This window comes from Oncorhynchus masou, chromosome 5 (genome assembly GCF_036934945.1).
Source record: "Oncorhynchus masou masou isolate Uvic2021 chromosome 5, UVic_Omas_1.1, whole genome shotgun sequence".
NCBI classification, from domain to species: Eukaryota; Metazoa; Chordata; class Actinopteri; order Salmoniformes; family Salmonidae; genus Oncorhynchus; species Oncorhynchus masou.
Window position 1 is genome coordinate 34,987,708 of NC_088216.1, and position 144,179 is coordinate 35,131,886.

General features: G+C 41.4%; 7 protein-coding genes across 8 annotated transcripts in view; 3 read left to right on the forward strand and 4 right to left on the reverse strand.

Moving 5' to 3' along the window:
- Nucleotides 1-475: 475 nt before the first annotated feature.
- LOC135528964 (odorant receptor 131-2-like) lies at nucleotides 476-1,471 on the reverse strand. Its single transcript, XM_064957943.1, has one exon. The coding sequence runs from the start codon at nucleotides 1,469-1,471 to the stop codon at nucleotides 476-478; it is 996 nt and encodes a 331-aa protein (XP_064814015.1).
- A 3,362-nt stretch (nucleotides 1,472-4,833) lies between these two features.
- On the reverse strand, nucleotides 4,834-36,645 carry LOC135526675 (matrilin-4-like). Its single transcript, XM_064955228.1, has 11 exons — nucleotides 36,573-36,645; nucleotides 36,154-36,329; nucleotides 35,518-35,908; nucleotides 33,464-33,586; nucleotides 32,585-32,707; nucleotides 16,817-16,939; nucleotides 15,626-15,742; nucleotides 8,155-8,559; nucleotides 7,663-7,815; nucleotides 7,368-7,472; nucleotides 4,834-5,450 (listed from the first exon to the last, which is right to left on the reverse strand). Exons 1-11 carry the CDS (start codon nucleotides 36,643-36,645, stop codon nucleotides 5,392-5,394), a joined length of 1,848 nt encoding a protein of 615 aa, XP_064811300.1. The 3' UTR covers nucleotides 4,834-5,391.
- Nucleotides 36,646-43,941: 7,296 nt separating this feature from the next.
- Nucleotides 43,942-72,900, forward strand: rbpjl (recombination signal binding protein for immunoglobulin kappa J region-like). 2 transcript variants are annotated; one of them, XM_064955241.1, is made up of 12 exons: nucleotides 43,942-44,188; nucleotides 45,595-45,712; nucleotides 49,530-49,667; nucleotides 50,012-50,082; nucleotides 50,191-50,306; nucleotides 57,351-57,525; nucleotides 58,029-58,166; nucleotides 58,605-58,717; nucleotides 59,987-60,127; nucleotides 60,530-60,685; nucleotides 61,045-61,148; nucleotides 72,117-72,900. In XM_064955241.1, exons 1-12 carry the CDS (start codon nucleotides 44,140-44,142, stop codon nucleotides 72,388-72,390), a joined length of 1,593 nt encoding a protein of 530 aa, XP_064811313.1. In that variant the 5' UTR covers nucleotides 43,942-44,139; the 3' UTR covers nucleotides 72,391-72,900. The 2 variants fall into 2 exon arrangements, with proteins under 2 accessions (XP_064811313.1, XP_064811321.1); XM_064955249.1 differs by having other exon boundaries at nucleotides 49,533-49,667.
- Nucleotides 72,901-88,887: 15,987 nt separating this feature from the next.
- Nucleotides 88,888-92,758, forward strand: LOC135539519 (uncharacterized protein K02A2.6-like). The gene has a single exon (XM_064965434.1). It carries the CDS (start codon nucleotides 90,607-90,609, stop codon nucleotides 91,234-91,236), a length of 630 nt encoding a protein of 209 aa, XP_064821506.1. The 5' UTR covers nucleotides 88,888-90,606; the 3' UTR covers nucleotides 91,237-92,758.
- Nucleotides 92,759-96,552: 3,794 nt separating this feature from the next.
- LOC135539520 (cytochrome c oxidase subunit 6C-1) lies at nucleotides 96,553-98,650 on the reverse strand. The gene is made up of 4 exons (XM_064965435.1): nucleotides 98,474-98,650; nucleotides 97,443-97,557; nucleotides 97,081-97,212; nucleotides 96,553-96,654 (listed from the first exon to the last, which is right to left on the reverse strand). The coding sequence occupies exons 2-3, from the start codon at nucleotides 97,545-97,547 to the stop codon at nucleotides 97,087-97,089; spliced, it is 231 nt and encodes a 76-aa protein (XP_064821507.1). The 5' UTR covers nucleotides 97,548-97,557; nucleotides 98,474-98,650; the 3' UTR covers nucleotides 96,553-96,654; nucleotides 97,081-97,086.
- A 24,009-nt stretch (nucleotides 98,651-122,659) lies between these two features.
- LOC135539521 (mitochondrial import receptor subunit TOM34-like) lies at nucleotides 122,660-126,176 on the forward strand. The gene is made up of 8 exons (XM_064965436.1): nucleotides 122,660-122,863; nucleotides 123,090-123,229; nucleotides 123,402-123,498; nucleotides 124,340-124,492; nucleotides 124,646-124,797; nucleotides 124,952-125,099; nucleotides 125,273-125,399; nucleotides 125,492-126,176. Exons 2-8 carry the CDS (start codon nucleotides 123,100-123,102, stop codon nucleotides 125,591-125,593), a joined length of 909 nt encoding a protein of 302 aa, XP_064821508.1. The 5' UTR covers nucleotides 122,660-122,863; nucleotides 123,090-123,099; the 3' UTR covers nucleotides 125,594-126,176.
- A 12,499-nt stretch (nucleotides 126,177-138,675) lies between these two features.
- Nucleotides 138,676-144,179, reverse strand: part of LOC135539522 (14-3-3 protein beta/alpha-1-like) — a 12,174-nt gene continuing 6,670 nt past the window's right edge. The window contains exons 3-6 of the mRNA XM_064965437.1: nucleotides 142,835-142,958; nucleotides 142,234-142,397; nucleotides 140,587-140,682; nucleotides 138,676-140,444 (exon numbers count right to left, since the gene is read on the reverse strand). Of these exons, the coding sequence (XP_064821509.1) occupies nucleotides 140,388-140,444; nucleotides 140,587-140,682; nucleotides 142,234-142,397; nucleotides 142,835-142,958 (441 nt within the window). The 3' untranslated portion in view covers nucleotides 138,676-140,387. The remainder of the gene's footprint in view (nucleotides 140,445-140,586; nucleotides 140,683-142,233; nucleotides 142,398-142,834; nucleotides 142,959-144,179) is intronic.

The window sequence follows — 144,179 nt, forward strand, 5'->3', positions numbered from 1 at the left end:
TAAATATTTTGTCTGAATGGCACACAGACAATCCATGTCTCAATTGTCTCAAAGCTTACAAATTCTTCTTTAATCTGTTTCCTCCCTTTATCTACAATGAAGGGGATTTAACAAGTGACATCAATAAGGGATCATATCTTTCATCTGGTTTCACCTGGCCAGTCTCATGGAAAGAGCAGGTGTCCTTAATGTTTTTTTTTTACACTCAGTGGATAGATAGATATTGAATTACATTTTTCCTTCCACATTTTCATTACAATTCAGCTTGCTGCCATAATTATTTGGTGAAGAACAATAAAACCCGTTATCTCTATATATATCTATATATATCTATATATATATATAGAGTGTATATATATATATATATATATACACTCTATATATATATATAGATATATCATGAGAAAATTAATTTAGTTACACACCTTTCAAAATAAACCACTGAAAATATAGAGTATGTACACATGGAGAAGAATTATCCAGCTATGTGATCTATAAAGACCTTTACCCTTGGCTGGTGGTGTTTGAAAGGGACACATTTTGAGGATAAGTGCTCTTTCACCCGACACATCAGGTACCTCTTCAGATACTTACAAAAGGTCTGATCTCTAAGCCCATAAACTATTGGACTAATAAGCCTGGGCAAAATATGAACAATTACATAGCTAGTAAAACGGATCTCCAGCGCATGTGTGGAAAATATATATAGCATCAGGCTGTCAATCAAAGGGCCTATGTAGGTGAACATGCACATTAACAACTGTACAGCATGAAGCAAGATGGTGTTGCGAGCCTTCTTGGCATCCGCATTAGCCGCCTTGGCAGTGAACATGATCCTGAAATACGTATAGAAAAGAGTGAACCAAACAACAGTCAGATACACAGCGTGGGAAATGTTTTTCTTCTCTATCAGGTACGGGTTGCGGAAAAGTGAGTCTCGGCTACAGAATATTTTGGAGTGGAAGAACTGAAGTGGTTCTGTGGCCAAGAGAATGAAAAGGTCAGGTAAAATTGGAATGGTGGCCATGATCCAAATGATGCCAATGAGAATGTAGGTCCTGCGCACTGTACATATCTGAGAATGGCGCAGCGGTATACATATAGCTATATAGCGCTCTAAGGCCATGGTAGCCAGGTTCACAGGAGTATTCAAAGTGGTAAAAATGGCGATCATCAAAAGAAAGCAGCAAAAAGACACATTGATTGTGAACAGGATGTAGCTTATGACATGCAGGAAGACAGCAATGGTCAATTGGATCATGTCATTGATCACCAGGTGGATGAAGAGGATGTAGCGAGGGTTGACATTGAAGGTCTCGTGTTTCAAGAAGGTGTGGACAAATGTGCCATTGATGTAGTTGATGGAGATCCACAGCGCCACCACAATAATGTTCTTTGTCAAAGCCGTGACAAACGTGTCTCTGACGTTGAGAGAGACGTGTGTGACGTTGCCATCGACTGAGAAATTCATCGCTCAATAGTTGCAACCTGTAATGCAGTAGATTAGCAATATTTGGGCTGAAATATAAGGTAAATCAGAGAGTGCTTTGTCATTTACATCCTCAAAAGTTCAGATATTTACCTCATCATCCATGAGTTTTATCATACTGCTGCTATTTCTAAATCTTGCTGTAATAATGACTTGGTTAGGTACAGTAATGTACCATCTACTCACCTTTCTAGATGTCCTCTAATCTCAAGATCAACCTGACATAATATGTGAGTCTTCATCTCTGGCATGAGTTTATATAGTATAATTTGAGTCCTGGGACTAACTTCTGACAAGGAGGGTCATTCCCTTAACACGGGCCATATTGCTCACACATACAGCTTTGCCACATGAGGGTGTTGGAAAAAAACATGATTACATGATATGGTTTAAGTGATGTTTAACTCATAATCTAATGTAACACCTTTTTCCCACTTACTTTGGCTGTCATCGATTGCCCAAGACAGATTCTTTTGATATTTTCTAGCTAAATACATTCCTTTAATTGTTTTGTTTTCTGCTGCTTGCGATTTGAAAAATGATTTGATTTAATATTCGTCATTCTCACATTCAATTTCAAATCAGCATCCCTTTGAAAATAATCGGATCCCCAATGGACACATGAGAATAGATCATTCACAGCTTGTGCATAATCAAGGGAAGGCTACAAAGCCCACGCCCAAATACATTTTCATATATTCATGCTTATTGACATAGCCTAAACAAATACACTGTATATATTCAATCTCCAATCTCCACAGTTGGATCTGTGGAGAGCCTATTCCTCTCTCACTCAGATTTCTGGCTCACAGCCTATGAGTACATTAGATGTACATTATGTACTTATTGACCTCTGAAGAAGTCAAAGTGGGTTTAAGTTGACTCCAAATCCCTGTTACCACCAAAGTTCATCAAAATCACAATTTACATATGTTGAACATTTTGTTACATTTATTTCACCAGTTTCTTGTGGTTCCTGAATGGGGAAACATCACTGTTAATGTGCTAGTTGCTAAAGGGTGGTGACTCAAATATGAACTTCTGTAATAAAATCGCCAAAGTTCTATATCATCAGTGCTTTAGACTCCAAATAACACTGTGCAAGTCTGTTTACTACCTTAAAGGCATTTTGATACTGTAGACCATGCACTGCTTTTATAAAGTTACACAATATTCAGCTATGTACAACTGCTATTGTTTTGTTCAACTGTCTTTCCATACATTGCTGGCATTGTTTACCGAGTGCTTAATTGCAACATGCCTGTTTGCCTATGGGTTCTCTTTTCCTATTTCATTTTAAAGAGTGGAATATATTCTGTCCACTCATCTATGATTTATCACTTGATGTGATTATTAAAACATGTATTTTTCATCCAAAATTAACCAAAACAAACTCAACCATGATACACTTAACACCCGGTGAATATACACTGTTACACTGTTTAGCATTGAATGTGTAGTGGGCCCCACTTCAGGACCCACAGGAGGGTCAAGGTAGGCTGATATGTGCCTGGGCTTGTGCCATCATGGCCATTGAGGCCAAAATAAATGATTTGATTGGCTGAACATTGTGCTCTTCAGCTCAAATTTCTGTAATCAAACCCAGTAAACCAACACGTAAAGCATGGTATGAAGAGCAGCTGAATCAATACAGGTGTCTCAGGAAGTGGTTTTACTTTTAGACAGCTATATGGTATGTGCCAACACTTCCTTGTCTAAGCTCCTCTGCTTCTTCCGTTCACTTGGCAATGTTACACCAGACTGAAAACTTTTTAAAGGCCGATTGTTGTTGAAAAGCAGTTGCATATGTTTTTCCACAGCTCCTTGTGAGAGTTGAAGGCCAGACTACCTATTGGGACAATTAACATGTCTTTTACCAAGGCTTGGGGGACCATCTGACATTTCACATTCTCCAGTCTGGCTGGGAGTCGGCAAACACGGCAATGGAAAGGGGAGATCCGTCCCATTAGCCTTAATTAGAAGCTACTGACAAAGGTCATCCAGGGCGGGACACTTGTGGAACGACAACATGGCATCCCAGGGACTGATTAGAACATCTATGGAGATAAGAACTGAAGTTCATCACCATAAAGTATGTCTCTGTTTGCAAACAATAATTAAGCAAGATCCCACTACACATTACTTGTCAATTTAGTCCCTCGGGGGTACACGCAACAACACTTCTCAGCCCAATTACAGGGTGACTACTCTCTGGTTGCAATGATTCTACGAGCCGGTTCAGAGTTATGAAGAAACAACACCGAGAACAGTTCAGTCTTTATTACCATCTGTGCCAGAATAGAGTCTTCAATCATTACAGAAAAAGGTTATTAGAGAAAATACAAAAAGTACAGGTAACCAAATATAGGAGTATAAATATTTCCTATCACATGGTCGTTTAATGCAAGACTAAATAAAGAAACTAAAAGGCCCTCTTGTTCATTTACATCGCTCAGTGATATTCTCTCGGTCTCAAGAAAATGCAGTAAAATGCTTCAAAGATAGGGCAAATCAGTTCAACTGTAAAAGCTCACTCCATTTAAAATAAATTATAAACAGGGTGGTTCGAGCTCTGAACGCTGATTGGCTGACAGCTGTGGTATATCATACCATTTACCACAGGTATGACAAAACATGTAGTTTTACTTCTCTAATTACATTGGCAAACAGTTCATAATAGCAATAAGGCACCTTGTGGGTTTGTGATATATGGCCAATATACCACGGCTAAGGGCTGTGTCCAGGCACCCCGCGTTGTGTCATGCTTAAGAACATATACCACACCTCCTCGGGGCTTATTGCTTAAGTAAACCACAGCAAAAGTTGGGCGTAAACTTCCCTTCCTTTGTGGTGGTATTTTGATTTCACATAATATACCAGTATATTCATGACCTCATTCAACTTCATAAATAGTTACAAAGTAAGACAATCAATGTGATCTTAATTACTCATTTAGGATGTCTTTTTGGAGCTCAAATTCATACAGAACTTTCTCATCCACTTGACAGTAATGTTTTGCTGTGATCTAGGTAATTTTGTGACGCTTGGTTTCACTTTTGTGAATCCAGGAACCCTCATTTTGTATTCTTTACGACTCTCCTATCATTTATTCCTCTAAAAATATTGGATTATATTACTTTCTATGAGAAAATGCGTCCGAATTTGAAGTGGTAATATTATACTAATTAATTATTTTTTCCCCCAGTTATTTGCTGCTGGTATCAAACTTGCTATAAACACATTACATTAACAAACCATATAAAACATATTAAGGATAAATGGAGCACAAATAAAACCGTCTGGTGTGAGAATGGAAAAATACTGTGTATTTAAGACGCACTATGGAGACATCGCCCCGGCATTTCCTGGTTGCTAAAATTCTAATAGTTTGCCTAATTTAAGTTCATAGTGACATTATAGTGTAGAGCATCATTGTACCATGTAAACCGTTGTGAAATATATTTTCCATAACCAATAATATTTTATTTTCAGCTGAAAAAAGACACAAACAAAACTTTATAACGGGAAGCATAGAACCGATCTACCAGCTTCTTAGACTTTCAATGACAGATTTATAACTCATATTTCTATGTGAATTTGGTTGGGTGCCCAAAAAGTTGCATATTGGAGCTTTAAGTTATAAGCAATGGCTGTATTTTCTAGTTGCCTGTGCTGTTGTCTACATTAAGTATGGATGTGCTTGACATGACTTAAGTCCATTGCATGTCCACATTCATGCACTGAAATAAGATATTCTACATAAAATATTGTTTTGGGTCATTTACATCATGGAAAGTCGACATTGATAGGACTTGTGTTTTTACTGTTAGATTCTTGGCAGGAAAATTATTCTATGCTCAAAGCATCTCCTTATTCTTGTTGGGTTACTTGAATGACATCCCTCATTTGCGTGACAGCAGCTGGTTCTCCATGTCCTCCAATTGTGCAGTCATACCCGCCAGTATAAATGGGTTAAGGAAATAAACACATAATTCAATTTTATTGTCAAATGGCCTGTATGAAAAAAGTTGGGCTGAGTTGAATGATATTGTGGTAGGTAGTAGTAGAATGGGATGGCATTATCGGATTGATGTTGGGCTGAATCCTAACATGAAAAGTGTGCACAAGATTTGGACTTTGGTATAAATTATGCATTGATGTCAATGGAAGATCTCTGCAACAACTTGAGTTACAAACACACACACACACACGCACACACACACAGGCATTAGGATTTGGGCCTACAGTATATCACTTATATGCATATTTATAAAGTATCTAAGGTAATGATAAAAAATATATATACAGTACCAGTCAAAAGTTTGCACACTTACTCATTCAAGGGTTTTTCTTGATATTTACTATTTCCTACATTGTAGAATAATAGTGAAGACATAAAAAATATGAAATAACACATATGGAATCATGTAGTAACCAAAAAAGTGTTCAACGAATCAAAACATATTTTATATTTGAGATTCTTCAAGGCTGCCTTGATGACGGCTGAGCACACTCTTGGGAACTGGGAACTTGGAAAAATACGAGAACTTGGGAAAAATACAAGGTCAAATCATGATGTCAGTGATCTTCAGCTCAGAAAGTCGGGGCTCTAGAAACAGGCCCGAGTTCCTGAGTTGGAATTCCGAGTTCAATGACCGTTCAAAACGATTTTTCCCAGTCGGAGCTCATTTTTTTCCTCCAGAGTTCCCAATTGTTTTGAACGCAGCAATAATCCCAACCCATACTGATTGTCATAGCTATCCACCATGCATGAATCTGCAGTTCGCTAAAGTTAACCAACAAGGCTCAGTGTTAGCTAGCTCGCTAACATTAGGCTATAACTAGCAAGGCAAATTGCTTTCTGAGATACTAATGTTACTGCACAGATCAAACACGTAACGTTAGCTAGCTAGCTAACCGTACACTTTAATTCGCAATGAAAACAACTTTCTGACAAAATTATAAACTTATATCTGAATGTTGCTAGCTAGATTATCTTACCCGTATGCATGGATGAATGCTTCTCCCTCTCTGTCACGGATGCCATGGTTGCCCTTAGTTTGAAGATGGAATCCAGAGACAGGTGTTTTATAAAACTGCCTTCTGTGTGTTCTCTTTTTGACTTCCTCCACATTTTTGCAATCAAATGCCAGAATTCTTCCCATCTCCTTAGTATAATAAATAAAATTAAAAAAAGCCATCATACTCTGCTTCCACCGGGTATTCCACTGATTTCAAAACTCGGTCAACTTCTTCCGTGACAACAACACTGTTGATCTCCATTTCAGAAGACTCTATAGTGTCTGGTTCATTGAAAATGTTTTTACGGAAATCAGGGATTTTCTCATGTTCTGATTCATTTTCAGTCAGAGAGAGTCAGCATGGCACGATTGTCCTCCAGAAAGCGGAGGGCATTAGCAACACTTTTGCACTTCTTCATGATATCTTTCACAAAAAGCCACGGTAGAAAGGATTACCTGCACATGCTACATGGCAGACGAATCTGAACTCATCTCTCGGTATGTCCAGCCGATCCATTAACTCAGCCAATTATGGCTAGCGGAAAGGGTCCCCTTTTTCCGGGGCTAAACCAACTAGGTTAGTAATTTACAATTGTATTCGTATTTACAGATGGCATACATGTTTGTTATTAAGGCACATGACAGTTCACATTTTCCGGAAGGCATTTCTGCCAAAAACGCATTTTGATCAAAAATAAATGTTTCAGTTAAAATAGTTATCCTGTGAAGTTATGACGTGCGACACGCCTATTTTCCTGAAACGAGTCACATATACAGTAATTGGTCTTGCTACAACAGGGAAAAGACAAGCTACAAAGTGCACCTTTAATGAACAAGTGCAGTATATAGAAGGATATGTTTTGTTTTCAGCTGCTCCAGAGTGGACATTGTTGCTTGCTGGAACTCAACCAGACTCTCACAGGCACATGGGTCTTTCACCTCAATCTCTCCCTGGCTCTCCTCTGAAACACACAATTTTTTTTACTATCTTTGTGGGGTCCACGACAGACAGACAGACAGACAGACAGACAGACAGACAGACAGACAGACAGACAGACAGACAGACAGACAGACAGACAGACAGACAGACAGACAATAACATGTTCTACTGTGTTGTGATTTGTGATTAGCTTTGATCAAAGAATATAGTACCTGCACAGACATTGAGCTTGAGGTTCTCGGCTATCTGGTTGATGAAAGTGAAGTCAGTGGTATAGAAGAAGTGCTTGTCTAGTGGCTCTGAGGCAATCTCACGCAGCTCATCCTCCACGGCCTTCCCAACACCAACAGCATACATGGTGACACCTGACAAGGAGGACAACACACTATGTCACAAAAATGTTGGATGAAGTCCTAAATTGTATTTAATTGCAAGAACTGTTTTGTTGAAACAGCCAGTAACACACCAAAGTAGCGAATGGCAGCCGATTTGGACACATTTATTGTCTGTAAGTAGTACGTATTACACTTTAAAGAAAAAGTTATGAAACTGTTTTCATGTATGAACCAATTGATTCCATATTTCCTAATCATGTTATGTGAGCTTTTATCAAAGCAAGATATTCTTATTTTAATGCTATCTTTGTCATTCCATTGATTTATGTAAACATTACTGCAGGCGCTTTATAAGTTTATGTAACTGACCTTCTTCTTTGGCCTTCTTGGCCCACTCAGTGATGTCGTCCTGAGAGCGGCCGTCAGTGAAGACCAGGCCCACCTGAGGGATGTTTTTGCGGGCACCCTCGGCCTCCGAGAAGCTGTTCTCCATCATGTGCTTGAGGGCCAGGCCCGTCATGGTGCCCTTCTCCATGTACTCCACGTTCATCACTGCCTTCTTGATGTCATCTGCCTTCTCGTACATTTTGAGGGCGAACTCTGTGCGCACGTGGCTGGAGTACTGCACTAGGCCCACTCGAGTCCCATGGGCGGACACATCCAGGGAGTCCACCACCTGGTTGACAAACTGCTTGACCAGCTCAAAGTTCTGGGGACGCACGCTCTTTGAGCCATCGATGAGGAGGATCAGGTCAATGTTGGCCGATCTGCAGGCTGGGTGGGACATTGGGGTAATCAGGGCCCTTTTCATACAGTAACATGCCCCTTTCATTTACCAGGCATGGATTGTAGGTCTTTCATAAAGCACTGTGGGATGTGCAGTTATTATTATGCATTTTACCAGATCGGCATTGTAAAAGAGAATTTGTTCTCAATGACTTACCTGGCTAAATATTTTTATTTTGCAAGAGCTGGATTTATTTGTAGGTTATGACATTTCAGTTGCAAGGCTCAAGCCACGCCCACCTGAAAATACAGCTCAGTTCAGCTTTCATTTGGTTTTGTTTGAGAAGTGGATTATCGATTTGTCAAGTAATTGTCACGTCACCGATTGAACTGACAATATTCATACGATTACCTGTGCATACCACATTTTCTCTTGAGCTTTACTATTGTAGAGAAGTGTGTAACTATGTCTCAAAAGGATGGGGGTATTGTCAGAAATCGTAGACATGGGGGTTCTATTTTTACAAAGCTAGCGCAATGATAAATCTTAGCGCTGGCGGTATGGCTATAGGTCCAGGGGTGTATCAAAAATATTTGAGCTATTATCACAGGGAATTGAGTGCAATAGCTGGCAGTGGCGCGAAAGGGTTGGGTTGAACTCATTATAGGTGTGAAGAGGGCTTAAATCTCACTGGCCAATCAATGCTGTTCACTGCTTAATACGGCATGCCGTTGTCTCAAGTTCTGTAGGTTACTGACGGTCTTTGTGTTGTCTTAATTCAGCCGGGTGCATGGAATAGTCTCTTCCTAGTCCATTGTGGATTGATATAGTTTAATAAATAGCAGCATACCACCCTGTATCCCACTGCTGGCTTGCCTCTGAAGCTAAGCAGGGTGGATCTGGGCCAGTCCCTGGATGGGAGACCAGATGCTGCTGGATCTGGTGTTGGAGGACTAGTATGGGGCACTCTTCCCTCCGGTCTAAGGAAACCTCAATTCCCAAGAGCAGTGAAGGGGACATTGTCCTGTGTAGGTTGCTGTCTTTCAGATGTGACATTAAACAGGTGTCCCTGACTCTTTGTGATCATTTAAAAATCCCATGGCACTTATTCTAAGATTATTGTACGTTCAAAAGGGTTTATGCTGATTGAACTTGAGCTTTATGTCCTGAATACAAAGTGTTATGTTTGGGGCAAATCCAATACAACACATTACTGAGTACCACTCTTCATATTTACAGTTTGTATTCAGGACAAAATTGCTTGCTTTACCACATTCTTTTCAGTATTATTTTAGTGCCTTGTTGCAAACAGGATGCACGTTTTGGAATATTTTCGTTCTGTACAGGCTTCCTTCTTTTCACTCTGTCAATTACGTAAGGATTGTGGAGTAACTACAATGTTGTTGATCCATGTTCAGTTCTCTCCCATCACAGCCATAAAATCTGTAACGGTTTAAAAATCCCATTGGCCTCATGGTGAAATCCCTGAGCAGTTTTCCTTCCTCTCCGGCAACTGAGTTAGGAAAGACGCCTGTAACTTTGTAGTTAAAGGGTGTATTGATCCCATATCCAAAGTGTAATTAATAACTTCACCATGCTCAAAGGGATATTCAATGTCTGCTTTTTTTCATTTTCACCAATAGGTGAAATTAGTTATTTAAAACTTAATTATTCTGTCAATATAATAATAAAACATATACAGTAACAGTCAAAGGTTTGGACACACCTACTCATCCAAAGGGTTTTTCTTTACTTTGACTATTTTCTACATTGTAGAATAATAGCGAAGACATCAACACTATGAAATAACACATATGGAATCATGTAGTAATTTAAAAAGTGCTAAACAAGTTTACATACACCTTAGCCAAATATATTTAAATTCAGTTTTTCACCATTCCTGACATTTAATCCTAGTAAATATTCCCTGATTTAGGTCAATCATGATCACCACTTTATTTTAAGAATGTGAAATGTCAGAATAATAATAGAGAATGATTTATTTCAGCTTTTATTTATTTCATCACATTCCAAGTGGGTCTGAAGTTTACATACACTCAATTACCATTTGGCAGCATTTCTTTGAAATTATTTAACTTGGGTCAAACGGTTCCACAAGCTTCCCACAATAAGTTGGGTGAATTTTGGCCCATTCCTCCTGACAGAGCTGGTGTAACTCAGGTCAGGTTTGTAGGCCTCCTTATCCGCACATGTTTGTTTCAGTTCTTTAGCTAAGTAGTCCAGAATTGTAGCCTACTCCCGACCATCACGTTGTACAGCGCCATATTTTCTGTTCCATCCTAACGGAAACCCAGAGCAAAATCTCTTAATCAGTCCCATATACTACCTTTTTACAAAAAAATGTTTTCAATTATCTTGTACAGCCACTATTGAAGGCTGTCAAATGCTTCTCAAAGATGCCCTCTGGTGGTCAAACTAGCACTAACTAGCATTCATGTTACCAGTGGGTGGCACTTAAATAATGTGCCATAGAATTATGCGGCACCACGCAAGCTTTGCTGCAGTACGCTGCAACTTTTAAAGGACGAACCACTGTAGTCATCCTTTGCCTTGATGACAGCTTTGCACACTCTTGGCATTCTCTCAACCAGCTTCATGAGGAATGCTTTTCCAACAGTCTTGAAGGTGTTCCCAAATATGCTGAGCACTTTCGCTCTGCGGTCCAACTCATCCCCAACCTCAGGTGTGTTTTGGGTCATTGTCCTGTTGAAAAATAAATGATAGTCCAACTAAGCACAAACCAGATGAGATGGCGTATCGCTGCAGAATGCTGTGGTAGTCATTTTGGTTATGTGTGCCTTGGATTCTAAATAAATCACTGACAGCGTCACCAGCAAAACACCCCCACACCATCACACTCCTCCTCCATGCATCACAGTGGGAACCACACATGCGGAGATCCTCCGTTCACTGACACTGCGTCTCACAAAGACACGGCGGTTGGAACCAGAAATCTCTCATTTGTACTTATCCGACCAAAGTACAGCTTTCCACCAGTCTAATGTCCATTGATTGTGTTTCTTGGCCCAAGTAAGTCTTTTCTTCTTAATGGTGTCCATTAGTAGTGGTTTCTTTGCAGCAAATCGACCATGAAGGCCTGATTCATGCTGTCTCCTCTGAACAGTTGATGTTGTTATTTGAACTCTGTGAAGCATTTATTTGGGCTGCAATCTGAGGTACAGTTAACTCTAATGAACTTGTCCTCTGCAGCAGAGGTAACTCTGGGTCTGTCATGACTTCCGCCAAAGTCGGTTCCCCTCCTTTTTCGGGCGATGTTCAGCGGTCGACGTCGCTGGTCTTCTAGCCATCGCTGATCCACCTTTCATTTTCCTTTTGTTTTGTCTTGTTTTTCCACACACCTGGTTTACATTCCCTCAATACATGACGTATATATAACCCTCTGTTCCCCCCATGTCTGTGTGGAATTGTTTGTTGTAAAGTGTATATGTATTATAGACTGATTTGCGACAGGTTATTTCAACCTATATTTTGTTTTTCTGGGTGCAGTTGGTTTTGCCTTATTAAACTGCTCCGGTTATTACCCAGTTCTGCTCTCCTGCGCCTGACTTCCCAACAGCCAGTTACGCACCCCTTACAGGGTCTTCCTTTCCTGTGGCGGTCCTCAAGAGAGACAGTTTCATCATAGCGCTTGACGTTTTTTTGTGACTGCACTCAAAGTTCTTGAAATGTTCCAGATTGACTGACCTTCATGTCTTAAAGTAATGATGGACTGTCATTTCTCTTTGCTTATTTGAGTTGTTCTTGCCATAATATGGACTTGGTTTTTTACCACAACTGATTGGCTCAAACGCATTAAGAAAGGAAGAAATTCCACAAATTAACTTTAACAAGGCACACCTGTTAAAACCTCTCTGGGATATGTGGGACGCTAGCTAAATGCAGAGTGCCAAATTCAAATAAATTAATAAATTAATCAAACTTTCATTAAATCACACATGCAAGATAGCAAATTAAAGCTACACTTGTTGTGAATCCAGCCAACATGTCAGATTTCAAAAAGGCTTTTTGGCGAAAGCAAACAATGCTATTATCTGAGGATAGCACCTCTGTAAACAACGAAAGAAACCATATTTCATCCTTGCAGGCGCGACACAAATGCAGAAATAAAAATAGAATTCATGCCTTACCTTTGGCGAGCTTCTTGCCTTACCTTTGGTGAGCTCCAATAAGTCCCATAAACATCACAAATGGTCCTTTTGTTTGAATAATTCCGTCGATATATATCCAAAATGTCCATTTATTTGGCGCGTTTGATCCAGAAAAACACCGGTTCCAACTTGCACAACGTGACTACAAAATATCTCAAAAGTTACCTGTAAACTTTTCCAAAACATTTCAAACTACTTTTGTAATACAACTTTAGGTATTTTTTTTACGTAAATAATCAATACAATTGAAGACGGGATGATCTGTGTTCAATACAGGAAGAAAACAAACTGTAGCATGCTTTCTGGTCATTCGCCTCTATCTAATAGTACACTTCAAGTGACCCTCGTTCAAGGATGGCCGTACTTCTTCATTACACAAAGGAGTAACCTCAACCAATTTCTAAAGACTGTTGACATCCAGTGGAAGCGGATAGAAACTGCAAGAAGGTCTTTTAGAAATCTGGATTCCCAATGAAAACCCATTGAAAAGAGAGTGACCACAAAACAAAATCTGAATGGTTTGTCCTCGGGGTTTCGCCTGCTAAATAAGTTCTGTTATACTCACCGACATGATTCAAACAGTTTTAGAAACTTCAGAGTGTTTTGTCTACTAATGATATGCATATCTTATCTTCTGGGGATGAGTAGCAGGCAGTTGACTTTGGGCATGCATTTCATCCGGACGTGAAAATACTGCCCCGTCACCAAGAAGTTAATTGAAATGCATTCCAGGTGACTCCCTCATGAAGCTGGTTGAGAGAATGCCAAGAGTGGGCAAAGCTGTCATCAAGGCTAAGGGTGGCTACTTTTAAGAATCTCAAATATAAAACATTTTGATTCGTTTAACACTTTTTTGGTTACTACGTGATTCTATGTGTTTTATTTCTTAGTTTGATGTCTTCACTATTATTCTACAATGTAGAAAACAGTAAAAATAATGAAAAGGCCTTGAATGAGTAGGTGTCCAAACTTTTGACTGGTACTATTAAAGGGCCATATGTGGTTTAAAAACATTTGTATAATTTCAAAGAAGAAACAATTACATTTGACATTCAACTGAATGTCTGAAATCCTATCGAAATATATAGATTCCATAGATTTACTCTCATTATACTATTGTTAATTTGATATAATACAGTCAAAATCTGAAGGATTTTTTAAAATTCAAAACGAGTTGAGTATTTTACTCCATTATGCAGCTGTTACATTTACAGAACTTTACTTTTGACCTTTTATCAATTTTGACGACCTTTGCTAATTTCATTTCTGGAGCACGTTAGATACTGTATCCAAGATACTACAGAACTGAATAGAAGTAGTTGTATAGAGCCATTGCATCCAGGGGTGTATTCATTATGCCGATTTGGTTGCAATACATCTCTTAAATGGAAGCAAATGGAACGAAACCGGACCTAGCTGAATTTGTCCAATAGAAACTCTTGTTTTAGTACACAACTGTTTGAACTAATGATTAAACATCTGGTGAACCACATGAGATGTACACTCTTAGGGACAAAAAGGTGCTAAGTAGAACCCTTTTAAGAGTTCTACCAAGAACCCTTTTATCTTTGAAGGGTTCTTCCTAGAACCCTCTATGAACAGTTCCACCAGTCTTATTAGCCTTTAACATTCAACTCTCTATTAGTGATGAGTCATTTGCGAATGAACACTGTTTTTGAACAGATCTTTTTGGTGAACGTCGGGAACCGACTCGCATCGGTGAAAGAGCTGTTCATTTGGTTCGCTGATTTGCATACTGCTACTACTGCTTTTTGAGCTCCAGACAACGACTTTCTGTAGATAAGTTCTGTGAAGATGGTAATTCCTCACTGCAGGAACAATAGGCAGTGAGAAGAGAGCCTTATTATGGACCATGCAACATTTTTGCAAGCTATCTAAGGTAAAATGTATTTGAACACAGATTTCATGATCTGACATAATGACAGGCAACCTTTTAGGCTTTACACTACAAATTAGTTATTTTTCATGGTTTTTCATACATTTTTAAGCACTACTGAATGACGAGCCGTTTGGGAGCCAAATGAATGCCTCATTTAGGTGAGCAGAGCCAAAAGATCCGGCTTATGGAAAATATTTGGAATGCCCATCAATCCCCTTTATGACAATATATTACATATATCATACGGCATTTATTTTGAGGGCCTTGTTATACCCTAACAGTGGTCAAACTCCTGGTTTTACAACTCCTGGCATGTAAAGTGATGAGTAATTCTTATTGGAATCCAGCCAGTGTCAGGATATCCAATAATTGGAACTTTCAATCACCCACAACATGCATTCAGAATGACTGCCAGGGTAGGAAAGACTATCTAAAGCATCTAAACTGGTACAACCATCTTAGTAATGGGTGCAATACATCAAACTCCTAACAGGTTGGATTAGGTTAGAAAAATGTATGTTATTTATCTTTGTGTAGCATATGATTAAATCAACCAACCAATGGACACTACCGTTTAAACTTTTGAACACACAGAGACCCATGGGGCGACGCATAATTGGCCTAGCGTCGTCTGGGTTAGGGGAGGGTTTGGCCGCCAGGGATATTTTTGTCTCATCGCGCACCGGGCGCAGTGCACGCCGACACAATGTGTAGGGTTGGATGGGCATTGTGTTAAGAAGCAGTGCGGCTTGTTTGGGTTGTGTTTCTGAGAACGACATTCATCTCTCCCGAGTCCGTACGGGAGTTGCAGTGATGAGACAAGACTGTAACCACTACCAATTGGATACCACAAAATTAGGGAGAAAAAGGGGGTGAAAAAAAAGTTATAGGTAGAACCCTTTGCCTTAAAAAGAACCCTTGTCTTCCAAAAAGGGTTCTTCAGATGAGGAGAAAGAACCATTTTGGAAGTGAGGGTGTTAACATTATTGTACAGTATTTAGTGGGTGTGTGAAGTATACTTACTTCGGCAGCCCTTGCCATCCTCCGCCAGTAGCTGTCCCTCAGGGCAGATGCAGTAGTAGGAGTCTGGTGTACTGATACACTGGTGCTCACAGCCATGCTCCACTGTGTTACACAGGTCTGTGGAGGGACAAACACACACAGACACTCGAACAAACTGGGGGGCAGTGGGCGAGAAGTGTGTGGTGTCATAGGTCCAGTCCAGGATCAATGGAGCGCCGTGAGGGACAGCACAAGGATGCCGTTCTTGGTACCATTCTAAAAAGCTGATGCTAACAACGTGCACATTTTATACAATGTCTAATGTGGTTACTAAAATCCAATTTGGATATATTTGGCTGTTTTTGCAGCATAATAATTGCAGCATAATAATATCCTTTTCGGGTGTAGAAAAATGTTTGCTAAATGCTCATTCCATTTGTAAAAGCTGAAAGCATAGATAGCCAGTAATTACATTATGGTTACCAATGCAGTTAAAAAGTAACTAGATAGCATAAGAGCAAGATAATGTTATTTAATTGTGACCAACAGCATAGGTGTTTCTATAATAAACAGACCTTTGTTCAAATAGTATTATGTATTGTTTTGAATACTTTAGCTGCTTTCGATTGAGCTGACTTGGAGCACTTGAACTGACAATAGTGCCAAAAGTGCAAATGTCGCCCACCTGGCATTCCAATCATGCTCGAAGAAAAAACATACTATTTGAACTCAGATCAGAAATATGAACAAAGTCCTGTTGTGTGCAAGTAATAAGGACCAAAAATAAGACCTTTAATCTTCAAAACCTATTTTCAAGTGTATGTTAATGCTGGGTCTCAAGCTTGATAAACACGGAATAGTACATACTTTAGGTTTATTGCGCTTGCAATGTTCACCGCAAATCTCACCCAGCAGCTGCCTCAAATATTCTGCCCCTAGCTACGGTAAATACATTCTAATGTTGGGCCTGATGATGGCCTCACTAACTTGTGCAGGTCTTCTTGTCATCGTGGAGCTTAAAGCCAGCGCTGCAGTCACAGGTGTAGGCTCCAGGGGAGGGGATACAGATCTGCTCACAGTCATGCTTCCCCTCAGCACACAGGTCTATCACTGGGTCATACAAACAGAGACACTGATTATTGCTTGAAGGGAAGGTTGTAGTTTCATATCTGGGCTTCCTCAATGGGTTGGCCTGATGATGGCTTCACTAACTTGTGCAGGTAATCTTGTCATCGTTGAGGGTGTAGCCAGTCTTGCAGTTGCAGGTGAAGGTGCCCAGAGAGGTGATACAGATCTGCTCACAGTCATGCTTCCCCTCAGCACACAGGTCTATCACTGTATTATAAAAAAACAGAAACACTGATTACTGCTTGAAGGGAAGGTTCTGGTTAATGCCCAGAGTTCTATTGTTTGAGACCTTCTATACCAACTTGGGCTCTCAAGTATTCCTAAGGAAGACACGATCATTCATCTTGGGGATTTTATTGCCAGTCGGCCAGGACCACAACATTTGGAGAGGAATGATTGGGAAAGTAGGTGTCAACAAACCAACTCAAATGGAGTTATTCCCCTAACCAAATGTGTAGAACATGATCTTATCACCAACACATTCTTCCATCAGAAAAAAACAAATATCCTGGATTTATACCCACTTTGGCATATCATTGACCATGTCATTGTCTGAGGCAAGGAACTCTTCAAACCGAAGTACAACCGTTGAGACGGAGATCCTCAACCAAACCCTTCAGCGAATCATAAAGGAAGACCTAGGAAAACCACTTAGGAAGGAGCAGGTACAAAATGCCACCAAGAAGGTAAGAAATAGCAAGGCCACATACCTGAGCCTAAGTGCTCTTTCTTACACCACATACATGCCCTGCTTCTGAAGATCTGGCACAAGTAGAGAATTCCCACAGAACTCAGATTGTTACCATCTTTAAAAAGGGGGACAGGAATATTTGTGGGAACTACATAGGCATCTATGTAGTATCTTCCTACTGTCCACCACTGGGAAAATACTTAAATCACATACTGGCCAACTGACTCCTACCCCTCCCACAATCACAAAGAGGCTTTTTCCCATCCAGCGGCACAACGGACATGATTTCCACAACACAACAACTGCAAGAGAAAAAGCAAACACTTTACTTTACTTTTTTATAGATCTTACAAAAGGATTTGACTATGTAAAATATCAGCTGCCCTGAAAAGCTCACCAGGGTACGGTGACTTCTGCATGACAACTTCTGCATGTCGTCAACACTGATCCTTTACAGTGGTGCTAAAATGGAACCCTTCAAGATGGAAACTGGGATGAAACGGCTGCATCATTGCCCCACCCTTTTTGCAATCTTCATTGCTGCCATCCTTCACTTCACATGTAAGATCTGTCTCAGGAAGTCCCAATCCTGTAAAAACATACAGCAGATTCTTCAACCCAATTAAAGTCAAGGCAAACAGCAAATTCACTTCTATTATGGAGCTCAAGTTAAGTGTTATTAGTCGTACAGGATACACATGGTATACACCGTCCACTGAAATGCTTACTTCTTGACAATACAACAAAATTAAGAACTAACATGTAAGAATATAAACAAAGTAAACGGCTCAGTAGAATATTACTTTTAGCATAAAACGGAAGGCACAATTGGGATTAGAGGGAATCTTTTTAATTGTGCAGCATTGCTTGTAGATAAACTGTCTCTGAGCCTGTTGGTATCAGACCTCATGCTCTAATACTGTCTGCACGGTGATAAGAGAGTGAACAGCTCATTGCTGGGGTGTGTGGTCCTTGATGATGGCGGGGGGGCTTCCTCAGGCACAGTTTCAAGTAGATGTCCTGGATGGGTGGGAACATGGTTCTAGTGATATACCGGGCTGTCTTCACTGCAATTCCTGTACAAGGCTGTGACGTAACCGGTCAAGATGCTCTCAATGTGCAGCGGTAGAATTTCGAGAGGACACGGTGTTGGCATGCTGAATATCTTCAGCCACCTTAGGAAGTAGAGATGCTCATGCGCCCTCTTACAAGAGTGGTGGACACAGATGAACTTAAAACTGCTGACTCTGTACTGCAGTCCCGTTGATGTGGATTGGGGCATCATTTGTTTTGCTGACATTGAGGGAGAGGTTGTTGTCCTGGCACCACAATGATAGTTCAATTACCTCCTCCTTATAGGCTCACTTGTCATTGGTTATCATGCCTACAACCGTGGTGTCGTCAGCCAACTTGATGATGGAGTTGGTGTCAGCCTGGGGTCTGCCCGTCAGGAAGTCAAGGATTCAGTTCCAGAGGGTGGTGTCCAGACCCAGGGCTCTGAGCTTGGTGTTGAGCTTGGAGGGAACAATAGTGGTGAATGATGAACTGTGGTCAATGAAAAGCATTCTCACATAGGTGTTATGGCCGTGTGAATAGCGATGGAAATGGCATCTTTTCTGGATCTGTTGGAGAGGTAGGCAAATTGGAGTGGGTCTGTTTGTACATGAACCAGCAATAAAGACTGCTTCCGTGCAAGAGGATTTTTGTTGGCTAATGATCTTGTACAGTTTGCCGTGGTGTTTGCTTGTGGCGGTATGTACACAGGTGTGATAACACGTGAATTCCCTCTGCATTTAGTGGGGTCGGCATTTTAGCATCAGGAACTCCAGGTTCGGAGAACGGGAGCTCGAGATATTTTCATCTTTGTTTTACCAGGAATTGTTGATGAAGAAACATACCTCTCCCCCTACTCTTACCAGAAGCCGCAGTTCGAACGATAAGGAAAAGGGAAAAGCCATCTGGTTGAATAGCAGTCGAGTGTATTGTCTGTAAGCCAGGTCTCTGTAAAAACACATCCTTCTGTGATTGAAGCCTTGCTCTGAGTTTAAAGTATTTTTCCAGCGATTGGACATTGGCCATCAGGATACTTGGAAAAGGAGGCTGTGTAGCCCGTCCGACTAGCTTTGAGACCCCTTTTCTTCCTCTTCTTCATCCCCAGTGTTGCCTTTGGTCATCTTGTTTAACAGCAACATGTAAGTCCGCTGTGCGGTGAACAAAGGAGCAACATTTTTTTTAAAGCCATAAAAAAAGCAAAGTCGAGCAGGAACCGGGAAGACGCGCACCCTCCTCAGAGCCGCCATATGTCTCCAGTATGCACATGACAAAGCAATGCCTACCCACTTTAGAAGAAGACTTTGCAAAGACGTACACACTCCTGGGTCTGGCCCTGAACAAAAAAAAAGACACAAATCATCCACTAAGCCCCACCAGACAATACAACACCGGTGACAACAATACTTCTTGACAATACCAGACTACAAAGGTCACAACAATATATGTTGACAATACCACCCGTGTAAATGTGGATCACTTTCGATACCTTGCCAACTTTCTCTCCTCCAAAGCTGACATAGACGTGAAAATACACCACCTCCTAAAATGTGTCAGTGGAGCCTTTGACAGACATGGGACATTTGTCTTTGATGATTGTGATATCTAAACTAAAGTCCTCATTTACAAAAGCCGTAGTTCTCTACACCCTACTGTATGGGGAAACCTGCACCAACTCCTGAAACGGCTCTTGTACTCCCAGCTTAACATAGGGCAGTGGGGCCCGCAGGACGATGGAAAAATCACTACAAGCACAAAATCAGGACCAACCGGAAAAAGTTCCCCATCCACACCGCTAACTCGGAGGACATTTACGTTGGACAGAATCACATGTGAGGAAGACCATCCACATTCCTACAAGATCTCTGCTGGATCGCAGAAGACGAGTGGCAACAACGTAATGAGAGCTTCATCATCCACCACCATCACACACTGCAGCAGAATCTGTATCTCTCGGATTGGCCTTCAGCCGTCTAACGACCCAACAAACAGGACTCAACAGGAGGACAATTATTCTCAACCCACATGGTAGACTAGCCATCCTGGAAAATGTGCTTGCTCTTTTTTTGCTTGTTACAGGCTAGATCAAACAATGATGGGGTGACACAAAGTTAGGCCAGATAACATATTTACATTTGGAATCTTAAGGAAATGTTCAGTGGGTTAAAAGGTCAAATCTGGTGAAAATGGGAGTAATGGAACTAGTCATAGATTTCTGTTAAATATCCAGAAATTCACAACAAAAACTTAGTGGATTGTCAAACAAACACTTAGACTATGGAATGGATGCATTAATAGTTACTTTTCTTGAAGTTATATTTAAGGCATGCAGATATACAGAAAGGATCAATTCAGATGTTTTCAGCTACAGTTGTGGTCTGTAACACCACCAAGGACCCTTCTCAGATGAGTCTCTGAAAAATCTGTGGGAGACCCCACTAAACCAGGATAATTTTTCCTCACAAGAATCTGACTTTCTGGGCCAGAGATATTGAAACTGTAATTTCTTATTTAATCTTTATTAGGACAGGGATTCAATGCTAGGAGTCAGTAAAAAGGTCCTCCAACAACAATTTGAAATGCCCTAGAGCAGGTATTCCCAAACTGGGGTACCGCGTAATGCCGTCCAGGGTATGGCAAATTAAAATGTGATCCATAAAAAGAAAAAAATATTCACATTTACAAACAGTACATTTATGTTATCCAACGGGGATATACATTTGGGTGAGTTTTTTTTCTCGCCTGAGTAGCCTCGTTTCACTTCCAAAAATAAAATGAAACCATCTTGTGTTCAGCGAATAACAACACAATGTCAAATACAGGTAGGAGCATATTGTCACATTTTTTTGAATCGAGAGACGAGCTTAGTTTTCTTTACTGCCCATAATTTTCACTTGTCTGACTGCTTGCATGATGACGAGTTTCTCACACAACTGGACTATTTTGGGTGATGTTTTTTCTCGCCTGAAGGATTTGAATTTCGGATTACAGGGACTCTCCGCAACTATATTCAATGTGCGGGACAAAATTTGAGGCTATGATTAAGAAGTTGGAGCTCTTTTCTGTCTGCATTAACATGGACAGCACACAGGTCTTTCCACCATTGTATGATTTTTTTGTGTGCAAATTAACTCAAGCTTATGGACACTGTCAAATGTGATATAGCGAAGCACCTGAGTGAGTTGGCTGCGCAATTATGCAGGTACGTTCCCGAAACATACGACACAAACAACTGGATTCATTATCCCTTTCATGCCCTGCCTCCAGTCCACCGATATCTGAATAAGAGAACCTCATCGAAATTGCAACAAGCGGTTCTGTGAAAATGTAATTTCATCAGAAGCCACTGCCAGATTTCTGGATAGGGCTGCGCTCAGAGTTTCTTGCCTTGGCAAATCGCGCTGTTAAGACACTGATGCCCTTTGCAACCATGTACAGTGCCTTGCGAACGTATTCGCCCCCTTGAACTTTGCGACCTTTTGCCACATTTCAGGCTTCAAACATAAAGATATAAAACTGTATTTTTTTGTGAAGAATCAACAACAAGTGGAACACAATCATGAAGTGGAACGACATTTATTGGATATTTCAAACTTTTTTAACAAATCAAAAACTGAAAAATTGGGCGTGCAAAATTATTCAGCCCCCTTAAGTTAATACTTTGTAGCGCCACCTTTTGCTGCGATTACAGCTGTAAGTCGCTTGGGGTATGTCTCTATCAGTTTTGCACATCGAGAGACTGAATTTTTTTCTATTTCTCCTTGCAAAACAGCTCGAGCTCAGTGAGGTTGGATGGAGAGCATTTGTGAATAGCAGTTTTCAGTTCTTTCCACAGATTCTCGATTGGATTCAGGTCTGGACTTTGACTTGGCCATTCTAACACCTGGATATGTTTATTTTTGAACCATTCCATTGTAGATTTTGCTTTATGTTTTGGATCATTGTCTTGTTGGAAGACAAATCTCCGTCACAGTCAAATCAAATCAAATCAAATTTTATTTGTCACATACACATGGTTAGCAGATGTTAATGCGAGTGTAGCGAAATGCTTGTGCTTCTAGTTCCGACAATGCAGTAATAACCAACAAGTAATCTAACTAACAATTCCTAAACTACTGTCTTATACACAGTGTAAGGGGATAAAGAATATGTACATAAGGATATATGAATGAGTGATGGTACAGAGCAGCATAGGCAAGATACAGTAGATGGTATCGAGTACAGTATATACATATGAGATGAGTATGTCAACAAAGTGGCATAGTTAAAGTGGCTAGTGATACATGTATTACATAAGGATGCAGTCGATGATATAGAGTACAGTATATACGTATGCGTATGAGATGAATAATGTAGGGTAAGTAACATTATATAAGGTAGCATTGTTTAAAGTGGCTAGTGATATATTTACATAATTTCCCATCAATTCCCATTATTAAAGTGGCTGGAGTTGTGTCAGTGTGTTGGCAGCAGCCACTCAATGTTAGTGGTGGCTGTTTAACAGTCTGATGGCCTTGAGATAGAAGCTGTTTTTCAGTCTCTCGGTCCCAGCTTTGATGCACCTGTACTCGCCTTCAGAAGGCCTCGCCTTCTGGATGATAGCGGGGTGAACAGGCAGTGGCTCGGGTGGTTGATGTCCTTGATGATCTTTATGGCCTTCCTGTAACATCGGGTGGTGTAGGTGTCCTGGAGGGCAGGTTGTTTGCCCCCGGTGATGCGTTGTGCAGACCTCACTACCCTCTGGAGAGCCTTACGGTTGAGGGCGGAGCAGTTGCCGTACCAGGCGGTGATACAGCCCGCCAGGATGCTCTCGATTGTGCATCTGTAGAAGTTTGTGAGTGCTTTTGGTGACAAGCCGAATTTCTTCAGCCTCCTGAGGTTGAAGAGGCGCTGCTGCGCCTTCTTCACGATGCTGTCTGTGTGAGTGGACCAATTCAGTTTGTCTGTGATGTGTATGCCGAGGAACTTAAAACTTGCTACTCTCTCCACTACTGTTCCATCGATGTGGATAGGGGGGTGTTCCCTCTACTGTTTCCTGAAGTCCACAATCATCTCCTTAGTTTTGTTGACGTTGAGTGTGAGGTTATTTTCCTGACACCACACTCCGAGGGCCCTCACCTCCTCCCTGTAGGCCGTCTCCTCGTTGTTGGTAATCAAGCCTCCCACTGTTGTGTCGTCCGCAAACTTGATGATTGAGTTGGAGGCGTGCGTGGCCACGCAGTCGTGGGTGAACAAGGAGTACAGGAGAGGGCTCAGAACGCACCCTTGTGGGGCCCCTGTGTTGAGGATCAGCGGGGAGGAGATGTTGTTACCTACCCTCACCACCCTCAGGTCTTTTGCAGACTCCATCAGGTTTTCTTCCAGAATGGTCCTGTATTTGGCTCCATCCATCTTCCCATCATTTTTAACCGTCTTCCCTATCCCTGCTGAAGAAAAGCAGGCCCAAACCATGATGCTGCCACCACCATGTTTGACAGTGGGGATGGTGGGTTCAGGGTGATAAGCTGTGTTGCTTTTACGCCAAACATAACGTTTTGCATTGTTGCCAAAAAGTTCAATTTTGGTTTTCTTCTGACCAGAGCACCTTCTTCCACGTTTGGTGTGTCTCCCAGGTGGCTTGTGGCAAACTTTAAACAACACTTTTTATGGATATCTTTAAGAAATTGCTTTCTTCTTGCCACTCTTCCATAAAGGCCAGATTTGTGCAATATACGACTGATTGTTGTCCTATGGACAGACTCTCCCACCTCAGCTGTAGATCTCTGCAGTTCATCCAGTGTGATCATGGGCCTCTTGGCTGCATCTCTGATCAGTCTTCTCCTTGTATGAGCTGAAAGTTTAGAGGGACGGCCAGGTCTTGGTAGATTTGCAGTGGTCTGATACTCCTTCCATTTCAATATTATCGCTTGCACAGTGCTCCTTGGGATGTTTAAAGCTTGGGAAATCTTTTTGTATCCAAATCCGGCTTTAAACTTCTTCACAACAGTATCTCGGACCTGCCTGGTGTGTTCCTTGTTCTTCATGATGCTCTCTGCGCTTTTAACGGACCTCTGAGACTATCACAGTGCAGGTGCATTTATACGGAGACTTGATTACACACAGGTGGATTGTATTTATCATCATTAGTCATTTAGGTCAACATTGGATCATTCAGAGATCCTCACTGAACTTCTGGAGAGAGTTTGCTGCACTGAAAGTAAAGGGGCTGAATAATTTTGCACGCCCAATTTTCAGTTTTTGATTTGTTAAAAAAGTTTGAAATATCCAATAAATGTCGTTCCACTTCATGATTGTGTCCCACTTGTTGTTGATTCTTCACAAAAAAATACAGTTTTATATCTTTATGTTTGAAGCCTGAAATGTGGCAAAAGGTCGCAAAGTTCAAGGGGGCCGAATACTTTCGCAAGGCACTGTACCTATGCGAGTGTGGATTCTCAGCCCTCACTAGCATGAAAACTAAATACAGGCACAGACGTTGTTTGGAGAATGGTGTTTGGAAAATGATTTAAGACTGAGACTCTCTCCAATACAATCCAACATTGCAGAGATATGTGCATCCTTTCAAGCACACCCCTCTCATTAACCTGTGGTGAGTTATTCACAATTTTTGATGAAAAAAACAGGTTTTATATGCAAGGACATGAAAGGTAAATCAGCCTCTGTCTAGACACAAAAGGAGTCTCCAGAGATAACCAACCCTATGAACAGGTTTGATAACTTGTCATTTTAAATCTTAACAGTGATGTTAGGTGAGTCTGAAGTTTGTGGAGCAGGGCTTTGTAAACAAAAAGAGCGTAATGGTGTAATCTACAAGACTTCAAAGAGGTCAAGCCAACCTTTTGGTAAATAATACAGTGATGAGTAATACCACTGTCTCCTGTGATTAGTCAAAGAGCGCTATAAAAAACGGCATCCAAGGTTTTAAGAGTCGAGGCATCTGCACGTTGATAAATAGTATCACCATAATAGAGAACAGGTAGAAAGGTTGACTGCACAATCTGCTTCCTGCTGACTAGAGAGAGACAAGATCAGTTAATGTAAAAAAGCCCATTTTAAATCTTAACTTCTTCTTCAAGCTCAGTCTTACGTTTTTAAAAAAAACAATCAATCATTGCCAATCCATATACCAAGGTATTTGTATGCAGGAACTTGTTTGATTATAGAACCATCCCACAGGTAATGATGTAATCCATCGGAGACAACTTGAAAACAACATGTATTTAGTTTTATATCAGTAAGGGCTTCCTGCACATCTGCAAAATTGGACTGTAGCCTTGTCACAGCCAGGTCAGCAGCGGGGGCAATTGTGTACATAATAGTATCATCTGTATTTTTTTTACAGATCGACCAATAGCATTTATATGAACAGTGAAAAGAACAGGCCCTAGTATCGACCCCTGCGCAACAGCTTATGTATCTTAAGAAATGTGGACTGTCAATCACGATGGCCTGAGTTCTGTCACTAACATAGTCATTCAATCATGAACAGAGCTCAAGCCTATTGAGGACAACTTATTTCAATAAAATAGCACGATGAACAGTATCAACAGATTTTGACAGGTCCACAAACACATTTTAAATCATTGACAAGATCAAAAAAAGTGGTTGCTATAATAGTGCTATGCGGATTGGTTTACATTCAAAATACATTTCTCAGATAAAAAAGGAGCAAAGTTGTACATTTACCAAGCCACAGATTCTGAACATATTACTGAATATATAAACAGACTATTTAATCATACAAACATACTTAGAGTATGGAATAAACATATTTATAGGTACTTTTGTCATAATTATCCTTTAAGTTATGCAAAAACACAGAAAAGGCATATTTCCATATTGTTGGTCAAACATGTACATAAGCTACCAAAAACCTTTCTCCCCTCGAATTACTGACGTTGTAGATCCCCTCAAACTACTCAGAAAGACACTTCTGAACAACAAGCACTTTACCTTGTGAGGATCTGACATTTTGGGCCAGAGATATTGGAACTATAAGTGTAAATGCAGTCAAAGTTGATTTTTAGGTAGATGAAGAACGATTAAAGAAGGATTTTTCAGTCTTGAGACATGGGTTGTGTATGTGTGCCATTCAAAGGGTGAATGGGCAAGACAAAATATAAAAATGCCTTTGAACGGGGTATGGTAGTAGGTGCCAGGGGGCACCGGTTTGTGTCAAGAACTGCAATGTTGCTGGGTTTTTCATGCTCAACAGTTTCCGTGTATATCAAGAATGTTCCATCACCAAAGGACATCCAGCCAACTTGACACAACTGTGGGAAGCATTCGAGTCAACACGGGCCAGCATCCCTGTGGAACTCTTTCAACAACTCATTTCCCCTCAGGAGACTGAAAAGATTTGGCATTGGTCCTCAGATCCTCTACAGCTGCACCATAGAGACACCTGACAGGCTGCATCACTGCCTGGTATGGCAACTGCTCAGCCTCTGACCGCAAGGCACTACAGAGGGTAGTGCGTACGGCCCAGTACATCACTGGGGCCAAGCTTCCTGCAATCCAGGATCTCTATACCAGGCGGTGTCAGAGGAAGGCCCTAAAAATGGTCAAAAACTGCTACTGCACGGCAATCGGTACCTGAGCGACAAGTCTAGGTCCAAAAGACTTCTTAACAGCTTCTACCCCCAAGCCATAAAACTCCTGAACAGCTAATCAAACACCAACCTGACTATTTCCATTGACCCCCCTTACACTACTGCTACTCTCTGTTTATCATCAATGCATAGTCATTATAACTCTACATGTACATACAGTATTACTACAACTAACTGGTGACTCTGTACTGGTACCCCCTGTATATTGCCTCGCTATTGTTATACTACTGCGCTCTTTAATTACTTGTTACTTTTTATTTTTATTTTTTAACTTACTAACCAACAATGCAGTTTAGAAAAATAAGTGTAAGTAAATATTTCACTGTAAGGTCTACTACACCTGTTGTTGTAGGCGCATGTGACAAATACAATTTTATATCATTAATTATCCTTATGACACATATATACACATACAGTTGAATGAACCAGACTGTGGAGGTCTACAATCTTTTTCTGAGGTCTTGGCTGATTTCTTTTGATTTTCCCATGATGTCAATCAAAGAGGCACTGAGTTTGAAGGTAGGCATTGAAATACATCCACAGGTACACTTCCAATTGACTCAAATTATGTCAATTAGCCTATCAGAAGCTTCTAAAGCCATGACATAATTTTCTGGAATTTTCCAATCTGTTTAAAGGCACAGTCAACTTAGTGTATGTACACTTCTGACCCACTGGAATTGTGATACAGTAAATTATAAGTGAAATAATCTGTCTGTAAACAATTGTTGGAAAAATTACTTGTGTCATGCACAAAGTAGATGTTCTAATTGACTTGCCAAAATGACTAAGTGTATGTTATCATCAACTTCAACTGTACATTTAGAAAGATTATAAGTAATTTCAAGGCTTATTCATACTGTTTTGTTGAATAGGAAATACATCATAAAATATTTAATATTTTTAAAAAAACGTATTTTTACTGTGTACTTGAGCTTGTGTCCTCAAACGTGACTATACCAATTTATTATTTTTTTTACCAGAAAGGTGAGATTTGAACCTTTCTTGGAGTATGCAGCATTACTAGTTATCAGTGGTGGAAAAAATACCCAAGTGTCATACTTGAGGTAAAGTAAAGATACCTTAATAGGAAATGACTCAGGTGAAAGTCACCCAGTAAAATACTACTTGGGTAAATGTCTAAAAGTATTTGGTTTTAAGTATGAAAAGTAAAAGTACAAGTATAAATAATTTCAAATTCCTTATATTAAGCAAACCTGACGACACCGTTTTCTTGTTTTTTATTTATATACGGATTGCCAGGGGCGCACTCCATAACTCAGACACCATTTACAAACCAAGCATTTGTGTTTAGTGAGTCCGCCAGATCAGAGGCAGTAGGGATGACCAGTGTATGAATTGGACCACTTTCTTTTGGGTGTCAGGGAAAATGTATGGAGTAAAAAGTACATTATTTCTTTTTAGAAATGTAGTGAAGTAAAAGTAAAAGTTGCCAAACTACATAAAACTACATAAAAAAATTACTTTAAAGTGCTATTTAAGTACTTTACACCACTGCTAGTTATCCTTTATGGCCCTTTCATGATAAACAATTACTTTTGGGGATTACTTAGTGTGGCGTCCCAGTTATGTGGCCGGGGAAAGCCACTGTTTTGAGTGTCAGCCACGTCCCATAACCCGCAATGTTGGCGGCAGCAAGCTAGGCTACAGGGCTACGACCACACCTGAGGTCACTCGGCCTCGTTAGGCTGCAATGCACCTGGGGAAATTTAAGTGGCTGCTTTAGTTTAGCACAGGGGCTGGACGCCAGAGGCTGAGCTCTACGGACATTTGTTTGAAGCCCTGGACATTGTGTTCTCCACAGGAAGAAGTGACCGGTCTAAAAGTGAAGCTGGTAAGCTGGGTAGCAGCCCAGCAAGTTTTCTTTAAAGTTAAGGCTATCACTAGGTTCAGTTAAGTGGAGTGGGAGAGTTTTGTTTTTTGTTAATGTTTGAGAACCAGATTTGTGAACCTTTTATTTTGAATAAATATGCTAGCCTAGGTTAAGCTGTGTCCCTGTCATTGTTCCTCCTCATTGCCTTCCATTCCAGTAGATTACATTTTCAATTACATTTAGGGTGTATTGAACCAACATGGATTAACTTTTAAACTGGGTTAAATCAAGGTTTATCTATTTCTTGTTGCACCAAATTTTAAACCTATTTTTAAATGAATCCTTCCTCTAATCTAAGTTTACACCTAGATTAATTTTAAGCCTGTTGCCCAATTAATTTAAAAAAATATATAAACTTTGATTGCCGATTCATTCTAAACTGCCACTTGAGGGGTTTAACTGATAAAATGGCAGCATATCTACTGTGGAGAGAACAAAACGAGTTCCTCAGAGAATAATTAGAAACAGGTTGAATCCTGTAGTGTTTTATGATACTTAACTCATTATTAGTAGGCTATTTACGTGACCATTTTGTGCAGCAATTGAATTGGAGTTTATGATATGCCCAGCCTTGGTATGAATGATGTTATGCAACATGCTATAACGGGCCTGATAACGGTAACACTGTAGTGAAGTAGCATTAACATTAGTTTTAATGTGCATTATAGGCATTGATATTTACCAGTTATTTATGCTTGCTAAATATTGTTGGGTCAAGTTCTCTGTCGTCATCATAGGGGTTATGGAGAGGGGCAAACTTGCTTGGGAATCATCTCGCATGTCTTCTGGGTGATACGATTAATTCCCTTGGACGTAGGCCCCCCTCCGGCTCCAGTTTGAAATAGCCCCCCCCTCTCCTCTGCCGCATCCTTTTTGGCTTCCACTTTTAATTTATAAACTAGCGAGCTAAAGTTAGCTAACAAATTCGTTTTCTGTCTAGTACTGGCAAATAATGGATTTTATTTCAAATCAGCCAACCCTTGAGAACATTTCATGATGGAGTTGCAGTAGTTCTAACAGCAACTTTGTGGCCTCATTTGTCAAGTAGGCTAGCTACTTTGTTTCAACTCACAAAATACCTCATATTGGTGTAACATGTCACTAATCATAGTTTAAAACCGATCCAGAGTTTAAATTAAGTGGTGCAACACAGCTCTGATTAATTATAAACCTAGATTTACAAAACCTAGATTAACTCTAATCGATGTTGGTGCAACCCATTCTTAATTACATTTAACTGGTTTAAGGTACTTGCTGAGACCTGCAGATAGACAACATCACCATAATCCACCACTGATGTAAAAGTGCTTTGAATAAGATCCTTTCTGACTGACATTGAAAAACAAGATTTGTTCCTAAAATAAAAAACACATTTCAATTTCAGTTTCTTCAGCATATCAATGTGCTGTTTAAAATTCAGCTGTTTAAAATCCCCAAAAATGTATAGGAGGTGACCCTATTAATTTGCTGGCCTTTTAGAGTTAAACTCTTCAAGTGACTCCTATCTACTTTCAGAGAAGAGAAAATCATATATTTAGTTTGCGTTAAGCACCAGTTTCAATTTGAAAATTTGCTTTTGAACAGCATCAAAAGCCAACTATCCTGAAAAGCCTTCTCAATATTACATGTGCTAGAATAAATAGTGTCATCAGCATACAGATGGAGATTTGCAAAGTCAACAGTCTTCCATATATAAGTTATATACAGTGTAAAAAGGATCAGACCTAAAATTGAGCCCTGGGGAACTCCTTTCGTAAGCCTTTGAAACGCCGATTTCATTCCCTGCTGTGCTAAACACTGTTCTGCCACAAAAGTAGTGTTAGAACCAATCCAATTCTTCAACACTTAAACCAAAATGTTTTTGTCTACACAACAGCAGGGCAAGGTCAACATTGTTGATAATTAAATAAAAAGTGAAACAGTGATGTTTCTTGTCCTGAGCATCTAGAATATGACCTATAACTTTAGTTACCGCAGTAATGGTACTATGCTTGGCTCTAAAACCGACTGGAATTGAGAACTTTTGATAGAGAAATTGAGAAAGTCTTTCAACTGTCAGTTCACATGGTTGTCCAAAATCTTTTCCAGTGCAGACAGTTTTGATATGGGACGATAGTTATCCAACTGGGACGGATCTTCAACCTTATGTAAAAGTGCATTCCAGACTTTTGGAATCGTATTATTCATCAATGAAAGATGTTAATATATGAGTGAGAGGGGCAGCAAATATTTTTTTAAATAAGGGTTAAATTCCAGCTACTTAATATCAATAGATTTGAGTGCCTTTACAACTTCTGAAAACTCAATCTCGGTATAATGAAATGGATAAACCATAGGCCGGCAGGCGGCAGTTTCATTCACAGCCTCATTCGAGATGTTAGGATGGAGTTCATTATCAAATAAATGCCCAGCCTTAGCAAAATGCTCGTAAAAAATATCAAGCAATTGATTCTTGTCTGTCACTTAATGGTTTTCCATAATTTTGTCGGGTTATTGAGGTTTGCCTTGGTAGATTCGGAATAGAAGTTAGATTTCCATTTCCGTATTAACAAGGTGTACTTGTTTCTCAGTGCCCTGAATAACTGCCATTCAGCCTGGGAGTTACACTTTTTGGCTTTAGCTCATTTGTGTATTTTGTTTTTGGATCAAATCAGATAATTCCTCTGTAAACAAGGGATTGTCTCTACCTCTTACCCAGTACTTTTTGAGAGGGGCATGTTTATCACAGATACTAGAAAACATGGAATGAAAATAGGAGAATGCCTCCTCTGTCTGGCAAAAACAGCAATCCTATCCCAGTTGCATGCGTAAAGTTCATGCAGGAAGGCCTGCTTACAGAACTGCTTAAAATGTTGTTTGACCATGTACCGAGGGGGCAGTTTAGGGATTTTAGGGTCTCTAATGCAAGCAACTGCACATTAATCTCTTAAATCATTAGGGAAAATACCAACGGCCAAGTACTTATGTGGATTGTTATTTAGAATAACATCAATAAGTGTTGACTTGGAGATGTATTTTGGATTGGGTCTTGTGACTGCATTTATCAATTAAGTAAAATGCAATGTTTTGCACAGTCCTCTTGTGGCCTCGGAGTGTGGAGAGAACCAGTCCCAGTTTAAAATCGCCCATGAGAACCATTTCATTCCCCCCCCCCCCACAACCACGCTGAAGTTTAGCCAGAGAATCGAGAGATTCTTCTTTTGCAGATGGAGGTCTATAACATCCTATTAAATCTAAGCTCACAGCTTTCTTTCTCAGCAAGGTGCATTTTTTTGCATTGCAACACAGAAAAGCTGTAGCCAGGAACATTGACTTATGGTTCTCTAGAGCCTGAGCTGAATCAAGACATCTCCTAACTTTCAGTCCTCACTCGGTTGTAAACACATAAATTGCATCCTACAGTACCTAGTGAAAGCTGATGAAATGTCTGTAATATCTTCTCTGAGTGCTTTAAGTGTGTGTGTGAGAGAGTGTGTGCATGGTGTGTGGGCGGGGGCCAGCCTGTGTGTGATGCATGTATGTATATATATTTTGGTCTATATATCTCCATCGGGATGTTGCTTTTAGTGCATCGCATTGTTTGGCCTGCCGATGGCGTCGCTAACTTGTGCAGGTCTTCTTGTCGTCGTTGAGGGTGTAGCCGGTGTTGCAGCCGCAGGTGAAGGCTCCAGGGGAGGGGATACAGATCTGCTCACAGTCATGATTCCCCCCAGCACACAGGTCTATGGCTGTATCATACAAAGAGACAAAAATCACAGTTGCTGTTAAGTCAGTAACTGCTGAAACTTAACTTGACCCATCCTACATCCTCACAATTTCTGACTCATTTCCCATTGATATATACAAGAACCAGACCCAGTTACAGCTTACCCAGTTACATGCACTTGACTGACGTATATACTGAATATACAAAATATTAAGAACACCTGCTCTTTCCATGACATAGCTTTCACCTGGTCAGTCTATGATACCTTATTGATGTCACTTGTTAAATCCACTTCAAACATTGAAGCTGAAGGGGAGGAGACAGGTTAAAGAAGGATTTTTAAGTCTTGAGACAATTGAGACATGGATTGAGTATGTGTGCCATTCAAAGGGTGAATGGGCAAGACAAAATATTTAAGTGCCATTGAACAGGGTATGGTAGGTGCCAGGCGCACTGGTTTGTGTCAAGAACTGCAATGCTGCTGGGATGCTCAACAGTTTCCCGTGTGTATGAAGAATGGTTCACCACCCAAAGGACATCCAGCCAACTTGACTCAACTGTGAGAAGCATTGGAGTCAACATAGGCCAGAATCCCTGTGGAACACTTTTGACACCTTGTAGAGTCTATGCCCCCAAAAATGTAGGCTGTTCTGAGGGCAAAAGTGTGTGTGTGTGGGTGGAGTGCAACTCAATATTAGGTATATTCAGTGTATAGTTCATTAATAATAATACAAAATGATTAAGTTGGCTCATTTCTAGCCCTATTGACAGCCTATACCTTTACAGGTCTTGCCATCCTCGTTGAGAGTGTACCCTGGCAGACACAGGCAGTGGAAAGAACGAGGGGAGCTCTCACAGAGGTGCTCACAGCCATGGTCAGACTCCAGGCATAGATCCATCCCTGGAACCCCAGCAGACAAGCAACAATTCAACCTTTAATCACTGTCATCCTATTGGCATTAGGAAATATAAGGAAAGTTCCCAAAAGCTAGTGATGCTCTTGTGAGAATTAGATGCTTGATATTGTGCTGCCAAGGATGCAACTAATAGCAAGAGCTAAAAATCCCACAGAGCTTTATTCTGACTTGAGTATATTTTTTATTTAATTTATTTAACCTTAACTGACTTACCTAGTTAAATAAAGAACAAAATCTTATTTACAATGACGGCCTACCCCAGCCAAACCCCTTACAACGCTGGGTCAATTGTGCGCCGCCTTATGGGACTCCCAATCACGGCCAGTTGTGATACAGCCTGGATTCGAACCAGGGTCTGTAGTGACTGAGATGCAATTCCTTAGACTGCTGCGCCACTCGGGAACATTTTACAAGCTTTGAAAGTCTCAAGTACGAATACAAACCTTTTTGGACACTGGCGATCTTGACACACTTCAGCAACAGTAAAGTGGAATTTGTAAATTGGGATACTACGGTTGGAACAATAACTTTGATTTATCATGGAAACTGAGTAATGTTGATAATTGCTTATATTGCGCATATCGCTGAACATACACAGTACCAGTCAAAAGTTTGGTCACACCTACTCATTCAAGGTTTATTTTATGTTTTACTATTTTCTACCATTATAGAATAATAGTGAAGACATCAAAACAACACATGGAATCATGCAGTAATATAATTGTTTTCAAACAAATCAAAATATATTTTGTATTTCAGATTCTTCAAAGTAGCCACCCTTTGCGACAGCATTGCACACTCTTGGCATTTTCTCAACCAGCTTCAGGAGGTAGTCACCTGGAATGCATTTAAATTAACAGGTGTGCCTTGTGGAATTTCTTTCCATCTTAATGTGTTTGAGTCAATCAGATGTGTTGTGACAAGGTAGGGGTGGTATACAGTCTTTTACCAAATAGGGCTACGTCTATATTATTGCAAGAACAGCTCACCTCATATTGCAGCCCAAATTAATTCTTCAGAGTTAGTAACAGACACATCTCAACATCAACTGTTCAGAGGAGACCGCGTGAATCAGGCCTTCATGGTCGAATTGCTGCAATAAAAACACTACTAAAGGACACCAAGAAGAAGAAGAGACTTGTTTGGGCCAAGAAACACGAGCAATGGAAAATTTGTCCTTTTATCTGATGAGTCCAAATTTTAGATTTTTGGTTCCAACCACCGTGTCTTTGTGAGATGCAGAGTAGGTGAACGGATGATCTCCGCATATGTGGTTCCCACCGTGAAGCATGGAGGAGAAGGTGTGATGGTGTGGGGGTGCTTTGCTGGTGACACTGTCAGTGATTTATTTAGAATTCAAGGCACACTTAACCAGCATGGCTACCACAGCATTCTGCAGTGATACGCCATTCCATCTGGTTTGGACTTAGTCCCACTATCATTTGTTTTTCAACAGGACAATGATCCAATATTCCTCCAGGCTGTGTAAGGGCTATTTAACCAAGACGGAGAGTGATGACAGAGAGTGATGGAGTGCTGCATCAGATGGTCTCCACAATCACCCGAGCTCAACCCAATTTAGATGGTTTGGGATGAGTTTGACTGTTGAGTGAAGGAAAAGCAGCCAACAAATGCCCAGCATGTGGGAGAGCCTTCAAGACTGTTGGAAAAGCATTCCTCATGAAGCTGGTTGAGAGAATGCCAAGAGTGTGCAAAGCTGTCATCAAGGTAAAGGGTGGCTGCTTTGAAGAATCTAAAATCTAAAATATATTTTGATTTATTTCACAGTTTTGATTTTTTCACAATTTTTCTACAATGTAGAAAATAGTAAAAAATAAAGAAAAACCCTTGAATGAGTAGGTGTGTCCAAACTTTTGACAATAATTCGATAATATCGCTTATCGACCCAACCCACCGCAGAGCTTGTCCTGGAACTGCAGGCCAAACTGGTAGATCAGGTCAAAAGACTCCACCAGGAAGACATGGTCCTCGATGGGCGGCGACGCCATAGCACGCAGCGAGGTCATATCCGCCCGAGCAACGCCCACCGCATAGATCTCGATTCCCTTGTCTCGAGCCTCGGCTGCTACCTCCGCCACGCGGTCCTGGGGCCGTCCGTCCGTTACGATGACAGCCACATTGGGCACCTTGGGTCGGTCGCCCTCGGCTGCCGTGAAGGCATGGTTCATGACGTACTTGATGGCCAGGCCCGTCATGGTGCCCTGCGCCAGGGGGACGATCTCATTGATGCCTTTCACCATGCCCTGCAGCTTGCCATGGGTCTTGAGAGAGAATTCGTTCTGGACCTACAGTAATAGAAATATGCAAAGCATCAGTCACCTCTTCATATGCAGGGTTTGCATGTCTAGCTATCTCTATTTAGGTGCAACTGAGTCTTCACCAGTGGCATTTAGCCTTTACAAGAACTACAACTGGAAAGGGAAGCCAAGCTAAGAATTCATCAAGAATGATCTTCCCTTTCCAAGCGTAGTTCTTCACTAATGTGTATAAACAAAAGGATAAATTGTGAAGTTGATAAGAGGTTGTGGACCTGGCTGGAGTACTGCACCACGCCCACTCGGGTGGCATTCGCCTCCATGTCCAGCGTGTGGATGATGTCAATCATGAACTTGCGCATGGTCTCAAACTCGTGGGGCCGCACACTTCGAGAGCTGTCAATAATGAACATGAGGTCCACTGGGCCAGACTTGCACTTCTGCTCCGGTCCTGGTTTAGGCGAAGTGAGAATGTGTGAGCCAGAGTGGGAAATCATGAATATCACATTAGCTATGGCATAAGCAGACAATTAAACAGTAGTTTTGTATTAATTTCATTAACTTCCTTGCAACGCCAGTTCTCATTTTCATGTATTCTTGGAATAAAATATAAAATGCAAGAAGCAATTGAATGTGGGCTGAACTGCAATCCATTCATGGTCTTTTTATTACTTCACAGTTGGACTCGGCTAACCTTCTTTAGGCCTAGCCACAGCCATGGTGGCCAAGGCTAGCAGGACAGACACACAGACACACAGCTGTCTCATGTTCAGGGTGCTGGTCTGGGAGCCGGACCTCTCGGGGCTGAGTTTAGGCAGGCTTCACACTGCACCGCAATGAGAGAACACAGAACAAAACAGGTCATCGAGAGTACTTTACCACCAGCACATTCCTGCGATAAAAACCTTGACACCAATCAGATGGCGGAGGTACAGAGGAGTAATTCCTATCCTAATAGACGGCTACACACAGGACTAATGTGCGAAAGGCATGCTGTCAATTCAAAACAAGCATTATAAAAGAAACTTCTCTTCTTCAGTCCTGAGAGAGGTGTCCAGGTGAAATTTATGGTTATCGCTCAGATAATTGTACCTTGAATAGTAGTCATTCATTGGCCTCATTTTGGTCCATTTGTGAATGCCCAATGGGAACAACTTCCTCAGAGAGCATAGATAGACATCACATCAAAGACAACTGTGCCATGTGCTTTTCCTACTTGGCAGTGAAGTTTGAGTGAAGGAAACATTAAAACCAATGCCAATTGACATGAGCCGGCAAGCTCTCTGATATAAAAATGGATGTCAACGCCAACAGACTAAGTTCATAGATAGCAAGAGAGCGATATAAAGAAAAGAGGGATACAGCAGAATAAAGTGAGATGGAAAGTAAATCAGGTTTCCATCCCACTCTAATTTTTTTACTTTTTCCATTTTTTTGTGTCGGTAAAATGAATTATGCGAGAAATGTTGGTGGAAACGCTTTTATGCCCAAACCATCATATTGAGTAAACTTGATGATATGTTTTGTGGTCCTCCCACTACGACTTCAAGAAAGCATGCAGTTTATTTGGCTACAGATGAGGTGCTGAATATTTGCAAGAAATGTAGAATGTTTACATGAAAATCTGTCACCAATTGACAGTCGTGAAGAGGACCCGACAGAGTACGACAAAGCCTATTCCCCCTCAGGAGACTGAAAAGATTTGGCATGGGTCCTCAGATCCTCAAAAAGTTCTACAGCTGCACCATCAAGAGCATGGTTGCATCACTGCCTGGTATGGCAACTGCTCGGCCTCCGACCACAAGGCTCTACAGAGGGTAGTCCACAGACCCACTCCAAAAGGCTTTCGGAGCCATCATCGACTCAGTGGGTTTTGTCCAACATGTCTCTGGACCTACTCACTGTCACAGTCATACTCTGGACCTAGTTTTGTCCCATGGAATAAATGTTGTGGATCTTAATGTGTTTCCTCATAATCCTGGACTATCGGACCACCATTTTATTACGTTTGCAATTGCAACAAATAATCTGCTCAGACCCCAACCAAGAAAAAAAAATACAGTAACGTGCAGTATCGAAGAACCCTTACTGCTGCTCGATCATCCTAATTTGCTAACTTAATTGAGGAAAATAAGAACAATCTGAAATTCCCTTTTGATACTGTCGCAAAGCAAACTAAAAAGCAGCATTTCCCAAGAGAGGATGGCTTTCACTTCAGCAGTAATAAATTCATGAACTTCTTCGAGGAAAAGATCATGATTATTACAAAGCAAATTACGGACTACTCTTTAAATCTGTGTTTTCCTTCAAAGCTCAGTTGTCCTGAGTCTGCACAACTCTGCCAGGACCTAGGATCAAGAGAGACACTCAAGTGTTTTAGTACTATATCTCTTGACACAATGATGAAAATAATCATGGCCTTTAAACCTTCAAGCTACTGGACCCTATATTCCAACTAAACTACTGAAAGAGCTGCTTCCTGTGCTTGGCCCTCCTATGTTGAACATAATAAACGGCTCTCTTGAAAAAGCCAAACCTTGACACAGAAAATATTTAAAAAACTATTGGTCTATATCGAATCTTCCATTCCTCTCAAAAATGTTAGAAAAGGCTGTTGCGCAGCAACTCTCTGCCTTCCTGAAGACAAACAATGTATACGAAATGCTTCAGTCTGGTTTTAGATACCATCATAGCACTGAGACTGCACTTGTGAAGGTGGTAAATGACCTTTTAATCACATCAGGCCGAGGCTCTGCATCTGTCCTCGTGCTCCTAGACCTTAGTGCTGCTTTTGATACCATCGATCACCACATTCTTTTGGAGAGTTTGGAAACCCAAATTGGTCTACACGGACAAGTTCTGGCCTGGTTTAGATCTTATCTGTCGGAAAGATATCAGTTTGTCTCTGTGAATGGTTTGTCCTCTGACAAATCAACTGTAAATGTCGGTGTTCCTCAAGGTTCCGTTTTAGGACCACTATTGTTTTCACTATATATTTTCCCTCTTGGGGATGTCATTCGAAAACATAATGTTAACTTTCACTGCTATGTGGATTTCAATGAAACATAGTGAAGAAACAAAATTGCCCTCGCTAGAAGCATGTGTTTCAGACATAAGGAAGTGGATGGCTGCAAACGTTCTACTTTTAACCTCGGACAAAACAGAGATGCTTGTTCTAGGTCCCAAGAAACAAAGAGATCTTCTGTTGAATCTGACAATCAATCTTAATGGTTGTAGAGTCGTCTCAAATAAAACTGTGAAGGACCTCGGCGTTACTCTGGACCCTGATCTCTCTTTTGAAGAACATATCAAGACTGTTTCAAGGACAGCTTTTTTCCATATACGTAACATTGCAAAAATCTGAAACTTTCTGTCCAAAAATGATGCAGAAAAATTAATCCATGCTCTTGTCACTTCTAGGTTAGACTACTGCTCTACTTTCCGGCTACCCGGATAAAGCACTAAATAAACATCAGTTAGTGATAAATACTTTCTGCTAGAATCCTGACGAGAACCAAAAAAATTGATCATATTACTCCAGTGCTAGCCTCCCTACACTGGCTTCCTGTCAAGGTAAGGGCTGATTTCAAGGTTTTATTGCTAACCTACAAAGCATTACATGGGCTTGCTCCTACCTATCTCTCTGATTTGGTCCAGCCGTACATACCTACACGTACGCTACGGTCACAAGACGCAGGCCTCCTAATTGTACCTAGAATTTCTAAGCAAACAGCTGGAGGCAGGGCTTTCGCCTATAGAGCTCCATTTTTATTTTATTATTTATTATTTATTTTATTTTATTTTTATGGAATGGTCTGCCTACCCATGTGAGAGACGCAAACTCGGTCTCAACCTTTAAGTCTTTATTGAAGACTCATTTCTTCAGTGGGTCATATGATTGAGTGTAGTCTGGCCCAGGAGTGTGAAGGTGAACCGAAAGGCTCTGGAGCAACGAACCGCCCTTGCTGTCTCTGCCTGGCCGGTTCCCCTCTTTCCACTGGGATTCTCTGCCTCTAACCCTATTACAGGGGCTGAGTCACTAGCTTACTAGGGCTCTTTTATACCGTCTTTTATACCGTCCCTAGGAGGGGTGCGTCACTTGAGTGGGTTGAGTCACTGATGTGATATTCCTGTCTGGGTTGGCGCCCCCCCCTTGGGTTGTGCCGTGGCGGAGATCTTTGTGGGCTATACTCAGCCTTGTCTCAGGATGGTAGGTTGGTGGTTGAAGATATCCCTCTAGTGGTGTGGGGGCTGTGCTTTGGAAAAGTGGGTTGGGTTATATCCTTCCTGTTTGGCCCTGCCCAGGGGTGTCATCGGATGGGGCCACCGGATGGTGTCTCCTGACCCCTCCTGTCTCAGCCTCCAGCATTTATGCTGCAGTAGTTTATGTGTCGGGGTGCTAGGGTCAGTTTGTTATATCTGGAGTACTTCTCCTGTCCTATCCGGTGTCCTGTGTGAATTTAAGTATGCTCTCTCTAATTCTCTCTTTCTTTCTTTCTCTCTCTCTGAGGACCTGAGCCCTAGGACCATGCCCCAGGACTACCTGACATGATGACTCCTTGCTGTCCCCAGTCCACCTAGGCTGGGTTTCTGTACAGCACTTTGAGATATCAGCTGATGTACGAAGGGCTATATAAATAAATGTGATTTAGTGCATACGGCCCAGTACATCAATTGGGCCAAGCATCCTGCCATCCAGGATCTCTATACCAAGCGGTGTCAGAGGAAGGCCCTAAAAATTGTCACTGACTTCAGCCAACCTAGTCATAGACTGTTCTCTCTGCTACCGCACAGCAAGCGGTACCGGAGCACCAAGTCTAGGTCCAAAAGGCTTCTTAACAGCTTCTACCCCCAAGCCATAAGACTCCTGAACAGCTAATCAAATCAAAAAATGTTTTTTTTTTCAAAAACAAGGACATTTCTAAGTGACCCCAAACTTTTGAACAGTCGTGTACATATTATCTTGACTAACCCCCTGTAAATAGCCTCTCTTCTGTTATTTTCTGATGCTCTTTAATTATTTGATATTTTTCAAATTTTTACTTGACTGCATTGTTGGTTTAGTAAGCATTTCGCTGTATGGTCTACACCTGTATTTGGCGGATGTGACAAATCAAATGTGATTTGATTTAGTTCGAGCAAATTAAGGGGTAGACAGAGGTTTATTAAGACAGACACGAAGATGGAGAGATCAGCTCCTCGCTAAGAGCTCACATCCAGCTGAGAGAGACCCTTATGCATTGTGATCTTGATCCAGTGACCCAGTGCAGAACTCTAGAAGTGTGTTTCAGTAGCCTCCTTCTGTAAGTGCATGTGTGCAGGTACAAAGATGCCGAAGTGTGCCCCACTACTACCTAACTAACACAGCAGTGCCCATACTACCAGGCCCCCTATTCTCACAGGTCACACCACAACAAATACATTGTAATTATGCATTAAGAAAAAAAATTCAGTGCACTTTACTATTCCCCTGTTAATCCACTGCACTGAATGGACTGATACAGTGTCTATATGGTTGGTGGAATTCTACATTATATAATGGGATAAGTTTTGAATTGCATACAGTATAATATGTAATTGGATGTTAAATACTGGAGCAGTAATCAAGCAATTATAGCACAATTGCCAAAAGAAAAAGAAGACCTAGCCTACTATACTGAATGAAAATATGAACACAACATGCAACAACTTTAGGATTTCATCACGGTATTTTTGTGCGTTCAAAAAATGCAATTGTGTGTGTTGTCTGTAGCGTATACCTATCCATACCATAACCCCACCACCACCATTGGGCACTCAGCAAACCACTCGCCGACACGACGCCATGCACATGGTCTGCAGGTGTGAGGCCGGTTGGATGTACTGACAAACTCTCTACAATGACGTTGGAGGCGGTTTATGGCAGAGAAATGAACATTAAATTATCTGGCAACAGGTCTGGTGGACATTCCAGCAGTCAGCATGCAAATTGCAAGCTCCCTCAATTTGAGACATCCGTGGCATTGTGTTATGTGATAAAACTGCAGATTTGAGATTGTCCATTTATTGTCCCCAGCACAAGGTGCACCTGTGTAATGATCATGCTGTTTATTCAGCTTCTTGATATGCCACACCTGTCAGGTGGATGGATTATCTTGGAAAAAGAGAAATTCTCACTAACAGGGATGTAAACATATTTGTGCACAACATTTGAGAGAAATAAACTTTTGTGCGTATAGAAAATGTTGTGTTTGTATTTTTGTTCAGTGTAGGTATGAAAATGAACAGATTTAACTTTGCATACGATTCTTCATCACATGGGAGTAGCTAAAGTAGTATGGAAGAAGATATGTACAGTTGAAGTCGGAAGTTTACATACACCTCAGGCAAATACATTTAAACTTTTTCACAACTCCTCACATTTAATCCTAGTAAAAATTCCCTGTCTTAGGTCAGTTAGGATCACCACTTTATTTTAAGAATGTGAAATGTGAAATGAAACTTGGTTCAAATGTTTCAGGTAGCCTTCCATAAGCTTCGCACTGTAAGTTGGGTGAATATTGGCCCATTCCTCCTGACAGAGCTGATGTAACTGAGTCAGGTTTGGTAGGCCTCCTTGCTCGCAGGGGCTTTTTCAGTTCTGCCCACACATTTTCTACAGGATTTCCTCCTAACATAACGATGGTCATTTTGGCCAAACAGTTCTATTTTTGTTTCATCAGACCAGAGGACATTTGTCCAAAAAGTAGATATTTGTCCCCATGTGCAGTTGCAAAAGGTAGTCTGGCTTTTTATGGCGGTTTTGGAGCAGTGACTTCTTCCTTCCTGAGCGGCTTTACAGGTTATGTCGATATAGGACTCGTTTTACTGTGGATATAGAAACTTTTGTATCTGTTTCCTCGCATTGTCACAAGGTCCTTTGCTGTTGTTCTGGGATTGATTTGCACTTTTCACACCAAAGACAGAACGCGTCTCCTTCCTGAGCGGTATGACGGCTGCGTGGTCCCATGGTGTTTATACTTGCAAACTACTGTTTGTACAGATGAACGTGGTACCTTCAGGCATTTTGAAATTGTTTCCAAGGATGAACCAGATTATTTCTGAGGTCTTGGCTGATTTCTTTTGATTTTTCCATGATGCCAAGCAAAGAGGCACTGAGTTTGAAGGTAAGCCTTGAAATACATCCATAGGTACACCTCCAATTGACTCAAATTATGTCTATTAACCTATCAGAAGCTTCTAAAGGCCATGACATTGTTTTCTGGACTTTTCCAAGCTGTTTAAAGGCACAGTCAACTTAGTGTATGTAAAATTCTGACCCACTGGGATTGTGATACAGTGAATTATAAGATAAATAATCTGTCTGTAAACAATTGTTGGAAAAATTACTTGTGTCATGCACAAAGTAGATGTTCTAACCGACTTGCCAAAACTACAGTTTGTTAACAAGACATTTGTGGAGTAATTGTAAAGCGAGTTTGAATGACTCCAATCTAAGTGTATGTCAACTTCTGACATCAACTGTACATTCTTTCTGCAGCTTTCTACAGCTCTTCTGTGAAACTTTTCAAAAACCATGTGGCATATGTTGCTGACGAGCCCAAAATAACAGGCTTAGATGTCAGTGCTCACCCTTGGGGAGCAATGCCACTAATGCAACTTCCATACTTCCCTTACACCGGCCCCCATATGCCCTGAGTTCACAGTAAACTATCAGTTCTACTGTGTGGGTTGAGGCTCCCTGGAAGTGCACATTACTTTTATTCTGGTTTCCAACTTGATATAAAACACAGGTGTCATATTCTCTGCCATTTATTTTCAGAGACACACCACTCAACTCTTAATGCAATTTTAAAAGCTACTGCATAGCTGTTAGACAAGCACTCGCTGTCTGGTTGGACGTCACTCTTGTCTTTGGGCAACCTCTTGCTATCTCCTGCAGTGTTTGCGGAAGCAAGAGGGGTGTGAGAACCCTGTACCTGAGAAACAGGTGACTATCTCGCAATACAAACAAACGGAGACACAGACACACTGCCACTGGAATAAGAGATCCGGAATGGAGAAAGGGGTGGGGGTAACAGCAACACACTCCATTAGCGCTAACACACAGTATCCATATTAGTGAGTCACAGTGAATTCACAGGCAGAGCTGTATTGAATGGAGCGGAGTGGCTTCTCCGAGGAAGTAAAGCACAGTAGCAGCAGAACCCCTGTTGTTGGGACATGCATGGTGTAGCTACAAAAGGACTTCCTCTTTTCAGGTTTAGCACTGCTACCAGACCATGCAGAGCCTCGCCGGGGAGGCAGAAACTGGGGAAGAGAGGCGAGAAGGTAAGTGAACCAGCTCCAGAATAAGCCACACAGAAGGAGGTATGGATAAGCCAGATGGGTTGCCCAAAAAATGAAAAAAATGAAGGTCATTGTTTGCGTTTTCCCTGTAATCATCAAGATCAGGATTTGTGAGGACTGAGCTATCCCTAGATCTGTTCCTAAGAGCAACGTCTACCTGGGGCTAGGGGAGATGAGAGGGGGAAAATAAGGAGGGGGATATGGAGGGAGAGAGTGGGCATGCTGCGAGCTAGCTGTAGGCCCACATTTCTCTATGGGATATCTGTTTATGCTCTACAAAGAAAAATCTGCTTAACCCATAGGATGTCCAAGAGATTAAGTCCTGACAGTTAAAACATTCTTCACAGTTTGAGTTTGACATGGAGCTCAGGCACAAGGGGGAGGCTGATAGAAAGCAAAGGAGGAAGTGACAGGGTAGAGGGGAGAGAGAGGTGGGAGTGGAATGAGGAGAGAGGGAGGGAGAGACCGGGAAAGTGAGCGACACCTTCGGGAATGAGTGAAGAGAGCAGTTATGTGGCTGATAGGGAGTTGAGTGACAGCTTGAGCCCATTTTCAGATTAAGACACAGCAGCTTCTTGTTCTTTCTCGATTGGAAGCAGATGTGGACTTTGCTACTGTTAGCAGTTTCTCCTGCCTCCTAACCTCCTCACCTCCAGGCAGCCACTGTGCACCAAGCAAATACAGCCAGTCAGCACCCTCCACATAGTCTCACTCTACAGTACACAATGTTGAGTTGGTTACCAGATGGTAAAGAAGGCATTTTTGAGATGTTGGTTTGTTGTATATTATCCTGTTTGATGGTCGATTTGAAATATTGCATTCCTACTAAATAATATAGTGTAAGCCAAGTGTTGTTTAAGGTATATGTTTCAATTTAATAATAGCATTTCATCAAATTAGATTGGCAAATACAGATTTTTCTAATTCCTCAACATCCCCAGGGTCTCTCCAAAAGACAACCATCTAATCCAGCATAAACAGATATAGTCTACCAGCAACTACTGATACTATTTCTACTACTATAAAACATATGTCATATCAATAAAGTTTGACTTTCATAATACACTCTTAGAAAAAAGGGTTCCAAAGGGGTTCTTTGGCTGTCTCCATAGGAGAAGTAGAACTACCCTATGGTGGCAAAATCAGAAACGACATTAGAACACCTAAAAAAAAATCCCACAGCGGCACTAATGAAGGATCAGACAGGCATTTCTTCACTGGGTCATGTTGCCTGGTTAACCAAACTATTTAATAGCCTATAGATGAGTAGCAAAACAAAACACATGTTTGTTTTCATTTTTGAAATATACACTGAGCTATAGAGACGGAGTCAGACTCAGTGAATACTGACAAATGACACAAACGCACTCTCTCCATTACATTTTCAGCATCATTGCAGATAACGGATTCCTTGGACACCGCCCACACGTACCAACCCTGGGATTCGCTAACTCACCTGGCGACGGTGCTGGATAGGACAGAACCTCGGCCGTCGGAATGGAACAGGTACTGCGGTAAATGCGACTTCCACACACACACACAAAACTCCCGCTGTGACTCACAAAATGTCTGTGCAAAAGCAGTGGTATCCAAGCCTCTCCAAAGTCACCAAGCAGGGAAAAATTAGATCGTCCTTTTATGTTGTGCGGTTGTTAAGCCTGGTCTCAACAATTATTTTGTCATGGAATGAAGGAGCGGAGGCTCGTGCAGGTATTAAAAACCAGGGAATGAGAGTTGAAGTGTAGACCCCACCCACCTTTGAAATAGGAACAGCTGGGGACACATGCCAGGACTGGGATGCTCTTGTGCCTTTTGTACCGTGTAGAATAGGCTACAATAAATTCGAGCTTATTACGTTATAAATAAAAGTCGGGTACATTTAGCCAGTGTTGGAAAAAGTACCAAATTGACATAAAGATACGTTAATAGAAAATGACCCAAGTAAAAGTGAATTTAACCCAGTAAAATACTACTTTAGATTTTATTTGATTTAAAATATACTTAAGTATCAAAGTAAATGTAATTGATAAAATGTACTGAAGTAACAAAAGTAAAAGTATAAATAAGTACTTTTAGGTGTCAGGGAAAATGTATAGAGTAAAAAGTACATTATTTTATTTATGAATGTAGTGAAGTAAAAGTAAAAGTAGTAAAAAAAAAATATTAGTAAAGTAAAGTACAGATACCAAACAAAACTTCTTAAGTAGTACTTGAAAGTATTTTTACTTAAGTACTTTATACCACTGCATTTAGCATTAATAAAATGTGTAGCATTTATGGCATTTCGAAAGTTGTAATAATAGGCTACCCACTGTGCTTTTTCTAATCAACAACTTAACAATAACAACAATAAAATTACTTTTGCATAGATTTGGCTTAGTTTGTGTAACTGCTGGGGTGTATTAAGTCCTTATGTGAGCATGGTGGGAAATACCAGTACGTCTGTGCTCCTGACACTGTGGAGAATGTCTAATTTTAAACCCCTGACACAGGGAAACCAGGGTAAAATAAGAGCCCCGGTCACGTCTTATAGGGGTTATCCACTGTTGAAACAATAACAAAGCATACCCCCACTGTTTCGGTAAAAAGCTGAAGGATGAGGCTGGAGAAAAGTAACCACTCTCAAATTCATATATGGATGCCAAAACTGACCATCCATGATATCAAAAGTATAATTTTCACCATGTTTTGAGGCCATACAGTGTTTACATTTACTTTTTATTTTAGATTCTGATTACCGAATGACAGTTATGTATAGGTTTTATAGGCTATATTTATAGAATCAATGGGTACAAATGATTAATGAATGTCCAAAAATGGATATCGCAACTGCAGATTGGCCGTTTTAAAGTCTATACGAAGGGGGAAATGACAGTGAAGTTATAGTGTGTCAATTCTATAAGACATTTTAACATCAATAGCTATGTCTACAGAAACTGAGGCCAGCATATAAAATTGAACATATTCCACTGGTACATAAAGTCAGTGGGAAAACTTGGATGTTTTTAATTGTATTGTTATGATGTGTTTGGCTTATGGGTTTGCCAGTGATTGACAGTTGTTATCCAGTGTGTTCATGTCCCAATTGTATTATACTGATCTGCTATCTAAGCACTCATCTTGGATTTTCTCACAGTGTCTTTGATTGTCTAGTTTGACCTCTGGGAATTTACGAGGAACTCTTTCACTTAGGTCGTCTGTACAATAGCCTCAGCAAGAGTGTGTCAGTACCAATTACGGGTCCTCCATCTTCACAACCGGTATCCTTGGTTTATTTTCCCTCTTATCCATCTCTATGTCCACCCTACCACTCGTATCAGATAACCTTTTCAACACACCAAATTATAAGGGCACACTCTATGTCACACTCTAATCTCTCTCTCTCTCTCTCTCTCGTTATTCCTTAGAATATTTTTATTTATTTTATTGTTTATTTCACCCTTATTTTACCAGGTAAATTAACTGAGAACATATACTCATTCACAGCAACGACCTGGGGAATAGTTACAGAAGAGAGGAGGAGGAATGAATGAGCCAATTGGAAGCTGGCGATGATTATTGGAAAGAGAATTCTCAAATCTTTGTTCAGAGAGCAGTGCAGTGCTATTTAGTTAGTCTTTGTTCTGATGCCAGCATGTTGTTAATTAGTTAATTAAGCAAGAACATTTTGGAAATTTTGGAAAAACAAGTGTTTTCTATCTCGTCACCTTATGGGTGAAGGAAGATTTAATGTGTATTTCATAAGAACAGAATATATTGCAGATGTTTTCTATTTTGGTTAGAGACCGTTTGCTCTGTTCTGTGAATGGAGTAGTACACAGCGTTGTACGAGCTCTTCAGTTTCTTGGCAATTTCTCGCATGGAATAGCCTTCATTTCTCAGAACAAGAATAGACTGATGAGTTTCAGAACAAAGACTTTGTTTCTGGACATTTTGAGCCTGTAATCGAACCCACAAATGCTGACGCTCCAGATACTCAACTAGTCTAAAGAAGGACAGTTTATTTGCTTCTTTAATCAGGACAACAGTTTTGAGTTGTGCTAACATAATTGCAAAAGGGTTTTCTAATAATCAATTAGCCTTTTAAAATGACAAAATGGATTAGCTAACACAACGTGCCATTGGAACACAGGTGTGATGGTTGCTGATAATGGACCTCTGTACGCCTATCTAGATATTCCAGTAAAAATCAGCCGTTTCCAGCTACAATAGTCATTTACACCATTAACAATGTCTACACTGTATTTCTGATCAACTTCATGTTATTTTAATTGACAAAAAAAAGGCTTTTCTTTCAAAAACAAGGACATTTCTCAATGATCCCAAACTTTTGAACGGTACTGTACATATTACCTCAATTACCTCGACTAACAGATGCCCCCGCACATTGACTCTGTACCGGTACCCCCTGTATATATCCTTGCTATTGTAATTTTACTGCTGCTCTTTAATTATTTGTTACTGTTATTTTGTATTTTTTCTTAACACTTAATTTTTTCTTAACTGCATTTTTGGTTGAGGGCTTGTAAGTAAGCATTTCACTGTTGTATTCGGCGCATGTGACAAATAAAGTGTTATTTGATTTCATCACTCCATGGACTGTGTAGTGAAAGGAATGCAATTATGTCTGTTAGCAAGAGGATCGTGTGTGTGTCTGTGTGTGTGTGTGTGTGTGTGTGTGTGTGTGTGTGTGTGTGTGTGTGTGTGTGTGTGTGTGTGTGTGTGTGTGTGTGTGTGTGTGTGTGTGTGTGTGTGTGTGTGTGTGTGTGTGTGTGTGTGTGTGTGTGTGTGTGCGTGCGTGCAAGAGAGAGAGTAAGAGAAAGTGAGAGCTTTTACTGTATCCCGTAGTCTAGTTGAGAAGAGGTTTCCTGACATTGCATTGTTCAGGAATTAAAACATCCACTTTCTCTCTTCTACCCGTGTGCACACCTAACATCATAGTGGAAACTATCTTCAGCATTTTGTTGTATACATTGTAACCTTCTTCCTTTGCCAGGTACCTGTATTACTCCTTTGGGAATATGCTTAATAGCATAGTGGGTTCAGAATATCTCGGAGTGAAGGCATGTTAATTAAAGGGAGAGTGCAACATTAGTTTTTTATAATGGTAGGCTAATTTGTTCTTTTACTTTAATATGTTCACCTAAATCAATTATGGGATTGTATAGCTGTTGAAATTATCTGGAAATTATGGCAAAATCTTGAATTCTGAGTAGTACTGTACATTTTAAGAAATGTCAACCATTTTCGTAATGTCACTCTTCTAAAAGAGGAACAACAATGCAGAGTTTGTCTTTTTTTAATTGATTTTATATTCATTCAGCAGATTGGACCAAAGTTTCTCTCCACTGCCCAGAGTGACCAGGGAGTCAGTGAGACAGTATCTGCAGTTTCCCCCTGACCAATCTGTGCGAATACTCCATGCAAAGGTCGCCCAGAAATCATACGGCAACGAGAAACGGTAAGTCGACAAGGCCCAATAGACTTAACATGGTCATGTCATCATGACACATGTGTAATGGAGTTAAGAACGTAACGTAACCTCACTCCACAGCTAGCTTGAAATGTCACCAATGGAGCTATCCGCACGTTATTTGCACGTGTGTTTTACGAGGTAGAGGACCCTTGTTCAAGCTCAGTCAGAGGAATGTTCAGGGAGGCAGCGCTATATGCTAAGCTAGCACACTGATGTCAGTGATACATGCAGGGAGTTTATTGGGTTAGATTGTCGGCAAACTAGCCTTAGCCAGATTGCAGTTGCTTTTTGTATGGTATGAAGGAACATTGTGTGTCTACATACAATAGGTTCTTCTGCCCTCCTCCTTGTGTTTACATCAGTGGCTCAGGATGGAAACTGAAACAAGATGTTTTGAATGGTGAGCCCGAGGATACAAGTTCCCCCACACATTTGGCATTTATTTATCCAGTAAGTAATTAAAGTACTGTACTACATGATGTGATTTAAGCTCTGTAATCCTACCCAGCCACTGGTGCAGGGGACTCCTGCTACAGACTCTATGGTTATATGGCCCTGGACAGCTCCTGTGTGACCCAGGCAGACACCTCCAAACTAGCCTTCGAGGACCAGCCTGATGCCAGGGTGAGAGGGGGAATCGAAATCAAAATATATCAAGGTGAAAGGGGTCTCCCGTTTTATGACAAACACATGGCCTCCTGTGTTTCCAGCCCAACCTCAAGACTGACTGCTATACAGGGCTGGGGAGTAACTGATTACATGTAATCTGATTGCAAAAAAACTGTAACTGTAATCGGTATATAATTCGATTTGTTTAGAAAATGTTTGGTTACTACCTGATTCCATATGTGTTATTTCATCGTTTTGAAGTCTTCACTATTATTCTACAATGTAGAAAATAGTATAAATAAATAAAAAACCTAAAGGAGTAGGTGTGTCCAAACTTTTGACTGGTACTGGTGTGTATATACAGTTGAAGTCTGAAGTTTACATCCACTTAGGTTGGAGTCATTAAAACTTGTTTTTCAACCACTCCACAAATTTCTTGTTAACAAACTATACTTTTGGCAAGTTGGTTCGGACATCTACTTTGTGCATGACACAAGTAATTTTTCCAACAATTGTTTACAGACAGATTATTTCACATATAATTCACTGTATCACAATCCCAGTGGGTCAGAAGTTTACATACACTAAGTTGACTGTGCATTTTAAACAGCTTGGAAAATTCCTGAAAACGATAATGGGAAAATCAAACAATCAATCAATCAGCCAAGACCTCAGAATTTTTTGGGTAGATATCCACAAGTCTGGTTCATCCTTGGGAGCAATTTCCAAACACCTGAAGGTACCACATTAATCTGTACAAACAATAGTGCGCAAGTATAAACACCATGGGACCACGCAGCCATCATACCGCTCAGGAAGGAGACGCGTTCTGTCTCCTAGAGATGAACGTACTTTGGTGCGAAAAGTGCAAATCAATCTCAGAACAACAGCAAAGGACCTTGTGAAGATGCTGGAGGAAACAGGTACAAAAGTATATTTTTCCACAGTAAAATGAGTCCTATATCAACACAAACTGAAAGGCCAAATCAAATCAAATTTATTTATATAGCCCTTCATACATCAGCTGATATCTCAAAGTGCTGTACAGAGACCCAGCCTAAAACCCCAAACAGCAAGCAATGCAGGTGTAGAAGCATGGTGGCTAGGAAAAACTCCCTAGAAAACTCAGGAAGGAAGAAGTCACTGCTCCAAAACCGCCATAAAAAAGCCAGACTACCGTTTGCAACTGCACATGTGGACAAAGATCTAGTTTTTGGAGACATGTCCTCTGGTCTGATGAAACAAAAATATAACTGTTTGGCCATAATGATCATCGTTATGTTTGGAGGGAAAAGGGGGAGGCTTGCAACCCGAAGAACAACATCCCAACTGTGAAGCACGGGGGTGGCAGCATCATGTTGTGGGGGTGTGTGATAAAGTGCGTCTCGGTGAGAGGTGTAGGAGTCAGGCGCAGGAGAGCAGGGATTTTCTTTGAGAAGCGTGTTTAGTGTAGAGATCTGTACACATAGTCCACCAATACATAAATATATAAATAAAATTGGCCCAGATAAATGTCCAAACAACGCGCTCGGAGGAAAACAAACTCGTGTCAGTACACGGAGGAACAACCACAGTGCCGACACTACATACACATGCGTCAAATGCGAAAATAATAAACCGCATAGAATACCGAACGCTAATACTCACAAGCTTAATCCTGCACGAATTACGGCAGGTAACAGGTGCCCTATATACCCACAGAAATCAAAGCAATTGAAACCAGGTGTGAAAAGGAACACAGACAAAACAACCAGAAAAAGAAAAAGGGATCGGTAGCGGCTATTAAACCGGCGACGCCGAGCGCCGAGCGCCGCCCGAACAGGGAGAGGAGTTACCTTCGGTAGAAGTCGTGACAGGGTGATTTGCTGCAGGAGGGACTGGTGCACTTCACAAAATAGATGGCATCATGAGGTTGGAAAAAATTATGTGGATATATTGAAGCAACATCTCAAGACATCAGTCAGGAAGTTAAAGCTTGGTTGCAAATGGGTCTTCCAAATGGACCAAGAATACTTCCAAAGTTGTGGCAAAATGGTTTAAGGACAACAAAGGCAAGGTATTGGAGTGGCCATCACAAAGACCTGACCTCAATCCCATCGAAAATTTGTGGGCAGAACTGAAAAAGCGTGTGCGAGCAAGGAGGCCTACAAACCTGAGTCAGTTACACCAGCTCTGTCAGGAGGAATGGGCCAAAATTCACCCAACTTGTTGGAAGTTTGTGGAAGACTACTTGAAACCTTTGACCCAAGTTAAACCATTTAAAGGTAATGCTGCCAAATACTAATTGAGTGTATGTAAACTTCTGACCCACTGGGAATGTGATGAAAGAAATAAAAGCTGAAATAAATCATTCTCTCTCTATTATTCTGACATTTCACATTATTAAAATAAAGCGGTGATCCTAACTGACCTAATACAGGGATTTTTTACTAGGATTAAATGTCAGGATTTGTGAAACACCTCAACCAAATGCATTTAAACTCCGTTTATGTAAACTTCCGACTTCAACTGTGTGTGTGTATATATATATAAGAGTGAGAGAGAAATTATTTAAAAAAATATCTATATATATATATATATATACACTTCAGTTCAAAAGTTTGGGGTCCCTTAGAAATGTCGTTGTTTTTGAAAGGAAAGCAGATTTTTTTTGTCCATGACAATAACATAAAATTGATCAGAAATAGGGTGTAGACGTTGTTAATGGTGTAAAAGACTATTGTAGCTGGAAACGGCTGTTTTTTATGGAATATCTACATTGGCGTACAGAGGCCCGTTATCAGCAACCATCACTCCTGTGTTCCAATGGCACGTTGTGTTAGCTAATCCAAGTTCATCATTTTAAAATGATTATTAGGCTAATCATTAGAAACCCCTTTTGCAATTATGTTAACACAACTGAAAACTGTTGATTTAAAGAAGCAATAAAACTTGAGTGTCTGGAGCATCAGCATTTGTGGGTTCGATTACAGGCTCAAAATGGCCAGAAACAAATAACTTTCTTCTGAAACTCGTCAGTCTATTCTTGTTCTGAGAAATGATGGCTATTCCATGCGAGAAACTGAAGATCTCGTACAACGCTGTGTACTACTCCCTTCACAGAACAGCGCAAACTGTCTCTAACCAGAATATAAAGAGGAGAGGGAGGCCCAGGTGCACATCAGAGCAAAAGGACAAGTACATTAGAGTGTCTAGTTTGAGAAACAGACACCTCACAAGTCCTCAACTGGCAGCTTCATTAAATAGTACCCGCAGAACACCAATCTCAACATCAACAGTGAAGAGGCGACTCCAGGATGCAGAGTTCCTCTGTCCAGTGCCTGGGCATCTTAATATTTTATTTTATTGGCGAGTCTGAGATATGGCTTTTTCTTTGCAACTCTGCCTACAAGGCCAGCATCCCGGAGTCGCCTATTCAGGCGTCTACTGGAGAGCTTTTCTTTGTCTACACCCATTCAGCATCGTTCACACCCTTTTCAGCTTTAGCTTACACCCATCTCTTTAATGATTCACATCTGAGGCTATGTGCCAAACAACCAAAAATGTCAAGACTAAAGTCTGGTTTATTCTAGGGGTGTTCGTAAATTTTAATCTGGAGTTTCAGAGTGTGCCCTGGGCATTCGTAAATTCAGAGCGTTGTCAGATTGGCTGTTCGTAAATTCAGAGCACATACTGGACACAGGCTGAAATGTAGGGTTGATCCAAGCGTTCTGATAGCAGTCAAGCACCCAAGCTAACTGGCGGATGTTGGCTCGCTAGTTCCAGACACAAATGAGAGAACAGCTCACTCTGACCATTTTACTGGTTAGGCTGTTTTTATGTTATCCAGTGCGTTAGTGACTGCAACTGTACTGCTGGCAACAATTGAATTACACTTTTTTTTACCAATGTTTACTGACACTGGTCATATTTAATGGGTATTGAGCATTCAAAAATTCGTCAGTTATTCTGTGCTTTTGCACACTCAGACAAGAGTTCATTTAAATCAGAATAGATAGCCAGAGTGAATTTACCAGCTGTCTATCGACAGTTGTCACAGTGACATCATAAACATTATATTGAAATAGGTTGTTGCATAGTGGAGTCTTGTTTAGACATGTAGCTAGATAGCTAAACAATGAACCATAATCCCAACTCATAACGTTACTATCCTGCATGAATCTGCAGGTAGCTAACCAACCAGGTTCAATGTTAGCTAGCTACCATTAGGCTATAACTTGCAATGCAAATGGCTCTGAGATACAAATAATATTAATGACACAGACTATACACTGACACAGACCATACGCAAATTACGGACACAGACCATACACGCCAGCCAGCTAATGTTAGGTAGCTAGCTAACAGTACACTTTAACTTCAAAAGAAAAGTACTTTCTGACTAAATTAAAAACGTGTAATAGCTAGACTATCTTACCCTACATGGATGGACGCTTCTCCCCTCTGTCATGGATGCCATGGGTGCCCTTAGTTAGAAGATGTTATCTAGGTGTTTTATACAACAGCCTTCTGTGTGTTCTCTTTTCGAATCAATCTGCATATTTGCAATCAAACACCAGAATTTTCTCCATCTCCTAAGGTATCATACTCTAATTCCACCAGGCATTCCAATGATTTCAACTTGGTCCTCCAGAAAGTGGAGAGCAACACTTATGCAGTTCTACTATGTGATAACTTTGCGTTAGAAAGAATTACCTACACATACTGACCAGCTCATATTATAGACAGAAGCAGGCTACATGGCAGACCAATCCGAACTCATCTCTCGGCATGTCCAGCCCACTCATTTACCTCAGTCAATCATGGCTAGTGTGAGGTTGCTGTCTTTTTCCATGGCTAAACTAATTAGGCTCATAATTTATTAAATATATTCATATTTACAGATGGCAAACACATTTGTTATTAAGTCACATGAAAGTTCACATGTTCCAGAAGGCATTTCTGCATTTTGATTTTTTTAAAGTTTACATTCAAATGGCGCTCCTGTGAAGTAGTGACACATGGTATACGCCTAGTTTACTGAAACTAGTCACATATGGACAGTACCAAAACAAATGGTCTAATGATTCTGTCTCTTTTCAGAAGAATCTGCAGAGCTAGGATGGTTGTATCTCCCATATATATATATAACATTCTAATGGTTGCAAGAATGTTGTATAATCATTTAAATTGAAAAACTCAAAGTTTTGAATCTGGCGTCGTTTTGTGTATCAGTTTATAAACTATGTGCCATGTAATTGGTACATCGAAAATATCTTCCCAACTATTTTACATTTACATTTACATTTAAGTCATTTAGCAGACGCTCTTATCCAGAGCGACTTACAAATTGGTGAATTCACCTTCTGACATCCAGTGGAACAGCCACTTTACAATAGTGTATGCTGTTTCTTTTTTGGTCCTTAAATGAAACTGGTATACTTTTTTATTTATCACAATTTTCTTTAACGAATTTTGGTCTTTAATGCAGAGATGACAGACAAGTTCCTAACATTCTCCCCCTTCCACTTTCCTCTTCCATTTTTGAAGTAATGCTGCAATTAGTTTTGGATAGAGCAGACACTTCCATAGATTTTTGTTAGCTTTGTGTGACATAACTCCACCAGCCCTATTTATGATATCATTTACAAATATTATACAGTTTTTAAACATTTATTCCCAAAATATGTTTTATCAATTAGTATATTTGAGTTTAACCATAATATTTTTTTCAATATTTGTTCCATCTTTTCTGGTTGATTAAACTAAAATTGCAACCAACTTTCTGTTTCTTGTTTTAAATATAGCGATATTTTGGAAATTATTTCAAAGTGAGAGGTTGAAATCTGAATAAAGGGAAAAAGTCAATTCATGAGCACAGAGGGAGCCATTCTTACTAATCTACTAGAGAACCATTTTGCATTTAAGTATAGATTTTGTATTACTGAAGCCTTTAGTGCGAGGTCTAATGCTTTAATATTTAATAATTTCTGCCCTCCGAATTCTTATTCATTATATAAATAGCTCTGTTTAATTTTGTCTAGCTTGCCGTTCCAAATCAAATTGAATATTTTTTGCTCATATAATATCAGCAAAGAGCTAAACTACGATATGAGTTAATCAGGGTGATTTTTCTACAAATAGATAGCTATTTTCCTTACATGGTAGAAAGATCTAATTTAGTTTTGCTAACTTTATATTTCATTCTTCTGGGATAGGAATACAGAGTATGTCCACTTCACCAGCAGACCATTTAATTGGTAAACTACACGATAATGTGAAAGTTCTGTTTTTTTTGTGATCCATTGCGTAATATAGTACACTTATTATAATTTTATTGTAATCCAGAGAGGTTAGAACAATTATCTAAATCCTCTATGGGGCTGTGGAGGGATCCAAATTGTGGATTTAAAAGAAAACATGAATCATCAGCGTACAATGACACCTTTTCTATTTAAGCCCTGGATTTTTAGCCCCTTGATATTATTGTTGATCTGATTTTAATAGCTAACATTTCAATGGCCATAATATGATATGCCAGTAGTGGACAACCTTGTTTTACTCCTCTTGACAATACTTTCCTAGAAGTAGTCATTATTTACTATTTTTCACCTAGGGTTACTTATATAACTTTAACCCATTGTATTCATGGCATTTATATATACATTCCAGTCGTACTTTATCAAAAGCCTTTTCAAAGTCAGCTTAGACTTGCTTTCCATGACAGATCTATAAGACACATTTCTATTTGAATTTGATTGGGTTGCCCAAAAAGTTACATATTGCAGCTTTAAACACTCTCAAAATCACAGACAGAGCTATGGATGCAAGGACTGACTATCCATGATATAATAATTATAGTTTTAACCATGGTTTGGTTATATAGTGCTTCATTACATTTATTTTGTTTACAAACATTGGAGTAAAACAAGCTTGTGTTCTATTTTGGGTTCTGATGGGCTACAACAGTTGAAGTAAGTAACCTACCCTGCCGCTATCATAACACTTTATTACAAGAGACTATTGACAGAACAAACGCAGCGTATGAGGCACTTCTGAATGTTTGCTTTTTTATAACAGATGTTTGCCTGCGCCAAGTCCCTGTACATCTCTGACACAGACAAAAGGAAGCACTTTCGCCTGGTCCTCAAGCTCTTCCTTGGTAACGGGCAGGAGATTGGCTCCTTCCTCAGTAAGCTGATCAAAGTTATCTCCAAACCGTCCCAGAAGAGGCAGTCTATGAAGAACGCTGACTGTGAGTGAAAGGTGATCCTAAGGTGCCACAATCCCCAGGGTCACAATGGGACTAGAGTGGAGGTGCAGGTTGCCACTCCCTAATTAGGCCAGACATGTGTCCTTATGATCCAGGAGCACACACTACGAGTCCAGTTGTGTTGACATAGTGGTCTCCTACCCCTTGCGAGATCCAAAGGAAAGGCGCCAGAGAGGTTTGACAGCTGAGATCAAAAGTGGGGTGACATAGTGTGCACTGTGTGCGAAAGGAAATACCTGCAATTGTCATGCTGCATTAGTCATTAATGAGAATGGTGTATGCTTATTTATGGGCTTATTTGTGATGTGTATTTATGTATTTAATGTATGGAAATGTGTCATGTGCACAACATGTGAAAATGAAATGTATTTGTCATGCTGCATACTACGGCTATGTGTGTGTGTGTGTGTGCATATGTGTGTGTTTGTGTGCACATTCATGTTGTGTACACACGTCTGTATGTTTGCGTGTGTGTACATTTGCAGTGTGCATTTCCACGGGGTCGAGGGTGGCTCTATTCAACCGCTTGCGGTCCCAAACGGTCAGCACACGTTACCTGGCCGTAGAACGAGGGGCCTTTGTAGCCAGTGCCAGACAGTGGACTGCATTTACAGTCACTCTAGGTATGAATGGTTGTCTGAACCACTGTCTCTCAGTCCTCCATCTACACACTCTCTCTCTCTTTACTGCTGTGGGCAGAATTCCTTGTCATGAAAAGAAGAAGTAAATCTTCTAGCTGGTGGTAATGCTGGGACAATATTTGTTTTCCATCATGAAATAAAAAAACATCTGCTAATACATTCCAAGATGGATTTTCAACCTTTCTCTGATTGGAATCAGATCCCAAAACTAAGATCAAGCCCACCCCAGAAGTAGACTCCATAGGCTCATCTGTTTTTCATGTTTTCATCCTACTGCTATTCATTCCCTTACATTGTTTTAACTTTGTCTGTCTGTCTGTGTCTGTGTCTGTGTCTGTGTCTGTGTCTGTGTCTGTGTCTGTGTCTGTGTCTGTGTCTGTGTCTGTGTCTGTGTCTGTGTCTGTGTCTGTGTCTGTGCAGTGGAGGACCAGCATGCTGACTCGGAGGAGTTCACGGTGTGTGAGGGATTCATCTGCTACGGCTGTGTGGTTCAGCTGGTCTGCACTGACTCCGGGGTGGCCCTGCCCCCCATGGTAAACACACACATGCAATAAAATCGGATATCACCTCAATGGTACCCTTATGCTGGAGACCTTGATAGCTGCAGTAGTCTGAAGTCTGACCACATTAATTCCACTGTATTCCATAATTGGGGTATATAATAACATGTTATAGTTTTTCCAGATGTTATATGGTTTGCTGTACAGCAGAATTCTATTGTTATTGTTGTCTTACTACCGTGCTTCTACACCTGCATTGCTTGCTGTTTGGGGTTTTAGGCTGGGTTTCTGTACAGCACTTTGAGATATCAGCTGATGTACGAAGGGCTATATAAATAAATTTGATTTGATTTGATTTACTCATTTCATAGGATGGGATTATTTTCAACCCTTCATGGCAATTCGCTGATCAGACCCCTTTCACGTACTCCCAAATTGGCGTTTGAATAATGCAGCTGATGGTTTAGAGTAACATTCATCTACATTGTACACATATACATGTTATTTAAGTTGAGGCAATTTGCTGAATTCTTTTTTTTTTTTGCAGAGGCTTGCATATTTTCCTTTATAAACTCTAGAGCGCTCTCCACCACGTTTACTGTGTTTGCTTACTGTTTGGTTCAGCTCAGGCATTTGGAGGGAGCTGAAATAGTGCTAGCCCACAGTCGTGCTGAGACTGCTCTCTCTGGTACACTCTTAGACAAAATGGTTCCAAATGGGTTATTTGGCTGTCCACATAGGTCTCCTGTGAAGAACCCTTTTTGGTTCCAGGTAGAACCCTTTGGGTTCCATGTTGAACCCTCTGTGGAAAGTTATTTTTTACATGGAACCCAAAAGGGTTCTATCTGGAACCAAAGAAATTCTACCAGGAACCAAAAAGGGTTCTTCAAAGAGTTCGCCGATGTGGACAGCCGAAGAACCTATTTAGGTTATTTTTTGTCTAAGCGTGTAGCTCAGGACCAGCCAGGGGTTATCTATAATGGGAAGATGATACATTGGCTTTCCCTGACAGGAAGACACAATCTTATTCAGGGGCCTCCTCCAGACATAACATCATCTAAGCCATGTTATTAACAAAGCTATCATGTTGTACATAGATTTAATAGAGGTCCAGTTGATTTTAAAAAGAGATTAAGCCAATGATGTGTCATATTGGAATATAGATTCCATTAGATTCCTATCATACTCGTACATGTATTTCTTATTGTCGCTGTTTATTTTTTTTATAGAGAGGAGGCCAAACGATGTGTCAAAAGGATGATGGATTCCTTTAGATCCTTGTTGTTTTTGGATTCCCTCCAGGTGATCCGCAAGGTGAACAAGCAGCACGCCATCCTAGATGTGGACGAGCCCGTCTCCCAGCTTCACAAGTGTGCCTTTCAGTTCAAGGACAACAGCCAGATGTACCTATGTCTGTCTAACGAGAGAATCATACAGTACCAGGTTAATATGACCCTATTCACACGATTGTGCCGACCCAAACCTGCGCTTGCTCTGATATTTTCTCTTCTCATTATGCTTTTCAACACGGTCCCTGCAATAGTGGGTGGTATTGGGTATTGGCTTTGCTCGGTTTGACTCAGTAGTGTAAAAAGCCCTCATGAGAGGTAAAATGTCACTTGTGGGACATGATGATACATTTCCATGCTATAACACTCGCTAGCACTCGCAATCTTTATTTAGCCCAGAATTAGGTCACATACCTAAATTAGTAGCTAAGGGATAGTGTCACTGAACCTATTCCTCTGGCCCTGGGTTCACGAGCAGTGAGACAGTTGTGGAATGGGGGGGTTCAATGGGAATGGGGCATGGAGGAGTTAACTTTTTTAACTTGGGTCTTCCCAGGTCTCATCCAGTCTGAGGGAGCAGAGCAGAGAGGTGCTGAACGATGGATCATGTTGGACCATCATCGGTACAGAGGCAGTGGAGTATACGTTCTGTGAGGGCCTGGCCTGCGTTCAGGGCGCCATCAGCCCAATACCTGTCATCACAGGACTGGAGGTGCGGTCTTAACACTACTGAAGCTGACAAAAAAAATCCATTGAGGAACAAGGAACTGCAGTGATTCAAATCAGCCTTGTTTTCTGTTCCTGTCAGTACGACGAATTGTGTTTTTTTTTAATGTAAATTGCACACAGTAACATTTAAGAGATGTGGATGGGGGAAAATGAGTACTGTAAGAGTACTGTACAATACAGTACCTAAATAATACAGTACTAAAACTACTACTATTGGTAGACTCCCCTTGTAGGTATATCATTCCAGTTTACAGAATAAGAAGTGTGTGTGTGAGGGTAGTAAAAAAAGTTTAATGTTGATATGATGGTTTGATTGAATTAATGTTAAATGTGTCCTTTTAGGTGAATGGTGGAGGACACGTAGCCATGCTAGAAGTAAATGGAGAAAACTTTGGCCCCCATCTGAAAGTTTGGTTTGGAAATGTGGAGGCAGAAACTATGTTCAGGTACATTTTAAATATCACAAGTAACTGTTCTTGTTCTATAATCAAGTAAATGCAATGCCTCAACTAGACCAGTGTGGTGTCCTTACAAAGGAGGACACATATAAAATGCACAGTGCAAACTTGTTGTTTCAATTTACTAATATCTATGTACTTGTTGTAGTTATCAGGGTTATAGGCTTAATGGCCCTCTGGCCTACTTTAGTTTGTCTTGCTTAGTTGCTTTTTATGGCCACTTCCAGGTGAACGTAGACTTACAAGCACGCCAAAGAACACTTGGAGAGGCCCCAGTCATATTTAAAACTTCCGCTCTCATTCATTTTACCACATGAACTCCAGGTGGTACATGGGACAGCACAAGTATACAGGACTTCGAGTTACATTTAAACAAGGCCGTTAGAACTTGGTTTGTAATAAAACATTTCTGAAATGTACATTTGGAGGACATTTTCCCATGGGGCTTGGCCGTAGGATTACAATGCAGCCCCAGAAGCTTGACCCAAATATGGAAGTAGCCATTTTGTGATGTACATAGGTATTCAGGTGAACAGAAGGGTCTTTAAAGGGGCAGTGCGGTTAAAACATTGTTTTTTTCCACACTATGAGGTCAAAATTACACTCTGAAATTGTGAACGTGCCTTTTTTTGCTGAAGAGCTGAAAAGGCCAGGAACTTTAGTTCATCTTTGATTTGCATTTCTCCCACTGCCGGTCCCGCACGATCAAATTGGTACTCCTCATGTTCACATGCACAGGAGAGAGGTAGGTAGTTATGCATGGTCAAAAGCATTTAGAGATTGTACGGTAGTTGTTGGCTACAAGGCAGCAATTGTTTGTTTGCACTTCCACTTGTTTGTCTTCCATCAGAACAATCACTTTGTCTGATTTGGCATATGCACAGCAAACTTCAACAAGTTAGCTAGCTAACGACACTTACACTAGCCAGTGAATTTGCAGCTGTCATCGTCCATCAAGGTTCTGTCCCATACTGAAAATTGTCCATAGTGTTTCTATCATCTAGTTTGAACAAGTTCTGTAAAAATAATGTACTTTCAGAGTGCAATCAAATTTGATTTAGACCTTGTTTATGGAAAAGTGGTTAGTTCTGTATATCAATTGCTGCAACATGCTGAAAATTGTCCACAGTTTTCCTATCATCTAGTTTGAACAGTTTGAACATCTAGCATCCGGGAGCAACCTTGCAAGAAGTAAGTTTCTAAATAGTTATTCTTCTACCTACTTATTATTATTACTATTAAAAGTAAAGAACATGATATTGTGGTTCTAGCTAGCTAACTACTAGCCTTGACCGCAACTAGGGTAGCTAAGTAGCTACTGACACAGGTACCTGTAGCTAGCTACATCAAAAGTAATGTCAGAATCGTAAAGGGGAAACAAGTCAGATGTTGCCTCCCACAATGTAAACAATGTTCCCACATAGCCAGCTACACTTTTCCCCTATTTCTGGGACTCAGCTAGCTAACGTAAGCTTGTAGGAAGATAGTCAGTTAGGTAACGTGATTTACACCGATTCGTACACATTTGCGCAACCGCTGCAGTTAAACGAAGCTGCAATGAAAACTAATGTAGCGACTGCATTGGCATCAAAATGCGTTGTGAATTATGTTTCTATTCAAGCGTTGATTGACATGGTAATGGACCAATAATATTGGAGTAAAGTTGAAAAAACTGACCCCTCTGACGCTGTATGTTAAATTGTGATGTGTCACAATGTAATAAATTGTGACGTGTCACAACGTAATGTACGGCATGCATCATGAAACTCATTCTGTGCCATACAGCCTCTTTCCACCAGGTGTAGCCCTTTTCGCAGACTAAAAACAATAAATTATCAATGGTGAGTGTAATGGTGATTGTAAAGTTAATTACTTGTTGTGAGTTCATCAATTAATCAATTGTTATTTTTTTTGTGTAATCATTGCGAGCCATCATGACTCTAAACCCTGTCAGCAGCAGTTTAATTGTGAAGATACATTTAGCGCTGCCCTAAAAACCCTATTCAAATTCGACACAAACCTTCAAATAGGTATGTAATGTGACATTATATAGTGTTTTATATACATTTTAGAGGTGATAAGTTGGACAAATCGGGTGAAAAAAAGCAGTTTTCCCACACGACATATCTCCCCCTTTCACTATTATGCAGTAGCTTCCCCACCCACCATTTTAAAAAGACCCGGTGGAGCTCCATTGCCTTCAATCATGCAGAGATGGGCAGCATGAAGCTGTCGTCATTGCTGGCAAGGGGGGAAATTGTGCTTTACAATGGTATTCATATTAAAGTTGACCTGGAAGTATTGTTTTTGGGTGCTAAAATAAGGTCAAATGTACGGAACAGCACAATGTACAAAAGTGTGTTAGCTATTGTTAGCTAGCTAACTTATACTATAATACTAGGATACTGACGAGACATTTAGCTATATTAGCGATTCTGACATTGCTTCATTATGTACAGGTACCTAAGTAAATGAACGTCATGTCATGTCATGTCATGGTCAAAGCTAGCTAGCTACCTTGCTAACTGGATCCCTATAGAAAGTGTAGGCTGGAAATGTTAGTTTACATTGTGGGTGGCAACCAGACTGTCATTGCCGCTATTCCCAAACGCTTCGCCAGATTTGAACATTTATAAAATAAAAATGTGTCCCTAATTTAATACAACCGTTAATAGAATGTGGTTGTGATAAACAGAGGCCTTTCAGTTTTTGTCCTGCAAATGTGGCTCTAATTTATTAATGGTTGGAGCTATAAGCTTATTATGACCCCATTCCTGTGAAACCTAAGATTCTTAGGAACACAAGCTGTGTAGGACTTGTTAGAGAAGTGAGTGGACAGGACCAGGCATAATCAGACTGGGGGAAAAAAGCACCTCAATAATTTTCTACACAGAACATCATACACAATTATTGCCAGGTGATTTTCTTATAATTTTCCAATATCTTTCTGAATAATTTCAGTCACTTCAAACCATACTTCCTTTAGATTGAAATACTGTCAAAGTACTTTCAGACTGATTTGTAATAACAGGCCATCATAGAGCTAAATAACTTTTTTAACTTTGGCAATTGATGGGGTAACTACTTAGCAATAACTATTTTTATGTCACCACATTCTATACTGACCAAAAACATAAACGCAACATGTAAAGTGTTGGTCCATTGTTTCATGAGCTGAAACAAAATATCCCACAAAAGCTTATTTCTCTCAAATGTTGTGCACAAATGTGTTTACATCCTTGTTAGTGAGCATTTCTCCTTTGCCACGATAGTCCATTCACCTGACTGGTGTGGCATATCAAGAAGATGATTAATTAAACAGCATGATAATTACACAGGTGTACCTTGTGCTGGGGAAAACACAAGGCAACTCTAAAATGTGCAGTTCTGTCACAGCACATTGCTGCAGATGTCTCAAGTTTTGAGGGAGCATGCATTTGCTGACTGCAGGAATATCCACCAGAGCTGTTGCCAGAGAATTGAATGTTAATTACTCTACCATAAGCCACCTCCAACTTTGTTTTAGAGAATTTGGCAGTACGTCCAACCAGCCTCACAACCGCAGACCAAGTGTAAACATGCCAGCCCAGGACCTCCACATCCAGCTTCTTCACCTGCAGGATCATCTGAGAGCCACCTGGACAGCTGATGAAACTGGCTTTGCACAACCAAAGAATTTCTGCACAAACTGTCGGAAACCATTTCAGGGAAGCTTGTCTATGTGCCAGTCCTCACCAGGGTCTTGACCTGATTGCAGTTCTGCATCATAACTGACATCAGTGGGCAAATGCTGACCTTCGATGGCTACTGGCACGCTGGAGAAGTGTGCTCTTCACGGATGAATCACAGTTTCAACTGTACCGGGCAGATGGCAGACAGTGCGTTTGGCGTCGTGTGGTCGAGCAGTTTGCTTATGTCAACGTTGCGAACAGAGTGCCCCATGGTGGTGGTTGGGTTATGGTATGGGCAGGCATAAGCTACGGACAATGAACACATTTGTATTTTGTCGATGGCAATTTGAATGCACAGAGATACCGTGGTGAGATCTTGAGGCCAATTGTTGTGCCATTCATGCGATGCAATCACCTCAACCACCTTAGTCTTCGGGGTCAAGCCAAATGAATTCAGCCTCCTGAGGTTGAAGAGGCACTGTTGCATCTTCTTCACCACACTGTCTGTGTGGGGGACCATTTCAGATTGTCAGTGATGTATATGCCGAGGATATTATTGTATGTTGCATTTATATTTGTGTTAATTGTATAATCAAAGGTAAGGTGTAAGAGGGCAGTGAATATGCAGTTTCAATTTAGCAAAATAATGGTATGGATATGAAAGTGGGTCAGATGTATTGCAGCTCATAGTTTGTTTGTCTGTCCCCCTGGTCCTGTGTGGCTCAGCTTGTAGAGCAAGGCGCTTGCAACGCCAGGCTTGTGGGTTTGATTCCTACAGGGGACCAGTACGAAAAAGTATGACAATGTATGCCCACACTACTGTAAATTGCTCTGGATAAGAGTGTCTGCTAATTGACTCAAATGTAAATGTCCATTTAGTTCTGCAGACAAGCTCCCAAACCCATCCAGGATGGGTTCCCTTAGAATCTTGGAACTCCTGGTGGATGCAAAGGACTACACAGGCTGCAGCACCAGTCCTTTCCTATGGCCCAGATACCCCCAGCCCCATCACCAACTGACAAAGCTCCTATATGCCAGATACCTGTAATATCTACCAATGTCTTCTATTGGTCATACAGCCCATCACAGATAGATGAGTAGCCCCTTTCCATTGACAATTTCTACTAAGTCTGTTGAAGGGCATGGTTTAGCCACCACATGTACTAAAAATAGTAATATATAGCCCCATGATTGTTCTGCTATGCGGACAAAAGTTATATACAGTACCAGTCAAATGTTTGGACACCTATTCATTCAAGGGTTTTTCTTTATTTGTATTATTATCTACGTTATAGAATAATAGTGAAGACTTTAAAATTATGAAATAACACATGAAATCATGTTGTAACCAAAAAACAGTAAAAACAATATATTTTTTATTTGAGATTCTTCAAAGTAGCCACCCTTTGCACACTCTTGGCATTTTCTCATCCAGCTTCATGAGGTTGTCACCTGGAATACATTTCAATTAACAGGTGTGCCTTGTTAAAAGTACATTTGTGGATTTTTTCCCCCTTGGTTACATCATTGCTGCAGGGAATGTACAGGGAAGGCGAGAGCATGATAGATTGGCCCTAGCCTACGTCCAGAGTGTTTCCTGGGATTTGTCAACTTCTATCGCAGCTTTATCCGGGGTCACAGCACCCTGGCTTCTCCCGTCTGCACTCACCTCTCCCAAGTTACCGTTCACATGGTCCCCAGCTGCTGACCAGGAATTCCGGGTCCTCAAGCACTGCTTCACCACTGCTCCCATATTGGTTCATCCTGACCCATCCTGTCAGTGCGTGGTGGAGGCCGATGCTTCGGATGTTGGAGTGGGGGCTGTCCTGTCCCAGCGTTCTGCCCTTGACCTCAAGTTACATCCCTGCGCCTTCTACTCCCATCACCTTAATGCAACGGAGAGGAACTACAATGTGGGGAATCGTGAGCTTCTCGCTGTGAAGATGGCGTTGAAGGGGGCGGAACATCTGTTATTGTGTGGACGGACCACATGAACCTGGAATATCAAGCTAGGTGGGCCCTGATTTTCACCCGGTTTAACTTCACCTTCTCCTACCGACCAGGATCCAAGAACATCAAGCCAGATGCGCTGTCATGGCGCTTTTTGAACCTCGAGACCATCCTTTCCAGCTCGTGTCTGGCGACGTCACTCTTCTGGGGAATAGGGATGCAGGTCTGTGAGGTGCAGCGTTCCCAGCCGAACCCCGGGGGGGGTTTGTTTGTGCCTGATGCTGTCCGCTCCTCTGTCCTGGAGTGGACCCACTCCTCCAGGCTTGCCTGCCACCTGGGTTACCGTCGGACCCTGGTTATTGTGCGACAACGCTTTTGGTGGCCTACCATGGTCCTGGATATCTCTGCGTTCGTCGCCGCCTACACGGTCTGTGCGCAGACTCCTCGCAAGCTCTGGCTGGTCTTCTTCAACCACTGCATGTCCCTCACAGTCCCTGGTTTCACATATCCCTGGACTTTGTCATGGGTCTTCCCCCGCCATCCTGACTGTAGTGGACCGGTTTCCCAAAGCTGCCCACTTCATTCCTCTCTCAAAGCTACCCTCTGCCAAAGAGACGGCCCAGCTCATGTTGCAGCACGTCTTCCAGATCCATGGACTCCTGGTGGACATGGTCTTCAACCGGGGCCCTCAGTTCTCATCCCGGTTCTGGAAGGCATTCTGCACACTCATTGGGTCGTCGGCCAGCCTGTCTTCCGGGTTCCACCCGCAGTCCAACGGCCAGTTGGAACGAGCCAATCAAGACCTGGAAACGACTCTTCGCTGCCTTGTCTCCGCCAACCCCACCACCTGGAGCCAGCAACTCGTGTGGGTTGAATACCCCCGCAACGCCCTCCCCTGCTGTGCTACTAGGATCTTGCCTTTCGAGTGTTCCCTGGGGTATCAGCTCCTGCTCTTCTCTGAGCCAGAGGAAGAGGTCGGCATACCCTCGGCCCAGATGTTTGTCCGACGCTGTTGTCCCGTACCCTCCATATTAATCACACTTTTCACTTTTCATGTGTCTAGGATTAAACCTGTCTCACAGCCCTTTGTCTCCTGTTTCCATTAAATAAACTTTGTGATGATACTGAATATTAATATTATTATAGTCTGCCCCGTGGATAATCATGGCATTCTGCAATGAGTGGACAGCAGACAGGGTATACTGTAGGCCAGGATGGTCCCCCATGCAAATAGGCTGTTCTGGGCCTGCATCTTCTGGTGACCTACTGCATCTTCTGGTAACCTATTGAAGACAATGCAATGCATCTTAATTTGTTATATCAAATCAAATCAAATCAAATTGTATTTGTCACATGCACATGGTTAGCAGATGTTAATGCGAGTGTAGCGAAATGCTTGTGCTTCCAGTTCCGACAATGCAGTAATAACCAACAAGTAATCTAACTAACAATTCCAAAACGAATATCTTATACACAGTGTAAGGGGATAAAGAATATGTACATAAAGATATGAATGAGTGATGGTGCAGAGCAGCATAGGCAAGATACAGTAGATGGTATCGAGTACAGTATATACATATGAGATGAGTATGTAAACAAAGTGGCATAGTTAAAGTGGCTAGTGATACAATTATTACATAAGGATGCAGTAGATGATAGAGTACAGTATATACGTATACATATGAGATGAATAATGTAGGGTATGTAAACATTATATTAGGTAGCATTGTTTAAAGTGGCTAGTGATATATTTTACATCCTTTCCCATCAATTTCCATTATTGAAGTGGCTGGAGTTGAGTCAGTGTGTTGGCAGCAGCCACTCAATGTTAGTGGTGGCTGTTTAACAGTCTGATGGCCTTGAGATAGAAGCTGTTTTTCAGTCTCTCGGTCCCAGCTTTGATGCACCTGTACTGACCTCGCCTTCTGGATGACAGCGGGGTGAACAGGCAGTGGCTCGAGTGGGTGTTGTCCTTGATGATATTTATGGCCTTCCTGTAACATCAGGTGGTGTAGGTGTCCTGGAGGGCAGGTAGTTTGCCCCCGGTGATACGTTGTGCAGACCTCACTACCCTCTGGAGAGCCTTACGGTTGTGGGCGGAGCAGTTGCCGTACCAGGCGGTGATACAGCCCACCAGGATGCTCTCGATTGTGCATCTGTAGAAGTTTGTGAGTGTTTTTGGTGACAAGCCGAATTTCTTCAGCCTCCTGAGGTTGAAGAGGCGCTGCTGCGCCTTCTTCACGATGCTGTCTGTGTGAGTGGAACAATTTAGTTTGTCTGTGATGTGTATGCCGAGGAACTTAAAACTTACTACCCTCTCCACTACTGTTCCATCGATGTGGATAGGGGGTGTTCCCTCTGCTGTTTCCTGAAGTCCACAATCATCTCCTTAGTTTTGTTGACGTTGAGTGTGAGGTTATTGTCCTGACACCACAGTCCGAGGGCCCTCACCTCCTCCCTGTAGGCCGTCTCGTCGTTGTTGGTAATCAAGCCTACCACTGTTGTGTCATCCGCAAACTTGATGATTGAGTTGGAGGCGTGCGTTGCCGCGCAGTCGTGGGTGAACAGGGAGTACAGGAGAGGGCTCAGAACGCACCCTTGTGGGGCCCCAGTGTTGAGGATCAGCGGGGTGGAGATGTTGTTGCCTACCCTCACCACCTGGGGGCGGCCGTCAGGAAGTCCAGTACCCAGTTGTACAGGGCGGGGTCGAGACCCAGGGTCTCGAGCTTGATGATGAGCTTGGAGGGTACTATGGTGTTAAATGCCGAGCTGTAGTCGATGAACAGCATTCTCACATAGGTATTCCTCTTGTCCAGATGGGTTAGGGCAGTGTGCAGTGTGGTTGAGATTGCGTCGTCTGTGGACCTATTTGGGCGGTAAGCAAATTGGAGTGGGTCTAGGGTGTCAGGTAGGGTGGAGGTGATATGGTCCTTGACTAGTCTCTCAAAGCACTTCATGATGACGGAAGTGAGTGCTACGGGGCGGTAGTCGTTGTCGTATCATTGTTGTACTATGTATGCCTTTAGTTTGGATGACATGGCAAAGTAGCCTACACACCTGTGGAAGTTCGTTGCTTTCAGGGTCCAGCTCCAACTGACAGGTTGAATACCATGTGCCTTTGTTGTTGTTTTTTGAAGGGGTAAAGGGGCGCGCTCTAGATGATTCTATCAGCCAATCAGGGCTGTATGTAAATATATTAACATTTGTATCCCCACGTCCACACAGTCGGACTGAGCATTTCAGTGGCCCAAGAAGGTTCAGGGAAACAAATTCTAAAATATATTTGGGATTTATATTCAAATTTAACAGACACAGTCATTTATTAGACCTAAAGTGAAAATAAAAACATGGCAAACATTCTCATGTAAAAAGGAGGTACAGTATTTCAGATGAAAATTATTTTTTGTCCTCCACAAAATATGTTCTTTAATTAATCCAATGGATAGGCCCATTGTTGCACAATGGAGTTCAAGTGGCTTGAGTACCATTGGAATTGCTTGGCTCAGCTGTCCAACTCTTCAGCCAGTTGTAATGGTGTGCGGAATGTTCCACTGCAGCATCAGGTGTCTCTGAGGTTTTAGGTAATTTGACCAAATCCAAGCATTTGTTCTGATGTCATCACCACCCTTAAACCTCACCCAAAACGCTGATATATCATTTGCTAGGGTCTTGCCAAAAGGTTCTGCAAGTATCCTCACCACCACAAGATCAGTGTTTGTATAACATTGTAATCCACAGTATGCTCTTCGTTCCAAGGCTGCAGGAAATGTGTGAGAGAAACATAATCTTCCACTGCCATGTAAATGAAGCTGGATTCATAATTTTTAAATGAAGAGCTTAAAATCAAACACTATGAGTCAGAGATTTTGCGACTTGAAACATGACTTGGAAAAAACACTTGACTTGGACTTGAGCATCTATGACTCAGGACTTAACTTGGACTTGAGCTGTATGACTCAAGAGACTCGAGAGACTTGGATTTTCCCCTCTCAAAAGAGCATTCCCACCTTCCTCTCTTGTTAAATTATGTTATTACACCGTGAACATACATTTGTGGCAATGACGTTACGCAAAGCGGAGAATCTTAATGGGTTATATGGGAAATGACTGATAAATTCTGTTCTGATCTGCCTCGCACCGCTGCTGTCCTATATTTTCAACACTTGTCACTTGAAAATATGCACTCTTGAGCAAGAGTTTCTGTGAATGTTTATTCTCAGCCAACTACAGACCCCTCAACGCGCATGTAGTGGGCGTGGGGAAAGCAACAACACTTGATTCTAATTGGAAATGTCACAATATCAGTCAAACTGTAGCTGTACTATCAACACTAGCTGTAAATCATAATTTGGATGGCCTTTCTATTGGTAATGGCCTTTCTATTGGTAATGTTGATTCAACAACCATTTATCTCATGATCTATGAAGTTTATTATGTAGGCATATGTAGTGTACTAGTAGGCCGAGTGCAAGGGAAAGAAAATATAACCTGAATTTAAAAATTGCATTGATATTGGTATAAAACACTTAACCATTGACTTGAGGACACAAAACCCAAAATTAGGGACATGACTTGACTTGAGCTCTGGAACTTGGGACTTGACTTGAGACTTGCCCATTGTTACTTGGGACTTGACTTGAGACTTGCCCATTGTTACTTGGGACTTGACTCGAGATCCGAGGACTTGCTAAATTGTGACTTGGTCTCATCTCTGATATTATTTGTCTCAAAACTGAAAATGTTTGCCCAAGCTTCCTGGAGAACCCATGGCGATTATTAAGGCCGGGATTCAATCCAATTAACGACTTGAATACAGAGCTAAACTTTTAAAGACAATTTCAATTGCAACAATGTGCGCGTTCCCAGTGGGTCCTGTGGATGTCAGCTCGAGCTAAAATCGCTGCAGTCCATTGTTTCTCTGTCTGTGAATCCTGGCCAATCTAGTATTGGGCGGCAGGGTAGCCTAGTGGTTAGAGCATTGGGCTAGTAACCGAAAGATTGCAAGTTCAAATCCCCGAGCTGACAAGGTACAAATCTGTCGTTCTGCCCCTGAACAGGCAGTTAACCCACTGTTCCTAGGCCGTCATTGAAAATAAGAATTTGTTCTTAACTGACTTGCCTGGTTAAAATAAAAATTGGTGAGACCATAAGCAGTCTAATCCTTCAAAAGAAGCACGTTTTGATTAACAAGTTGAATCCAAAAAACATTCAGATTTTCTTCTAATCAACTCTGCTTTAATTCTAACTTAAACCACAACTTATTTAGCAATAAGCAATCAGGCCTGGAATCTACAGCAAGAGCTGCCCGACTCACCTCTCTATTGTGTCACTGCAGGTCACCAAAGTCCATGCTGTGTGTGGTTCCAGACGTGTCCGTGTTCAGTGGGGAGTGGAGATGGCTGCGGCACCCCATCACCGTACCTCTGTCACTCATCCGTCTGGACGGTCTGATCTACAGGAGCACCTTCAGCTTCACCTACACCCCTGAACACAACACCCCCCCGCAGGCCAGAGGGGCACTGCAAAATGTCCCAGAGTCTGACACTCTCATAGACTTCATCCACCAAGAGTTCACACGCACCAACTTCCACTTGTTCATGCAGAACTAGCTAGTAGGGCTGGGCTGCATCATGATTCTTTACCCTTCTCCTGAGGTGTGCACTCATTCACTCCCCGTCCTGCATTTAAAAGCATTGGATTGGAGCAAGCATGGCTGGGGGAAGTTTCCACCATATTTCTGACAGCAGCTCATTCCTTTTTCTTCTTTTTTTAGAGTGCTTTTTATGTCCCTCAGGAATGATGTATGTACATGTTGCTAAACACTCAATTGAACAGTTGGATCACATACATACATAGTGCTCCCGAGGCTCCCGAGTGGCGCGGCTGTCTAAGGCCCTGCATCTCAGTGTTAGAGGTGTCACTACAGACCCTTGTTCAATTCCAGGCTGTATCACAACCGGCTGTGATTGGGAGTCCCATAGGGCGGCGCACACATGTGCCCAGCATCATCTGGGTTAGGGTTTAGCTGGGGTAGGCTGTCATTGAAAATAAGAAATTGTTATTAACTGACTTGCCTAATTAAGGATAAATAAATACATCTATGCAGTAAAGTTATTTGTTTTCTCTGTAAATCCCCATTTTGGCATGTCCCAAGTCATGTACGGCCAACTTCTAGGAAGAATTTAACCCACTTAACCCCAAGATTTCACCAAGTTTTCACTATCATTTTGAAGCCCTAGTTATTTTGTTGCTTTGGGAAAGAAATTTCAAATGATTTTTTACTTGTATAATGTGGTTAGTAATTAATGTACATGTGTCCCTCAGGTGAGATGGTTCTACTCTTTTTGGACATTTTCTGGTACACGTCAATCTATCTTGTTACCCATAGATAGAAATGTATTAAAAAGTAATAATTTTTGTTAAGGTTGCATAAAATTGCACCCCCCCCCCCCACTGCACACAAAAAGCTCCCATTCCTCCTGTCACAAGGGGAGATATTGCTGATTTAAGATTAAATCCACAACCCTTTTACGGTCAACCCTGTAGCTGTAATAGACATTTTATAGTAATCTTTCTTTAAATGTAACCTTTTGACAAGGAAAGCATGTTTATTATGACATAATAGGACATCTACTTTGTGCATGACAGTGCTCTTTATGACAGTGTTAAAATAGGTGAAATAAATAGTTATTTTTGACAAATTACACTACCCAAAAGGCACTCTATTTGTGAAATGACACAGCAGTACTTACTGGATCTTCATTACAATGGTATTCTCTTCACATCTTCGGTAAGGACAGGAGAGGTCTGTGTTCAAACAACTGTGACATGTTGCCTAAAATATGTACAGTTGAGGTTGGAAGTTTACATACAACCTAGCCAAATACATTTCAACTCAGTTTTTCACAATTCCTGATAATTAATCCTAGTAAAAATGTATTCCCTATCTTAGGTCAGTTACGATCACAACTTTATTTTAAGAATGTGAAATGTCAGAATAATAGTAGAGAGAATTATTTATTTAAGCTTTTATTTCTTTCATCCCATTGCCAGTGGGTCAGAAGTTTTACATACACTCAATTAGTATTTGGTAGCATTGCCTTTAAATTGATTCACTTGGGTCAAACGTTTCAGGTAGCCTTCCACAAGCTTCCCACAATAAGTTGGGTGAAAATTGGCCCATTCCTCCTGACAGAGCTGGTGTAACTGAGTCAGGTTTGTAGGCCTCCTTGCTCGCACACACTTTTTCTGTTCTGCCCACAAATGTTCTATAGGATTTAAGTCAGGGCCACTCCAATACCTTAACTTTGTTGTCCTTAAGTCATTTTGCCACAACTTTGGAAGTATGTTACAACACAGAGGCGGATGCAAGATGCAAGCAACGATGGTTTAATGAATGTAATTCACAGCAGCAACATGACAGACAGACTGTACTCAGAAGGAATCTGACCCAGGAACTCGGGCGCATCTTCCGATGATAACGTGCTGAGAAAACCAGGGGAGTGTGTCCGGATGAGTAGGAAGGAGCACAGCAGATAATCCACACAAGAGAAGAGCACGGACACACGACACAACCTCAGAGAATAAACAACGATCTGACAACAAGAAACACTGGTAACAGAACATATAAAGGGAAGATAAGTGGTTCCAGCTGGCGCAGACAATCAGGCCGAGATTGGGAACCACGCCCACACAAACACTGGAGAGAGAGAGAGAGAGAGAGACAGAGAGAGAGAGAGAGAGAGAGAGAGAAAGAGAGAGGGAGGCAGTGGATTCATGAACCGTGACAAAGTATGCTTGGGATCATTGTCCATTTGGAAGACCCATTTGCGACCAAGCTTTAACTTCCTGACTGATGTCTTGAGATGTTGCTTCAATATATCCACACAATTCTCCTGCCTCTATTTTGTGAAGTGCACATGTCCCTTTTGCAGCAAAGCACCCCCACAACATGATGCTGCCCCCCCTGTGCTTCAAGGTTGGGACGGTGTTCTTCCGCTTGCAAGCCTCCCCCTTTTTCCTCCAAACATAACGATGGTCATTATGGCCAACAGTTCTATTTTGTTTCACCAGTCCAGAGGACATTTCTCCAAAAAGTACGATCTTTGTCCCCATGTGCAGTTGCAAACCGTAATCTGGCTTTTTTATGGCCGTTTTGGAGCAGTGGCTTCTTCCTTCCTGAGCGGCCTTTCAGGTTATGTTGATATAGGACTCGTTCTACTGTGGACATAGCTACTTTTGTACCTGTTTGATTTTTACACCAATTCACCTCTATGAGACAGAACGCGTCTCCTTCCTGAGCGGTAATGACGGCTGCGTGATCCCATGGTGTTAATACTTACTACGTACTATTGTTTGTACAGATGAACGTAGTACTTTCAGGCGTTTGGAAATTGCTCCCAAGGATGAACCAGAGTTGTGGAGATCTACAATTTTTTTTCTGAGGTCTAGGCTGATTTTTTTTCTTCTTTTTTTCTATGATGTCAAGTACTGAGTTTGAAGGTAGGCCTTGAAATACATCCACATGTACATCTCTAATTGACTCAAATTATGTCAATTATCCTATCAGAAGCTTCTAAAGCCATGACATCATTTTCTGGAATTTTCCAAGCTATTTAAAGGCACAGTCAACTTAGTGTATGTAAACTTCTGACCCACTGGAATTGTGATACAGTGAATTATAAGTGTAATAATCTGCCTGCAAACAATTGTTGGAAAAATTACTTGTGTCATGAACAAAGTAGATGTCCTAACCGACTTGCCAAAACTATAGTTTGTTAACAAGACATTTGCGGAGTTGTTGAAAAACTAGTTTTAATGACTCCAACCTAAGTGTATGTAAACCTCTGACTTCAACTGTAGATAATGAATGCGTACATAAGCATGCATGTCTCAGTTAAGCTCGGAGAGAAACACATTTTTTGGCAACATACCTTTTTTGGCAAGTATGATTTCCCAAAGCGTTTTTTAATAACATGCCATGATGAGGCCATGGTGTGTTAATCTATAATCCAGAGGATGCCTGCCTTATTTGTTCATCACAACATTAATAATTTATCGCTCCATTTATTCAAAGTAGTGGATGGCAGCGACAACACTCAGTCAGTGGGCCAATTACGAGGCTCTGAGATTTCAGACTATTTCAGATTTATAGGTCCTCATTGGCTAGTTGTCTTCTTGCTGCTGTAGTGCAGCTGCCCTGAGAGCTGAAGGCTGATTTGTATCACTTAACCTGGGAAAACCAGGCAGGCCTGAGAACGAGAACAATGCAGCCTTGTGTCACACACTAACCAGGCAGTGTGTGTCAATTCTGTGCAATTCTATGATGTGATATGTTCAGTGATATTGATACTACCAGAACATTTTTGGTAGTTTGTATTCACAAAAACTGGAAAACCACTGTTGCAAGGACCTGCGGAAGAGTTTAAATGTGAAGGTTTTGCTAACCTTGTGAATGCAAACAAATTATAAAACAAGGAAATGTAGCCTAGCCACACAATAGCTGGCTGGGCCGGAAAGTTTTCCTCTAGTGGATTTTTATTCCTTCATTACTACTGATATGTGATTGAGGTAGAAATATTATATGTAAATTATAACCTTTAAATGATTCCAGTGCTTCAGACATTTTTCACACGTGGCTTTATTAAGCTGCACTTTTACTGGACCTTTAAAGGGAGTAACTCTTTAAACGTAATGGGATAGTTCAGCGAAATGATGTGCTCAGATATTTGTTTCCTTACCTCGTAAGCAGTCTGTGAACTTGTCTAATTAGTGACTGCAATCCACACTTTGGTTTTGACAGAGAAGTCACTGCCAAGAAACGCTAATGTTCGGGTGAAAAACGTTATTTTACTCAGCCTAGAGTTTGCCTGGAGTTACACATCACACTATTCCAACAGTTTGACTGTTTTGGAATAAAATATTATAATTATATTAATATTATAATAATATATTTAAACATCCTTTGTATTGCATGCTTATTGATGTGTTCTAGGAGACAATGTCTACCAATGGTATGCCCATCTTTTTGTGATAAATTACACTGGTCACGCAAAACATTTTCTAAAGTATTTGTAAAGTATAAATAGCCCACACTCGATTAGGCCACGCAAGACTGTCAATGGTGGGTGTAGCTGGTGTATGGAAGTCAGGTCGCAGGAGAGCAGAGATGAGTGAACACGAAGCACTTTACTGAGGCAAATAGTAAGACCAGAATGCAACAGAGTCACCAAAACCAAATGCCCAAAACAAGTAAGGCAGCACAAAGTACCACAAACAAAGTACAAAGTACAGGCTGCCACAACACACAGGTATACATAAAGCCTGGCGCTAACCAGCCGGAAGCGTGCCAACCTCGACAATAAACAATACCCCACACAGACATGGAGGGAACAGACGGCTAAATACGCATAGTAATGATGATGAGATGTAAACCAGGTGTGCAGGAAAACAAGACAAAATAATGGAAAATGAAAAGTGGAGCTGCGATGGCTAGAAGATCGGTGATGTCGACCACCGAACGCCGCCCAAACAAGGAGAGGGACCGACTTCGGCAGAAGTTGTGACAAAGATTGTAAATTGTTTATAAGGACCAATATCAAACATTGTATGAATGGAGTAATGATTAACAAATGCTAAAAAAAAACAATGTACAAATCCATTATGAATGGTTTATTACGTGGAGTTATTAGAAAGTGCTACCGGTGTAGGCTCTCTAGGAACTAGGTTGTCTGGAGGAACTGATTGTCTGGAGGGAATAGAGACGTGCCTTTCTTCCTTTCGTCCTTAACAAGACAAACATGCGTGAGAGGAGGCCAACTGGCTGTGGTCCCCCAAAACTGTTTAATGTGTTGAAGAATTAAGAACTCCTCAAACCCGCAACATGAAAAGGCCCTTCTTGCAATTGGGTCTTTCTATAAACTAGGGTACCAGTGAGGATTTCCTACACTGGACAACTTGTTACAACTGTTAATAAGTCATTGATAATAATCAGACAATATTTTTCATGTCATTCCATTAGGATGTAAGGGGGAATCATAGCTATTTTCAATAAAAATGTATTTAAAACCTATGTTTAACCCATTAAATTGTGTGACATAAAACAGTACTTTTCTGTCCTTGCATTTATGGCAGTGTAAGTTGTTGTTATATCATATATTAAGCAGTAATCAGTTAAATTAGACATTGAACTTGAACCCTGTAAGAATCCTGGATCTACCTGTCTGAAAGTTTTTTCTATTGCGATCTCAGAAAATGTAACTACACTGCTCAAAAAAATAAAGGGAACACTAAAATAACACATCCTAGATCTGAATGAATGAAATATTCTTATTAAATACTTTTTTCTTTAAATAGATGAATGTGCTGACAACAAAATCACACAAAAATTATCAATGGAAATCAAATTTATCAACCCATTGAGGTCTGGATTTCCCACTCAAAATTAATGTGGAAAACCACACTACAGGCTGATCCAACTTTGATGTAATGTCCTTAAAACAAGTCAAAATGAGGCTCAGTAGTGTGTGTGGCCTCCATGTGCCTGTATGACCTTCCTACAACGCCTGGGCATGCTCCGAGGGATCTCCTCCCAGACCTGGACTAAAGCATCCGCCAACTCCTGGACAGTCTGTGGTGCAACGTGACGTTGGTGGATGGAGCGAGACATGATGTCCCAGATGTGCTCAATTGGATTCAGGTCTGGGGAACGGGCGGGCCAGTACATAGCATCAATGCCTTCCTCTTGCAGGACCTGCTGACACACTCCAGCCACAAGAGGTCTAGCATTGTCTTGCATTAGGAGGAACCCAGGGCCAACCGCACCAGCATATGGTCTCACAAGGGGTCTGAGGATCTCATCTCGGTACCTAATGGCAGTCAGGCTACCTCTGGCGAGCACTTGGAGGGCTGTGTGGCCCCCCAAAGAAATGCCATCCCACACCATGACTGACCCACCGCCAAACCGGTCATGCTGGAGGATGTTGCAGGCAGTAGAACGTTCTCCACGGTGTCTCCAGACTGTCACGTCTGTCACATGTGCTCAGTGTGAACCTGCTTTCATCTGTGAAGAGCACAGGGCGCTAGTGGCGAATTTGCCAATCTTGGTGTTCTCTGGCAAATGCCAAAAGTCCTGCACGGTGTTGGGCTGTAAGCACAACCCCCACCTGTGGACGTCGGGCCCTCATACCATCCTCATGTGTCCTCCTCTGTTTCTGACCATTTGAGCAGACACATGCAGATTTGTGGCCTGCTGGAGGTAATTTTGCAGGGCTCTGGCAGTGCTCCTCCTGCTCCTCCTTGCACAAAGGCGGAGGTAGCGGTCCTGCTGCTGGGTTGTCGCCCTCCTACGGCCTCCTCCACGTCTCCTGATGTACTGGCCTGTCTCCTGGTAGCGCCTCCGTGCTGGACACTACGCTGACAGACACAGCTAACCTTCTTGCCACAGCTCGCATTGATGTGCCATCCTGGATGAGCTGCACTACCTGATCCACTTGTGTGGGTTGTAGACTCCGTCTCATGCTACCACTAGAGTGAAAGAACCGCCAGCATTCAAAAGTGACCAAAACATCAGCAAGGAAGCATATGAACTGAGAAGTGGTCACCACCTGAAGAACCACTCCTTTATTGGGGGTGTCTTGCTAATTGCCTATAATTTCCACCTGTTGTCTATTCCATTTGCACAACAGCATGTGAAATGTATTGTCAATCACGGTTGCTTCCGAAGTGGACAGTTTGATTTCACAGACGTGTGATTGACTTGGAGTTACATTGTGTTGTTTAAGTGTTCCCTCTATTTTTTTGAGCAGTGTATAATATAGTGTAACTATAATATTCATTTTACCTTATGTTACGCGGTGAAAACAGTTTTCATGGGCACATAAATCCAAAATAATAAATGTGATGGCAAAATGGATTGCTTCTAACCAAAAGAGTCACCTTACCTTGATGGTTAAAACCTAAATCAATACTGCCATTAAACGTGGTTCTTCAATAATTATGTATAATACTAATGGATGCGCATTTGGTGTCCAGCTGATTAGTTACTCCGTGATTTCCACACATCCTCATCTGATCCAGGAAGGAATTTTCCAAATGACAGTCAAGTGACAAACAGCTGTTGTGATACCGCATGTAATGCATCAACAGCCCATGGTGCTGGAACAAAGGTGTTTGTGACGAATATTTTGGTGTCTCATTCGTTACACCAGTGAAGACAGTTGTGCCTGGATCCATGTTGGATCTAATATCCATAGTGAATTGCGGTTGATCATCTGTTGAAGGGGCTTGTTAGATTTAGCAGAGAAAGCATCAAGGTAATGTGCTCATGTTTTCATATGTTTTTGTATAGGTGGAGTTACAGGTTAATCTGCATATATTCACAACTATTGACCTTACCTACTGACCACACACCTACTTACCAACACTACTGATGAGTACTGACCACAACTACACAACTACTGATCACACAACAGCTAAACTACACAACCACACAACTATTTACGTCAACTACTGACCACAACCACACACTACTCACCAGAACTACTAACCACAACCACACAACTACTGACCACACAACTACTGATGCACACAACTAATGACCACAACCACAGAACTGATGACCACAACCCCACAACTACAAAACTACTGCCAACAACTACTAACCACAACTACTGACTACAGCTGCTGACCATAACCACAATTACTGAACACAACTACTAAACCACAAATACTTACTACAACTACTGACCACAACTACTGACCACAACCACAAAACTACTGACCACACAACTAATGAACCACACAACTAATGACCACAACCATACAACTGCTGACCACTACTCCTGACCACAACTACCGACCACAGCTAATGAACTAAACCAAACAACAAATTAATACAATTACTAAACCACAACTACTTACCACAACCACAAATCTATTGACCACAACTACTGACGGCCACTGAACACAACTACTGACCACAAACACACAACTACTGACCACAACTAATGAACTACACAGTGCTGTGGAAGCTATGTTTATTGCTAGCAGCATACCACCTGCATCCCACTGCTGGCTTGCTTCTGAAGCTTAGCAAGGTTGGTCCCGGTCAGTCCCTGGACGGGAGACTAGATGCTGCTGGAAGTGGTGTTGGAGGGCCAGTAGGAGACACCCTTCCTCTGGTCTAAATATATATCCCAATTCCCCAGGGCAGTGATCGGGGACATTGCCCTGTGTATGGTGCCGGCATTCGGATGGGACGTTAAATGGGTGTCATCACTCTCTGTGGTCACTTAAGATCCCATGCACGTATTGTAAGAGTAGGGGTGTTAACCCCAGTGTCCTGGCTAAATTCTCAATCTGGCCCTCATACCATCACCTGAATGAATGAGCCAATTGTAATCATCCCCAGCTTGCAATTGGCTCATTCATGTCCTCTCCCCTTTAACTATTCCCCAGGTTGTTACTGTAATTAAGAATGTGTTTTCAGTCAACTTACTGGGTTAAATAAAAAAATCTAAATTTACACTCAGGTCCGGGACAATATTGTGTTCCAATGTGCTAATTGAGTTCGAATGCGCCAATTGTTTGCTTGCGGAGGATTACAGGAGTGAGGATGCTATCCTTAGCAAGCAAAAGTCAATTCTGCGTGAACTTATGGGGAAAACGCAAACTGGAACGTTCTCAACTCCTGTGGCTGGACGTTGCTTGAGCTTGATGGATGTATCCCCTTCTTGTCATCTGTCCCTATCCGGGTGGCCTGTGCTACCTGGAACTTGTCTGCCAAGGAAGTTAGCTCCATCTGCTTCTCCTCCTCCATCTTCTAGTGGAGTAGTAGGAGAACAGTAAGAGGATTGTTTCAATCAGTGCTGGTCCCATGTCACAAGTCGTAGAAACCGAAGGCAGTGGCATCCTGCTAAATGGAGTAGTGTCTGAGAGAGGTCTGGAGCAAATCGACATGAAGAATAACTTTTCTGCCCTGGTGCCTTCTTTACTTGGACTGCCTGTGTCTGCGACAGCTGTGCTGACTCTAACAGCGACTTTGTCTTTGAGTTTGGCTCCTTGTCCTCTCTCTGGGTCTGACGGGGCTCTGCCTGCTGTGGGAGGACTGGACCTATCGCTGGGAGCTGCGGGAGTACGCTATCCTGCTTCTTGTGGGCCTGTGAAAGGTTCCACAAATTGTGTGAGCTGCAAACGGCAACTAGTGCCTGCAACCTGGTTCAGGTTATCAGTCAACCTACCAGGGTAGTTACAAACAGCACAGGAATGAAATCATCAACATGTATTGATCACATATTTATTAATGCTGCAGAAATTTGCTTTAAAACAGTATCCAAATCCATAGGATGTAGTGATCACAATATAGCAGGCATATCTAGGAAGACCGAAGTTCCAAAGGCTGGGCCTAATGTAGTGTACAAGAGGTAATACAAAGTTTTGTAGTGACTTCTATGTTGTTGATGTAAAGAATATTTGTTGTTCTGTGGTGTGTATTTTTTTTTAACCTTTATTTAAACAGGCAAGTCAGTTAAGAACAAAATCTTATTTTGGGAACAGTGGGTTAACTGCCAGGCAAGGGGCAGAACGACAGATTCGTACCTTGTCAGCTCGGGGGTTTTGAACTTGCAACCTTCCAGTTACTAGTCCAACGCTCTAACCACTAGGCTACACTGCCGCCCCGTATTGATGAGCAACCAGATGCTGCACTTGACATATTTAAGACATTGCTTATTCCAGTTACTAATAAGCATGGACCCATTAAGAAAATGACTGTAAAAACTGTTAAATCCCTGTGAATGGATGAGGAATTTAAAAATTGTCTGGTTGAGCGGCAAAAGGAATGGTAAAATAAGTCTGACTGCACAATAGATTGGCAAGCATGCTGCAAATTGAGAAATTATGTGACTAAACGGAATAGAAATAATAAACTATACTATGAAACAAAGAGACATTTTATAAAGTTGATAGTAAAAAGCTTTGGAGCACCTTAAAATGTTGGGCAAAAAGGAAAACTCAGATCCAAAATTAATTGAATCAGGTGGCTCATTCATCCCAAAACTCACTGAATTCACATATTACTTTAATAATTTTAGATTAGCAAACTAAGGCATGACATGCCAGCAGAAAATGCTGGCACAACAAATCCATGTATAACTAATCAAATAATGAAAGATAACAGTGTAATTTTGAATTCCGTAAAGTGAGTGTGGAAGAGGTGAATTTTTATTGGTCTATCTACAATGACAAGCCACCGGAGTCTGACAACTTGGATGGGAAGATTACTGAGGATAATAGCGGATGATATTGCCACTCCTATTTGCCATATCTTCCATCTAAGCCTACTAGAAAGTGTGTGCCCTCAGGCCTGGAGGGAAGCAAAAGTCATTCCGCTACCTAAGAATAGTAAAGCCACATTTACTGGCTCAAGTAGCCGATTAATCAGCCTGTCACCAACCCTTAGTAAACTTTTAGAGAAAAAAACTGTTGGACCAGATACAATGCTATTTTACTGTACACAAATGGACAACAGGCAATATGAACAGTATCAACGAAACAATTGCCTTGTGTGTGGTGATAAAGTATGTGCTGACGTTTAAATTCATATGTTCCTTTCCCCCTTCTGAGAATTAATTGCATTATGTGAAAGTTTTGAAACTAAGTCATTTTCTATTAGGTTGAGACTTAGTATCAAAAGGGAGGTTATGCAATGGAAAATTACAGAATTAGTCATGCTCTCCTGTGTTTTACTGCTTAAAGAATAGTCTTTTGTTTTATGCTAGTGTTTTTTCTAACCTGATACAAACTTGTCTTGGTGTGACTTAGTCATAAGACTGGGCTTACAGCTAAAAGCCGTTTGGGTGCAACCGCAGCATGTGACATCCCATGGGATTACTATCTACAGAAAGTCACAAGTATGGAACCTTGCAGAAAGGGGTACAATATCGTGGTTGATGTTGTGGATGCAGTTAGACGGTTGAGCCCTCGGACTATCAACCTTGTGCTATCTTAAAGTCTGCACAGACAACTAATACCTTTTACACACTATCTGCTGACTGCCATGTACACAGAAAGGGGTTGTATTTTCACTATTAAAGCAGAGACCCGGCTATGTTTGTTAAGCTGTTAAGCCCTTCTTGGTTATGGTTGATTGCTTCATTTTTGCTAATCTTATAAAATTGTTGTTTGAAAGAATCTGCAGTCTCTCTCTTCCTATAGAATTTCTCAGTCACCAACCCTTAGTAAACTTTTTGAAAAAAATGTTGTTTGACCAGATACAATGTTATTTTACTGTAAACAAATTAACAACAGGCTTTTAGCATGCTTATAGTGTAACGGATGTGAAATGGCTAGCTAGTTAGCGTAGGTGCTCGCTAAATAGCGTTTCAATCGGTGACGTCACTTGCTCTGAGACCTTGAAGTAGTGGTTCCCCTTGCTCTGCAAGGGCCGTGGCTTTTGTGGAGCGATGGGTAGCGATGCTTCGTGGGTGAATGTTGTTGATGTGTGCAGAGGGTCCCTGGTTCGAGCCCGGGCATGGTCGAGGGGACGGACTAAAGTTATACTGTTACATAGGGAAGGACATTCAACAAGCACGGCACTTACACAAATGACTTATCATTGACTGTTTTGTTAGACGTTTGTGCGGCTTTTGACATTATCATAGTTTTGACGATCATAGTTTGCTGATGAAAAAACTTACACTACCGTTCAAAAGTATGGGGTCACTTGGAAAATGTCCTTGTTTTTGAAAGAAAGGCAACATTTTTGTCCATTAAAATAACATAAAATTGATCAGAAATACAGTGTAGACATTGCTAATGTTGTAAATGACTATTGTAGCTAGAAACGGCTGATTTTTTTATGGAATATCTACATAGGAGTACAGAGGCCCGTTATCAGCAACCATCACTCCTGTGTTCCAATGGCACGTTGTGTTAGATAATCCAAGTTAATCATTTTAAAAGGCTAATTGAAAACACTTTTGCAATTATGTTAGCACAACTGAAAACTGTTGTCCTGATTAAAGAAGCAATAAAACTGGCCTTCTTTAAACTAGTTGAGTATCTGGAGCATCAGCATTTGTGAGTTTGATTACAGGCTCAAAATGGCCTGAAACTCATCAGTCTATTCTTGTTCTGAGAAATGAAGGCCATTCATTGCGAGAAATTGCCAAGAAACTGAAGATCTCGTACAGCGCTGTGTACTACTCCCTTCACAGAACAGCTCTAACCAGAATAGAAAGAGGAGTGGGAGGCCCCGGTGCACAACTGAGCCAGAGGACAAGTACATTAGTGTCACAAGCCCTCAACTGGCAGCTTCATTAAATAGTACCCACTAAACACAAGTCTCAACGTCAACAGTGAAGAGGCGACTCCGGGATGCTGGCCTTCGAGGCAGAGTTCCTCTGTCCAGTGTCTGGACATCTTAATATTTTATTTTATTGGTGAGTCTGAGATATGGCTATATCTCACCAATAAAATAAAATATTAAGTTGTCCAGACACTGGACAGAGGAACTTTGCCTAGAAGGTCAGCATCCCAGAGTCGCCTCTTCACAGTTTATGTTGAGACTGGTGTTTTGCAGGTACCATTTAATGAAGCTGCCAGTTGAGGATGTGTGCAGCGTCTACTGGAGAGCTTTTCTTTGTCTACACCCATTCAGCATTGTTCACACCCTTTTAAGCTTGCAAAGTTGCAAAGAAAAAGCCATATCTCTGTCCAGTGTCTGTGTTATTTTGCCCATCTTAATATTTTATTTTTATTGGCCAGTCTGAGATATGGCTTCTTTTTTCTCTCCCCTTTTCTTATTTGGCTAAGGTGTATGTAAACTTCCAACTTCAACTGTAGATTCAATGGTTGTAAAGATGGGGAGAGGTCTGTCCGTAATAAAGAGATGCTCTGCTTTTTTGACACCACACTCCAAAAATCAAGTTCTGCAGGCTCTAGTTTTGTCTAATCTTGATTGTTGTCCAGTCGTGTGGTCCAGTGCTGCAAGAAAGACCTAGTTCAGCTGCAGCTGGCCCAGAACAGAGTGGCACGTGTTGCTCTTCATTGTAAATCAGAGGGTTGATACAAATACTATGCATGCTAGTCTCTCTTGGCTAAGAGCTGAGGAGAGACTTGACTGCATCACTTCTTCTTTTTATAAGAAACATTAATGTGTTGGAAATCCCACATTGTTTGCATAGTCAACTTACACACAGCTCTGACACACACACTTACCCCACCAGACATGCCACCAGGTATCTTTTCACAGTCCCCAAATCCAAAACAAATTCAAGAAAGCATACAGTATTATATAGAGCCCTTATTGCATGAAACTTCCTTCCAATCCTCACATTGCTCAAATAAACAGCAAACCTGGTTTCAAAAAAACAAATAAAGCAACACCTCACGACTCAACGCTTCTCCCCTATTTGACCTAGATGGTTTGTGTGTATGCATTGATATATCGGCTACGTGTGCCTTTAAAAAAATGTATATAGTTCTGACCTTGAGCTGTTCTTGTCTACTAATGTTCTGTATTATGTCATGTTTCATATTTTGTGTGGACCCCAGGAAGAGTAGCTGCTGCTTTTGCAACACCTAACGGGGATCCTAATAAAATACCAAAAATACCAAATCTGTTATTAGCTAGCTTGCTAGCTAGTTAGCTAGCTAATTTGACCTGGTTCATCAATCAATGTAGTTTATCATGTCTGTCAGCAGCCATCGTAATTAAACAATCTTAAAAACAATGTTAAAAAGGGGATAAGGTTAGCTAACGTCACTAGGTAGGCTTATGTTGGTTGAATATTCGGTCTTCTTACCACTATGTTTGGACAACTGTACAAAGTTTCTACCGGAAGCTTGCAAAGTTAACATCAGCTGACAGTACATCGGCAAATGCGCCCTTCTGCTTGACAGGCAGAGCCCACAAAGGACGGGAAATTAACCTAAACCCCTCAAACCTGTCAGGCACATATACACTGAACAAAAATATAAACGCAACATGTAAAGTGTTGGTCCCATTTTTCATGAGCTGAAATAAAAGATCCCAGAAATGCTCCATATGCACAAAAACATTATTTCTCTCCAATTCTGGGCACATATTGTTTTTCTCCTATGCCAAGATATTCCATCAATTTAACAGGTGTGGAATATCAAGAAGCTGACTAAACAGCATGGTAATTACACAGGTGCACCTTGTGCTGGGGACAATAAAGGGCCACTCTATGTGTAGTTGTCACTCAATACAATGCCACAGATGTCTCAAGTTTGAGGGAGCGTGCAATTGGCATGCTGACTGCAGGAATGTCTACCAGAGCTGTTGCCAGAGAATTAAATGTTCATTTCTCTACCATAAGCCACCTTCAATGTAAATTTAGAGAATTTTTTAGTAGGTTCAACCAGCCTCACAACCACAAACCACATGTATGGCGTCGTGTGGGCGAGCAGTTTGCTGATGTGCCCCATGATGGTGGTGGGGATATAGTATTAGCAGACACAAGCTACAGACAACAAACACAATTTCATTTTTTCGATGGCAGGTTGAATGCACAAAAATACTGTGGTGAGATCCTGGGGCCCATTGTGAGGTACATTTTTTAAATTAACTGTATTCCCAGTCATGTGAAATCCATAGATTAGGGCCTAATGTATTTATTTCAAATGACTCATATGAACTGCAACTCGGTAAAAACAATGAAATTGTTGCATGTTGCGTTTATATCACAGAAGTATCAAATTAACGGTGGCCAATATTGAGAGATATCGTGAGGCAACCCTCACATATCTGAAATGACATGATCAATTGATGTTTACTGATCATAAAAAGCATGCAGTTACTTGCTGTATAACTCTAATTGAGCTAAACGTGTGTTATGGTTTTCCATGGAAAAATCGGAAATGTGTAGTTCTGACAATGCTCTTCTAGATGTGATGATATTACAACCAAATAATTCACATTTATTTAAAGATGCACTATGTAGAAATCTCTCAATTTCCTGATTGCTAAAATTCTAATAGTTCGCCTAATTTCAGTTTGTGACCAAATCAGCAGATAATCATACCACCTAAACGCTGTGAAATATACTTTCCATAACCAAAAATATACTTTTTTTTCAGCTGTTTTAAACTGGTGTATAAAACAGATAGCAAAAGAGGCAAAAACGAAATTTAACAACGGAAAGAATAGAAATATTGCATATTGATCAGAACTACCTCTCCTTAGACTTGCTTTCAATAAGTGACAGATCTATAACTTATTTATAAATATGTGAATATGGTGGTGACGCCCAAAAGGTTACATATTGCAGCTTTAACAATCCCTTAAAGGAATGGTTCATCCGTTTTGAATGTTATACTGTTGTTGTGCATCTCCGAGTGATGTTCTATTGAATCGCTGGGTCATTGCATGTTTTCATGTATATCTGAAGTATTCAAGCAGGCAGACATCTGGCCGGTATGAAGCAGCGGCGTGATAAAGTCGCTCTCACTACCCTGAAAGTTAATAGGAATGCGGCTTTTAGATCCTAAAACGCATTATCATACATGTCAGAATTCAATAATAGCCATGTCATAAATCGTTGATCATATTTTTGCGACATTCCTACCTCGAGGAATTTCTAATTTAACAGTGTGTCTAGCACGTTTCCTATTTGCCTGCCTCTTTAGGCCAAGGGGCATGGTGCCGTTGCCAGCGATATTATAGAAAGGAATCCAGATTGTCAACCGAATCGCGTTCACGTTGACATGCAGTTGCTAAATTAATCGTGACGCAATCCCATCTCAAAGTCAGTGTATATGTCGCGAAACGTCCCCATTTTCCCTCGAACGTATGTAAATGTCACGATTCCAGAGCTATACAGTACTACAGATAGCAAGTTAATTATCCCACATCCCGGAAAATATTTATAATGTTGTACTTCTTGTTGACGAAATTCGGGCTAATGTTGTTTTTTTGATCTAGCGCCTGTAGTATCTGGGATCTACATCTGTTTATATTAGTTACTGTGCTGTTACTAAGCAGTAATACATTACGGCAGTGTTACGTTACTACACCTAATAGGAACTGCACATGCGCACTGGGAGTGCCGGGAACTGTAGAGCACGAGCGGTTTCAACTAAACGAAAACTAACTGTACTCCCGTCTCCTGCCTGGTCATTTCTCCACAACACAAATATTACAGTGGCGACGACGTGATTAAACTACATAAACGGACATTGCTTGAAGGGAAGAATGTTGCGTGAGTAATGAAACTCAAAATAATTATGTAATTCGTCAGTTATTTTTTTTATTTTCTTTCGCCAGTAGAGAAGGCTAAGCACTGCTAGTACTGCTAGTACAGTATTCAGGAGCTGCAAAGTCGCAAGACTATTGGAGTCCAGAATAGCGACACTGCCCTCTGGTGGTAAAAAAAAAACTGTCTCATTGAACGCATTGAAATTAGGCGATCTCAGTGGAGAAATATTGGCAAGAAAAAAAAGGAAGAAGGAACGTAACACGGTGTGTACATTATTACAAATGAGTGCAGTGAATGAAGTAATTGCAGAAACTTCTGAAGTGAAGAATTAGATGAAAATTAAGGAATAAGGAAACTGAACAATTAACTGTGAAAATGGCAACCATTGGTCGAGTACCAGAGTTTGAGGCTACAAAAGAGGATTTTGATTCCTATTTGGAGCTTTTTGAGCGTTGGCTGGCTGCAAATGAAATCAAAGATGGAAAGAAAACGGGCGTATTTCTCAGTGTTTTGGGTCCAACTGAGTATGGATTGCTGAAAGGTCTCATTGAACCAATGAAAGCAGTGGAGTTGAACTATGCAGAACTGACTGAAACTCTTTCAAGGTATTTCAAGCCTAAGCCAATTCTCATTGCAGAACGTTTCAGATTTTACCAACGTCACCAGAGTCAAGGGGAAACCGTGGCTGACTACATCCTTGCTTTGAAAAGGTTGGCAAGTACATGTGAGTTTGCACGATTTCTTGATGATGCTCTCCGAGACAAGTTTGTATGGGATCTCACAGGTGAAGCATATCACAGAAGGCTCCTGTCAGGTCCTTTAAGAAAGCCTGTGATATAGCACTTGGACTCGAGCTTGCCCACAGGGATACTATTGAGCTATCGGGACATGCAGAATGTCAGAAAGGTGTTCACAAGGTCAGTGATGCACGTGGTGGAAAAAGCTCACAAAAGTCACACTTTTTTCAGTCCCGTCCTCAAGGTTACACAAGAACAAAGCAGCCCACATCTCAAAGGTCTAAGCCAAGTTGCTACAGATGTGGGGGAGATAATCATCAGCACAGTGAATGTTGATTCCAAAATGAAAAGTGACACAATTGTGGAAAGGTTGGACATTTACAGAGAGTGTGTAAGGCCTCACAATGCACAGCAAGAGCGCACAAAGTGTCAGACGCAGCACAAGAAGAGGAAGGTACAACTGAAACAGTAGTGGAACTGTTCACAGTGTACTCAGCTCAACAACTAAAAGATGGAATCTATCTCAACATGGAGTTAGCGGGAAAACCAGTCAAAATGCAGCTGGACACCGGAGCGTCTGTATCTCTGGTTCCAGAAAGACTCTACAAAGAAAAACTGAAAGAGTGCCCTCTTCAGCCTGCGTCCATCCACCTTTCTTCATACACTGGTGACACTATTCCTGTGTTAGGGCAGATCCAGGTACCAGTCCGGTATGAGGGGAAGGAGTGGACGCTACCGCTTGTCATTGTTAAAGGAGAAAAATCAGCCTTGCTAGGCAGAAACTGGCTACAAAAGATCCAAGTTGAACTGGGGAGAACTCTTCAGTCTGAGAAATGACAAACTAGTGAGTCGGGCTACACTCACTAACATGCTGGAGAAGCACAAAGAACGTTTCAAAGATGGCTACGGTGAAATACAAGACTTCACAGCAAAAGTCAGAGTGCAAGAAGGAACCAAGCCTATCTTTCACAAACCACGTCCAGTTCCCTATGCTCTTAAGGAAGCAGTAGAGAAGGAACTGGACCGCCCACATAAGAATAACATAATCACGAAAGTAGCGAGAAGCGACTGGGCCGCTCCGATTGTTGTAGTCCCAAAGAAAGACAAGACCGTCAGAATGTGCGGTGACTACAAGGTCACAGTAAATCGCTGCATACTACCAGAGGAATATCCACTACCAAACGCTGAAGATCTGTTTGCCACTCTGGCTGGTGGGAAGGTTTTCAGTAAGCTGGACCTGGCATTCGCTTATCAGCAACTGAAGCTGGATCCAGAGTCAGAACAGTATCTGACCATCAATACACACAAGGGGCTATTCAGATTCAATCGCTTGGCCTATGGAATCTCGACAGCTCCAGCGATATTCCAACAAACAATGGATAAGATCTTGGACGGTATAGACCATGTTGTGTGCTTCATGGACGACATCCTCGTGTCAGAACCAACCATTGGAGAGCACCTTGTAGTGCTGGACAAAGACTGGAGAAATACGGAGTGAGAATGAAACGCAGCAAGTGTGAGTTCCTCCAGGACTCAGTGGAGTATCTCGGATACAAGATTGATGCACAAGGCCTGCACCCAAACAACAGCAATGTGGAAGCAATCGTAAACGCACTAGCACCCACAAATATCTCAGAGCTGAGGTCATTTTTGGGGCTCCTGAACTATTACGGAAAGTTTGTGGCAAACTTGTCCACATTGTTGCATCCGCTTCACCAACTGCTGCAGGCCGATACAAAGTGGAATTTGTCCCCACAATGCGAAGAAGCATTCAAGACCTGCAAACAGCGTCTGCTAAAGAGCAAGTGGCTTGCCCACTATAACACAGAGATGAAGCTGAGGCTCACGTGTGATCCATCTCCATACGGAGTAGGAGCCGTCATCTCACATGTTCTACCGTCAGGTGAAGAACACCCTATTGCATTTGCATCACGGACTCTGTCACCAAGTGAGAAAAATTATGCTCAAATTGAGAAGGAAGCCCTGAGCATAATATTCGGAGTGAAGAAGTTTCACAAATACCTCTACGGAAGGAAGTTCCAACTGCTGACAGATCACAAACCTCTGTTGGCCATCCTTGGACCAAAATCAGCTATACCAACCCTTGCTGCACTTCGAATGCAATGTTGGGCACTGTTATTGTTAGCCTACGACTACGAGATTGAGTACAGACGATCCAGTGATCACGCAAATGCCAATGCACTATCGAGACTACCGTGCAATAGTGACTCTGACAGTGAAGATGATAGAGCAGTCTTCCAGATCTCTCTCATTGATGAACTGCCCATATCTGCTTCTAACATAGCAGAGGAAACAAGGAAAAACCCAGTGCTTTCCAAAGTCTTGGACTTAACATTAGGTGGTTGGCCAACCTTCGTAAATGACGATAAACCTTGGTCCATTCATTGACAAGAAAGACCAGTTGTGGTACCTCACAAATTCCAGAGGAGACTGCTATCTGACCTGCACGAGGGACATCCAGGGATCACTCGAATGAAAGCACTCGCTCGCAGTTATCTGTGGTGGCCTGGACTGGATCAGGACATTCAACAGCATGTAGGCCACTGCTCACCTTGTGAAGCTGTTCGCAACAAGCCTGCTGCTGCACCTCTTCATCCATGGTCCTGGGCTGCTACACCTTGGGAACGCATCCATGTGGATTACGCCGAAATTGACAAGCAACATTTCCTTGTTGTCGTCGATGTCCATTCCAAGTGGATGGAAGTGTTCCCTACTCAACTGACCACAGCTGAGAAGACCATCAATCTTCTCAGACACCTGTTTGCATCCTTTGGACTAGTCAAGGAGCTCGTATCGGACAATGGCCCTCCGTTCACGTCAAGCGATTTTGAAATGTTTCTCAAGAACAACGGAGTAAGGCACCACCTTACCATCCGGCATCAAATGGAGCAGCGGAGAGAGCCGTGCAAACCTTTAACTTCTTGCGTCGAGCAATCCCGGATCCGGGATCCTATTTATAGCCTCAAGCTCATTAGCATAACGCAACGTTAACTATTCATGAAAATCGCAAATGAAATTAAATAAATATATTTGCTCTCAAGCTTAGACTTTTGTTAACAACACTGTCATCTCAGATTTTCAAAATATGCTTTTCAACCATAGCTAAACAAGCATTTGTGTAAGAGTATTGATAGCTAGCATAGCTATAAGCCTAGAATTCAGCCAGCAACATTTTCACAAAAACAAGAAAATCAATCAAATAAAATCATTTACCTTTGAAGAACTTCAGATGTTTTCAATGAGGAGACTCTCAGTTAGATAGCAAATGTTCAGTTTTTCAAAAAAATATTATTTGTGTATGACAAATCGCTCCGTTTTGTTCACGTTTGGCTATGAAAAAAACCTGTATCCAGTTATAGCCTCAAGCTCATTAGCATAACATAACGTTAACTATTTATGAAAATCGCAATGAAATGAAATGAATGTGCTAGCTCTCAAGCTTAGCCTTTTCTTAACAACACTGTCATCTCAGATTTTCAAAATATGCTTTTGAACCATAGCAAAACAAGCATTTGTGTAAGAGTATTGATATCTAGCGTAGCATTTAGCGTAGCATTTAGCGGGCAACATTTGCACAAAAACCAGAAAAGGATTCAAATAAAATCATTTACCTTTGAAGAACTTCGGATGTTTTCAATGAGGAGACTCTCAGTTACATAGCAAATGTTCAGTTTTTCCTGAAAGATTCTTTGCGTAGGAGAAATCCCTCCATTTTGTACATCACGTTTGGGTACCAAAAAAACAACGAAAATTCAGTCATCAAAACGGCGAACTGTTTTCCAAATTAACTCCATAATATCGACTGAAACACGGCAAATGCTGTTTAGAATCAATCCTCAATGTGTTTTCCACATATCTCTTCATTGATATATGTTTGTGGTAGTCTACTTTCTCCGGTGCATCGCTTGGAAAAAGACGTGCAGTTGAAGATGACGCATCAATTTCGACGGAGGACACCGGCGGACACCTGGCAAATGTAGTCTCTTATGGTCAATCTTCCAATGATATGCCTACAAATACGTCACAATGCTGCAGACACCTTGGGGAAACGATAGATCGGGCAGGCTCATTCCTTGCGCATTCACAGCCATATAAAGAGACAATGAAAAACAGAGCCTCAAAAATCCTGCTCATTTCCTGGTTGAAGTTTCATCTTGGTTTCACCTGTAGCATCAGTTCTGGGGCACTCACATACAATATCTTTGCAGTTTTGGAAACATCAGTGTCCTCTTTCCAAAGCTGTCAATTATATACATAGTCGAGCATCTTTTTGTGACAAAATATTGGGCTTAAAAAGGGCACGTTTTTTTATCCAATAATGAAATAGCGCCCCCATAGATGTAACAGGTTAAGAAGGCCTGGACTAGACTCCAGGTGCAGTCTGTGCCCATCCACCAAAGGCTTCCCCGGTTCCTGTTTACTTACCGTAACACACCACACACAGTAACGAATGTACACCAGCTGAACTGTTTCTGAAACGCCAACCACGTACCCGCCTGACATTGTTGAAACCAGACTTGTCAAGCACTGTGGCAAAGCACCAGCTACAGCAGAAGAAAGCTCATGACAGACACTCAAAGACTGTCTGAGAATTCAAAGAGGAAGAGAGGGTGATGGTACGTGATTTCAGACACCCTAAGCGCCTGTGGAACTCAGGTGTGATCTTGCAACGCAGAGGACCTTTGACTTACCAAGTCCAAATTGGTCATCGACAGGTCAACGTTCATGTGGATCATCTGCTACGGTCCAATGCCCCAGCAGAGACATGCCGAGAGAACAAGAACAATAACGACCCCCAGGACTATTCTCCTGACTGTGGACGTACGGGAGAGACAGAGCCTGACCTTCCACCCGAAACTGGCCCACCACAGGAAGCCCAGGAGGAGCGGAGATATCCTATTCGACAGCGAAGGGCACCTCAAAAGCTTGACCTGTGAGTTGAGCTGGTTAAGGGGGTAACGGACAGTAAAACAAACACTTTAATATCTCCCAGATAAAAGGAAAGAAAAAGGACATTATCTGGGTTAGTTATTAGGACACAAACTCCATCTTCGGGGCAGAATAATCCCCTGGATTTGTGCTGGGCTCTGAAAAGTCTGCTTCAACCCAGTAGTTGAAAAATGTTTAAGAATGCATTGTTCAGATATTGCATTAGTAGTTACCTAACATATTTACCTTGTTCTCTGGGAGTTAAACACTATGGGGGAGGAGTGTAGTATCTGGGATCTACATCTGTTTATATTAGTTGTGCTGTGCTGTTACTAAGCAGTAATGCATTACGGCAGTGTTACGTTACTACACCTAATAGGAAATGCACATGCCCACTGGGGTGCCGGGAACTGTAGAGCACGAGGGGTTTCGACTAAACGAAAACTAACTGTACGCCTGGTCATTTCTCCACAACACAAATATTACAGCGCCCAAAAGACTCCCATTCGGAACTTGGAGAGCACGTTTCATTAAACGTAGAATGGGAAACGTTTCCCATCTCCTCAAAAGTATATCTGCAGTTGCGAATGTTGAGATTGCAACTCGAGTGACATTGATCTGCAGGTTGAACATGGTGAGATTGTAGACCCTTACATTGATAGTGCAGTTTGTTTAAGCTATTTTAGAGCCAACTAGCTACGTTACATGCTGATATTGTCTTAGGGGTTGTGTTTGGCAACGCTTGCTTGCGAGCTAGCAAGCCAGCCCACAGAGAGAGCTTTGTATTGTCGATTTGAGTTGCAACTGATTTCCACAACGATTTTCCATGTTGCTACCAACCTTACAGCCAAAATTAAACATTTGTTCACACAAAAAGATTCTCACGGGTTATTTGACACTGTAAATTAAAGGACGTTTTTTCCCCTTTAAATTGCATGCAGTCAATGATTGTATTGGTGCTGGGTGTCCCCTCACACACACCAGGCAAATCTAACGCTCAGCACCTTGTGACATTTTAATGATAACGACCTATAGAAATCCCCTATCACACAACTGGTTTCCATCCAATTGGCGACAGACTTATGTGAATATTATAAAACCAATGTAAAGAAAATGTGCATTTTCCCACCAGACTTGTGGATAAAAAGCAGTGCGTGATGACGAATTGCACACATGTACTTTCACTTACGTTTTCATGTACGAAATAAAAAAAAGTTCAATGTGTTCCCATCGCATTTTCAACTGTACCTCTGGTTGTCGTCACAAAAACTGTTGCATTAAATAGCAAATAGGCCTACTCTGATCTTGGCACTTGTGCTCTAGCCAACAGTTTACATATACATTGTGGGTAGGCTAGTCTACATGAGTTTATCATAGATAAGAGCAGACTACTTGTGAAAACTGCAGTCAAGCATCGATAATGTCTCCACAATAAGACCCTCTATATTTACTGGAACGGGGCATCAGGCTCACCACCCTGGGAAGTTATTAATATATTTAATCTATAGCCTAATAAACAGAATGGTTTCCCTGAGTCTTAGTGTGAGGACCACACACACATTATTGCATGACTACAAGTTTAACTTCGATATCATGGTTCTCAATGTTTGTGCATAAAGGCATTTCCACCAGCATTTCTCACATAATTGTTTTTACCCAACAAAAACATCCCACCATGTCAAACAATCAAATTCTGTTACCATTTAAAAAAAATAAAGTTCTAGTTTTCACAGCTGTCATGATTGTTTTATTATGGTACAACATTTACTCGCATGACTTCAACTGAAATGTAATTTTTTAAATGCTGATTCTGTTGCTAAACAGTTTATCACAATAACACAGATGAATCATAATGAGGCACTGGCACCAATAGAGAATAATTTATTCACGAGAACATAACCACAGTGTTCGATGAGTAAATCACAGAGCTGGAACATCAGACCAGGAATGCACAATGGGACATCAGCTGTAATACAGAAAGGGACAAATCATAACACAATGCAGTATTGCAGCTATAACATTGACACATTATTATAAAACCATCCACTCATGGTCCAAGAGCACTGCAGCATTATTTTATCCTCCTTGTTAAGGTTAGCGCCAAAAACACCTGGCTCAACAAATCGTTGAGACCTTGTTTATCAAATTCAAGGACTTATTCAGTAGGCAACAATGTTCTGAAACATTTTAGAAACAGTTGCACACTTACAGGAAAAGTTGAACATTTTGACAAATGTGCTGATTTGTGCCTACAGAACACAACCGAGGTGTGCCAACGTGGGGCTGGCTGGGACAAAAGCCTGCACCCACTGCAGCCCTCCAGGACAAGGAGTGAAGAACACTTGCCTAATAGATAGATGAAATGATGCCTCATTGGTTGCAAAATACTCACAGGGGTTTATTCGCCAGTTGGCCTGACACTTTCAAAAACGCCAGCGTCCCTCATGTTGTTGAACTCCTTTGTGGTGTCATATTGTTTGTAGAAATCGGCATAGGCCTGTTTCCTGGGCTCTGTTACACCATACTGAGAAGACAAAGACAATATTACCTCATCAGAAGGAAGTATTTACTTATGAATACAAAAAAATGCCTGTTGCTGATGATATCCATTCAATGTGACAAATTCCATGATGGACTTTAACCAATCCATTTCAAACTTCTCTCCCCAGGGCTTTTCCTACATAGAAAATGTTAAGGTGGCCACCTTGCTGAAATCCCAGGCCACCTTAAACAAAAACATGATTGTCAGCTGACCTTGAAAGCTGCTGCAGCCACCAATGACAGAGCGAAGGCAATGGGCAAATGGAACCGCAGACGCTTCCCAAGAAGTCCTCGCATTGCAGGCTTAGCCAGAGACATTGTGGAATTCCTGGAATTCAGAAGATAAATGGCACATAATTTACTTGGGTTCAAGTACAACAATGCTGCTTTCAGAAATGTCCTTATATCAAGAAATATATTGGTTGTACTTAAGGTCACACTTAAGTTGATTGTAATAAATTTGCTGTGAGGTGAAAATAAAATCAGGCATTTAGCTGCGTGACCAACATCCAAGTCACATTTGGATCAATCCCAGGTGGTAGTTAGCAGATTCCCCTTCAAAAGAAAGGACACCAATCGGATTGGCAATTCAGAAAAACATGGTTGAATATCTCCATCTGAAGCTGGTGATGCTATTGACATTGGCTAATGTGATCCATATATATTGCATGTAAAATGCCTCTATTTAGAAATAGCTAGCCATACTTTTTCTAATGGGCTATATCAGTCTAGCCAATGTGTGTGCTGGTACAGTATCAAGTGCTACCTTCGTTAACTACTGGCAGCTAGTTATGTCAATAGTTGACTTACTTACCTACCTACCTAACTTAGTGTCACAATTTCAGAGAACCATTAAAACTATCAATGTCATGACTCAAATGTAAAATGTAATGCTAACAAGCTAATTAGCTTAGCTAGCTAACGTAGGTCCTTCTACCCTGGCCATTGGGTAGATGAGCGCTGTCGGCCGCTAATCTTTGTAAAGAAAAGAAAGTCAACATAATTAACTAAATGTTAGCTGCAATTGGCTAGATATATATACACGTGTATTCGGACAGTAAAACTACTACACCCACAACATTGAACAGATAGGTTAGCAAACTTAGTTTGTTGCTAACGGGTAATGTCGACAATTACAAATTGACCATGTAATGGAGAGAATCATAACATTTAAACAACTAAGTATATATTGTCTGTACATGTTTCATAGAAAGCATTTGGTTTCACATTTACTAAATACTTACAAGAAGCACTCACGACCTTCACCAAAATGTGTTAGTGCACCTCTGATGCGTTGATCTTTCGGATTTATGCGGATGGAATATTTATTCTTCTTTAAATTTGTATTGGCGGATCGCAACCAACTGAAAGGCGCATACACCGCCACTTACTGTACTGGAGGTCGGTCGGTTTCCCTATTCATATTCATAGATATGGTAGTGAGAGGAAGCCCACGGGCAGTGGGAGAAGATGGAACCGGAAGATGGATTTGGCCTACATTCTGCAAATGTTCTCATTGATGAAACATTTGATCTGTTCCCAAAACAGACATATGCAGATGTATGCTAGAACGGGCCAATAGGCTAACTCGTGCTTGGCTCTGCCCACTATGACTAATCTGTTCCCATTGGAAACGACAGGCTATCTTGGTTTAGTTATGAAAATCTTTGACGTTGTGGCACAAAAGGGAAAGGGGACGGGTGATGGAAGGAATTGGTCTTGCAGAGGGATTATCTTGGTTTTTACTTGAAACATTAATGGAAACAAAAACTTTTTGGTCTTAATTTAAAGGTTAGGGTTAGGCATATGGTTAGCAGTGTGGTTAAGTTTAAGGTTAAGGCTAGGTATAAAATACAATTTGAGGAAGATTGTAGAAATATGCAGGGTTTGTGGCTGTGGTAACTAGTGAAGACCGACAATCTTGCAGAAAATACTACGTGGAAAATCCAGTGCTCGAGAAATATCCATCGATGGAAGTATCAGCGCACAAGAATGATCATCAGAGATGCCCTAATGATTCCTGCTTATATTCTTTATGGTACAATAAACTAACATAAAAAAATAAACATGAAATATATCAGTATACCTGATGATGACATTGCTCTTGCACACGGTTTTTTACTGGCATCAATGACTCAAGGTGTATAGACCATAGAGGTATAATATTAATTGGAGACTGTGTCCAAGATATCCGACCTTGTTTTCAAGGTAATTTACTGACGTAGGCATAGGCCGATTCATGAACCTTCTAGATCCGGGTTTCATCCTGTTTATAGCGTCCAACATCCCATGAGCGAGCAGCACGATTAGCTATGTAATCATTACGTCATCCAAAAACATGGCAGATATTGGATGAATATAAAATCTTAATATCGTCCGTGTGAGTGATGAAAAAAAAAATCATTGCCTCCGCGACAATTATTTGAATATTTCAACGGATGTTTTGTGCACAAAGCTAATGTCTTATTAGGAATTTTAAAACTTGACTTCTCTATGTGGCCGTTTAGGGAAATTGAAGCAAAACTGTAAGTGCAGTCTAAACCGTGCTTCTAGACTGGAAACCTGGCCCCTTGGTATAGACCAGCCCCCAGTGTCTGGTCTGGAGAGTGAAATCATGATCAATCTTGCTGCTAGCGGTGCTAAAAGCCCTGTTCAGCCCTAGAAAATATATGTGAATTAATATCGTCAGAATGGCCAACCCCCCAAAATCCACACAGTGAATAATTTAAAAGTTCGCTACAAATAGAGATATTTTTAAAATAGTGATCCATTCTGGCTACTACATTTAGTCACACAGGAAAAAATAAAAATACATGTCACACAGGACCACGGGCTTGCGCCCTCATTGCACGCTTTTTGCATGTGTCGATCAGGCAGGGTGAAAATAACTACATCGACCATGATCCTTTGATATAGTTACGGCCACTTTCACCATGATCCTTAGCGATGTTTTTGGTGCCATTCAACCCCATTCAGCAATATGGCACGTTTCAAATTCAAATACTTCCAGCATCATGCGCCATCAGCGCTATAACTAACTACTGGTTTTAATGTCTTTCAGAGGAGGCTGTTGAGGTGAGGACAGCATATAATTATGGCTGAGATGGAGTAAATGGAATGGCATCAACCACATGGAAATCACATGTTTGATATGTCAGATACCATTTCATTAACTCCATTCCAGCAATTATTATGAGCCGTCCTCCCCTCAGTAGCCTCCACTGATGCCTATGGTATAGATAGTGGAGACTAGTTGAACAATGAGTGGTGATTATTTTTGTAGACTGTGTCAAGTACTGTAAATCTTCAACGTGAAGTTCCATCCTTAAATTACATTTCATAGATTAATTCAGACACTACACTGGTGGCAGCGAAGGTACCCAGCTAGCACATAACATTCTGAGCTTGGTGAGAGCGTGGTTATCCTATAGTTATTTCGCATATAACCTTCCCACAATGTTCTGGGAATGGTGCAGGATACCCAGCTAGCACATACTGAGAACCATATGTACTTCAGCATCAAGTTTCCTCCAGGTTTCCTCATGGTTCTATTTAAAGTAATGTTCTCATTGTTCAGAGAATGTTAAAAAACAATGTTCTTTTGTGGGAATTTCAGTACTTCAGTATAAAAAAAAACAACAAAACCCTGCAAGCTCCTGCACATCATCTCTTTGTTAACAGGGATTGTGTCAATTCAAAACTTGCACAGGACAGTTTACAAAATTGTCCATTTCAATAAATGTTGCCAATTTATTAATTACTACCTTTAGCTAAGATTAGATAGTTAATCCAGAGATTCTAACCTTTGCCTTGATTCGTCAGTCTTGTCTAGATCATTATGACATTTATAGTTCTTTATGATAGCCACATTAGCAGCTAATTAGCATTTCATTTTTTGGGAGGGTAAATACAGGCAAATATATTGATAAAACTCATCTTGTCCGAGAGACTTGTATCAAAAAGTCATGCCAGGGTAAGCCTACACGAAACACAGCCCTTTTTCTAAAGTGTTTCTAAAATCCCCTATGGAAAAATGAATGGTGGAAAAACAATTGGAACCATTTCCCTTCTAGACCGCTAGGTTTTATTGGTATTAAGACTCATACTGTGGTACTCTATAGGGCCTGGCTTTTTGTGCGAGTTCTACCCCACATTTCAATCAACCCAACCTGAGAACGAACTGGCCTGATAATTCCTGGCTGTTCCTGTCCCCAGTCCACCTGGTCATGCTGCTGATCCCATGCTGCTGTTCTGACTGCAGCTGGACCCCTGTCCTGACTTTACTGGGCATGCTACCCTGCTGAAAAGTCATCCGACTTTATAATCTTCAAGTGTTGTGAGTTTTTTGTCGGACATCATCTGTTGTCATTCATCCAGCATGGACAACTTCTATTGACAAAGTATTGGCTCCATCGAAATTCTCGGACACAAAATCCCAATGTGCCGATGGCTTAACAGTGCTGTCACAATGCATATGATGTAGGCCTATGCATTTGTAGGCCAATTAGCTAGCACATTTGGTTCCTTGGAGATTATGGGAACAGATGTTTTTGGTTTTCCATTGGTTCTGGGAACGAAGCCATATGTTTCCTGACCGGTAAAACTGAACATTTTTTTTAAATATTCTGAGAACAGAAATGAAAATTTAGCCTGTTCTGGGAACGTACATTTTTAGATTGCAGGGAGTTTCTGACAACATTTCACTATGGTTCCCTGAAAGTTGTCCATGAAGGTTTTATTAACGTTCTGAGAATTAAAATTCTCTTTGGAGGTTTTTTAATAACTTTCACTGAATGTTTCAATAAGACTTTTAATAACTGTGGTATCCTATGGAACACCGTTTGGGTCTTTGTGTGTCAAGTAACACTATTTGACGCATCAAATAATACTATTTGACGTGTCAAATAATTTGTAAACTATATGCAAATGTTGGCCAATCACTATATGAAAAACTTCTCATTCATCATCACCAACAAACGACTAAGTCATGTCGAACCTTGAAAACATGAGAGACTGCTTTTTAAGTTTTGCCAGCTAAGTTACAACCACACCAGGAGGTTCATGTGGTTCAAAGGTAGGATTAATTCTGGTAGGTTAGGTAATACCTGGCAAAAATCAACATTAACCGGCATAACACAATTACGTTAGCTTGCTAATTATTGCAACAGCTACCGTGGGGTGTGCGAGTATGGGCGGCGTCGATTATGCTGAGTGTCATTATTGTCATTTTTATAACGTTTGCACATGTCAGATTTCAATCGTTCAGGAGACGGAATAATGCTGGAGTCCAAAGGCGGAAAACAGAGAAGAAGAAGCAGGTTGATAACTATGAGGGCTTGCCTGATCGTTAACCCTACCATCCGGCAGCTGAACAGGATAGGTACATTTTCCCTATATCCATGTAGTACATGAGGCAGAGTGCGATGCACAGTGCTTGCTTTGTAAGTAAGCTAGGTGTGACTCTATCTTGTGATTAAACATAGACTTGTTGTAGGTTATTTTACTGATTTAAAGATTATGGACTATTTCCCTGTTTTATATTAGGATACTTTTTATACGATTGAAATAATGTTTCCATATCTCAGTATCTTTAGAGTATCCTGTGAGGGAGATCAAAGTGCCCGATGGTCAGGAGGAGAACAGCTTCTTGAAGGTTTTGGGGGAAACATTCCCCCAGATAAATCCAAATGTAGCGGCCTTTAAGACTGACAGGAGGCTTGTTCCCCTACAAAAAAAGGATTGTTGTCAAGACAACAATTTGTCCAAGGGAGCATGCAGGTAGCCTTGGAGCAGTAAATCAACTCAGTCAACTCAGTTTTAATCAGTCCACCCCCCTAAATCAATACACATCACTATATTTGTCCTTAACACTTATTTTAAATATACATACTGTCTTTAAACCATAACAGGTTCAAATATCGTCTCAACTCTCTTGGGCTGCTCGAAGCATTGGAGAACCACCCGGACAGCTTCCGAGCACTTTTTGTGGACTCCATAGAGCCTCCCACTGCCAGGGATCTGCGGGACCTGTTTAAAGTAACCCATTCCATACCTGGCGGCAACCGGCGGTGTTTGGAGAACGACACCATCTGCCACTGGTTCGACTGGCTGGCTGAGGTGCAAGGTCAAATAGTAAATTGTTCAAGTTTATCGGTAACTCCATGTTATTCCATTTTGTGATTTAAATGTGTATTTTAAATGTTTTGCTGTGTACTCCTCAGATGGAGAATGTAGCGATGGTGTTGGAGTTTGCTACTGGGGCAACGGTGATGCCACCCCTTGAGTTTGAGGACACCACGACCATCGAATTCCTCCACACGGCGCGAGGGCGTCTCGCTGGGCAGCAGAAGAAAAAGTACCCAGAGGCAAACACGTGTGCTGTCACACTAAGGCTCCCTCTCCATAGCACCTACAATGCCTTTAGGGAATTCATGAACTCTGGTATTGTGAATTCGGTGTTGCATAAAAACATTTTTACGATACATAATTGTAGTAAATAAATCTAGTAGCACTAAACTACAGTAGCAATTGAGTGTTTGAAAATGTAACTGCACTTTAACATTTAAGAATGATCTACTTACATCTGTATTGTTTGTACAGTGCATTCGGAACGTATTCAGTCCCCTTGACTTTTTCCACATTTTATTACGTTACAGCCTTATTCAAAAATGGATACAATTTTTTTCCCCCTCATCAATCTACACACAATACCCCATAATGAGAAAGCAAAAAGAGGTTGACATTTTTGCAAATGTATATAAAAAAATGAAATATTACATTTATGACCCTTTACTCAGTACTTTGCTGAAGCACCTTTGGCAGCGATTACACCATAGAGTCTTCTTGGGTATGACGCTACATTTTTATTTATTTAATACATTTTAGAATAAGGCTCTAATGTAACCAAATGTGGAAAAAGTCAAGGGGTCTGAATACTTTCCAAATGCACTGTATTTCCATATTGGCTGTTATTGTTCACTTAATGATCATTAAAATTAAATTATACAATCTATATTGCTTGTCTTGGTGCTAAGGTTTAGTTTTTTTAGAAACACTTTACTGACACTTCACTAATAACTGTCACGCCCTGACCTTAAATATCTTTGTTTATATACACTAGGGTGGGTACTCTAGGGTTTTGTATGTCTAGGGTTTTTTGTATGTCTATGTTGGCCTGATATGGTTCCCAATCAGAGACAGCTGTTTATCGTTGTCTCTGATTGGGGATCATATTTAGGTAGCCTTTTTTCCCCACTTTCTGGTGTGGGATCTTGACTATGTGTAGTTGCCTGTCAGCACTGGTTTGTATAGCGGCACGTTTCGGTTGTGCTTTGTTGTTTTGTTTAGTGAGTTCCAGTTTATTAAAATATGTGGAACTCTACAAACTCTGCGCCTTGGTCTCATCATTACGACAAACGTGACAATAACCAATATCCGTTGCTGATATTGACTGAAATTCTGCTGCCACATTGCAGCCAACTCATCCAAATCTGATAATTTGATGTCCTACATTCAGAACAAATTAACTTCAGCAATTATCATTTAATTAGAACTACATGAAATAAGGCTTAAGTGACAGCTCCACTTCTAGGAACTGCACCTTCGTAGTGACTTATCGACTTTCAAATGCATTGCTCTAAGAACTAGATCCATTAGTCCAAGGAGAGCTACCCTCCTGCAGGTTTTCAATCCAACCCTGTTCCTGGAGAGCTACCCTCCTGTAGGTTTTCAATCCAACCCTGTTCCTGGAGAGCTACCCTCCTGTAGGTTTTCACCTCAACCCTGTTCCTGGAGAGGTATCCTGTAGGTTTTCAATCCAACCTCGGTTGTAACTAACCTCTAACTCATTAAGCAGGTAATGATTAAAATAAGGTGCACTAGATTAGGGTCGGAGTGAACCTACAAGACAGTAGCTCTTCAGGAACAAGGTTAGGAGCCCTGCACTAGTCCATCTTCAACCACATCATTTGAGCTGTCACAATGTGTCAACAATATTATGTTACTAACTGTAATAGGTTGCTATTAATCACAATTATATCAAATGTAACGGGGGCTAACCACTATCTTCATAGTTAATTTTTTTAACCATAGGGCGTTCTCCACACAATTATTTATTTGAACAATTTATAAAAATCCCGATTGGGCATTACAAAAATGTAAGTTCTGTTTTAATAACATCCATTCAGAATGTTTTGTTGTCTTCCCACAGCAGGCACGCTCTGAAGGCTCCAATCCAGTGCTTGCAGTAGGCCTCTTCTGGGTCGTGTTGTACTGAGTGGAAGACAAATATTGTGTCAGCAGATGGAAAGCTGTGCTAAAGCGCCATGGAGCAAAATACAATAACCATCTTATATATTATATGGCCGTATATCTGAACAGTACCTGACTCTCTCCAAATATGACCAGACAGAATCGTACTGGAATGGGGAAGTACTTAACTTTTGTTAAGGCCACCTGTGTCTAAACTCTGGTCCCCATCCGTTTAGAGTTGAAGATGTCTATCTTACCTTTCTAGAGACCAAATCATACAGCGTGTGAAAGAGGGGGAATGATAGTATTATAAAATGTATAAAATAAAAATGAACTGATTCAAAGGAACGAGTGGCGCTGAAGAAATAGCGTCCAATCCCTCATCCTAGTAGGGGAGTATCAGGGGTGTATGTAGTAGGTCAGGTTGGAGTAGGAACGAGTGGCGCTGAAGATATAACTGCCATAACCTTCTGTAGACTGTCAACTCCCAGGCTGCCTCTGGGGCCTTCAAATGGAATGATTGTCCGCAACATTTACATCTGTGTGTTGCTGATGGTGAACTGGATTTGTGGCACAATCCCCCATTCCGACCAATAAAGAGTTGCGGCGCCAGTGGTTGGGGGAGCTGAGGTGGTGGTTGGAGGAGCTGAGGTGGTGGTTGGGGGAGCTGAGGTGGTGGTTGGGGGAGCTGAGGTGGTGGTTGGAGGAGCTGAGGTGGTGGTTTGGGGAGCTGAGGTGGTGGTTGGGGGAGCTGAGGTGGTGGTTGGAGGAGCTGAGGTGGTGGTTGGGGGAGCTGAGGTGGTGGTTGGGGGAGCTGAGGTGGTGGTTGGGGGAGCTGAGTTGGTGGTTGGAGGAGCTGAGGTGGTGGTTGGGGGAGCTGAGGTGGTGGTTGGGCTAGCTGAGGTGGTGTTTGGAGGAGCTGAGGTGGTGGTTGGGGGAGCTGAGGTGGTGGTTGGGGGAGCTGAGGTGGTGGTTGGGGGAGCTGAGGTGGTGGTTGGGGGAGTTGAGGTGGTGGTTGGTGGAGCTGAGGTGGTGGTTGTGGGAGCTGAGGTGGTGGTTGGGGGGCTGAGGTGGTGGTTGGAGGAGCTGAGGTGGTGGTTGGGGGAGCTGAGGCGGTGGTTGGAGGAGCTGAGGTGGAGGTTGGAGGAGCTGAGGTGGTGATTGGAGGAGCTGAGGTGGTGGTTGGAGGAGCTGAGGTGGTGGTTGGAGGAGCTGAGGTGGTGGTTGGGGGAGCTGAGGTGGTGATTGGGGGAGCTGAGGTGGTGGTTGGGGGAGCTGAGGTGGTGGTTGGAGGAGCTGAGGTGGTGGTTGGAGGAGCTGAGGTGGTGGTTGGGGGAGCTGAGGTGGTGGTTGGAGGAGCTGAGGGGGTGGTTGGAGGAGCTGAGGTGATGGTTGGAGGAGCTGAGGTGGTGGTTGGGGGAGCTGAGGTGGTGGTTGGAGGAGCTGAGGGGGTGGTTGGAGGAGCTGAGGTGATGGTTGGAGGAGCTGAGGTGGTGGCTTGAGAGCTGATTGTTCTGATTGGTTCCACTGACTGGCAAACACAGCAAGATCTCTGTTCACCTGTGGCAGGAACACAAAGTGCAGTGCCCACAGGTGCACCTCATTGTTGATGTCGATGATCTGCTCCGTCTCCAAGAAGGTGAACAGGTCATGATAAGCATTGGAGACTCCATGCCAGACGTCCCCCCACAGCCGCTCCATCCTCTGGTTGTGAGTGCTCCTTCCTCTGAGGGCACTTCCCCTCTCACTACCCCTGAACTGCTCCATGAAGGCACAGATACGGTTGTTTTCACCACCCGGTCACATCTCACCTGGGATGGTACTCCGTAGCTGGTGATGGCTGCTTCGAATGACTCCATGACTGTGGCACTCTGGTTGTTGTCAGAGGCCTTCTGAAACACAACAAGTCTGCTGTAATTAATGTTTTTTTCATTGATTGACTTGACACAGGAGACAACACAGGACAAGTAAAATTATACAATCTCAGCCGTTGCCACTCATGCCGTACAAAATGATACAAATGTAACAACTTGCCAACTTGGTAAGGTTCCCGTTGTTGGATGTCATTTGGAGGAACTCCTCTGCAGCAGCAATTAGATTGCTGGCCATCTCTTCATCAATCAAATGACCGCTTGCCCACCGAAGGCTCCGCAACATGGTCTCGAGCCTGAAAAATAGACCGCAGACCAGATGGGTCCAGTGACATTTTATCTGTATGTAGTTAAAAACCCCTAAAGTGTTCTCTTGTCTAAACTGTGCCAACTGAGCCTCCGACCTATGAAGACAACCGTGCATTGATAGGCGATGCAGGTTTAGCTAACATACTTTAGCTACAATCTAGCTTTTTTTTGCAGCTGTTACACCACTCACTCTCAACACCTACGTTAGATAGCTAGCTAACATTAAGTTAATGTTACCTGGCTATTGGTGGTTGAAGTCCATCTCTTCTGTCCGTGAGCAGCAGTCTGGTGCAATCAGAGGTGGTAGATTTACAATTTTCGAGAAATTGGGCAGCCATTGCTAGCTAATTTTACCTCGGAAGAACAGAAGTTAAGTGAATGTCTTTCATCAGTACCTGAGAATTGGGCAGAGTCCAAATTACCTTTATGCAAATGTGATCATCAGTGACAAAATCTATGACTCATAGCATACATATCGTTGCATCGTTGTGACATATTAAATACGAGTGAGAGTGTAATCACTGTGTAATAACTACGTACAAAATTAATTAACGTGTTAAATTATGTGACGTGGAGTCATATTCAGGTCCTAATTGGTAAAGAAGCTTATTTGAAGAATAGTGTTATTTGACGTGTATCTTTTTGATACGCAAAGACCCAAACGGGGTTCCATAGTATCCCGCCCGGGAGGTCTACCCCAGGGGTTGGTGATAGAGGTGCAGCGACGTTGGCTCCCTCTGCTGGGAGTACACGGGCTGGGCACCCCGACGCTGATGGCCCCAAGTAGAGGGCAGAGGGTCAACCAGCCGTGCATGCCACATAAAGGGAGCACCATGGCACCCACAAGGAGGACAGAGAGAGCGGCAAAGGAGTGAGCCTATGGAAGGGAATGAAGCTCACAGAGCCGTATCTGTGAAGGGCTGAGCCAAACTTAGGTTATTTTGTTATGTTTCTTTTGTTCCCTAGTAAAGTTGTGTTTTCTGACTAGAACCTCTCTGTGTTCATCTGTGCACGCTCAACCCAACACCCCACGGTTTACCACATAACACTGTTTGGGTTAACTGTTTTAAACTCGAAGCACAACAGATAGGACACATGGAAATTCATTTGCTGAGGCGTTAATCAGGAAAACACATTTATCTTTTTATTGTGGCACAGCATCAGTGAGATTCGACCTGATCTTCTGTTCTCTATCCATTAAATCTTGTCCACTGCGCCACCAGGATGGATCTAGCATGCCATGTTTTTTTAAAACTCATACAAAGCAGGTAATTTTAGTCTATTCTAACAGACCCCACTTCAAAAGCAAAAAAGCACTAATTAAGATCAGTTGTGGCCAATTAGTGGGCGCAACCAACACCTGAACACACTTAGCAAGTTAGAGGAAAGATAGTTTTATTGACACTGAGAACGGAATGATTAGGTTTTCAAATAACATTCTTAGATGTTCTTTGAACATTTGAAGTGTTGTATTTTCTATGGAAAGTTTTAATGTTTAAATAAACCATGAGAAAACCTGCAGAAAATGTTATGCTGAAGTACTGAAATTCACAGATGTATTTTTCTTAAAAGGTACCACGCATTCTTCCTATTTCCCCAAATAAAAATAGCTTTTGAATGAACATCACCCATAATAATTTTCCACTATTTTAATGCTCAGAATTTAAGACATTTTACCTTTTTTCCTCATCTCTAACTATCAGGAATCCTGAAAGAACAGCTCGCCTTGACGGATGGCTCTTTGAAACACCAGTGAAACAATGGGCCACGTCATTCTGAGTCTAAATAGTATCCAAAATGCTCTCATGGTCAACAGAGCTGATCATGGCCTCTTGGATATCAGACAAACAGCAGCAATACGCAATACAATAAGTGCATTTCTATTGTTTTGTAACTATTTACAGAATAAAGTTCACTGATACACTTCACAAGAATTAGCAAAGCCAGAATCAACTTAGAAGCTTAGACATAAGGGAATGTACATGAAAACAGAATACAATTTTTTATTTTACTAGGCAGTTAAGAACAAATTCTTATTTTCTATGATGGCTGAGGAACAGTGGGTTAACTGCTTGTTCAGAGACAGAACAACAGATTTGTACCTTGTCAGCTCTGGGATTTGAACTTGCCCAATGCTCTAACCACTAGGCTACCCTGCCACCCCCACAATAAGTGTATGGACAATTTATTGGTGACTCTGCATTAGCATTATAAATGACAATATGTTCAGAATTGTATGTTTTGACCCAACATTTATTTGATCATTTACAATAGGCCAGCATAGCCAAAATATCAATCAACATGAACACTCATGCAAAATAAAGGTTAGAAATAATGGTGAAACATAATTTAACATAAAAAATTATTAGAGCCTTATGACATGGTTTGGTTTGGAAAGCTTTTTTCGCCTGGTCACATACAGCTGATGTGTTGTTCATTGAAGTCCACAAACAAAGAGAAAAGGTGAGAGGAGGAGAGTGCATAGATGCAAGAAGAAATACAACGTGGCTGCTATGAAAGTGAACTGTGTTTGAGTGATCAGGGGTGTATTCATTCCCACCAATTCTGTTGAAAAACGTTTCTTAAACGGAAGAAAACGAAACGAGGATAAAAAAAATACCTGAATTTGTCCCATAGAAACTCTCATTTGCAACTGTTGGACTAATGATTACACCCTAGATAAGCTAGATGCAGGCACGAGTATGAAAGGCTGTATTGAATGTGTCACTGTCTGTCCATGTGTATTACGACTCCTACCGAAGGTGGCTCCCCTTCCTGTTCAGGTGGCGCTCGGCGGTCGTCATCATCAGCCTACTAGCTGCCACTGATCCCTTTTCCCCCTTTTCTGTTTATTAGTTGCACTTGTGTTTAGTTAGGATAAATGGTTGGGCTTTAATTACCAACCGGCCCTCCTGCTTGTTGTGCGGGATTATTTTCAGTGTACGGTTATACACGACTGTAGGTCACCATTGTCTGTGTGTGTGTATTTTGCTGTACTGTTTAAAGTTCCCTGTGTTTGGGGCGTTTGTTTGGGTTGGCGTCGTTTCGCCGGTGTGGTGTATTAAAAATAGTGCTACCCTGAACTCTCTGCTTCCTGCGCCTGACTTCTTCCTCCACTACACCCCGGGCGTTACAATGTGTCACTGTCTGTCATCTAAAAATGTGTCTCGACCTGTGTGCTCCTACATTGTAAACTTTCATTCATAGACTACAGGTACAGGGAACATTAGAGTATCATGTCGTAGCCTAAACCTATCGATGTTACATTGAACTGGGTGAATGGAATATGAATAACAGTCATCCAACGTGCTGTAATAGAAATAAGGCCATGCTCATGACAAAACAATTCGTCCTCCTACTGGCAGTAATATTACCTTTTGTAAAGCCTGGTAAAGACCCTTCATGTGCTGATTGTTAAACTGATGGAAATGATGATTGTCATATTTCCTGGAACTAAAAAAGCACATTTTAATTGAACCTTTATTTAACTAGGCAAGTCAATTCTTATTTACAATGACGGATTCAAAAAAATAAAAACAAATAAAAACAAACAAAAAATCAAAATCAAATTTTATTTGTCACATACACATGGTTAGCAGATGTTAATGCGAGTGTAGCGAAATGCTTGTACTTCCAGTTCCGACAATGCAGTAATAACCAACAAGTAATCTAACTAACAATTCCAAAACTAATTTCTTATACACAGTGTGAGGGGATAAAGAATATGTACATAAAGATATGAATATCTTGAATACTGCAGTGACACCTCTTGCACTGAGATGCAGTGTCTTAGACCACTGCGCCACTCGGGAGCCCCATAGAGGTTTATTGAGTCAATGTCAATGTGGATTCTGTACAGGTAGATCAACTTCAGTGAATTAGTAAGGGTGAGCAATGAAGTTGGAAAACTCTGGTCATGAAAGAAGTAATGGCTACTGTCTTTTTAGACATTGAAAACCTTGTGACACTATGTGGAGAGAAGGCCTACTGATTAAGATGGAAAGACTTGGTATTGGTGGGAGATTATATACCTGGATTTTGGGATTCTTATTTAATCACTCTTTACAAGTTAAAATAGGATCCATTTGATCTGACGCCTATGGAGTTGACAATGGTATTCCTTAAGGCAGTGCTATCAGTCCTATTTTGTTCAACATTATGATTAATAATGTGGTTTCGAATGTAGGTAGGGCTATTGGGGCTTCCCTATATGCTGATAATGGAGCTATTTGGAAGAGGGGAAGGAATGTCTCTCATGTGACCAAATCTATTCAACAAGCTGTAATAGATGTTGAAAGATGGTCGATTGACAGAGGTTATAAATTGTCAGTGGCGAAGTCTTGCTCTATGTTCTTTTAACATTTGAATTTATTAGGGATCCCCATTAGCTGCTGATAAAATAGTGAACTATGTTTGTACTGAATGAGCTAAAGAAAAATCATTTAACATCCCTACATCACCACAGCACAAAATCTTCAATACCACCATACAACAATATCTCAATGTGTGCGTATGCATGTGTTTGTACCTTTGTGTGTGTCTCTTCACAGTCCCCGTTGTTCCATAAGGTGTATTTTTACCAGCTTTTTCAATCTCATTATACTGCTTGCATCAGTTACCTGATGTGGAATAGAGTTCCATGTAGTCATGGCTCTAAGTAGTACTGTGCGCCTCCCATAGTCTGTTCTGGGGACTGTGAAGAGACCTGTGGTGACATGTCTTGTTGGGTATGCATGGGTGCCCGAGCTGTGTGCTAGTATTTTAAACGGACAGCTCGATACATTCAGCTTGTCAACACCTCTTACAAACACCTCAACACCTCTTACAAAAACAATTAATGATGAAGTCAATCTCAGTTCCACTTTGAGCCAGGGGAGATTGACATGCATGTCATTAATGTTAGCCGTTCTGCCCTGTTCTGATCAAACTGCAATTTTCCCAAGTCCCTCTTTGTGCCACCTGACCACACTACTGAACAGTAGTCTAGGTGCAAGAAAACTAGGACCTGGAGGACCTGCCTTGTTGATAGGCAGATACTTCAGATACTTCAAATCAAATTACATTTATTTATATAGCCCTTTGTACATTAGCTGATATCTCAAAGTGCTGTACAGAAACCCAGCCTAAAACCCCAAACAGCAAGCAATGCAGGTGTAGAAGCACGGTGGCTAGGAAAAACTCCCTAGAAAGGCCAAAACCTAGGAAGAAACCTCGAGAGGAACCAGGCTATGTGGGGTGGCCAGTCCTCTTCTGGCTGTGCCGGGTGGAGATTATAACAGAACATGGCCAAGATGTTCAAATGTTCATAAATGACCAGCATGGTCGAATAATAATAAGGCAGAACAGTTGACACTTGGAGCAGCAGCACGGCCAGGTGGACTGGGGACAGCAAGGACTCATCATGTCAGGTAGTCCTGGGGCATGGTCCTAGGGCTCAGGTCCTCCGAGAGAGAGAAAGAGAGAATTCGAGAAAGCACACTTAAATTCACACGACACCGAATAGGACAGGAAAAGTACTCCAGATATAACAAACTGACCCTAGCCCCCCGACACATAAACTACTGCAGCATAAATACTGGAGGCTGAGACAGGAGGGGTCAGGAGAGACCCTACATTGCTACTTCAGCTAGCAATATATAATATATATACTTGTGTAGCCATGCAAGGCATATTTCACCCTCGCATAGCTTGTTGATCGAACCTTGGTAGAGAAAAGGAAAGATTGGTCAGAAGTCAGTGATATAGGGAAATTGGTTGATAATTGCATTGATAGAAGTTATATATTTTTAGCGATTTTCAAAGATTAATCTAAGGATACAAATAGTGGACGCACAGGAGCAGGTGTGAAATGCATTTCAATTAACAGGTGTGCCTTGTTAATTTGTGGAATTTATTTTCTTCTTTAATGCGTTTGAGCCAATCAGTTGTGTTGTGACAAGGTATAGGTGGTACACCGAAGATAGCCCTATTCGGTAAAATACCAAGTCCTTATTATGACAAGAACAGCTCAAATAAGCAAAGAGAAACAACAATCCATAATTACTTAAAGACATGAAGGTCAGTCAATCCAGAACATTTCAAGAACTTTGTACAGTCGCAAAAAAACCATCAAGCGCTATGATGAAACTGTCTCTCATGAGGACCGCCACAGGAATGGATGACCCAGAGTTACCTCTGCTGCAGTGGATAAGTTCATTAGAGTTAACTGCACCTCAGATTGCAGCCCAAATACATGCTTCACAGAGTTCAAGTAACAGACACATCTCAACATCAACTGTTCAGAGGAGACTGCGTGAATCATGCCTAGTCGATTTACTCCAAAGAAACCACTACTAAAGGACACAAATAAGAAATGTAATACTTGTGCACAATTTCTACTTAAAATATCAAAGGGTCCCAAAAGGCACTCAATTTGTGGAACAACCCATATATTCATTCCATGTAGTGTTTGCTTGCCACCTGCTTCTGCTTGCTCTTTAGGCTGGTTTTATGGCACTGGGCTGGGTTATGGTTTTGCCTAGGGTACAGCTGACAAATTTGACTTTTGGTAGCAGGTTTAGGAGAACTTACACAGCAGGTTAGGATAATTAGGTTCAGGTTAGGAAAAGTGTTAGCTAAAATAAAAAACTTTTGAAATCAATTTGACAAACGCTGTATCATTTCTAGACATAACCCTGGGTTATTGTCATGGTGTAAAGTACTTCAACCAATGTCAAAAAGGACTTACATACATTTCCTTGACTGATAGGCCTACTAACAGCAGTGTTGTTCAAGTGATTGGCACCAGATCCCTGAGTGGCCTCATGAGCAGTGGAGAAAGTAATTGAGAGAAAGTATGACAGCTGGGTGGTATTCATTACGCATATTCTGTTGCAAAACGTTTCTTAAGCAGAAGCGAACGGAATGGGGAGGGACCTACCTAGAATTTCTCCAATAGAAACTCTCGTTTTAACTGTTTAATTTCAAGGACAAACTGTTCTGTGTTTTTCTGTTAAGGATTTTAGCTACATGTCTGCTGGTGAGAGTAACACTGGATGGGTTACTGGTCATCCAGCCTGATCTTCAAATAGAAACGAGGCAAGCCCTTGTCCAATGAAAGGAAGAACCGGAAAGGAAATCTAACACCACAGAGAGCCGACTTGAGCAAGTACATGTTCTTGTGATAGCCTGCGCCTCCTTTCCCAGAACAGAAGTGAACTTGCTTCTGAAAAGAGGCTGGTGGTTGGTTAGATTAGCGTCATGAATGCAACATTAGTGTCACAGCAGCAACACTATCACTTCCGGTTTTTCGATTTTGCCTTCAAAATAAAAGCCTGCAGTAAAACACTCTTTCTATGATACAGTACGAAATCAATCATTTTTGCAGCTTTGCACAACGCATAATGTGGAAAGAATGTAAAAAAAACACTTTCTAAACTAAAGCGAATTACTACTTTATATAAGATACATAATATTATAAGGTGGAGCCCACTGAGAAATTGTTGGAGCTTAAGTAAATGAATGTAAAGAACATAATATTCTACAGACCCAATTGAAATACCCAGCAGGCCTTTCTACTCCACCCATTCCATTGGTCCCGATGCAATACACTGTGGGTCTATAAATTACATATTGGCTTATAGAGAGAGGAATATGCTATTCTATGTGCCAATGTAAAGGTGGGGTTCGGTAATACTCAGTAAGATCTGTAGAATCTATATATGGTGTTATTGCATGGGGCTCTGAATAATACTGTGTGTTGAACAATAGTGTGTGGCTGTAGATTTAAGTCAAAATTGTAACTCGGAGACTCAGAATCATTCACTGTCTTCTTGGTAAGCAACTCCAGTGTAGATTTGGCCTTGTGTTTTACCTTATAGTCCTGCTGAAAGGTGAATTCATCTCCCAGTGTCTGGTGGAAAGCAGACTAAACCAGGTATTCCACTAGTATTTTGCCTGTGCGGTTTATTTTTTCGGTTTATTTTTTTTATCTGGAAAAACTACCCAGTCCTTAACGATTACAAGCATACCCATAATATGATGCAGCCACCACATAGCTTGAAATATGGAGAGTGATACTCAGTAATGTGTTGCATTGGATTTGCCCCAAACATAACACTTTGTATTTAAGACAAAAAGTTAATTGCTTTGCCAAATTTTTTACAGTATTACTTTAGTACTTTCTTGAAAACAAGATGCATGTTTTGGAATACTTTCATCCTGTACAGGCTTCCTTCTTTTCACTGACATTTAGATTAGAATTGTGGAGTAACTACAATGTTGTTGATCCATCCTCAGGAGAAAACTATCATAGCCATTCAATTCTGTAACTGTTTTAAAGTCACCATTGGCCTCATGGTGAAATCCCTGAGCAGGTTCCTTCCTCTCAAGCAACTGAGTTAGGAAGGACGTCTGCATAGTTGAAGTGACTGGGTGTATTGATACACCATCCAAAGTGAAATTAATAACTTCACCATGCTATGCTGAAAGGGATATTCAATGTCTAGGTCCCCTTCTTTGTGAGACATTGGAAAACCTCCCTGGTCTTTGTGGTTGAATCTCACTGCTCGAATGAGGGACCTTACAGATAATTGTATGTGTGGGGTACATCATGTTAAACACCATTATTGCACACACAATGATTCCATGCAACTTGTATGACTTGTTAAGCACATTTGTTACTCCTGAACTTATTTATGCTTGCCATAACAAAGAGGTTGAATACTTATTGACTCAAGACATTTCAGCTTTTCATTTTTAATGAATTAGTAAAACATTTGAAAAAGATTATTCCACCTTGACATTATGGGGTATTGTGTGTAGGCCAGTGACAAACAAATCTTATTTTAATTCATGTGTTCCATATACAGTGGTTCACATTGTGGCCAATGGAATCAAAATCAAATAACTTTTTATTTGTCAAATGCACCGAATACAACAGGTGTAGACCTTACAGTGAAATGCTTACTTACAAACCCTTAACCAATAATGCAGTTACATTTTTTTTATAGAAATATAACAAATAATTAAGGAGCAACAATAAACTAACAATAGCGAGTCTATACACAGGGGGTTCCGGTACAGAGTCAATGTGCAGGGGGCACGGGTTAGTTGAGGTAATTGAGGTAATATGTACATGTAGGTAGTGGTAAAGTGACTATGCACGGATAATAAACAGAGGAGTAGCAGCGTAAAAATAGGGGATGGGATGGGGACTAAACAAATAGTCTGGGTAGCCATTTGATTAACTGTTCAAGAGTCTTATGGCTTGGGGTTAGAAGCTGTTGAGAACCCATTTTGACCTACACTTAGCGCTCCAGTACTGTTTGCTATGTGGTAGCAGAGAGAACAGTCTATGGACTAGAGTGGCTGGGGTCCTTGGCAATTTTTTGGGCTTTCCTCTGAAACTGCCTGGTATTGAGGTTCTGGATGGCAGGAAGCCTGGCCCTAGAGATGTTCTGGGCCGTGTGCACTACCCTCTGTAGTGCCTTGCGGTCGGAGGCCGTGCAGTTGCCATACCAGGCAGTGATGCAACCAGCTTTAGAGGATCTGAGGATCTGAGGACCAATGCCAAATATTTTAAGTCTCCTGAGGGGGAATGAGGTGTGGAAAGCGTTCCACAGGGATGCTGGCCCATGTTGACTCCAATGCTTGATATACAGGTGCCATGCCAAATCTTTTCAATCTCCTGAGGGGGAATACACATTGTCATGCCCTCTTCACGACTGTCTTGGTGTGTTTGGACCATGATAGTTTGTTGTTGATGTGGACACCAAGGAACTTGACGATCTCAACCTGCTCCACTACAGCTCCGTCGATGAGAATGGGGGCGTGCTCGGTGCTCGTTTTTCTGTAGTCCACAATCATCTCCTTTGTCTTCATCACATCTCTGACCTCCTCCCTATAGGCTCTCTCATCGTTGTCAGGGATCAGGTGATCACAGTGATTTGCCGATGACACAATCACTGTTGTGTCATCGGCAAACTTAATGATGTTGATGGAGTCGTGCTTGGCCATGCAGTCATGGGTGAACAGGGAGCACAGGAAGGGACTGAGCACGCACCCCTGAGGGGCCCCTGTGTTGAGGATCAATGTAGTAGATGTGTTGTTTACCTACCCTTATCACCTGGGGGCGGCCTGTCAGGAAGTCCAGGATCCAGTTGCAGAAGAAGGTCCAGGGACCTTAGCTTAGTGATAAGCTTTGAGTGTTGAAGTGCTATGTGCTATGGTGTTGAAGCTGTAGTCGATGAGTAGTATTCTCTTTTTTTCTCCCCAATTTCGTGGTATCCAATTGTTACAATTGTCATCGCTACAACTCCCGTATGGGCTTGGGAGAGATGAAGGTTCAAAGTCATGCGTCCTCCGATACACAACCCAACCAGCCGTACTGCTTTTTAACACAGCGCTCAGCCAACCCGGAAGCCAGCCGCACCAATGTGTCGGAGGAAACACCGGGCACCTGGCAACCTTGGTTAGCACGTACTGCGCCCGGCCCGCCACAGGAGTCGCTGGTGCGCGATGAGACAAGGACATCCCTACCGACCAAGCCCTCCCTAACCTGGACGACGCTAGGCCAATTGTGCGTCGCCCCACGGACCTCCCGGTCGCGGCCGGTTACGACAGAGCCTGGGCGCGAACCCAGGGACTCTGATGGCACAGCTGGTGCTGCAGTACAGTGCCCTTAACCACTGCGCCACCCGGGAGGCCGGAATGAGTACTATTCTCAGGTAGGTATTCCTTTTATCCATGTGGGAAAGGGTAGTGTGGACTGCAATAGAGATTGCATCATCTGTGAATCTGTTGGGGCGGTATACAAATTGGAGTGGTTCTAGGGTTTCTGGGATTATTGTGTTGATGTGGCCATAATCAGTCTTTCAAAGTACTTCACGGCTACAGACGTGTGGTACGGGTCGGTCGTCATTTAGGCAGGTTACCTTGGTGTTCTTGGGCACAGGGACTATGGTGGTCTGCTTGAAACATGTTGGTATTACAGACTCAGTCAGGGACAGGTTGAAAATATCAGTGAAGACACTTGCCAGTTGGTCAGCGCATGCTCGGTGTACACGTCCTGGTAATATGTGGCCCTGCGGCTTGTTTAAAGGTCTTACTCACATCGGCTATGGGGAGCGTGATCACACAGTCGTCCGGAACAGCTGATGCTCTCATGCATGCTTCAGTGTTGCTTGCCTCGAAAAGAGCATAGAAGTTATTTAGCTCGCCTGGTCGGCTCGTGTCACTGGACAGCTTGCGGCTGTGCTTTCCTTTGTAGTCCATAATAGTTTGCAAGCCCTGCCACATCCGACAAGCGTGTAGTACTATTCAATCTTAGTCCTGTATTAACCTCTCTGGGAAATGTGGGACGGCAGCGTCCCACCCTGCCAACAACCAGTGAAAGTGCAGGGTGCCAAATTCAAAGCAACAAAAATCTCATAATTAAAATTTCTCAAGCATACAAGTATTTTACACCATTTTAAAGATACAATTCTCGTTAATACAGCCATAGTGTCTGATTTGAAAAAGGCTTTACAGCGAAAGCACCACAAACGATTATGTTAGGTCACGACCAAGTCACAGAAAAACACAGCCATTTTTCCAGCCAAAGAGAGGAGTCACAAAAAGCACAAATAGAGATAAAATGAATCACTAACCTTTGATGATCTTCATCAGATGACACTCATAGGACTTCATGTTACACAATACATGTATGTTTTGTTTGAGAAAGTGCAAAAATCACATTTTACATGGCGCGTTATGTTCAGTAGTTCTAAAATATCCAATGATTTTGCAGAGAGCCACATCAATTTACAGAAATACTCATCATAAATGTTGATGAAAATGCAAGTGTTATACATGGAATTAGAGATATAGTTCTCCTTAACCTCTTGAAACTCCCCATCCCGGATCCGGGATTGTGACTAAGCCTCAGGCTCATTAGCATAACGCAACGTTAACGATTTCTGAAAATCGCAAATAAAATTAAAATAATGCGTTTGCTCTCAAGCTTAGCCTTTTCTTAACAACACTGTCATCTCAGATTTTCAAAATATGCTTTTGAACCATAGAAATTGACTAATTTGTGTAAGAGTATGCTAAGCTAGCATAGCATTTTGTGTAGCATGTAGCACGCAACATTTTCACAAAAGCCAGATAACCATATAAATAAAATCATTTACCTTTGAAGAGCTTCTGATGTTTTCAATGAGGAGATTCCCAGCCACATACCAGATGCGCAGTGTTTCCTGAAAGCGTCTGTGTGTAGGAGAAATCGTTCCGTTTTCTACATTGCGCCTGGCTACCGAAACGAACCGAAAATGCAGTCACCTACAACGTGAAACTTTTTCCGGATTAACTACATAATATCGACCGAAACATGGCAAACGTTGTTTGGAATCAATCCTCAAGGTGTTTTTTCACATATCTCTTCATTGACATGCAGTTCGTGGAAGCTTGCTTCTCTCTCTGCCCCATGGAAAAATACTGGCAGGTGACTTTTGCGCACCAATTTCGGCGCAGGACACCGGGCGGACACGTGGTAAATGTGGTCTCTTATGGTCAATCTTCCAATGATCTGCCTACAAATACGTCACAATGCTGCAGACACCTTGGGGAAACGACAGAAAGGGCAGACTCATTCCTCTTGCGTTCACAGCCATATAAGGAGATCATGAAAGACAGAGCCTCAAAAATCCTTGTCATTTCCTGGATGCCAAGTCATCTTGGTTTTGCCTGAAGCTCACGTTAAAGGGCACGCACAGAGAAGATATTTGTATTTCTGGACACGTCAGAGTGTTTTCTTTCGAACAGTAGCAATTATTTGCATAGTCGAGCATCTTTTTGTGACAAAATATCTTGTTTAAAACGGGAACGTTTTTCTTCCAAAAATGAAATAGCGCCACCATAGGTGTAAGAGGTTAATGCAACCACCATGTCAGATTTCAAAAAAACTTTATGGAAAAACCATGCAATAATCTGAGTACAGCATTCAGACAACAAAGCAGCCAAAAAGATATCTGCCATATTGTGTAGTCAACATTAGTCAGAAATAACATGATAAATATTAACTTACCTTTGATGATCTTCATCAGAATGCACTCCCAGGAATCCCAGTTCCACAAGAAATGTTTGATTTGTTCGATAAAGTTCATCATTTATGTCCAAATAGCTTATTTTGTTAGGACGTTTGGTAAAAAAAAATCCTGAATAATTTTGCACGCCCAATTTTTCAGTTTTTGATTTGTTAAAAAAGTTTGAAATATCCAATAAATGTCATTCCACTTCATGATTGTGTCCCACTTGTTGTTGATTCTTCACAAAAAATACAGTTTTATATCTTTATGTTTGAAGCCTGAAATGTGGCAAAAGGTCGCAAAGTTCAAGGGGGCCGAATACTTTCGCAAGGCACTGTACATTTTACACTTTCTTATCTCATCAATGATATTGTTTATGTAGAGAGTGAACAGTAATGGACCAAGTATAGAACCTTGTGGGACCCCTTTAACCAACTCCAATGGCTCTGACTGGATGCCGTTGACTCTAACAGCCTGACTTCTATCCTTTAGATAGTCATGAAACTAACGACAGGCATCCGATCCCAGTCCTATTAACGACAGCTTACGCAAAAGTATCGCATGGTCTACAGTGTCAAAAGCTTTAGACAAATCTACAAGGCGTCACAGTACTTTCTATTATCTAGGGCATTAGTGATATAATTTACAACACGTACAGTGGCCATAATGATACTGTGTTTAGGTCTGAAGCCAGATTGATTGCTAGAAAGAGTATTGTTAACAGTTAAAAATGTAACATGCTGGTAGAAATTAGGTAAAACGGATTTAAGTTTCCCTGCATCAAAGTCCCCAGCCACTAGGAGCGTCGCCTCTGGATGAACATTTTCCTGTTTGCTTATGGCCCTATATAGCTTGTCTTAGTGCCAGTATTGGGTTGTGGTGGGAAATAGACAGCCATGAAAAATATAGATGAAAACTCTCTTGGTAAATAGTGTGGTCAACAGCTTATCATGAGATACTCTACCTCAAGCGAGCAAAATCTTGAGACTTCCTTAATATTTGATTTTGTGCACCAGCTGTTGTTTACAAATAGACACAGATTGCCACCCCTTGACTTACCGGATGCAGCTGTTCTATCTTGCCGATGGACCCGAAAACCCCGACAGCTCTATGTTATCTATGTCGTCGTTCAGCCACGACTCTGTGAAACATAGGATATCAATGTACCATTGGTAGGATGTCCTTGATCGGAGCTCATCCATTTTGTTATCCAATGATTGTACATTGGCTAATAGGACTGATGGTAGAGAGGGTTTGCTCACTCGTCTACAAATTCTCAGAAGGCAGCCCGACCTACCTTTTTCTACATCTTTTCTTCACGCAAATGACGGGGATTTGGTCTCATACCTGAGAAAACAGTATATCCTTTGCGTCGGATTCATTAAAGAAAAAAGCTTTGTCTAGTTCGAGGTGAGTAATCGCAGTTCCGATGTCCAGAATAGATTTTCGGTCATAAGAGACGGTAGCAACAACATTATTTCCAAAATAAGTTTAAAAAATAAGTAACAAAAAACGAGAAAAAATGAACCAAGTAACACAGTTGGTTAGGAGCATGTAAAACGGCAGCCAGACCCTACAGCGCCATTCCATTATGGGTGCACTCTGTATTATTCAAAACTCCATGAAGAGACACCATATATACATTCTACAGACCACACTGAGTATTCCCTACAATACTTTTACCGTGGCACCCATAATAGTTGTTGCTCTATAAGCCAATATGTATTCCATATACAGCTATTCGCACTGTGGCCATTTATTTGACCTTGGAACATGTATTAAAACCCACATTCTATGCAAATGTCACTTAAATAGAAACAAATATGAATCATTGTTCATGTGTAAACAATTATTTTTCATAGCTCATGAATAATACAGGTAATTGACAAGTTCCTACTATTAAGTGGATGGCTTTTATTTCGAATGTTTCAAAATGATGTGACCCGGAAGTACTTTATTGTTGCTGAAGACACACTGATGTTGGTTAGCGTGTAAGGAAGACAATTTTTACGCATCTAACTAGATTGTTTAAGATCTTGGTTTTACGTCCTACGGTATTTGTTAGTTAGACGATTTGCGGACGAGTACAGTACAGGAGAGTATAGATAGCTACACAACCAACAGTTTGCCCTGCTATCAACATTACATCCACTAATTGGTAAGTCGACACATAGGCTAGCTGCTGGCTAACCACTTCTAAGGAATTAACTAGCTAGCCAGACATATATTTATACAATTATATTCATTATTCAAGGTAAGTATGTAGCTAACTGGCCGGCTGGCTCAGTTTAGAATGGATAATAAGTTGTTTTGGTTTGTAAAAGTTGGCTAGCTAGCAAGCTAACTTTAGCTAGCTAACCTTTCTTGTGTCTGTCTTGTTACAGCAAATCAAATATGCCACATAAGCGTCGTTCCCAGTCTTGGACAGAGTTGAAAAAAGCAGGCAACGAATGCTTTAAAACTGGACAATATGGGGAGGCTGCCTGTCTTTACAGCCAGGCGATCAAAGATGTGGAGAAGTCAGGTAGGCAGCTAACCATTCAGAATTATCGGCTCAATGTTCTAGATTAGAATCTAGTGTTTCCTCTGATGTGTTTAAAAAATATATATTGTGCATAAATTAAGACACGTTTTCTGAAACCAGCACAAGCTTTCCATGTTCTGATAGATTGTTACCACTGTAAATTAATTTACAGGAAAGAATTCAGAGGATCTTAGTATCCTGTATTCTAACCGTGCAGCCAGTTATCTGAAGGATGGAAATTGTGCGGAGTGTGTGAAGGACTGCACAGTGTAAGTAGCCGACATTGTAGATATGATGTTTTTTGGTAGGCCACGCAGACCTAGATCTTCTGCTCTATAGGTAGTTCTAGCCCAATATTGGACTAAAGGTGCACGGTCCAAGGACCTTAAATGTTTTGTTTAAAGGGTGAATTGGCTCCTGGAAGCCTAAACAGCCAAATACTCCTTCAAAACGTGAATCGATTCTCTACTGCGGTATGGTTCTAGAAACGTAAATCCCTCAACTCAAAATAATTTCACAAATGCAAAATACAGTACACTTTTAACCGGTTTTAACAGTTGCAGCTGACAGTATTTTTCACTGACAACACGCTTGTGGTGTCAGTCTTCCGTTTACACACAGGTGTTCAGAGACACAGATGTCTAATTATCACAGGTAGTCCACTCTGTTTTCCATCTGTTTTCTTTAAACAAGAGCTGTGACATGGAAATATGGCTGTGGGAAGCCTAACCCTATAAAAGTGTATCAATTCAACCTTTTGTTTTTTGAAAATGATTTCTCGCCAATATGAAAGATAAGGTACTTATTCTTACAAAACCGTACTGCAAGCAATGCGTGTTAATGTTAAGACCGAGCGTCGTGGCTCTTAACTAAACTCCCCCCTACAGAAGACGCCTTCGTCCAATGATTTTTATGTGTAATGGAATTGAGTCATGATCAAGGGCTACAGGTGGTTCATACTGCTGAAGTAACACTCTTAAAACATATCAACAGTATCTTTTCCCAATACATTAGTAGCTCATTACTTTGTTTCCTGTTGAATAGGTTCTGTATTTTTTTGAACCTACTACTGCAGCAACACTCGTACCTAAAACACTTTTTATATTCTAGTTCTCTTGACTTGGTTCCATTTGGCATCAAGCCTCTCCTTCGCCGGGGTGCAGCGTATGAAGCCCTTGAGAGATACAGATTAGCCTACGTAGACTACAAGACGGCCTTACAGATAGACTGTCACATACCTGCAGCCCAAGATGGTACCAACAGGTATAACATGTTGCACATATCCATTTGAACTTATTTTTGTTCACTAAAAGCCTTGAAGTCCTTTAACTTCTGAAAACGTCTCAATGTCATGCATAGGGGGCATAATCAAGATGGTGGAATTGTGTACAACTGGATAACCCCCTTTCCTTCCAGAATGACAAAGTGTCTGACAGAGGTGGATGGACACTCCTGGCGAGAGAAGCTCCCACCCATTCCCATTGTTCCAATGGCCGTCAAGGAGAACTTTTCTCAGGCAACATGCCAAACGACACAACACAATGGCACCAGAGAAAAATATACATCTGGTTTGTCTTTCATATGATTGTCTGGTTTTGCTGTCCAAATATGAATAGAAACAGAAAACTGTTAATAATCTTCTTTGCACAACCTGTAACAGATATATACACAAGTGTACAGAAATAGTAGTCCCAGAAATAAGATATCCATTTCTTCCCCCAGTCCCAGGAGAGGATGTCATTAAAAAAGCCCTATACCTGAAAGAGGAAGGCAATGCACTGGTGAAAAAAGCAGAGTACAAGAAAGCCATAGAGAAATACACTCAGAGCCTCAAACACAATCCCTCAGAAATCACAACCTACACAAATAGGTGAGGCGTATGTCTGTCTAGTGTGTAGACAAATTGCCATAGAAACCTTGTACGGGAGTTGTATTCCCATCTCTGCATTGTCATATAATTCTGTGGAATTGCCCAGCTCCTGTCAGTCTTGGAATGTGCATAATTCCTATGTTGGGACTAATTTGTACCTTTGTACTGAATAGGGCACTCTGCTACCTCTCTGTAAAGATGTACAAGGAGGCAGTGCGAGATTGTGGAGAGGCCCTGCAGCTCGACCCCGCTAATATCAAGGCGCTGTACAGACAAGCTCAAGCACACAAGGAGCTGAAAGTGAGACTTTCCGATGAACAAGAAATGCAGTGTATACATTGTATGTACCTGTTTTAGCATTTTGTTTGATTTGTGTTAATTTTGCCTTTCAGGACTACAAAGCTTGCGTGGAAGATCTAAACAGCTTGCTGAAGGTTGAGCCAAAGAACACAGCCGCACAAAATTTACTGCTGAAAGTGCAAAATAAAAAGTGAGCTTGTGATTCGGATGCCTGTGGATGTGAAGGACCCTATGCTGACCTGGTGTACATGCCTGAAGTGCCTGTGTTCACTCACAGAAGCAGTTTTTCCTATCTATTTCCTGGCCTCTAACTTAAAGTATAAGTTGTTTTTTTTTACAACCAAATCTCTATTTTTTTGATGTGGAATTGATTTGCTCTTTGGGGAAAGTGTTTCTCTAAACGAAGTGAAATCAGAAAAAAAAGGTGTCTGGACCCTTGTGTAAAATGAAATTTACATGACAATTGTTTTAAAGATTTGGCTGTAAAAAATTATCTGTTAAACCCACTCAAGTTGGAGTATTGCTGTGACTGCTAAAGAGGAAGCACAGTGAATGCATTGCATATTTAGCCTTCATGTACATCATGCAATCACTGCATGAAACTGGAAATATAGCATTCAACAATTGTTGAATAACAAGGACTATGCATCTGTACTGTATTTCCACCAGTATAATAACCGATTGTTCGATAAACATGTTTCATTTATGTTAGTCATGTCGTGATCAATAAAAGGACTGTTGTAATTAAAGGGATAATTCACCCAAATAACAAAATTACATATTGGTTTGGTATTTTATTAGGATCCCCATTAACTGTTGCAAAAGCAGCAGCTGCTCTTCCTGGGGTCCACACAAAACATGACATAATACTGCTGAAAAAATAGACAAGGACAGAACTCTACATAAAAAAAGGCACACGTAGCCTACATATCAATGAATACACACTATATAGGTAAAGCAGGGGTGAGGTGTTGCTTTATTTGTTTGGTTTTTTAAACCAGGTTTGCTGTCTATTTGTGCAATATGAGATGGAAGGAAGTTCCATGCAATAAGGGCTCTATATAATACTGTATGCTTTCTTGAATTTGTTCTGGATTTGGGGACTGAAAAGGCCTCTGGTGGCATGTCTGGTGGGGTAAGTGTGTCAGAGCTGTGTGTAAATTGACAATTTGACATGTTTCTTATAAAAATAAGTGATGCAGTCAGTCTCTCCTCAAGCTGCACGTTTTGCTCTTCATTGTAAATCAGAGGGCTGATATAAATACAAGAGAGACTAGCATGAATAGTATTTATATTTGCCCTCTGATTTACAATGAAGAGCAAAACGTGCCGCTCTGTTCTGGGCCAGCTGCAGCTGAACTAGGTCTTTCCTTGCAGCACTGGACCACACGACTGGGCAATAATCAAGATTAGACAAAACTAGAGCCTGCAGAACTTGGTTTTTGGAGTGTGGTGTCAAAAAAGCAGAGCATCTCTTTATCACAGATTGACCGCTCCCCATCTTTACAACCATTAAATCTATATGTTTTGACCATGACAGTTTACAATCTAAAGTAACACCAAGTAATTTAGTCTCCTCAACTTGTTCAACAGCCACACCATTCATTACCAGATTCAGCTGAGGTCTAGAACTAGAATGATTTGTACCAAATACAATGATCTTAGTTTTAGAGATGTTCAGGACCAGTTTATTACTGGCCACCCATTCCAAAAGAGACTGCAACTCTTCGTTAAGGGTTTCAGTGACTTCATTAGCTGTGGTTGCTGATGTATATATGGTTGAATCATTAGCATACATGGGGACACATGCTTTGTTAAATGCCAGTGGCAGGCCATTGGTAAAAATGAGAAAAGAGTAGAGGACCTAGAGAGCTTGACATTAGAGAAGCTTCCATTAAAGAAAAGCCTTTGAGTGCTATTAGATAGATAGCTCTGAATCCACGATATGGCAAGGGTTGAGAAGCCATAACACAAGTTTTTTCAACAACAGGTTATTGTCAATATCAAAGGATACACTGAAATCTAACAGTAGCGCTCCAAAAATCTAATTATCATCAATTTCTTTCAACCAATCATCAGTCATTTGTGTCAGTGCAGTACATGTTGAGTGCCCTTCTCTATAAGCATGCTGAAAGTCTTGTTAATTTGTTTACAGAGAAATATCCTTGTATTTGGTCAGATCATTTTTTCCCCCAACAGTTTGCTAAGAGCTAGCAGCAAGCTTATAGGTCTGCTGTTCGAGCCAATTAAGGCCACTTTACCACTCTTGGGTAGTGGAATTACTTTAGCTTCCCTCCAGACCCGAGGACAGACACTTTCCTCTAGGCTCAGATTAAAAATATGAGATAGGAGTGGCTATAGGGTCAACTACCGTCCTCACTCTTTCTGCCCATAACTTCATTTAAAATACTCCAAAGTTTTTTTTCCATCCTACTTTATATCATTGACCTTGGCTTCCTAATACAGCTTCTTCTTCTATTTGTTGAGTTTAGTCACATAATTTCTCAATTTCTGCCAGTCAGATGTGCAGCCAGACATACACCTTTTGCCCCGTCTCTTTCAACCATACAGTTTTTCAATTCCTTATCAATCCTTAACTAACCGTTCTAATAGTCAGTTTCGTAACAGGTGCATGTTTATAAATAATTCAAAGAAGCAATTTCATAAATTCATCAAGTGCGGCGTCTGGATGCTCATTAATCAGACCAACAAATATTTTTAAAATCATCCACATAAGAGTCACAGCAAAATCTTTTGTATGATCTTTATACACTATTTTAGGCCCAGCTGTTGGAACTTTGGCTTTCCTGGATATAGCCACTATATTGTGGATCACTGCATCCAATGGGTACGGATACAGCTTTTAGAACCAAGTTCTACAGTACTTATCATACCAGTCTATGGACAAGGTATGATAACAATCTATGCGTTGCTTTTGTTTACCTGGCCACTGTTTCTAATGCTAACTTTTTAGCATTTGTGGCACAAATCCACTGCAAGTCAATGGCACCTACTGTGCATTCGGAAAGTATTCAGACCCTTTAACTTTTTCCACATTTTGTTACATTACAACCTATTGTTTCTTTCCCTCAATCTACACACAATACCCCACAATAAAACATTTACAGAATGATCACATTTACATAGGTATTCTGACCCTTTATTAAGTACTTAGTTGAAGCACCTTTGGCAGCAATTACAGCTTAGAGTCTTCTTGGGTATAACAGTACAAGCTTGGCACACCTGTATTTGGGGAGTTTCTTCCATTCTTCTCTGCAGACCCTCTCAAACTGTTGTCAGGTTGAATGGGGAGCATCACTGCACAGCTATTTTCAGGTCTCTCCAGAGATGTTCGATCAGGTTAACGTGCACGCTCTGGCTAGGCCACTCAAGGACATTCAGAGAATTGTCCTGAAGCCATTCCTGCATTGTCTTGGCTGTGTGCTTAGGGTCGTTGTCCTGTTGGAAGGTGAACCTTTGCACCAGCCTGAGGTCCTGAGAGCTCTGGAGCAGGTTTTCATCAAGGATCTCTCTGTGCTTAGCTCTGTTTATCTTTCCCTCGATCCTCCCAGTCCCTGCCGCTGAAAAACATCCCCATAGCACGATGATGCCACTACCATGCTTCACCATAGGGGTGGTGCCAGGTTTCCTCCAGACGTTACGCTTGGCATTGAGGCCAAAGAGTTCAATATTGGTTTCATCAGACCAGAGAATCGTGTTTCTCATGGTCTGAGAGTCTTTAGTTAGTTGCCTTTTGGCAAACTCCAAGTGGGCTGTCATGTGCCTTTTACTGAGTAGCTTCCGTCTGATTGGTGTAGTACAGCATAGATCGTTGTCCTTCTGAAAGGTTCTCCCATCTCCACAGAGGAACTCTGGAGCTCTGTCAGAGTGACCATCGGGTTCTTGGTCACCTCTCTGACCAAGGTCCTTCTCCCCCGATTGCTCAGTTTGGCCGGGCGGCCAGCTCCAGGAAGTCTTGGTGGACAATGCCTTTGACCTCATTGCTTGGTTTTTGCTCTGACATGCACTGCCAACTGTAGGACCTTATATATAGACAGGTGTGTGCCTTTCCAAATCATGTCCAATCAATTGAATATACCGCAGGTGGACTCCAATCAAGTTGTAGAAACATGTCAAGGATATTCAAAGGGTCTGAATACTTATGTAAATAAGGTATGTTTTTTATTTGAAAAAATGCTAAAACCCCGTTTTTGCTTTGTCCTTATGGGTTATTGTTTGTAGATTGTGAATTGTTAGTTATTTAATTAATTTTTCCATTTTTAGAATAAGGCTGTAACGTAAGAAAAAGTCAAGGGGTCTTAATACTTTCTCCATGCACTGTAAATTAGCATTTTTGCCAAATCATCTATAAGTATGTTAATTGAGTTACACAGTAAATGTTTTGATATTTTGGGATGATTTGTATGTGAAGCGTGAATATGCTAATATAGGCACTTATTTCTATTATGTTATCTATAGTACCTATATAACTAAACTATCCTTTTAAGGTCATAGTTATCTTAAAATTGCATGGATATCTACAACAGACTATCCTGTTCATTGAGTCTAGGAAAGGAAGGCTAGACCAGAGGCAGATGGTTACCGAATTATACTGAATAAAATACTGTCTGCAGTCTACTCAATCACTTTTTATAGCTACTGTTTACAGGCCTCCTGGGCCATATACAGCTTTCCTCATTGAGTTACCTGAATTCCTATCGGACCTTGTAGTCATTGCAGATAATATTCAAATTTATGGTGACTTGAATATTCACATGGAAAAGTCCACAGACCCACTCCAAAAGGCTTTCGGAGCCATTATTGGTTTTGTCCAACATCTCTCGGGACCTACTCACTGCCACAGTCATACTCTTGACCCAGTTTTGTCCCATGGAATAAATGTTGTCGATTTTAATGTTTTTCCTCATAATCCTGGACTATCGGACTACCATTTTATTACGTTTGCAATCGCAACAAATAATCTGCTCAGACCCCAACCAAGGATCATCAAAAGTCGTGCAATAAATTCTCGGACAACCCAAAGATTCCCTTCCAGACTCCCTCCGTAGGGGACATCAGAGTACAAAAATCAGTTAACCGCCTAACTGAGGAACTCAATTTAACCTTGCGCAATACCCTAGATGCAGTCGCACCCCTAAAAACCAAACACATTTGTCATAAGAAACTAGCTCCCTGGTATACAGAAAATACCCGAGCTCTGATGCAAGCTTCCAAAAAATTGGAACGGATATGACGCCACACCAAACTGGAAGTCTTCCGACGAGCTTGGAAAGACAGTACCGTGCAGTATCAAAGAGCCCTCACTACTTCTCGATCATCCTATTTTTCCAACTTAACAGTGATAAATTCATGTACATTTTTGAGGAAAAGATCATGATCATTAGAAAGCAAAATTACGGACTCCTCTTTAAATCTGCGTATTCCTCCGAAGCTCAGTTGTCCTGAGTCTGCACAACTCTGCCAGGACCTAGGATCAAGAGAGACACTCAAGTGTTTTAGTACTATATCTCTTGACACAATGATGAAAATAATCATGGCCTCTAAACCTTCAAGCTACTGGACCCTATATTCCAACTAAACTATTGAAAGAGCTGCTTCCTGTGCTTGGCCCTCCTATGTTGCACATAATAAACGGCTCTCTATCCACCGGATGTGTACCAAACTCACTAAAAGTGGCAGTAATTGACTCAGGTCATAGGTCATCTTGGAAAAACCTTGACCCAGAAAATATAAAAAAAACTATCGGCCTATATCGAATCTCCCATTCCTCAAAAAAAAAATGAAAAAGCTGTTGCACAGCAACTCGCTGCCTTCCTGAAAACAAACAATGTATACGAAACGCTCCGGTCTAGTTTTTAGACCCCATCATAGCACTGAGACTGCACTTGTGAAGGTGGTAAATGACCTTTTAATGGCATCAGACCGAGGCTTTGCATCTGTCCTCGTGCTCCTAGATCTTAGTGCTGCTTATGATACCATCGATCACCACATTCTTTTGGAAAGGTTGGAAACCCAAGTTGGTCTACACGGACAAGTTCTTGCCTGGTTAAGATCTTATCTGTCGGAAAGAAATCAGTTTGTCTCTGTGAATGGTTTGTCCAGTTGACAAATCAACTGTAAATCTCGGTATTCTTCAAGGTTCCGTTTTAGGACCACTATTGTTTTCACTATATATTTTACCTCTTGGTGATGTCATTCGGAAACATAATGTTAACTTTCACTGCTATGCAGATGACACACAGCTGTACATTTCGATGAAACATGGTGAAGCCCCAAAATTGCCCTCGTTGGAAGCCTGTGTTTCAGATATAAGGATGTGGATGGCTGCAAATGTTCTACTTTTAAACTCGGACAAAACAGAGATGCTTGTTCTAGGTCCCAAGAAACAAAGAGATCTTCTGTTGAATCTGACAATTAATCTTGATGGTTGTACAGTCGTCTCAATTAAAACTGTGAAGGACCTCAGCATTACTCTGGACCCTGATTTATCTTTTGACGAACATATCAAGACTGTTTCAAGGACAGCTTTTTTCCCATCTACGTAACATTGCAAAAATCTGAAACTTTCTGTCCAAAAATGATGCAGAAAAATGTATTAATTATTTTGTCACTTCTAGGTTAGACTACTGCAATGCTCTACTTTCCGGGCTACCTGGATAAAGCACTAAATAAACTTCAGGTAGTGCTAAACACGGCTGCTAGAATCTTAACTAGAACCCAAAATTTGATCATATTACTCCAGTGCTCGCCTCTCTACACTGGCTTCTTGCTAAGGCAAGGGCTGACTTCAAGGTTTTACTGCTAACCTTACAAAGCATTACATGGGCTTGCTTCTACTTATCTTTCCCGATTTGGTCCTACCGTACAAACCTACACGTATGCTACGATCACAAGACGCAGGCCTCCTAACTGTCCCTAGAATTTCTAAGCAAACAGCTGGAGGCAGGGCTTTCACTTATAGAGCTCCATTTTTATGGAATGGTCTGCCTACCCATGTGAGAGACGCAGACTCGGTCTCAATTTTTACATTTTTATTGAAGACTCATCTCTTCAGTGGGTCCTATGATTGAGTGTAGTCTGGCCAAGGAGTGTGAAGGTGAACGGAAAGGCACTGGGGCAACGAACCGCCCTTGCTGTCTCTGCCTGGCCGGTTCCCCTCTTTCCACTGGGATTCTCTGCCTCTAACCCTATTACAGGGGCTGTGTCACTGGCTTACTGGTGCTCTTCCATGCCGTCCCTAGGAGGGATGCGTCACTTGAGTGGGTTGAGTCACTGATGTGATCTTCCTGTCTGGGTTGGCTCCCCCCCTTGGGTTGTGCCGTGGTGGAGATCTTTGTGGGCTATACTCGGCCTTGTTTCAGGAAGATAAGTTGGTGGTTGAAGATATCCCTCTGGTGGTGTGGGGGCTGTGCTTTGGCAAAGTGGGTGGGGTTATATCCTGCCTGTTTGGGGTTATATCCTGCCTGTTTGTCTCCCGACCCCTCCTGTCTCAGCCTCCAGTATTTATGCAGCAGTAGTTTATGTGTGGGGGGCTAGGGTCAGTCTGTTATATCTCCTGTCTTATCTGGTGTCCTGTGTGAATTTAAGTTTGCTCTCTCTAATTCTTTCTTTCTCTCTCTCTGAGGACCTGAGCCCTAGGACCATGCCTCAGGACTACCTGGCCTGATGACTCCTTACTGTCCCCAGTCCACCTGGCCGTGCTGCTGCTCCAGTTTCAACTGTTCTGCCTGCGGCTATGGAACCCTGACCTGTTCACCGGACGTGCCACCTGTCCCAGACCTGCTGTCTTCAACTCTCTAGAGACAGCAGGAGCGGTAGAGATACTCTGAATGATCGGCTATGAAAGGCCAACTGATATTTACTCCTGAGGTGCTGACCTGTTGCACCCATGACAACCACTGTGATTATGAACATTTGAACATCTTGGCCATATTCTGTTATAATTTCCACCCAGCACAGCCAGAAGAGGACTGGCCACCCCTCATAGCCTGCTTATCTAGGTTTCTTCCTAGGTTCTGGCCACCGTGCTTCTACACGTGCATTGCTTGCTGTTTGGGGTTTTAGGCTGGGTTTCTGTATAACACTTTGAGATATCAGCTGATGTAAGAAGGGCTTTATAAATAAATTTGATTTGTGAGGTCGGTTGGACATACTGCCAAATTCTCAAAATTGAAGTTGGAGGCAGCTTATGGTAGAGAAATTAACATTATATGATCTTGCAACAGCTGCAGTGGACATTCCTGCCGTCAGAATGCCAATTGCACACTGCCTCAAAACTTGAAACACCTGTGGTATTGTGTTGTGTCACAAAACTGCACAATTTAGTGGCTTTTTATTGTCCCCAGCACAAGGTGCACCTGTGTAATGATACTGTTTAATCAGCTTCTTGATATGCCACACCTGTCAGGTGGATGGATTATCTTGACAAAGGAGAAATGCTCACTAACAGGGATGTAAACTAATTTGTGCACAAAATTTGAGAGAAATTTGCTTTTCGTGCATATGGAAAATTTCTGGGATATTTTATTTCAGTATAGTTGCATTTATGAGCATATTGAAACATATTACAATCTATATCACCTTGTAACGGTTTTCTTGAGGTGAAGGAGAGGCGGACCAAAACGCAGCGTGGTGGTTATTCATGGTTCTTTAATATAGACACTAGACATGAATAAACTAACAAAACAAGAAATGTGAAAAAAACAAAACAGCCCTATCTGGTGCAAACACAGAGACAGGAACAATCACCCACAAACACACAGTGAAACCCAGGCTACCTAAGTATGATTCTCAATCAGAGACAACTAATGACACCTACCTCTGATTGAGAACCATACTAGGCCGAAAGAAATACCCAAATATACCCAAATCATAGAAAAACAAACATAGACTGCCCACCCCAACTCACGCCCTGACCATACTAAATCATGACAAAACAAAGGAAATAAAGGTCAGAATGTGACACACCTGACATGTTGACAATTCTATCAGTAATGCATAATCTTTAGATGTAGTTATATGGCAGATTTCGATTTGGGAAACAAATGGGGGACAAATCAGAGACACTCATCCTCCCTGATAAAGACTGAATTAGATGATACCAGTTTTGAAACCAGTTGTTTTTCATTGTTTAGTTTTTGCTTCAATTACAGGATGTTTGAGCATATTTTTCAATATTTTTTTTGTTGTTGTGAATTTTACCCCTTTTTCTCCCCAATTTCATGGTATCCAATTGTTTTTAGTAGCTACTATCTTGTCTCATCGCTACAACTCCCGTACCGGCTTTGGAGAGACGAAGGTTGAAAGTCATGCGTCCTCCGATACACAACCCAACCAAGCCGCACTGCTTCTTAACACACGTATCCAACCCGGAAGCCAGCCGCACCAATGTGTCAGAGGAAACACCGGGCACCTGGCAACCTTGGTTAAGGCCGGTTACGACAGAGCCTGGGTGCGAACCCAGAGTCTCTGGTGGCACACCCTTGCAATACACGCCCTTGACCACTGCGCCACCTGGGAGGCTTGAGCATATTTTTTGGTAAAAAACCCACTGTTCCCAGGCCGTCATTGAAAATAAGAATTTGTTCTTAACTGACTTGCCTGGTTAAATAAAGGTAAAATAAATAAATATTTAAGCAATAAGGCACGAGGGGTGTGGTATATGGCCAATATACCACGGCTAAGGGCTGTTCTTACACACGACGCAAAGCGTAAAATACCTATCCAGGCATTGTAAGTTCAGCAATGTCTGGGAAGAGGAACATCACCAGAGGCAATTAACATGAGCTGGTAGAAGTGGAAATGGCATTCCCACTCCCAGAAAGTGCTCAACAGCAACACAGGCATCCAAATGAGCAAGTATTTGGATAAAAAACAACACAATTTGGACATTTTATAAAACAGTTTAATGTCAAACGTCTTCAGATTGCTTTTGAAGAAGTTTCCTCTCAATGTCCCCTCCCCTGTGTGACATCTTGACCATTTCAATTCCAATGTATCTCAGAGAACTAACATGATGTTCATCTTGTACAAAATGAACAGCAACCAGATTGTCTCACCTGTCCGTATATTGCTGCGGTGCTCACTGATCCGTTTCTTAAGGCTTCTATGGGTATTCCCTATGTAAGACAGACCACAAGGACATTTCAACATGTAAATAACATTGGTGGACGTGGCCTTTGATCATTTGTACGTGAAGCTGCATTGAGACACATTTGTAATTACCCTCCAGAACCTTGTCCAAGAAAGTTTCCCTTTTCTCTGGTGGCTAATCAGATTTAACCACAATGCCTCTCACAGTTAGGGGTCTTTTAAAGACCATACGTGGATGATATTTAAAAATGGGTTTCAATTGTGGGTCAGTATCAATAATGTACCAGTGCTTCCTGATAATGTTCTCAGATGCCTTCCCCAATGGTGAGTATTGGGTGAAGCATGATGGGACATGTTCTGCTTTTCCTTTAACTTTTTGTTGAAGGCTTTCCAACTGTTAGTCCTTCAAAACGACCATTTGCATGTTTTACCCAATTGTCTTTGTACACCTTTTCCTTAATCCGTTGTGTGAGGTCCGTGGTCTCTTTCTGATAAGAAGCATCAGAGCTGCGTATTCTTCTGATGCGACTGAATTGACTTATATGGAGACTTTTAATAAGTGGACGTGGACGAAAGCTGCCACCTCTTAGGGGGTATTCCTGTCTGTAGGTTCCCTATAGAGATCTGTAGAGAGAAAACAGATTTGTGGTAGGTCATAGATAATGGTGAAATTAAGGTGTTCATTCATAGACTTTAGATAAGCATGGAATTCCAAACGTTCTTCCTGGGTCACTGTATATATCACGAAAATGTCATCCAAATGTCTCAGAATTAAGAGAATATTGGAGGGGAAAGCATTAAGGTCTGAATTCAGCACCAGCTGTTTTTCAAACCTTCCTAGATATAGGAATTAGGAGCCATAGTGTTCCCCATAAGCAGAAATGGGAAATTATAATATGGCCTACCAAATGTTGGATATTATAATTATTGCTAAATTAGGGGTGAAAGTAGCCTAAGCCAGTAGGCTATATGGTCCAGTACGGAGTATTTGCAAAGCAAATTATTACGGTGCAGATAGCCTACTTTTTGAAGTGATATGTTTGACCATCAGATGAAAACATCATCACACAACAATTATAATATGCAAAGCTGAGCCTGCGCAGACAGCGAAAAACAACAGTAAACAGTATAAGACATGCCACAGTATCCAGTCTAAAATCAGCATATTCCAGGCATCTTATCCAGGTTATTGTAAATGGATACTTTTAATTAAATTTTACCTTTACTTAACTAGGCAAGTCAGTTAAGAACAAATTCTTATTTTCAATGACGGCATATGAACAGTGGGTTAACTGCCTGATCAGGGGCAGAACGACAGATTTGTACCGTGTCAGCTCAGGGGTTTGAACTTGCAACCTTCCGGTTACTAGTCCAACGCTCTAACCACTAGGCTACCCTGCCTCCCCATATGATGTTTTTTTTAACTCAAAAAGAGAATATTTGATTATCCCAAATAATAACAGGATATTGGTGTGCATTTAAGCGTGGTCAATATCTCAATGGGAAGCCCATCCTCCTATTTTCGGAACTGGGGGGCATTTCCTGAGGCTATTCAATCAACTTGGATATTTAGCAAACCTTTTGTTAAGGGAAATCGTTATTTTGTTGCACCATGTATCTTCATTGTGGCCAATGGGTGCACTTGAGGATATACACTATATGACCAAAAGTATGTGGACTCCTGCTCATTGAACATCTCATTCCAAAATCCTGGGCATTAATATGGAGGTGGTCCCCCATTTGCTGCTATAACAGCCTCCACTCTTCTGGGAAGGCTTTCCACTTGATGTTGGAACATTGCTGCGGGGACTTGCTTCCATTCAGCCACAAGAGCATTAGTGAGGTCGAGCACTGATGTTGGGCGATTCGGCCTGGCTCGAAGTCAGTGCTCCAATTCATCCCAAAGGTGTTCGATGCGGTTGAGGTCAGGGCTCTGTGCGGGCCAGTCAAGTTCTTCCACACCGATCTCGACAAACCATTTCTGTATGGACCTCGCTTTGTACAAGGGGGCATTGTCATGCTGAAACAGGAAAGGGCCTTCCCCAAACTTGCCACAAAGTTGGAAGCACAGAATCGTCTAGAATGTCATTGCATGCTGTAGCGTTAAGATGCACTGGGGCAGGTACTGTTCTCCTGGCCAAACCCAGATGGAGAAGTGTGATTCATCACCCCAGAGAACGCGTTTCCACTGCTCTAGAGTCCAATGGCGACGAGATTTACACCACTCCAGCCGACACTTGGCATGGTGATCTTAGGCTTGTGAGCGGCTGCCCGACCATGAAGCTCCTGACGAACAGTTCTTGAGCTGACGTTGCTTCCAGAGGCAGTTTGGAACTCGGTTGTGTGCTGCAACAGAGTACAGATGATTTGTACGCACTACGCGCTTCAGCACTCGGCCTACCACTTTGCAGCTGAGCCATTGTTGCTCCTAGATGTTTCCACTTCACAATAACCAGCACTTACAGTTGACCAGGGCAGCTCTAGAAGGGAAGAAATTTGACGAACTGACCTGTTGGAAAGGTGGCATCCTATGACGGTGCTACGTTAAAAGTTACTGAGCACTTCAGTAAGGCCATTCTCCTGCCAATGTCTATGGAGATTGCATGCCTGTGGTCGATTTTATACACCTGTCACCAAAGGGTGTGGCTAAGATAGCCAAATCCTCATTTCAAGGGGTGTTCAAATACTTTTGTATATATAGTGTAATGCCCTGATGCTTCATTTCAATTTTTATGTTGTGTGTAATAGTATATTTAAGCAATAATGCCCGAGGTGTGACTGTGGTATTTCGCCCATATACCACAAACCCGAGGTGCCTTATTGCTATTATAAACTGGTTACCAACCTATTTAGAGAAGTAAAAATAAATGTTTTGTCATACCAGTGGTATACAGTCTGATATGCCACAGCTTTCACCCAATCAGCATCCAAGACCCAAACTACTCAGTTTAAAATATTCAAGAGCCCTTAGTAGACAGTAACAAATAAAAATAGGACGCCTGAGGAAAAGATTAAGCCTTCATTCTGAGGTGGAATGCAATTTCTGTCAAATAAGTAGCCAATGTTTTAATTGGACATTAAATTTGAGGGTTTTCAACTGGTGTTTTAGGCAGCAACTCCGTCAGAGACACAAACCAGTGGGTATAAAAACAAAACAGGAACATTTGGAACTGATAAAACTTTTATTTCACTTTAAATTGTCTTTTACATTTCCTGATAACATGTAAGGTGAAACTAGAACTGTTTTAAAAGACATACACAAATTGTTTTACGTCAATAACCAGTTTTTTTTTTGTTTGTATTTTTTTTAATGCTAGTCTAAAATGTCACAACCACGTGCGCACTAAGCAATAAAACCGTCACAGAAGCAAACTTTAGGCAGAATACCGGTCAGTAAAAATAAAGCAATTGGAGATACCAGATATACAGACAGGCTCGGTTCCACATTCACTACTGCATTTATTTTTTTATATATATATCAAGCGTAGAATAACTGCCATTTGCTCAGCTAAAAGGGGAGATTTTTCTTCAGTGCATGAAACATGGTCTTCAGCAAGACCGACTGAGACAGATCAATTCAACACCTAAGTGGAATGTTATGGTGATGACAAGGTATTGTGACACTGAGTGAATTCAGCTACCTCTTAAGGGTCCTTGCACTACTCCAGAATCTAACCCGTCCACTGACCGCATTCCACTATAATATGGTCTCCTCTGGAGATACACAAAACAAAAGCATCAATGCCATCTCTGACTATGATAGACAACCTCCTTACACAACTTACATTAGGGGACTTGCTTACACACTCGTCGTGGGCAAAAGCATACATTCGCTTAGATATCATTTCATGAAGGAAACTGGTCAGTTTTGTACTGTCAGCATAAGTCTATCAAGATAGGCTTGAATAACCAAGACGTCAAAGTTCAACGCAAACGGCTTTAAGGTGTTTCTTTGCAAGCAGGTTAACATTTACATTTAAGACAGATTTATATTTACCGCAAACGTTTACAATTTACAGTTGAGCCAAAGAGTGAGTCATTATTACACAAAGCAAAAAGTAACATTTAAGAACAAACCAGGATCATTGTACTGATTTCAAACAGCACCTTGATGACAGCTGTTCAGGAGAATGTTCCAGGTTTGTTCAAGAAAGGTATGTTGTCTTAATGTTAGGTTCTGATGGAATGTTATATTTTTCTTATTTTTAACTGGACAGATGTGGAATGGCAAAACCTACAGTAGGGTCCCTTTTATTAATTTTAATTCCATATGCAAAATAAACAAACAATACACAGCAATACGCATGTTAGTCAGTGTCACAATAGAGCCCGTTATACCATTCTGTATGAGGTCACAGCAGAATTGCACTGCTACTCAAACCATACAGTCCTGAATTTTATCGTCCAGAATGTGATTATGTGGAGAATAACTAAGCATCACAGTGTTTGTTGAAAATAAAACCGACAGTTTAATACATTTTCTGAGTCAAACCAGCAAATCGCAAGTACACTAGGAAAGCAAAAAATGGATACTATAAATGCATAAACTTGCTAAGTGAAAGAACATCTTTTTTTAAATGTTTGGGAGGGAATCAAAAGGAAGGGAGGTGGAGGAGAGAATGGCCATGCCACTCAACTGGGCAATTTTATAATTTTTTCTCTCCTCACAAAACAAGACTCGGCTTGTTAACAACTGAGTGTTACACTGTTGCCTTGGAGCATATCGGAGAAAGGGCACAACTGGTAGGTCAGGTACAATTCATGCTGCTCGTCATACAGAAAGGAAGAGGCTGGATGGAGCGGGAATGTACGGGCTGTATATGTGTAAGAGAAGAGAGAAGGGTGTGGGTGGATTAACAGTGATGTGCAACGCCTTTAGTTCTCCCCTTCGCCGGCATCCCCCTCATCACCCTGGTTTTCTGATGTCCACAGCTGCAGAGGGGGAGAAAAACAAATCCAACCATTGAGTTCATTGGATTCAGACACTCAAGGTTTTCAGTTCCAAGAGTATCAAACTATTACACATTTGAATGGCATTCCATCGCCAAGGCGTGTATTGGCAGTAAGCACTTACAGTGAGGTTGTCCCTTAGTAGCTGCATGATCAGGGTGCTGTCTTTGTAAGAGTCCTCGTTCAAGGTGTCAAGCTCGGCGATTGCTTCATCGAAAGCCTAGAGGGTAAACAGGCGTATGGAAGGGCGTAAAAAATATGTTCTGAAAGACCCAGAATACAAAAACCTACAATGCCTCAAACATATTTTAAACGTATTACCCCAAAAAAAGGGCTTACCAACTAACAAATCTTGGCATACCAGATGACAAAGCACCATCCATTAAAGTCTATTTTTGATTCAATATCTGGCAAATGCCAAAAGCACGAGAACCGGTGTTAAAAGAGCAGGTTTCTGTCACGTACACTACATGACCAAAAGTATGTGGATACCTGGTCATCGAACATCTCATTTCAAAATCATTGGCATTAATATGGAGTTGCCCACCCCCCCTTGGTGCTAAAACAGCCTCCACTCTTCTAGGAAGGCTTTCCACTAGATGTTGGAACGTCGCTGAGCATTAGTGAGGTCGGGCACTGATGTTGGGCAATTAGGCCGGGCTCAAGGTGTTCGGTGAGGTTGAGGTCAGGGCTCTGTGCAGGCCAGTCAAGTTCTTCAACACCGATCTTGACAGACCATTTCTGTATGGACCTTGATTTGTTCACGGGGGTATTGTCATGCTGAAACAGGGAAAGGGCCTTCCCCAAACTGTTGCCACAACATTGGAAGCACAGAATCGTCTAGAATGTCAGTGTATGCTGTAGCATTAAGATTTTCCTTCACTGGAACTAAGGGGCTTAGCCCAAACCATGAAAAACAGCCCCAGACCATTATTCTACCTCCACCAAACTTCACAGTTGGCACTATTCATTTGGGCAGGTAGCATTTTCCTGGCATCCGCCAACGCCAGGTTTGTCCGTCAGACTGCCAGATGGTGACGCGTGATTCCTCACTGCAGAGAACACGTTTCCAATGCTTCATAGTCCAATGGCGGCGAGCTTTACACCACTCCAGCCGATGCTTGGCATTGCGCATGGTGATCTTAGGCTTGTGTGTGGTTGCTCAGCCACGGAAACCCATTTCATGAAGCTCCTGGCGAACAGTTATTTTGCTGATGTTGCTTCCAGAGGCAGTTTGGAACTGAAGTGAGTGTTGCAACCAAGGACAGACAATTTTTTACCCTCTACGCACTTCAGCGGTCCCATTCTGTGTGCTTCTTTGTCCTACCACTTCGCGGCTGAGCCACTGTTGCTCTTAGAAGTTTCCACTTCACAATAACAGCACTTGCAGTTGACCGGGGCAGCTCGAGAAGGGCAGAAATTTGACAAACTGACTTGTTGGAAAGGTTGCATCCTATGACAGTGCCACGTTGAAAGATACTAAGCTCTTCAGTAAGGCCATTCTACTGCCAATGTTTGTCTATGGGGATTGCATGGCTGTATGCTCAATTGTATACATCTGTCAGCAACTGGTGTGGATGAAATAGTGGAATCCACTCATTTGAAGGTGTGTCCACATACTTTTGTATCTATAGTGTAGCTGAGCAGGAGGGGCGTGGTTGTGCTCTGTATTGATTAGGTTAGGCCAGACTCATGCTGATCACACAGGCGCTGCTGTGTGATGGATGAACGTGTGTTTGTGTGAGAGAGACAGTGTATAGCGGTGCCCCACCGCCTTCGCCAAACTGCAGGCCTGCTCGGGGGAGTTGAGGATCTCATAGTAGAAGACAGAAAAGTTGAGAGCGAGCCCCAGCCTGATGGGGTGTGTCGGCTGCATGTCCTTCTTGCTGATGTCAAAGGCCTCCTGGTAGGCCTGCTGGGAGTTCTCCACTGTGGCTGTGACAGAGAGGGAGAAGAGGTCCAATTAATTAACGGCATCATGCTTTTGTTGAAGTGAATTCATGTTTCATTTCACAGCCCATCTCCTGTATAATGGATACTGATTAAACATTGTCTAGATCTTACGGGGCGGCACATAGCCTTGTGGTTAGAGCGTTGAGCCAGTAAACGAAAGGTTGCTTGATCGAATCCCCGAGCTGACAAGGTAAAAATCTGTCCCTGAACAAGGGACACCCACCGTAATTGCAAATAAGAATTTGTTCTCAACTGACTTGCCGAGTTGAAGGTTAAATAAAATAAATAAATGTACCATGAGGACATCAAATTGGAGGTTTTGCTTATTTCCATGAAAATCAGAGGTTGAAGAAAAGTGGCTGATTAACAAATATGGGTGACTCAGAAGCTTCCACATTGAACAGAGATGATCAACTTACTCTTCTTTGATTCTCCAGACGCCACCTCAGACAGATATCTGTAGTAGTCCCCTTTCATTTTAAGGTAGAACACCTTGCTTTCTGCCTGAGTCGCATTGGCGATGAGATAATTGTCGAGGAGTGCCTAAAACAGGAAAAAAAGAGGGGTTGGTTGGGTGTCAGTCAACTCCGCCCTTTCAACACACAGGACCAAACAAAAGATCAACCCAAAATATATTATGCTTTGTAACGTGTTCACGCTACACGTTCCCCAAGGGCACCCCCCCACCCCCTCAACTCAAAAAGTGGCGCACAGAATGCAAAAATATTCTTAGAAATATTTAACCTCCACACATTAACAAGTCCAATAGCTCAAATGAAAGATAAACACCTTGTTCATCTACCCAGCGAGTCAGATTTCTAAAATGTTTTACGGTGAAAACATAGCACATATGTATATCAATCCACCACAAAGACACAGACGATATGTAGCCATTTTGTCGAACAAAAGATGCAATCACAAACGCAGGATTAAAAGAAAAATAATTCACTAACCTTTTGAAAATCTTCATCAGGTGACAGTAATAGGACATGTTACACAGTACATTTATATTTTTTTCAATAATATGCAATTTATATCCATAAATCTCTGTTTACATTGACGCCATGTTCAGAAAATGCTAAAAAATGTCAGGAGAAATTATAGATAACTCTGCCAGACAACAGCAATACACATCATAAACTTTGACTAAATATACATGTTCTACATATAGTTAGAAAGATACACTGCTTCTTAATGCAATCACTGTCACATTTATTTTTAACATTACAGAAATTGTTAGCTATTCAATAATCTGAGACGGCGCTCAGACGTAAGCAATATTTCTCCGCTATGTTGGAGTCAACAGAAACACAAAATTACAACATAAATATTCCCTTACCTTTGATGGTCTTCGATCAGAATGTAGTGGAAGGAGTCATACTTACCCAAAACAGTGTTTGGTTTCAAGTCGTGTGTCTTTGTGTTAGCAAATGCGACAAATTTCAGCTGAAATGCATCCAAAATTACTTCTGGTCTCGAGGGGTTGCGCATCAAAACTTCAAAATTACATATTATATGTTGACTAAACTGGTCAAACTAAGTGCAGAATCAAGCTTTAGGATGTTATTAACGTACAAAACAATTGGCGATTCGACCGGACAAAAGCAACTCCTCTCAGACAATCTGGAACGAAGGAATGACTGTGTACAATTCGCGCCAGAACGAGCATCTATTTTCTCACGACACCCAGTATTTAGCCTGCCAAAGGGTCAAAGCTCGTGGGATTTGCACAATTAAACGCTCTAATGATAGAAGACATCTCGC

Coding starts and splice junctions, on each gene's coding strand:
- rbpjl (XM_064955241.1), top strand. CDS start 44,140: ATGCAGAGCCTCGCCGGGGAGGCAGAAACTGGGGAAGAGAGGCGAGAA. Junction 50,307..57,350: donor AGGACCAGCCTGATGCCAGG/GTGAGAGGGGGA, acceptor TTTTTATAACAG/ATGTTTGCCTGCGCCAAGTC. Junction 57,526..58,028: donor GTCTATGAAGAACGCTGACT/GTGAGTGAAAGG, acceptor GTACATTTGCAG/TGTGCATTTCCACGGGGTCG.
- LOC135539519 (XM_064965434.1), top strand. CDS start 90,607: ATGCTGGAGAAGCACAAAGAACGTTTCAAAGATGGCTACGGTGAAATA.
- LOC135528964 (XM_064957943.1), bottom strand. CDS start 1,471: ATGAATTTCTCAGTCGATGGCAACGTCACACACGTCTCTCTCAACGTC.
- LOC135526675 (XM_064955228.1), bottom strand. CDS start 36,645: ATGAGACAGCTGTGTGTCTGTGTGTCTGTCCTGCTAGCCTTGGCCACC. Junction 15,743..16,816: donor TGACAAGATTACCTGCACAA/GTTAGTGAAGCC, acceptor GTCCCTCCACAG/ACCTGTGTAACACAGTGGAG. Junction 7,473..7,662: donor CAAGCTCAATGTCTGTGCAG/GTACTATATTCT, acceptor TGTGTGTTTCAG/AGGAGAGCCAGGGAGAGATT.
- LOC135539520 (XM_064965435.1), bottom strand. CDS start 97,547: ATGTCTCTGGCTAAGCCTGCAATGCGAGGACTTCTTGGGAAGCGTCTG. Junction 97,213..97,442: donor TGGCTGCAGCAGCTTTCAAG/GTCAGCTGACAA, acceptor TTGTCTTCTCAG/TATGGTGTAACAGAGCCCAG.
- LOC135539521 (XM_064965436.1), top strand. CDS start 123,100: ATGCCACATAAGCGTCGTTCCCAGTCTTGGACAGAGTTGAAAAAAGCA. Junction 124,493..124,645: donor GCCCAAGATGGTACCAACAG/GTATAACATGTT, acceptor CTTTCCTTCCAG/AATGACAAAGTGTCTGACAG. Junction 125,400..125,491: donor AAGCACACAAGGAGCTGAAA/GTGAGACTTTCC, acceptor TTTGCCTTTCAG/GACTACAAAGCTTGCGTGGA.